The 144179-nt window shown below is 38.8% G+C and overlaps 1 protein-coding gene across 2 annotated transcripts; it reads right to left on the bottom strand.

Annotated features, from left to right (window-relative positions):
• Positions 1 to 31324: 31324 nt before the first annotated feature.
• PI15 (peptidase inhibitor 15) lies at positions 31325 to 136913 on the bottom strand. Of its 2 annotated transcripts, XM_081951731.1 has the most exons (15): positions 75278 to 75536; positions 73494 to 73802; positions 46021 to 46139; positions 45769 to 45901; positions 43323 to 43438; positions 41886 to 41986; positions 40674 to 40829; positions 40512 to 40572; positions 40340 to 40406; positions 39830 to 39960; positions 37882 to 37925; positions 37720 to 37792; positions 36981 to 37056; positions 35293 to 35423; positions 31325 to 33033 (listed from the first exon to the last, which is right to left on the bottom strand). In XM_081951731.1, the coding sequence occupies exons 2-15, from the start codon at positions 73743 to 73745 to the stop codon at positions 32982 to 32984; spliced, it is 1512 nt and encodes a 503-aa protein (XP_081807857.1). In that variant the 5' UTR covers positions 73746 to 73802; positions 75278 to 75536; the 3' UTR covers positions 31325 to 32981. The 2 variants fall into 2 exon arrangements, with proteins under 2 accessions (XP_081807857.1, XP_081807858.1); XM_081951732.1 differs by lacking the exons at positions 31325 to 33033; positions 35293 to 35423; positions 36981 to 37056; ... (10 more) ...; positions 73494 to 73802; positions 75278 to 75536 and adding exons at positions 117573 to 120822; positions 121425 to 121540; positions 121656 to 121788; ... (1 more) ...; positions 135915 to 136229; positions 136772 to 136913.
• Positions 136914 to 144179: the final 7266 nt, after the last annotated feature.

Below are 144179 nucleotides of genomic sequence, written 5' to 3'. Positions count from 1 at the left end.
GAAATGTACATAACTCTAGCTCAAAAGGTGTGCACCCTCCTAACCATACCAAAGGACTCCGAATCCAATGGCTTGGTCAATTTTGCAATACAAGGTCATGGAGAGCTAACCCTAACCCTAAGTGGAATTTTCGCGAATAGGATTTTCCCATGTTTCTTGCATGGAAATGTACATAAGTCCCGCGCAAAAGGATTGCACACTCCTACCATACCGACTGGCTCCGAATCCAGTGGCGATGTTTATTTTCCTCTCCGAGTTCAAGGAGAGCTAATCCAAACCCAAAATGGAATATTCGGGAATAGGATTTTCCCATGTATTTTGCCAGGAAATGTACATATGTACCGCTCAAAAGATGTGCACGCTTCTAACAATACCAAAGGGCTCCGAATCCAATGGCGATGCCCATTTTGTTCTAGGTGTTCATGGAGAGCGAACCCTAACCCTAAGTGAAAATTTCGCGAATGGGATTTTCCCATGTATTTTGCCAGGAAATGTACATAACTCTAGCTCAAAAGGTGTGCACCCTCCTAACCATACCAAAGGACTCCGAATCCAATGGCTTGGTCAATTTTGCAATACAAGGTCATGGAGAGCTAACCCTAACCCTAAGTGGAATTTTCGCGAATGGGATTTTCCCATGTTTCTTGCATGGAAATGTACATAAGTCAAGCGCAAAAGGATTGCACCCTCCTATCATACCGACCGGCTCCGAATCCAGTGGGGATGTTTCTTTTCCTCTCCGAGTCCATGGAGAGCTAATCCAAACCCAAAATGGAATATTCGGGAATAAGATTTTCCCATGTATTTTGCCAGGAAATGTACATATGTACCGCTCAAAAGATGTGCACGCTTCTAACAATACCAAAGGGCTCCGAATCCAATGGCGATGCCCATTTTGCTCTAGGTGTTCATGGAGAGCGAACCCTAACCCTAAGTGAAAATTTCGCGAATGGGATTTTCCCATGTATTTTGCCAGGAAATGTACATAACTCTAGCTCAAAAGGTGTGCACCCTCCTAACCATACCAAAGGACTCCGAATCCAATGGCTTGGTCAATTTTGCAATACAAGGTCATGGAGAGCTAACCCTAACCCTAAGTGGAATTTTCGCGAATAGAATTTTCCCATGTTTCTTGCATGGAAATGTACAAAGTCAAGCGCAAAAGGATTGCACCCTCCTATCATACCGACCGGCTCCGAATCCAGTGGCGATGTTTATTTTCCTCTCCGAGTCCATGGAGAGCTAATCCAAACCCAAAATGGAATATTCGGGAATAGGATTTTCCCATGTATTTTGCCAGGAAATGTACATATGTACCGCTCAAAAGATGTGCACGCTTCTAACAATACCAAAGGGCTCCGAATAAAATGGCGATGCCCATTTTGCTCTAGGTGTTCATGGAGAGCTAACCCTAACCCTAAGTGGAAATTTCGCGAATGGGATTTTCCCATGTATTTTGCCAGGAAATGTACATAACTCTAGCTCAAAAGGTGTGCACCCTCCTAACCATACCAAAGGACTTCGAATCCAATGGCTTTGTCAATTTTGCAATACAAGGTCATGGAGAGCTAACCCTAACCCTAAGTGGAATTTTCGCGAATGGGATTTTCCCATGTTTCTTGCATGGAAATGTACATAAGTCCAGCGCAAAAGGATTGCACCCTCCTACCATACCGACTGGCTCCGAATCCAGTGGCGATATTTATTTTCCTCTCCGAGTTCATGGAGAGCTAATCCAAACCCAAACCCAAAATGGAATATTCGGGAATAGGATTTTCACATGTATTTTGCCAGGAAATGTACATATGTACCGCTCAAAAGATGTGCACGCTTCTAACAATACCAAAGGGCTCCGAATCCAATGGCGATGCCCATTTTGCTCTAGGTGTTCATGGAGAGCGAACCCTAACCCTAAGTGAAAATTTCGCGAATGGGATTTTCCCATGTATTTTGCCAGGAAATGTACATAACTCTAGCTCAAAAGGTGTGCACCCTCCTAACCATACCAAAGGACTCCGAATCCAATGGCTTGGTCAATTTTGCAATACAAGGTCATGGAGAGCTAACCCTAACCCTAAGTGGAATTTTCGCGAATAGAATTTCCCCATGTTTCTTGCATGGAAATGTACAAAAGTCAAGCGCAAAAGGATTGCACCCTCCTATCATACCGACCGGCTCCGAATCCAGTGGCGATGTTTATTTTCCTCTCCGAGTCCATGGAGAGCTAATCCAAACCCAAAATGGAATATTCGGGAATAGGATTTTCCCATGTATTTTGCCAGGAAATGTACATATGTACCGCTCAAAAGATGTGCACGCTTCTAACAATACCAAAGGGCTCCGAATAAAATGGCGATGCCCATTTTGCTCTAGGTGTTCATGGAGAGCTAACCCTAACCCTAAGTGGAAATTTCGCGAATGGGATTTTCCCATGTATTTTGCCAGGAAATGTACATAACTCTAGCTCAAAAGGTGTGCACCCTCCTAACCATACCAAAGGACTTTGAATCCAATGGCTTTGTCAATTTTGCAATACAAGGTCATGGAGAGCTAACCCTAACCCTAAGTGGAATTTTCGCGAATGGGATTTTCCCATGTTTCTTGCATGGAAATGTACATAAGTCCAGCGCAAAAGGATTGCACCCTCCTACCATACCGACTGGCTCCGAATCCAGTGGCGATGTTTATTTTCTTCTCCGAGTTCATGGAGAGCTAATCCAAACCCAAACCCAAAATGGAATATTCGGGAATAGGATTTTCACATGTATTTTGCCAGGAAATGTACATATGTACCGCTCAAAAGATGTGCACGCTTCTAACAATACCAAATGGCTCTGAATCCAATGGCGATGCCCATTTTGCTCTAGGTGTTCATGGAGATCTAACCCTAACCCTAAGTGGAAATTTCGCGAATGGGATTTTCCCATGTATTTTGCCAGGAAATGTACATAACTCTAGCTCAAAATGTGTGCACCCTCCTAACCATACCAAAGGACTCCGAATCCAATGGCTTTGTCAATTTTGCAATACAAGGTCATGGAGAGCTAACCCTAACCCTAAGTGGAATTTTCGCGAATAGGATTTTCCAATGTTTCTTGCATGGAAATGTACATAAGTCCCGCGCAAAAGGATTGCACCCTCCTACCATACCGACCGGCTCCGAATCTAGTGGCGATGTTTATTTTCCTCTCCGAGTTCATGCAGAGCTAATCCAAACCCCAAATGGAATATTCGGGGATAGGATTTTCCCATGTATTTTGCCAGGAAATGTACATATGTACCGCTCAAAAGATGTGCACGCTTCTAACAATACCAAAGGGCTCCGAATCCAATGGTGATGCCCATTTTGCTCTAGGTGTTCATGGAGAGCTAACCCTAATCCTAAGTGGAAATTTGGCGAATGGGATTTTCCCATGTATTTTGCCATGAAATGTACATAACCCTAGCTCAAAAGGTGTGCACCCTCCTAACCATACCAAAGGACTCCGAATCCAATGGCTTTGTCAATTTTGCAATACAAGGTCATGGAGAGCTAACCCTAACCCTAAGTGGAATTTTCGCGAATAGGATTTTCCCATGTTTCTTGCATGGAAATGTACATAAGTCCCGCGCAAAAGGATTGCACACTCCTACCATACCGACTGGCTCCGAATCCAGTGGCGATGTTTATTTTCCTCTCCGAGTTCAAGGAGAGCTAATCCAAACCCAAAATGGAATATTCGGGAATAGGATTTTCCCATGTATTTTGCCAGGAAATGTACATATGTACCGCTCAAAAGATGTGCACGCTTCTAACAATACCAAAGGGCTCCGAATCCAATGGCGATGCCCATTTTGCTCTAGGTGTTCATGGAGAGCGAACCCTAACCCTAAGTGAAAATTTCTCGAATGGGATTTTCCCATGTATTTTGCCAGGAAATGTACATAACTCTAGCTCAAAAGGTGTGCACCCTCCTAACCATACCAAAGGACTCCTAATCCAATGGCTTGGTCAATTTTGCAATACAAGGTCATGGAGAGCTAACCCTAACCCTAAGTGGAATTTTCGCGAATAGGATTTTCCAATGTTTCTTGCATGGAAATGTACATAAGTCCCGCGCAAAAGGATTGCACCCTCCTACCATACCGACCGGCTCCGAATCTAGTGGCGATGTTTATTTTCCTCTCCGAGTTCATGCAGAGCTAATCCAAACCCCAAATGGAATATTCGGGGATAGGATTTTCCCATGTATTTTGCCAGGAAATGTACATATGTACCGCTCAAAAGATGTGCACGCTTCTAACAATACCAAAGGGCTCCGAATCCAATGGTGATGCCCATTTTGCTCTAGGTGTTCATGGAGAGCTAACCCTAATCCTAAGTGGAAATTTGGCGAATGGGATTTTCCCATGTATTTTGCCATGAAATGTACATAACCCTAGCTCAAAAGGTGTGCACCCTCCTAACCATACCAAAGGACTCCGAATCCAATGGCTTTGTCAATTTTGCAATACAAGGTCATGGAGAGCTAACCCTAACCCTAAGTGGAATTTTCGCGAATAGGATTTTCCCATGTTTCTTGCATGGAAATGTACATAAGTCCCGCGCAAAAGGATTGCACACTCCTACCATACCGACTGGCTCCGAATCCAGTGGCGATGTTTATTTTCCTCTCCGAGTTCAAGGAGAGCTAATCCAAACCCAAAATGGAATATTCGGGAATAGGATTTTCCCATGTATTTTGCCAGGAAATGTACATATGTACCGCTCAAAAGATGTGCACGCTTCTAACAATACCAAAGGGCTCCGAATCCAATGGCGATGCCCATTTTGCTCTAGGTGTTCATGGAGAGCGAACCCTAACCCTAAGTGAAAATTTCTCGAATGGGATTTTCCCATGTATTTTGCCAGGAAATGTACATAACTCTAGCTCAAAAGGTGTGCACCCTCCTAACCATACCAAAGGACTCCGAATCCAATGGCTTGGTCAATTTTGCAATACAAGGTCATGGAGAGCTAACCCTAACCCTAAGTGGAATTTTCGCGAATAGAATTTTCCCATGTTTCTTGCATGGAAATGTACATAAGTCAAGCGCAAAAGGATTGCACCCTCCTATCATACCGACCGGCTCCGAATCCAGTGGCGATGTTTCTTTTCCTCTCCGAGTCCATGGAGAGCTAATCCAAACCCAAAATGGAATATTCGGGAATAGGATTTTCCAATGTATTTTGCCAGGAAATGTACATATGTACCGCTCAAAAGATGTGCACGCTTCTAACAATACCAAAGGGCTCCGAATCCAATGGCGATGCCTATTTTGCTCTAGGTGTTCATGGAGAGCTAACCCTAACCCTAAGTGAAAATTTCGCGAATGGGATTTTCCCATGTATTTTGCCAGGAAATGTACATAACTCTAGCTCAAAAGGTGTGCACCCTCCTAACCATACCAAAGGACTCCGAATCCAATGGCTTGGTCAATTTTGCAATACAAGGTCATGGAGAGCTAACCCTAACCCTAAGTGGAATTTTCGCGAATAGGATTTTCCCATGTTTCTTGCATGGAAATGTACATAAGTCCAGCGCAAAAGGATTGCACCCTCCTAAGATACCGACTGGCTCCGAATCCAGTGGCGATGTTTATTTTCCTCTCCGAGTTCATGGAGAGCTAATCCAAACCCAAACACAAAATGGAATATTCGGGAATAGGATTTTCCCATGTATTTTGCCAGGCAATGTACATATGTACCGCTCAAAAGATGTGCACGCTTCTAACAATACCAAAGGGCTCCGAATCCAATGACGATGCCCATTTTGCTCTAGGTGTTCATGGAGAGCTAACCCTAACCCTAAGTGGAAATTTCGCGAATGGGATTTTCCCATGTATTTTGCCAGGAAATGTACATAACTCCAGCTCAAAAGGTGTGCACCCTCCTAACCATACCAAAGGACTCCGAATCCAATGGCTTTGTCAATTTTGCAATACAAGGTCATGGAGAGCTAACGCTAACCCTAAGTGGAATTTTCGCGAATAGGATTTTCCCATGTTTCTTGCATTGAAATGTACATAAGTCCCGCGCAAAAGGATTGCACCCTCCTACCATACCGACCGGCTCCGAATCCAGTGGCGATGTTTATTTTCCTCTCCGATTTCATGGAGAGCTATCCAAACCCAAAATGGAATATTCGGGAATAGGATTTTCCCATGTATTTTGCCAGGAAATGTACATATGTACCGCTCAAAAGATGTGCACGCTTCTAACAATACCAAAGGGCTCCGAATCCAATGGCGATGTCCATTTTCCTCTAGATGTTCATGGAGAGTTAACCCTAACCCTAAGTGGAAATTTCGCGAATGGGATTTTCCCATGTATTTTGCCAGGAAATGTACATCACTCTAGCTCAAAAGGTGTGCACCCTCCTAACAATACCAAAGGACTCCGAATCCAATGGCTTTGTCAATTTTGCAATACAAGGTCATGGAGAGCTAACCCTAACCCTAAGTGGAATTTTCGCGAATAGGATTTTCCCAAGTTTCTTGCATGGAAATGTACATAAGTCCCGCGCAAAAGGATTGCACATTCCTACCATACCGACTGGCTCCGAATCCAGTGGCGATGTTTATTTTCCTCTCCGAGTTCAAGGAGAGCTAATCCAAACCCAAAATGGAATATTCGGGAATAGGATTTTCCCATGTATTTTGCCAGGAAATGTACATATGTACCGCTCAAAAGATGTGCACGCTTCTAACAATACCAAAGGGCTCCGAATCCAATGGCGATGCCCATTTTGCTCTAGGTGTTCATGGAGAGCGAACCCTAACCCTAAGTGAAAATTTCTCGAATGGGATTTTCCCATGTATTTTGCCAGGAAATGTACATAACTCTAGCTCAAAAGGTGTGCACCCTCCTAACCATACCAAAGGACTCCGAATCCAATGGCTTCGTCAATTTTGCAATACAAGGTCATGGAGAGCTAACCCTAACCCTAAGTGGAATTTTCGCGAATAGAATTTTCCCATGTTTCTTGCATGGAAATGTACAAAAGTCCCGCGGAAAAGGATTGCACCCTCCTACCATACCGACCGGCTCCGAATCCAGTGGCGATGTTTATTTTCCTCTTCGAGTTCATGGAGAGCTAACCCAAACCCAAAATGGAATATTCGGGGATAGGATTTTCCCATGTATTTTGCCAGGAAATGTACATATGTACCGCTCAAAAGATGTGCACGCTTCTAACAATACCAAAGGGCTCCGAATCCAATGGTGATGCCCATTTTGCTCTAGGTGTTCATGGAGAGCTAACCCTAATCCTAAGTGGAAATTTGGCGAATGGGATTTTCCCATGTATTTTGCCAGGAAATGTACATAACCCTAGCTCAAAAGGTGTGCACCCTCCTAACCATACCAAAGGACTCCGAATCCAATGGCTTGGTCAATTTTGCAATACAAGGTCATGGAGAGCTAACCCTAACCCTATGTGGAATTTTCGCGAATAGGATTTTCCCATGTTTCTTACATGAAAATGTACATAAGTCCCGCGAAAAAGGATTGCACGCTCCTACCATTCCGACCGGCTCCGAATCCAGTGGCGATGTTTATTTTCCTCTCCGAGTTCATGCAGAGCTAATCCAAACCCAAAATGGAATATTCGGGAATAGGATTTTCCCATGTATTTTGCCAGGCAATGTACATATGTACCGCTCAAAAGATGTGCACGCTTCTAACAATACCAAAGGGCTCCGAATCCAATGACGATGCCCATTTTGCTCTAGGTGTTCATGGAGAGCTAACCCTAACCCTAAGTGGAAATTTCGCGAATGGGATTTTCCCATGTATTTTGCCAGGAAATGTACATAACTCCAGCTCAAAAGGTGTGCACCCTCCTAACCATACCAAAGGACTCCGAATCCAATGGCTTTGTCAATTTTGCAATACAAGGTCATGGAGAGCTAACGCTAACCCTAAGTGGAATTTTCGCGAATAGGATTTTCCCATGTTTCTTGCATTGAAATGTACATAAGTCCCGCGCAAAAGGATTGCACCCTCCTACCATACCGACCGGCTCCGAATCCAGTGGCGATGTTTATTTTCCTCTCCGATTTCATGGAGAGCTATCCAAACCCAAAATGGAATATTCGGGAATAGGATTTTCCCATGTATTTTGCCAGGAAATGTACATATGTACCGCTCAAAAGATGTGCACGCTTCTAACAATACCAAAGGGCTCCGAATCCAATGGCGATGTCCATTTTCCTCTAGATGTTCATGGAGAGTTAACCCTAACCCTAAGTGGAAATTTCGCGAATGGGATTTTCCCATGTATTTTGCCAGGAAATGTACATCACTCTAGCTCAAAAGGTGTGCACCCTCCTAACAATACCAAAGGACTCCGAATCCAATGGCTTTGTCAATTTTGCAATACAAGGTCATGGAGAGCTAACCCTAACCCTAAGTGGAATTTTCGCGAATAGGATTTTCCCATGTTTCTTGCATGGAGATGTACATAAGTCCCGCGGAAAAGGATTGCACCCTCCTACCATACCGACTGGCTCCAAATCCAGTGGCGATGTTTATTTTCCTCTCCGAGTTCATGGAGAGCTAACCCAAACCCAAAATGGAATATTCGGGGATAGGATTTTCCCATGTATTTTGCCAGGAAATGTACATATGTACCGCTCAAAAGATGTGCACGCTTCTAACAATACCAAAGGGCTCCGAATCCAATGGTGATGCCCATTTTGCTCTCGGTGTTCATGGAGAGCTAACCCTAATCCTAAGTGGAAATTTGGCGAATGGGATTTTCCCATGTATTTTGCCAGGAAATGTACATAACCCTAGCTCAAAAGGTGTGCACCCTCCTAACCATACCAAAGGACTCCGAATCCAATGGCTTTGTCAATTTTGCAATACAAGGTCATGGAGAGCTAACCCTAACCCTAAGTGGAATTTTCGCGAATAGGATTTTCCCAAGTTTCTTGCATGGAAATGTACATAAGTCCCGCGCAAAAGGATTGCACATTCCTACCATACCGACTGGCTCCGAATCCAGTGGCGATGTTTATTTTCCTCTCCGAGTTCAAGGAGAGCTAATCCAAACCCAAAATGGAATATTCGGGAATAGGATTTTCCCATGTATTTTGCCAGGCAATGTACATATGTACCGCTCAAAAGATGTGCACGCTTCTAACAATACCAAAGGGCTCCGAATCCAATGGCGATGCCCATTTTGCTCTAGGTGTTCATGGAGAGCGAACCCTAACCCTAAGTGAAAATTTCTCGAATGGGATTTTCCCATGTATTTTGCCAGGAAATGTACATAACTCCAGCTCAAAAGGTGTGCACCCTCCTAACCATACCAAAGGACTCCGAATCCAATGGCTTTGTCAATTTTGCAATACAAGGTCATGGAGAGCTAACGCTAACCCTAAGTGGAATTTTCGCGAATAGGATTTTCCCATGTTTCTTGCATTGAAATGTACATAAGTCCCGCGCAAAAGGATTGCACCCTCCTACCATACCGACCGGCTCCGAATCCAGTGGCGATGTTTATTTTCCTCTCCGATTTCATGGAGAGCTATCCAAACCCAAAATGGAATATTCGGGAATAGGATTTTCCCATGTATTTTGCCAGGAAATGTACATATGTACCGCTCAAAAGATGTGCACGCTTCTAACAATACCAAAGGGCTCCGAATCCAATGGCGATGTCCATTTTCCTCTAGATGTTCATGGAGAGTTAACCCTAACCCTAAGTGGAAATTTCGCGAATGGGATTTTCCCATGTATTTTGCCAGGAAATGTACATCACTCTAGCTCAAAAGGTGTGCACCCTCCTAACAATACCAAAGGACTCCGAATCCAATGGCTTTGTCAATTTTGCAATACAAGGTCATGGAGAGCTAACCCTAACCCTAAGTGGAATTTTCGCGAATAGGATTTTCCCATGTTTCTTGCATGGAGATGTACATAAGTCCCGCGGAAAAGGATTGCACCCTCCTACCATACCGACTGGCTCCAAATCCAGTGGCGATGTTTATTTTCCTCTCCGAGTTCATGGAGAGCTAACCCAAACCCAAAATGGAATATTCGGGGATAGGATTTTCCCATGTATTTTGCCAGGAAATGTACATATGTACCGCTCAAAAGATGTGCACGCTTCTAACAATACCAAAGGGCTCCGAATCCAATGGTGATGCCCATTTTGCTCTCGGTGTTCATGGAGAGCTAACCCTAATCCTAAGTGGAAATTTGGCGAATGGGATTTTCCCATGTATTTTGCCAGGAAATGTACATAACCCTAGCTCAAAAGGTGTGCACCCTCCTAACCATACCAAAGGACTCCGAATCCAATGGCTTTGTCAATTTTGCAATACAAGGTCATGGAGAGCTAACCCTAACCCTAAGTGGAATTTTCGCGAATAGGATTTTCCCAAGTTTCTTGCATGGAAATGTACATAAGTCCCGCGCAAAAGGATTGCACATTCCTACCATACCGACTGGCTCCGAATCCAGTGGCGATGTTTATTTTCCTCTCCGAGTTCAAGGAGAGCTAATCCAAACCCAAAATGGAATATTCGGGAATAGGATTTTCCCATGTATTTTGCCAGGCAATGTACATATGTACCGCTCAAAAGATGTGCACGCTTCTAACAATACCAAAGGGCTCCGAATCCAATGGCGATGCCCATTTTGCTCTAGGTGTTCATGGAGAGCGAACCCTAACCCTAAGTGAAAATTTCTCGAATGGGATTTTCCCATGTATTTTGCCAGGAAATGTACATAACTCTAGCTCAAAAGGTGTGCACCCTCCTAACCATACCAAAGGACTCCGAATCCAATGGCTTCGTCAATTTTGCAATACAAGGTCATGGAGAGCTAACCCTAACCCTAAGTGGAATTTTCGCGAATAGAATTTTCCCATGTTTCTTGCATGGAAATGTACAAAAGTCCCGCGGAAAAGGATTGCACCCTCCTACCATACCGACCGGCTCCGAATCCAGTGGCGATGTTTATTTTCCTCTTCGAGTTCATGGAGAGCTAACCCAAACCCAAAATGGAATATTCGGGGATAGGATTTTCCCATGTATTTTGCAGGAAATGTACATATGTACCGCTCAAAAGATGTGCACGCTTCTAACAATACCAAAGGGCTCCGAATCCAATGGTGATGCCCATTTTGCTCTAGGTGTTCATGGAGAGCTAACCCTAATCCTAAGTGGAAATTTGGCGAATGGGATTTTCCCATGTATTTTGCCAGGAAATGTACATAACCCTAGCTCAAAAGGTGTGCACCCTCCTAACCATACCAAAGGACTCCGAATCCAATGGCTTGGTCAATTTTGCAATACAAGGTCATGGAGAGCTAACCCTAACCCTAAGTGGAATTTTCGCGAATAGGATTTTCCCATGTTTCTTGCATGGAGATGTACATAAGTCCCGCGGAAAAGGATTGCACACTCCTACCATACCGACCGGCTCCGAATCCAGTGGCGATGTTTATTTTCCTCTCCGAGTTCATGGAGAGCTAACCCAAACCCAAAATGGAATATTCGGGAATAGGATTTTCCCATGTATTTTGCCAGGAAATGTACATATGTACCGCTCAAAAGATGTGCACGCTTCTAACAATACCAAAGGGCTCCGAATCCAATGGCGATGCCCATTTTGCTCTAGGTGTTCATGGAGAGCGAACCCTAACCCTAAGTGAAAATTTCGCGAATGGGATTTTCCCATGTATTTTGCCAGGAAATGTACATAACTCTAGCTCAAAAGGTGTGCACCCTCCTAACCATACCAAAGGACTCCGAATCCAATGGCTTGGTCAATTTTACAATACAAGGTCATGGAGAGCTAACCCTAACCCTAAGTGGAATTTTCGCGAATAGAATTTTCCCATGTTTCTTGCATGGAAATGTACAAAAGTCAAGCGCAAAAGGATTGCACCCTCCTATCATACCGACCGGCTCCGAATCCAGTGGCGATGTTTATTTTCCTCTCCGAGTCCATGGAGAGCTAATCCAAACCCAAAATGGAATATTCGGGAATAGGATTTTCCCATGTATTTTGCCAGGAAATGTACATATGTACCGCTCAAAAGATGTGCACGCTTCTAACAATACCAAAGGGCTCCGAATCCAATGGCGATGCCCATTTTGCTCTAGGTGTTCATGGAGAGCGAACCCTAACCCTAAGTGAAAATTTCGCGAATGGGATTTTCCCATGTATTTTGCCAGGAAATGTACATAACTCTAGCTCAAAAGGTGTGCACCCTCCTAACCATACCAAAGGACTCCGAATCCAATGGCTTGGTCAATTTTACAATACAAGGTCATGGAGAGCTAACCCTAACCCTAAGTGGAATTTTCGCGAATAGAATTTTCCCATGTTTCTTGCATGGAAATGTACAAAAGTCAAGCGCAAAAGGATTGCACCCTCCTATCATACCGACCGGCTCCGAATCCAGTGGCGATGTTTATTTTCCTCTCCGAGTCCATGGAGAGCTAATCCAAACCCAAAATGGAATATTCGGGAATAGGATTTTCCCATGTATTTTGCCAGGAAATGTACATATGTACCGCTCAAAAGATGTGCACGCTTCTAACAATACCAAAGGGCTCCGAATAAAATGGCGATGCCCATTTTGCTCTAGGTGTTCATGGAGAGCTAACCCTAACCCTAAGTGGAAATTTCGCGAATGGGATTTTCCCATGTATTTTGCCAGGAAATGTACATAACTCTAGCTCAAAAGGTGTGCATCCTCCTAATCATACCAAAGGACTTCGAATCCAATGGCTTTGTCAATTTTGCAATACAAGGTCATGGAGAGCTAACCCTAACCCTAAGTGGAATTTTCGCGAATGGGATTTTCCCATGTTTCTTGCATGGAAATGTACATAAGTCCAGCGCAAAAGGATTGCACCCTCCTACCATACCGACTGGCTCCGAATCCAGTGGCGATGTTTATTTTCCTCTCCGAGTTCATGGAGAGCTAATCCAAACCCAAACCCAAAATGGAATATTCGGGAATAGGATTTTCCCATGTATTTTGCCAGGAAATGTACATATGTACCGCTCAAAAGATGTGCACGCTTCTAACAAAACCAAAGGGCTCCGAATCCAATGGCGATGCCAATTTTGCTCTAGGTGTTCATGGAGAGCTAACACTAACCCTAAGTGGAAACTTCGCGAATCGGATTTTCCCTTGTATTTTGCCAGGAAATGTACATAACCCTAGCTCAAAAGGTGTGCACCCTCCTAACCATACCAAAGGACTCCTAATCCAATGGCTTTGTCAATTTTGCAATACAAGGTCATGGAGAGCTAACCCTAACCCTAAGTGGAAATTTCGCGAATGGGATTTTCCCATGTATTTTGCCAGGAAATGTACATAACTCTGGCTCAAAAGGTGTGACCCCACCTAAGCTTAGAGATTTTGCTCTAGGAGTTAAGAGAGCTAAGACTAACCCTAAGTGGAATTATTGGGAATAGGATTTTCCCATGTATTTTGCCAGGAAAGGTACATAACTCCAGCTCAAAAGGTGTGCACCCTCCTAACCATACCAAAGGACTCCGAATCCAATGGCTTTGTCAATTTTACAATACAAGGTCATGGAGAGCTAACCCTAACCCTATGTGGAATTTTCGCGAATAGGATTTTCCCATGTTTCTTGCATGAAAATGTACATAAGTCCCGCGAAAAAGGATTGCACCCTCCTACCATACCGACCGGCTCCTAATGCAGTGGTGATGTTTATTTTCCTCTCCGAATTCATGCAGAGCTAATCCAAACCCAAAATGGAATATTCGGGAATAGGATTTTCCCATGTATTTTGCCAGGAAATGTACATATGTACCGCTCAAAAGATGTGCACGCTTCTAACAATACCAAAGGGCTCCGAATCCAATGACGATGCCAATTTTGCTCTAGGTGTTCATGGAGAGCTAACCCTAACCCTAAGTGGAATTTTCGCAAAAGGGATTTTCCCATGTATTTTGCCTGGAAATGTACATAACTCTAGCTCAAAAGGTTTGCACCCTCCTAACCACAGAGATTGGCTCCTAATGCAATGGCAATGTTGATTTTGCTCTACGAGTTCATGGAGAGCTAATCCTAACCCTAAGTGGAAATTTCACGAATCGGATTTTCCCATATATTTTGCCAGGAAATGTACATAAGTCTGGCTCAAAAGGTGTGCACCCTCCAAACCACAGAGATATGGCTCCAAATCTAATGGTGATGTCCATTTTGCTCTAGGTGTTCATGGAGAGCTAACCCTAAGTGGAATTTTCGTGAATATCACTTTCCCATGTTTCTTGCCAGGAAATGTACATAAGTCTGGCTCAAAAGGTGTGCACCCTCCTAACCACAGAGATATGGCTCCAAATCTAATGGTGATGTCCATTTTGCTCTAAGTGTTCATGGAGAGCTTACCGTAACCATACCTTGAAATTTCACGAATGGAATTTTTTCATGTATTTTGCCAGGAAATGTACATAAGTCTAGCTGAAAAGGTGTGCACCCTCCTAACCATACCAAAGGACTCCGAATCCAATGGCTTTGTCAATTTTGCAATACAAGGTCATGTAGAGCTAACCCTAACCCTAAGTGGAATTTTCGCGAATAGGATTTTCCTATGTTTCTTGCATGGAAATGTACATAAGTCCCGCGCAAAAGGATTGCACCCTCCTACCATACCGACCGGCTCCGAATCCAGTGGCGATGTTTATTTTCCTCTCCGAGTTCATGCAGAGCTGATCCAAACCCCAAATGGAATATTCGGGAATAGGATTTTCCCATGTATTTTCCCAGGAAATGTACATATGTACCGCTCAAAAGATGTGCACGCTTCTAACAATACCAAAGGGCTCTAAATCCAATGGCGATGCCCATTTTGCTCTAGGTGTTCATGGAGAGCTAACCCTAACCCTAAGTGGAAATTTCGCGAATGGGATTTTCCCATGCATTTTGCCAGGAAATGTACATAACTCTAGCTCAAAAGATGTGCACCCTCCTAACCATACCAAAGAACTCCGAATCCAATGGCTTTGTCAATTTTGCAATACAAGGTCATGGAGAGCTAACCCTAACCCTAAGTGGAATTTTCGCAAATGGGATTTTCCCATGTTTCTTGCATGGAAATGTACATAAGTCCCGCGGAAAAGAATTGCACCCTCCTACCATTCCGACTGGCTCCGAATCCAGTGGCGATATTTATTTTCCTCTCCGAGTTCATGGAGAGCTAATGCAAACCCAAACCCAAAATGGAATATTCGGGAATAGGATTTTCCCGTGTATTTTGCCAGGAAATGTACATATGTACCGCTCAAAAGATGTGCACGCTTTGCTATTCAAAGGGCTCCGAATCCAATGGCGATGCCCATTTTGCTCTAGGTGTTCATGGAGAGCTAACCCTAAGTGGAAATTTCTTGAATGGGATTTTCCCACGTATTTTGCCAGGAAATGTACATAACTCTAGCTCAAAAGGTGTGCACCCTCCTAACCATACCAAAGGATCCATAATCCAATGGCTATGTCGATTTTGCAATGCAAGGTCAATGAGAGCTAACCGTAATCGTAAGTGGAATTTTCAGAAAAGGGATTTTCCCATCTATTTTGCCAGGCAATTTACATAAGTCCACCACAAAAAGTGTGCACCTTCTAACCATACCGTTGGGCTCCGAATTCAATGTCAATGTCGATTCGGCTCTACAAGTTCATAGAGAGCTAACCCTAACCCTAAGTGGAAATTTCGGGAATGGGATTTTCCTATGTATTTTGCCAGGAAATGTACATAACTCTGGCTCAAAAGGTGTGCCCCCACCTAAGCTTAGAGAATTTGCTCTAGGAGTTAAGAGAGCTAAGACTAACCCTAAGTGGAATTATCGGGAATAGGATTTTCCCATGTATTTTGCCAGGAAAGGTACATAACTTTTTGCTCAAAAGTTGTGTACCATCCTAAGCAAACAGTTGAGCTCCGAATCCAATGGCAATGTTGATTTTGCTCTACGAGTTCATGGAGAGCTAACCCTAACCCTAAGTGATAATATCGCGAATGGGATTTTCCCATGTATATTGCGCAAAAGTTGTGCAACCTTCTAACAATAGAGATGGGCTCCAAAAACAATGGCAATGATGATATTGCTCTACGAGTTCATGGAGAGCTAACCCTAACCCTAAGTGGAATTTTCGCAAAAGGGATTTTCCCATGTATTTTGCCTGGAAATGTACATAACTCTAGCTCAAAAGGTTTGCACCCTCCTAACCACAGAGATTGGCTCCTAATGCAATGGCAATGTTGATTTTGCTCTGGATGGATGACAACCGACTCAAGCTCAACCCCTCCAAGACGGAGTGGCTGTGGGTTCCGGCCCCCCGGTTCAACCAGTTAATTCCATCTCTGGCCATCGGGGACGTACAACTTGCCCCGGTGGAGCAGGCGCGCAATTTGGGCGTCCTCCTGGATGCTCGGCTGTCCATGGATGACCATGTGACGGCCGTGGCAAGGGGGGCGTTCCACCAGGTTCTCCTGGTGCGCCAATTGCGCCCCCTATTGGACCGGGATGCCTTTCGCACAGTCACTCATGCGCTGGTGATGTCTCGCCTGGACTACTGTAACGCTCTCTACATGGGGCTTCCCTTGAAATGCTCTCGGAGACTACAGTTGGTCCAGAACGCGGCCGCGCGGGTAATTATGGGGAGTACAAGGTACTCCCATGTGACACCTTTTCTGCGCGAGCTGCACTGGCTCCCTGTGGTCTACCGGGTGCATTTCAAGGTCTTGATAACAATCTTTAAAGCGCTCCATGGCTCAGGACCTAGCTACTTGCGGGAATGTATCATGCCCCATACATCCCTGCGACCAATTCGCTCGCACAGAGAGGGACTCCTCCAGGTGCCGTCCACCAGACAATGTCGGGAGGCGGCGTCTAGGAGCAGAGCCTTCTCTGTAGCGGGCTCAGCCCTGTGGAATGACCTTCCCCCGGATATTAGGACCACCTCTGACCTCCGCGCCTTCCGGATAAAGCTCAAGACCCACCTATTAGAAGTAGCTGGCCTGGCTCAACCATAGTTCGTTCACACTGCCAATTTTGTGGTTTTTGGAATTTTATTAGGGGATTTTAAATTGTGTTTTTAATTGTCTTTATTCATCTGCCTACCTCCTCCATGTACACGAATCCGTTTATTTTGTGTGTGTATTGTCCATATTGTATTTTATGTGCTTTTTATTGTACGCCGCCCCGAGTCCTTCGGGAGAGGGTGCGGCTAAGAAATAAATTTTATTATTTTATTATTTATTATTAAAATACATAGGAAAATCCTATTCGCGAAAATTCCACTTAGGGTTAGGGTTATCTCTCCATGTACTCCTAGCGCAAAATGGGCATCACCATTGGATTTGGATCCCATCTCTATGGTAAGGAGGGTGCACACCTTTTGAGCCAGAGTTATGCACATTTCCTGGCAAAATGCATGGGAAAATCCCATTCACAAAAATTCCACTTACGGTTAGAGTTAGCTCTCCATGAACTCCTAGAGCAAAATGGGCATCTCCATTGGATTTGGACCCCATCTCTATGGTTAAGAGGGTTCACATCTTTTGAGCCAGAGTTATATACATTTCCTGGCAATATGCATGGGAAAATCCCATTCGCAAAAATTCCACTTAGGGTTAGGGTTAGCTCTCCATGAACTCCTAGAGCAAAATGGGCATCGCCATTGGATTCGGAGCCAATCTCTATGTTTAAGAGGGTGCAATCCTTTTGAGCCGGACTTACGTACATTTCCTGACAAAATACATGAGAAAATCCCATTCACGAAAATTGCACTTAGGTTCAGAGTTAGCTCTCCATGAAGTCGTAGTGCAAAATAGACATCACCATTCAATTCAGAGCCCTTTTGTATGGTTAGAAGAGTGCACACCTTTTGAGCGGTACTTATTTACATTTCCTGGCAAAATATATGGGAAAATCCCTGTCATGAAAATTCCATTTAGAGTTAGGGTTAGCTCTCAATTAACTCCTAGAACAAAATGGGTATCGCCATTGGATTTGGAACCCATCCCTATGGTTAGGAGGGAGCAGTCCTTTTGAGGCGGACTTATGTACATTTCCTGGCAAAATACCTGGGAAAATCCCATTCACGAAAATTCCACTTAGGATTAGGGTTAGCTCTCCGTGAAGTCATAGAGCAAAATAGACATTACCATTCAATTCGAAGCCCTTTGGTATGGTTAGAAGAGTGCACACCTTTTGTGCCGGACTTATGTACATTTCCTGACAAAATACATGGCAAAATCCTATTCGGGAAAATTCCACTTAGGGTTAGGGTTTGCTCTCCATGAAGTCTTAGAGCAAAATAGACATTACCATTTAATTCGGAGCCCTTCTCTTTACTTAGGGGGGTGCACACCTTTTGAGCCGGATTTATGTACATTTCCTGGCAAAATACATGGAAAAATCCCATTCGCAAAAATTCCACTTAGGGATAGAGTAATGTCAGAGGTTGGTTGCTCTCGGTTCATCCCAGATAGGGCAACCGGTAGCTCTGCCTGCCCACCCACCCGGACACTTCTGCTCATGTGTCACACGTGCATGCGAGCGCACTCAAATCAGTAGTAAAAAAATTGGCAACCCACCACTGGAACATACATGCCAATTTTCAAGTTTGTAGGCTTTACGGTTCTGGATATTTCATGATGAATGAGTGGTACTTGTTTTTTTTATATTTATTGATGTATATGTGTAGGCATAGGTAATGGCATAGGTATAGGTATATGAAAATGTATCTGCATATGTATGTATGTTCAGCTTATAAATTCAACTGAGTTAAATCCATATAGTCAGGCCTAACTTTATATCAAAGTTATCAAATTTATATCTGGCTGTTCTACTATCTAACAGCTTCTCCACTGTGAGGATAGGTGCTTTTCAAAGTTTTACATAATGTGAATATTTGTGCATGACTATAGATATTTTGGCATGTTATGTGTCAGCAAAATAAGCCACAAATACAAAATTGCCTCTGTGCAACACTTCCACTGGTATTGCCAGAGATTTGGTGCCACCATATATGCACATATGTGTAAAACATCTGGAGATGCAGCTGCTGCATCAGAACTGCAATGCATGTAACTGTTCTGATACTTCAGAATGAGGTGGTTTCATTCATGCCATTACATTTTGTGAAAACACCTGCTTTGAATGCTTTACGCAGTCTATTTATTCTCTTGGAACAAATAAGTGTTTTATTGGAACAGCTGTAATGTTGCCTGGAACCACTAGACTTGGATGATTTTGGTTAAAAACAATCTCTATAACCTTTCTCTCATTTTTCCAGTTTCCAGTTTTCCATGTAACAGTATTTATTTTCCAAACATTTAAATAACATCTAAAATAGAAACTTGTAAGTCTGAATTGAGGAAAATAGAGAAAAAAAATATTTTCCATCCTTAACTATATAGATATATACTATGTTCAGAAAACTTTAAATCAAAATAGTCACTGAATGCTTGTAAGATTTGGCTTTCACCAAAAATTAAAGTTCAAATAATTGTTACTATTTTTTTTAACCAAATTAAGGCTTGGCCAAAAATGTGCTTCTTCACTTCATCTGCAAACCAGATGAATAAGCAGCATATTTAATACATTCTGAAACTATTGTATCAGTACTTTAAAGCATTCAGAAATATTAAAAAGAACAACTTGGAATAGAATACACTGCAGGATAATTACTTCATCTACATAACTACTTTAATGTATTAAAATTAAAGATTAACAGAACCTGAACACCCCACAAAAGTTATGCAAATTTTAAAAAACATACTTTGCTCCCAGACTTAAGGCTAATTTGTTGGTTTTCTTTTGTAATAAAATGTATAATTTTATCTGGGCATCCTGTATAAGTACTTTTTTTTTCTAATGACCTTTTTCTCAATTCAATTGTTAGCTGCTCAGAGTCATCTGGGAGAAGGTGTCCCTCCAAATAAAAAAAATTAATTAATTAAACATATCTAGAAGAAACATATTAAATACAAAATCTAAACTCTTCTTATTCTTAATGTAATTAACAGCCTCTTACTTCTACCTGGCACATCCTCCATACCTGGCACAGAAAAAGAAACTGCTTTTGAAATGCTGTTTTCCTTACTTTTGTATCTACACTTCTATAGAACTGTTGTAGCAATTACCTCTATTTGAACAGACACAGAAAAAAAAACCCAGAAAGTCTACTATGCGTCTTATTGTGAAAGTCTACATACTTCTAGACTTTACTTCTAGAATCACCTGATGGTGAGATAGGCAGCATATAAGTTTAATAAATAAATAAAATAACAACAACCCATGTCTCATTTGGTCATTGTTAGAAGGACATTCCTTTACCTAAACAGACAAAACAAAATCACCATGGGCGGCAAAAAAAGCAGTGGGAGTGGGAATGATTTCTAACTTCTTGCTGGCTTCCTCATTTACTTCTAGAAAGCTTGAAGGGAAAAAGTAGGTGGAGAAACCTGCCGGAAGTTGTAGTCCAAGGCCACCAAGCAGTTAAGTGGGGGAAGGAGCAAGAGTATGGGGTTGGGTGGAGGTCAGGATGATACATCGGAATGCATGAAAGGTGCTGGGTAGGTAGGTGGGCAAGAAGGATGCCTGGGGATGTGTAAGAGATGCAGAGCAAGTTGGGAGAGCACAGGGTGCATTGCATGTCAAGAAGTGTGTGAGAGCATCACAGTAAGGTTCAAAGATAGTGCATTAGCAATAGCAATAGCAGACTTATATACTGCTTCACAGTGCTTTACAGCCCCCTCTAAGTGGTTTACAGAGTAAGCATATTGCCCCCAACAATTTGGGTCCTCATTTTACTAACATCGGAAGGATGGAAGAATGAGTGAACCTTAAATTCCTGAGTCAACCTTGAACCTTGTATTCATGAATATGGTGAATGGAGGAGTGATGCAGATCGATAAGAATACATGGGATCACAGGGGTGTGTGAGAGGTGCCATGCTGGTCAGGAAGGACATGTAGGTCAGATAGTATGGATTAGGAAGTGTGCCTGAGTGTGCTTGGAAGTATGCAAGAGGTGCTGTGCAGGTGAGGGACAGCATAAGGGAGTAGATAAGAGGTGCTAAATGGTCAGGGAAGGCATGCAGGTTGATGATGGTGCATAGGGATCAAGAAAGGTACAGAAGGCCATGGGTCAGGAAGAGTGCGTTGGGATACACAACAGATGCTGCATGGGTCAGGGAAGGTATGCTGGAGATAACATGGTTGGCAAAGACACATGAGGGGGAGCAAAGTTTGGGGGAGTGCATGGGGATGAAGCATGTGCTGGGAAGTATGTGCAGTTATTCTTTTGTTCCTTCTCCTCCCTTTCTTCTTGCCTTTTTCCTTCTCCCTTTCCTTCTCTTTCTATCAGCCAGATAAGCAGCCAGGATTGGGAGGTAGCAAGAGATTGTGAGACTGGCTGGAAAACTGTCACAGAATGTTTAAAATGAAGATCGTGTAATCACAGCAGCAGCCAGTAGTACTGAAGCACCCACAATTTCCCCAAACTTTATTTCCTCGGGAGAAATCATTCCCAGATTTTGGACACATTCATGTTAGACCACTTGTGGTGCCTTGGCTCAAAAAATGATCATTTCACCAAGATAAAGGTATGACAATGAGAGTTTTAGTAGTGTATAGATAGATATCAATATGTCCATATGAATTTCCTGATCTTTAGCCACTTTGATGACTATCGTAACCATTTAAGGCTTTAACATCTGAAAGATGCCCTCCTCAAAATATTATATGAACTCTTCCAATAATTTCTATATGTGTCAAAAGAAAAATCACAATATAAAACATTGAATAGATTGAGAGTTTGTTTCTGAGAATATATGCCCAGTCAGATGAATTCCCCACTGCCAGGTATATTTGTTCTTCTTTCTTCCTGCAAGATGTTTGAACATCAGATTACTTATAATTCTCCATCACCAGTCTATCGAGTAAAATGTTTAACATATTTAGAGAGAGTTAGTGCTGTCTCAGTTTGGGTCTCTTTAGTTCACTGGAATGTAAACAACTCAGCATTCCTACACCTTGATCCCATTTCTGTACAGGTCAGAGACAAGGGACAATGTCACCAGTTGGAAAGTAAAGCTGGATCATCTCCAGAGTTCATGCATTCATTAAAAAAGAAAGACCTCTAATCTTGTTTAGCGCTATGTTCTCTCACAGTTGAAATCCTATTTATTATGCCTTCACCTTTGTATGAAAGGGCTAAAAGAGATTTTTCTTCAAGCTATAATATTAAATGCTAGAAGTAGTTAACTGTGGTGAAAGTTTAGAGTAGTGCTGTAAATGGCTCCTATTATGATGGAACTTCTTTTTACCCTTAACTAGGCTGGTGATTTAGAAATGTAACTTAATTTAGTTCTCCTATTCATTTATTTAGAAAGATCCCAAACCATGCCTTCTTGGAAAGGTTCATGGAACGAGAAGCAACATCAGAGTTATAAAACTGTTTGTGTCATGTTGCCTGTGCTTCAGTCTTTGGCCTCAGATTTACTGTAAGATATGGAGCTGACTTCAGTGTTGAAATAATATTTGGTAGCTCATTTTTTCTAATGTTCTTTCCTGATCTCTCCCATTTAAAAACAAGAGAGCATTTCTCCCGCTTCAAAAAAGCGAGTAGTAATATAGGTAAAGGTAAAGGTTCCCCTTGCACATATGTGCTAGTCCTTCCCAACTGTAGGGGGCAGCGCTCATTTCCATTTCAAAGTCAAAGAACCAGCGCTGTCCTAAGACGTCTCTGTGGCTGGCAAAAGTAAACACTGAAGGTGCACAAACACTGTTTCCTTCCCACCAAAGGTGGTCCCCATTTTTCTACTTGCATTTTAATGTGCTTTCACACTGCTAAGTTGGCAGAAACTGGGACAAGTGACAGGAGCTCACTCTGTTACCATAGGGATTTGAACTGCTGAGCCACTGCGCCCCTTCTCAGTATTAATATAGAAGACCTTTTTTTAAAACAAACTAGCTTTCTAAACAGGCAAGCAGGTCATTTCCTTTCTAGTGTTCAATTTGAGTCAAAATTCAGGAAAAAAAAGTATCGTGTTTATCTTAGTCTCTTATAACACTGGCAGGAATTATTGGTCAAAATCTTACTTAAGAATTGCAGCATTTCTTTTTATGTCCATGGAGCCTACAGTTTTAACATATGGATATAAACAGAAGTTCAACCTGGGATCATGGAGCCATGAGCTTCAGTCAAATATTTACATTAGTTAACGAAAATTAAATACCGGTAACTACTGAATTTTTCAGAGTATCAGATGCACCAGTGTATAAGACGCACCAAGGTTTTGAAAAGGCAAATAAAAAGAAGTTTTTGCACTCTGCAAACCTCCCCAAAACGGGCTGTTTTTCATGAAAACGGGCACTTTTTTCATGAATAGGAGGCTTGTAGAGTGCTCCTGGGGGGGTGGGGGGAAGATTGAGCAAAAAATAGCCCATTTTTCACTCATTTTTGCCCTCCTCGGCCCCCAGGAGCTCTCTGAAAGTTTCCTAGAGGCTATGCACGGTCATTTTGGTGAAGGGGGAGGGGCTTCGGGAGGCAAAAAATTCTGTATTCAGTGTATAAGACACATCCAGATTTTCAGTCTCTTTTTTGAGGGAAAAAGGTGCGTCTTATAGTCTGAAAAATACAGTACTTTAAAAACAACTGAAAAGTTAGATTAAAATTTATAGCAATTTAAATATAGCAAAAAATTATACCTTAACTTTTCTCAAAAGGCGAAGAAAGTAGATGATAATTAGCATTTCAAAAGAGTGTTCTCATAGGCTAGGAATAAGACAAAATTCATCAGCTTCTTAATGATAACTACGATGAGAATATGGCAGTTATTTTGGTTTCTCTGTGCTGCTGGAGAGGAGTAACCTCAGCTGACACACAAAACATTTTTGTAAAAAAATAGGAAGGGTCATTAATTTGGAAAAAGTTGCCTTTTATTTGTGGGGAGGGGAATACTTTAAAAATGCTGAGAAAATTCTGGTCAGTTCTGATTAAAATTTTCATTCCCACTCCATTGCTATTTATTAGAAAGAAAACTAACTAGAGCTTCTCCAGACTTGAAAGTGAAATGATAACTAATTTATATAAACTGTGGCTTTGTCAAGATTCCAACTAATGAACCCAAGCAAATCAGAACTCTGAGACTAGATTCCTCTCAAAGCTCTACTTTATTGAGTACATCATATTGGTACTGCTTCAAAGGAATACCAACTCTAAATCTTTCCTGCAGTTTCAGAATAATTAAAAAAGGAAATAACCCCATCCCCAAGTGTCACAGGTCATGTTGGCCAATTGGCTTAGTTGACGGGCTCTCCAGGCACTACTTCCCTGACATTATCCATTGCCAGTAGAGATGATCTTGGCTCTCATGAGAAAAATTTCTGTTGTGTCCAACCTCCTTCCTCCCTTCCCCCTCCATGTGGCAACGGAGGAACATAAAAATGGCTGCTGCCAGGTTCTGTTTGAAGTTGTCGTACTGCTTGGTATACTGTTGTTGATCAAAAAAGGCTATAAGAGATCCTGAAACAAGAACCCCTGTGAAACAATACAGATCATCAGGGTGTCAAAGGAATTTTTTTTCTGAGAGATTCAATTCATTGAATCTTTTCTACAACACTCAGAACAAATAGTCCTCGACGTATGACTGCAATTGGGATCAGAACTTCTATTGATAAGCAAGGCAGCTGTTAAGTAGTCCTGCCTGATTTTATTATCTTTTGGGCCATGTTTGTTAAGCAAATCATTGCAACTGTTAAATGAACGATGCAGTCATTATGCAGCAAACCCAGCTTCTCCCATTAACTTTGTTCGTCAGAAGCCATCTACAGTAGGAAGGTGAATGGTTGGAGTTAGAGGATTCAGGGGTAGGCTGCTGGGGTTCGCAGGGATTCAGGAGAACTTCTAACTAAGAGAGAACCCCCAAATCCCACTTTTTGTTGGTTTCGCCCACCCCACTCTGCCCCTCCCAGGAGTTCCCATGCAGCCCGTTTTAGATGAAGGTAAGTGCAGGGAGCGTGCAGAGGCTCAGGGAGGGCCTACCAGAAGTTTGGGAAGGCCAGAAATGGGCCCATTTCCAGCCTACAGAGGGCCTACAGAGCCTGGGGAGGGTGTTTTTGCCCTCCTTGGGCTTTGGAGGCTTTTATCGAGCCTTTGTGAGGGCGAAAGCGTTTTCACCCTCACAAAGGCTTGATAAAAGCCTCCAAAGCCCGGGGGGGGGGGGCAAAAACCTTCCACACTGTGGTGCAGGCCGAAATGGCCACACCCACCATGGCCACGTCCACCCAGCAACCAATCAGAGAACCCCTTGCTAAAATTTTTGAAGCCACCACTGCGAGGATTATCTGTAATGTATGATTGGATTTGTTTCTTTTTCTTTAAAACAGACTGAAAGGGATTGAAATCCATTAATTAGCCATGTGTTATGAAGGAATAATTTTGCTTGAACATAACCAGCTAGAACACACATCAATTCACTGGATAATTCCAATATGTAGAAATGAGAGAGAAAAGAAACAGCAATCTAAAGTAATGTTGCAAATTGGGACACTCATTTTCAAAAGTTATACATTTTTTAACCTTAAGGTTGAACATAGATTGTAAGAATATTAATGACCTAGGTCTTATGAAATCCTCCATGTTATTTCTAGGCCCCATTTTTACTTTCTAAGATCAGGAACAATATATTTTCGCAACAGACTCTTTGAGCAGTAGATTTATGACAATACAATGCAATATGGTTTTATGAAACTACTTCTCATGAATGTCCTAATGTTTTATTCTTTAATAAGAAGTAAAATCAGGACACTTATGGTAGAGAAGATGTTTTTTTTTTTTTTTTGCTTACATAAGACATTTTAATTCTAACAACAAACTGAACTGTTTTTACTGTAACATCAGATTTATTTTTAAAATCTGCAAAAGGATTCAGTTTTTATACCATTTATTATAAAGAAAATCTTTTTGCCTCCTTTTCCCTCAAGAAACCTTATTAGGAACTATCTGGCTGGCTGGCAAACTGCTTTGCTTATATTGGACGACTGTTATTTACTTTTGCTACACACATTAAGAAGGTTATTTTTGCTGTTTATATAAAGTGTGTAGTTAGACAATTTTTTTTCTTCAGATTGCCAGAGGACTAATATTGAGGATAAATGAAATTGCTTAAAACATCTTCACTGAATACTCCTCTCAAAAAGAAGGTAAAGCTTTCAGGGATTAATTTACTTTAAGAGAACCATTAGGCTTAAGGCCAGTGTTTCTGAACCTTGGAAACTTGAAGATGTGTGGACTTCAATTCCCAGAATTCACTAACCAGCATGCTCAAGGCATTTAAGATGTCAATGCTCAAAAATTAAGTAATTATTCCCAAGAATGAAATCTGTCTATCATCTGCCTGCCTGCCTGCGCCCATCCATCTGCCCGCCCATCCATCCGCCCATCCATCCATCCATCCATCCATCCATCCATCTATCATCTATCTATCTATCTATCTATCTATCTATCTATCTATCTATCTATCTATCTATCTATCAATCATCTATTGTTTTATTTATATCACACCTTCAAAGTGTCCATATGTAATGCTCTCTGCTCTTATTTTCCCCACAGCAATTCTGTGAGATGGATTGGGCAAGAAGTGTGGGTTCAAGAGCATAGCAAGTTCTTTCAATTTTAATGAATGCCATTTTAAAAATGCCTGAAAAAAATGTATTCTTTCTCTACTGCTCTTTTTTGCTTTTTCAAGAGAAAAATATTTGTGTTTTTATCTTTTTAAATATTTGTGCAAATATTCTTTGCATCCTGATGAATTTATTTATATGTACAATTTAGGCCTCTGATGCTTTTTCTAAGGACAGTTGAGCTTTGGCAGCCAACATTTAGGATACAGAAATTAAACTAATAAAAGCTGATAATAATTAGTGGAATGTTTTCTAGGAAAGGTGAAATATTCTACCTCTTGTTCCTTTGACATTGCTGCAATTGTTTCTCATTTGTTCATATATCATTTGTATTTGTATAGCTATATAATATCCATTGCTGGCTTGCTGGCCTGTTGCAACTTCATCAAAGTCCCTTTAGCCAGGCCTTTTCAGGATGACCCAGGCCTTATGGCTGCCATAGCAATCCTGTGGCACAAGGCCAGTTCATACTTCACCCAGTCCTAATGATCCCTTACCATCTCTCACAGCGTGGACATGCAGTTGGACTTTGAAAGGTTGAGAGCTGCTTCATGAAAGCTATTGGAATGACTAGAAGGAATAAAATCAGGAATGAGATTTACAAGGGAAAAGTTGGAATAGAACTAATATTAAACTACACATAAAGACAGCAAATAAACTGGTTTGCCCATCTGGAGAGAATGTCTGGGGATTCCATACCATATAAGACATACATTTAAAAACGAGAAGGTCAAAGAGAATGAGGAAGATCCAGAAGAAGATGGAAAGACAATCTCAAAAACACACTACTTCAGTGTGTCAAATAACAATGGTAGAGGCTGCAAGAAGTGCAAGAACCAAAACTTTGTATCTCCCTTAATATTTAAAGTAGATGAAGTAGATGAGGGGGAGGGGGAGGAGGGAGGAGAAGGAGGAGGAGAAATGTTCCTTTCATCTGTGAGGCCTATCCTCCCATTTCACTTTCACCTATTCATAAGAGATCCACATGCCAAAATTCACTTCTATAATAAATGTATGATTTCAGGAACATTCTTTTTCCTGTTTTTATCAATAATAAGTTAAAATCGGTTTAAAGAATCTTATTTTAAATCCAGAAAACATATCAGTTTTTAGACAGAAGCAAGGAGGAGTTTATGAATGAAAACTAAATAAATCTCAAAACTCTTTTAGAGGAAGCACAATGTTGTGTCTTTGGTCATTATATATCTAACAACTCTAAAAAGACACATACAAAAAGGTACAAAAAGCCATTGATAAGAGAGATGGATACAATACTGGGACTTAAAGTTGGTTATTGATTTGATAGCAGTTGTATGACAAAATATTTTTTATTAAAAATGATAGACTTGGTGACTAACCTGATATAAATTGTGCGACACTGCAAAAATGATTGTGAAATAGTATTTTTGAAAATGATCTACAAACTTCAAAGAAACAAAAAAACAGCATAGCAATGTTACTAACCAGGATGTATAGATATGAGTATGCTTATAATATTCCAGTGCTTCATTTAGTTGCATGATACCTGGACTAATTCTGTGGAAAATCATATTGCATTGGGTTTTTTAAATGGTAGGGCAAAACACATTAAAAAGTAGTTTTTTTGTGCTGGCAGATATAACCCAAATATCACCCACAAAGACCTGTCCCTAGGCATTGAAAAATGTAATAAATTAAATTACGTGGAGTGCTACAAAATTGGGGATCTTTTACTTATAGTACTCTATTTATTTAGCCTTTGGAGGCTTTATGCTTATATTTTCTCATGTTAATACTACTCAGAGCCTAGATTATTACAACTATTTTTATATATTTTCTGTTGTATGCTACTTATTGGCATTTTTATTTCACAATTATTATATACAGTGATTTACTTCCCTAGCTTTTTGAATCTACATAGGGGCACCTTGTTATTTATTTATAAGATGTATTATCTTTCCCAATCCCAAAGGACTTTAGCTTCTATATTTTTAATTCATTTGTAGAATACACACATAACTCTTCTTGAAGTATAATCATCTGTTGGCTGGCATATTTATTTGTGAATTGTCCAGTTGTCTCTCTCTCTTTTTTTTTCTTTTTTTTTTGAAGTTTAGAGTGATGTATGAAAAGCCTTGTAGTGATGTTGACTGAGTCTCAATAAAATCTAAAAAGCTATGGGTGATTTAATATTTTGACTGCTTGACAATTCTGAAAAAGTTATATTATCTAACAGGAATTGGCCCTCTGCTGTAATGCAAATTATAACTAAGCTCCAAAAATGTTTAAATACTATTCCAACAGCTTGGTGATGCAGATGTAGTTTATAAGATACAAATCAGTTATTAGTTATGTCCTATCATTAAGCCTAGCTTCCATAGCAAATATATAATCATTAGCTACCCTATTACTGTAGCTCAATGCATATTTTGCAAAATGTCCCACGCTTGGTCTTGGATGACATTATTTAAACAAATCATGACCAAGAAATAGAATACATGACCTTGTAGAAAGACACAGCCAAAGAATATAAAGAACAGGATTATCCAGTAGATATTAAAATGGCTTGGTTTATTCCTCACACTAAACTAAAACATTATTTTTCTTTCGATTTTCCATGTTCTGTGAACCCGGCCAATTACCTTTTATTCTATAAATTCTAATTAAGCTATCCATGATTTAGTGCAATGTGTAAATTAGGTCTGATTTCATATAAAACACTTTGTTATATTTCAAATTTGAAATACCATGGAATACAGTAGTCTTGAAGTCAAAGACTTGTGAGCACTCATTTACTTATTAAATCACATAAACATATGCACACAAAATACAGAGACACAAGCATTTAATTAAATCCACAATTCATTCTAGATGAGTGAGAGGGGAACAGAATATTTTCCTATGGTATTTCTTTAGCTCCTATATCAGATATAGCTGTGTCAAGGTAGGTTTATCATCTCCAATGCAAACATATTAAATCAATATTTACAAAAAAATAATTATTGTGTACTCAGATAGTTTTGGAATAGGAAACTAAGCCTTTTCTGTGAAAAAGGAAAGACAATGGTTTCTGTTTCTGTGTTTAATACTGTTTTCTGACCAAAAAGATTTGGACTTACTATAGAACAGTAATAGAGCTGCTTATTCAGAAGTCCAACACTTCCAAAATAAATGAAAATAAAACAAGAAACAGATGGCTTTTAACAAATAATGAACAAAGACTTTATAGTTTAAAATGCAGGTTTTATTTAGTGAAACTGACCGTTCTGTTTCTCAGGTTGCTTTATTTATTTGTTGCATTTGAAAAAAGGGGTGGTTCTTCTAAATGGTGTGTTGAAATAGAATGTGTGAGCTACACTTGAAAGCACTTCTCACCAACAGAACCTTGAATCACTTCAAGAAATTTACTCTTCATATTTTTATATTTAAAAGCCACTTCCCAACTTTTAAACAACATGAGGTCATGGTGATATACTCGCCAACTTTGGATTGAGATGTATAGAGGTCCTTGTTGATGTGTTTTGCCTATATTTTTGTATAGATCCATCGTGTTTTGTTTTTATGGTCAATTATATTGTAAGTCACACAGAGTTTAGAGTCAGATGGTAGTTACACTGAATTAATTTTGAAATTATTGAGCTGAGGCTAAATCCTAAGAACATAGAATCACTAAGCATAGGCAGCTCGTTATCTAGGAATTTGTAGACAGTGTCCTATAATTGGATGGGATTGTTCTGCTCTTGAAGAGACACATTGAATTCATGGTAGTTCCTTTGAAGGCAAAACTATTGTAGCACAAATGGTCTCCATCTCCAAAAGTGCCTCTGCCCAGTTCCAGCTGACTCAGCAGCTATAACTACACTTCCATTATGGGCATTTCTGGATAAGTATAACCAAATAATTTTGTACTGGCAAATCAAGATTGAGTTAATGTAACACACTATCTAGAGATCGCTTTGGAAATTGCAAATTCTGCAAAGAGGTGACAGAGGTATCAGAAATATTTCACTATTGTTCTGAAGGGACTGAAAAGTGTAGATGGATTTGTTCATCAGGTCTTTGGCTAAATAGTACTGTGACATGGTAATTGAGCCTTATATCTTTTTAGGGAGTGTATTGCTTTAAGTATAATATTGTATTGAATTATTCTTTTTCCTAGCCGTCTAGGAGGATGACCTGCCGTAAAGATGTAAAATTGCTCAGTTGTTCATATAATTTAGGATTTGAAACATTATTTCATTCAATAAGCAGTATCAAGATATCACATCACTCCCTTGCCAGAATAGAATTAAATCTCAAGTCTGGAGACCAAGATATGATCCTCGGATGACCCCTTCTTTGTAACTTGCATTGGGTATGGATAAGATGGCCGGCCTTCTTGGGAACTTTACAGAAATCTTTCCTGCACCAGAGGTATATTTTTTTCCAACTCTGGGATGTCTACAATTTTTTTTACAAATATTTGCCTAACTACAAGAGGTAGTGTATGTAGTGAAACAAATATTGCAATATCTATAGGAATAATTAGCCAAAAAAGGCTGTCTCAAGAAGCATGTATCAGAACATGTTTTCAGAACAGCAATTCTGAAAATATCTTGAAAAAAAAATAACAAATTATAAAGTTACAAAAACAAAATATATAAAGTTTTTTATTACTTTTACAGTGTTTTACAATACAATTTTCTTAGAAAATTTGATATTGTCACCAGCATTATTTATTTATAATTTAGATTTCTAAGACTGCTCAACTCCACAGCAATTCTGGGCAACCTTAGAATATATTCTGAATATACCACAATACAATTTAATTAATGCACAGTGCTTGTTGCTAGAAAGAAATTAAATTCATTGATAGAAAAATATAGTACTGGGATTATAATCATTGGCATTATGTCCTGCCCTGCGGGAATGTATGCCAGATGAAGAAATAATACTTATGCACAATATCATACATTCTTACAATTCATCAATACTCTATGATCTAATTAGTATCTACTCAATACTACTTGCAAGGTTATGCAAGACATTTTAAACCATGTCTTAGGGGACCTAAAAGGATCTCTAATCATCTTTAACTCCATTCTAAAGGTATACAGGTATTTCTTGACTTACGAGAGTTCACTTAGCAACCGTTCAAAATTACACCCCCCACCCCCCAAAAAAGTACTGATGACCCGAAGCTGAGTTATGAAGTTACATCTGACTGAAGAGACACTGCAACATGCCCCTTGACTGTTTCCCCCTCCTGCCCCTGTGGGGATCCCAAGGGAACATGAGATGTCCCAGTGGGTCAGGGAAGGCCTTGGTGTTCAGAAACAGGTGGCCTGCTCTAGCACTAGGCTCCCATTGTCTTCCCCAGCCTGAAATAGCTCTTGTGCACTTAATGACCTATGCATTTGATTAATGAATGCATTGGGAAAAGCAAGGAAGGATCACGTTCATTTAACATGATCCAATGAATCCTTGGGTTACAATTATAAATGGCAGGCTCTATTACATTCATAACTCAAGGATTACCTGTATTCAAATGTAATTCCTACTGATGTCTGTAAGGATAAAGTTAAAATCAATCATGAGTATGCTTCTACTTTATGATGCAATCACTTTTCAGAAAGACATTAGTGAGATCCAACCATATTTTCCTATTTTAAAAGTTTATCTACAAAAATGCAATTTTAAAATTTGCTATAATAATTAACCTGCTACTGTGAGTGTTTGTATATTGAAAGATAATAAAATTACTTTGTAAAAAGACTTATTTGTAAGGCAGGGAAAAATTATGTAAAACGGGCAACATTTCCTAATCTTTTTATAAGTTTTTATATCTTGCTTCAGAGACTCTGGTTTTTTTTTAAAACAATGGAACATTCTATATACAAGAGTTATAGGTTTTATTATACATATAGTTTTCCAGTTAATATTAGTGGCATATATAAAACCCAACCATACTAATAATGTAGTCTGTTGTTGTTTTTAAAAATGTGGAACGTTTATGAGTTTTGAATGCACCACATAGAAATAAATGCTAAGAAAATATAGCAATATTTAACACAGGATTAATATACTTTTCCATCATCATCATCACTTCTCAAATGCAATTTTCAATGGTTAACATTTTAAATTGTTCTTCATTAAAAGTCTCATGTAGTTTAACACTCTTCTAATCATCCAATAGTATATATCTTCTGTACAACCATATTACACTATTATACAAACTTGAGGCACATCAAAATCAATTTTGTTTCTTGTAAAAATTTGCATTTGATATTATAGAAACCATTTTCCTGTCTTCAAACCACTGCAAATACTCTGAATGCTTTGCTTCCTGGAGGATTCTGTAAACTGTAAAAGAAAAATAAAGAACAAATGGTTTCAAAGAACTTAATCTTATCATTTATCCTCATTTTACATATGAATCTCTATTACATTTACATATTTATTACTAATGTCATTACCAGAAGGATGACCTATAAATATTTGGACAGCATGTTCAGGTTACAAGTTAATTTACTGTATATCCAATGGCAAAGCAATAGTTATTTTTTTCACTAACTAGAAATGGCCTTTCTATAAATTTCATTGACTAAAAAGCCCATCTATAATTACTACTCTAAGAAGCAGTGAGCTCAAAATCTAGGTTTGATATGTCAGAAAATCAACTTCAGTTCTGAACAGACTCTGAGACAGTCTTACCAAGGAATATTACAGTACCTTCAAACCATTACCCTGAAGGCAAAGTATTCATTCCTATTTAAATGTGTTTTTTGCACATGAACAATACCATAAAAATATATAGGTGTGATGGAGGCACATTTACAAGAATTCCAGAATGGAAGTATAAAGTTTGGAATCTATCTTTTTGGATACCTAGATGTAGACTTTTCAATTTGAGCTTTGTTATAGTTTGCAGTGAGAATATATCTGAAGGAGACAGCCCACAATCTGAATGTAATTGTCAAAAAAGTGAATATCACCAAATATTTGCCATCAAATATTTGTTTCAGCTAGAATTTAAATCAGCAGGGTCTTAGCAGGAACAAAACCACACTCCACCCAGAGAACTACATTCATTGTCGATTGAAAGATACCAGATGGCTTTCAGAAATTTAGACTGAATGATTTCCAAGGCACATTGGCAGATTTGGGAGCTGCACTTTAGGAAATTCAAAATCTTAATTAAATAGTGTGACTGCTGCAGACATATATTAATTGCCTTTGTGTTTTACAAATATATACAGATTTTTTTTATGCTTGTATTGTGAGTTTGGTAATTGTTGAATCTAGAGGTAGTTGATGGGACATAAATAGCTTTTCTTGAAGTCCTTAACTAACTTGACTGGCTGTAATTAATGTTTCAGTTATGAGAATAGTCAAAAAACAGTTTTAAGTAAGTTAGCTAATTTTAAATGAGTAAACTAACTAATTAAAACTTTGTAGCTTTGTTTTATTGTAGTTGATTTCTAATGTTCTTTCTAAGGCAGAAACATGCTAGTGCCCATGCAGACTGACTTGGTAAAGGTTAGCTACATTATCTATGTATGAAGACAGGTGAAAACTAGATAATGAAATATGATTTTTTCAAGGGCTAATATTATGCCATTATTGCAAATACTGTATTAAACAATAACAGGAAAAAATGCAGCTGCTTCACTTCTTTTAGGATTCAGCATAAAAGTATTTTTGAGTAACATTATCAACTGAAAGAGGCACTGTTTAGTGAATGAAGCATGTGGCATCTCCAGCAATCTTTCTCAGGGGAAGAGTCAAAAAGCACCTCCAAATAAACAGAGGGTTCCTTAGGAAACTGAACAACTTCTGAACTGGGTAGTCTGGGATCACACACTGATAAACAATTGAATAGCCCGGAAGAAAGCATGTTCTTAGTTTAGCTATTCTTCTGGATCATCCCATTGGCAAATTTATGATAGAAAGGTTTCATGTAAAACTTGTTAATTTGGCACAATAGGCTGATGGGATGATAATTAACATTATTCTTAATTATAGATTGGTAGGATTGCCAACATGATCGCCAATGTCCGATGATGGATATGCCACAAGAAGAAAATTGGTAAGATAACGGAGTGAGAGCCAGTTTAATGTAGTGATTATGGCATCAAGCTAAAGCTAACTGGTGAATTTCATTCAGTCACTTAGAAAGAAGGCAATGGAAAGCACTTCGGAAAAACCTTGTCAAGAAAATTGCAGCATTGACCTAGGCAGTCTCTGAGAATCAGACACAACTGAATCAAATTTTAAAAAGGGATAATAAAGGAATATTATCTCCTTTATAGGCTTTATAGAGCCATGGCGGCGCAGTGGCTAGAGTGCAGTACTGCAGGCTACTTCTGCTGACTGCTGATTGCCAGCAGTTCAGCAGTTCAAGTCCCACAGGCTCAAGGTTGACTTATTCTTCCATCCTTCTGAGGTCAGTAAAATGAGGACCCAGATTGTTGGGGGCAATATGCTGACACTGTAAACTGCTTAGAGAGGGCTGTAAAAAGCACTGTGAAGCAGTATATAAGTCTAAGTGCTATTGCTGTTACTAATACCTTCTCCAGTAATTCAATAAAAAGTATCAGGTGTACTATAAAGGCTTTGTACCTTTCTGAAAAAATGCCATTTTGAAATGAAGCAGTGTACATTCTTCTCTTATCCACTGGCATGACATCAACGAAGCCACCTTCATTGCGAATTACTCCAGCATGTACTGCTGTTCGGCAGATACTAGACATCTGAGGGAAATAGAAAATAGAATAATTCCCATATTAGAAAGTAACATTGACTTACAAATTATTACCTGAATTTATACAGTATCCTGTTTTCCCTAATGTCCACTCCTACAGCAATAGGACAGGGGTGTCAAACTCAATTTGACTGAGGATCACATCAGGGTTGTGTTTGACCTTGGGTGGCCAGGGTAGACGTGGCAAATTCGAGATCACTGATGTTGGGGGTGTCTGTAGTGGCCTGAGTGCTCTGCCAGCAAAAATGAACTCCCAAGCTCTGTTTTCGGCTGCGACAGCTTCCTGTAACCCTCTACCAGTGAAAATGGAGCTCATGCAACGCTCTATCGGTGAAAACCGAGATTCTGCAACCCTCTGTCAGTAAAGATGAAGCTCAGGAAGATGGCCCTCCCAAGTTCATTTTACAGGTAGAGGCACCACGGCCCAGTCCTTTGCTGTGTCGACAGCTGCCCTGGGGGCCAGATCCAGTGATGGGTTGCAGGCAGTACGCCCTGGTACAGGCATACCAGAGCCTGCCCAGAGCACCGGGTACTGTTCCAGTATGGTGCTCTGGAGGGCCTACCCGCCCACGCTCCTTACCATTTTTTAAAGCTGTCGGTGCTTCCGCGCATGCGCATGGCATACACAGTGCCTGCGCGGCACTCCACTGAGCAGCTGGAGCATCGCGGAGGCTTGCGGAAGTGTCACTTGATGCTACAATGCATGCACGTGCACCATACATGTCCATGTGGGTGACGTACCGGTTGGAATGGAATCTGGAACCCACCACTGGCCAGATCTAAGCCCCCCACGGCCAGATTCAGCCCCCAAGCCTTGAATTTGACACCCCTGCAATAGGAGTGTTTGGCTGGGAAGGTCGTGAATGGCATTCATGTGATCCCAGAATGCTGCAACCATCACAAATATATGCCAACTGCCAAACACCTGGATTTTGATCATGTGACCATGAGGATGCTGTGATAGTTGTAAGTGGAACTACCAGTTATAAGTAACTTTTTTCAGTGCTGGTATAACTCTGAATAGTCACTAAATGAATGGTTGTAAGTTGAAGACTATCTGTATATGGATTCCATGAGTATACAATTATGCTTGGAAGGAAAAATAATCTTCCCCAAATTCTCCAATCTCAGCTAGCCAAAGATTTGAGAGCTATCAGCATTTTGAATACAAATGCTCTCATCAATGAGAAAATGGCTTATTCACTGTGACTGAAAGATTTTGAGGAAACTAAAAAATTATACAACATTTTAATATTTCGTGAAATATCCTCAGTATTCATACATCTCTCCCAAAATGTATAGATACCTATATGCCACTGGATATAAATATTGATGTTCAAAATGGTGTCTCTTTCTTAAATTAAATCCAAATTCAAATTACAATAAGATTTATATATGTGCCATACTGCTTCTCCACTTTAGTGTGGTTTCCGTTTTCTGGGAAGAGTGCAAATTGTTATTTTTTATATTATTTTATTTATTTGATGACCATATATTTTAAGTTTTTAAAATTGTATTCCAGAGGAAAACACGTTATCATACTTACATCAGAATAAATTATAGTTCCAATCACTCGGGCATAATGTGGATTTGCCTGCATACAATTGTGAGGACAGTGGACCCTTTAAAAATGAGAGGAACGATGAAAATTAAGGATTCTATATGTATACTATAATAACATAAAGACAAATTTTATTGTATTGAATGTAAACTATGAAATAGTATAGAAAAACAGAACTACAGAAACCAGTTCTAGAATCAAGTCAAATACTCTACTAAGAACAGGAATTCGTATTAAAATATCCCTGATAGAAACTGTCTAGTTTTTATGTGAACATATCCAATAAAAAGGATCCTACCATCTCAGTGGATAATCAATTATATTGACAAATGTATAAACATTTAAAACAGAATGCATTGTTTATTAAAGCGTTGCTCTGTCATATCAATTCAGTAGAGCATGCCATGGGATGCTTAAAAATTTTCCAATAAATCTTGCTTTGCTACCAGCTTTTAGTACTGTATATGCACTGATGCACATAAGTACAGTAGATCTTTGCAATTAATGGGAAAATCTTATTGTAAAATAGAGATTGAGCAGTTTAATGTCTTGTATTATACTCATAAAGTATAACAGTCTTTGCATCTTAGCAGTTTGACATTCAAAATATGACAAACGTTTAATGTTTCTGAAAAAAATCAATAATCACACTGAATGCTTAGCATTATTGTGTGATTAGTTACAAGCACTTTTCACAGGATGGGAACAATAAGAAAAGGTTTACCTTGGGCAATGTGTGGCTGGCCTATAAAATGGACATAACTGTTCTACCGAAGTTTCACAAGTGACAGCTTGTACTGAAATTAAAAAAGAAAAAATGCACACAGTTATTTGCTATAAAGAGATTCATCAATATTAATGTTATATCATAAAAATAAATCCACACCTGTTACTTTAGAGACAGTGAATGAATTAGCCGATTGATATTTCCTAGGGCAAAAACAGAATCTATTGTTATTAGCAGTAATATCATTATCTTGCAATCCTCTACAATATTTTTGACAAGGAAATAAGAGAAACAAAAAAATACAAAAATGAGAATAATTATTTAATAGGGCTATACAAATTCAATAAAACTTCATAACACAATTTGAACAGAAAACTGAGAGAACTGAATTATGATCTAAGGATTTGTGTGTACTGTATTTTTCGGATTATAAAACGCACTTTTTTGTCTACCAAAAGGGGGTGGAAATGTCTATGAGTCTTATAGACTGAAAATTGCTGAAGCCCCACCTACCCGCTGGCCATTTTTTGGCCTCGGCACAACACTTTTTCAGCCCATTTTGGAGGGGGGGGTTGGTCCAGTTTTGAAGCTTTTTTCAGTCCATTTTCGAGGCTTTTCTTGGCCCATTTTCGGGGCTTTTGTCAGCCCATTTCCGAAGCTTTTCTTGGCCCGTGTACGAGACTTTTTTGGGACCATTTTTGCAAAAAAAAAAAAATGGGCCGAAAAAATCTCAAACAGACTGAAAACCCTCAAAAACAGGCCAAGAAAAGCCTCAAAAAAGAGCCAAGAAAAGGCTAAAAAATAGGTTGAAAAAATCCTCAAAATTTGGCCAAAAAAAGCCATGAAAATGGATAGAAAAAGGGCTGGAAAAGGCTGGAAAAAAGGCCAAAAATGAGACGCAGTAGTCAAAAACTTTTTTAAAAATTTCCTCTTCTAAATTTAGGTGTGTCTTATAGTTGGGTGCATCTTATAATTTGAAAAATATGGTATGTAAATATTCACGTATGTATGTATTGCCCATCTTGTATAGTGTACATTTTTCAGCATAAAGCTTTGTATTTATACTATTACTATTGCAAAATAGCTATCATAAGAAACAATCTACAATCAACTTCATTTATATCATGGGTACACAGCCTAAAACATGAATGGGCAATGTTTTCAGCCCCAAGGTCTACACAGATTGCTGTATAGTGCAACAAACATGCATTTGTGCAATAAACATGCATTTTTTCCTATACACATAATTTTGAACACTCAAACTTCATAACTCGCCATCACTTTGGCCATCTGTAATCTACATCAGGAAAGTATAACTTCTGTTGGTCTAGGATAACAGAAATGTTTGCTTCTTTTGGGGGGGGGGTTGTAAATTCAGAAGAATGCATAAAGACTTAGCTCCCTTAATTTATAAAGATAGGGTCGCCAATTGTTCAATACTCAGAACATGTGTGGGTGTCTCAAACAGGCAGACAGTTATATTTGCAATATTCACAACTGCAACAATATAACTTACCTGGTGTCTTGACTCAACACTAACAGTAATAGTAACGGAATTAACTGTCTCCGTCTGACAGTTCCCTTTTATAGTCTGCTGTCAGACGGTCAGCCAATCAGGAGATGGCTCCTTTCTAATGGCAGGAATGGACCTGGCTGGCTTCATATGCAGCATATACTGCTGAGAGCATGATCTTAGTGCTGTCAGGGTTCAAAAGTGGATCTTGGGGAGCTGTATTTATTTAGTATGAATTAAGTTTGTCGTTCTTATATTACTAAATTGATTCAAAACAGTAACAATATATAACATAGTCAACTAGCTCAAATATATAATTAAAATACCTTAATCAAACAAGTCACAGAGATATTATGAAGACTAGTAGAACTAATACAGATAATAGAAAGACCGTAGACAACCAATGGAGATGACTTCAGACAAGCTTTCATAGTTCTTATATCATCATGCAACACAACATTCATTAATGACCACTTCTGAAGATATATACTATTAAATGTTTTGTAATTATTCATAAATAAGTCCCTAAATTTGTTTATATTATATTGAAAACTTGAGAACCAATTTGTGAGAGAACATTTCATGTTTATTTACCCAACTGACTGGACTCCATTTCTTTGGGACTTTATGAAGTAATTTCTTCTTCCTAGTCTAGTAACATCAACCCATCCACCGTCATTATCTAGGATACCATAATGTATTGCAGCTCTACAGATGCTTGATTGCTAGAAAGAAAAGAAAAAGAAAAACAGAAATTGTTCAACCAAACCATTATTTGTATACATACTTCTATTAGAAATAATATTTTGTGTTTTATTAAATTTGGAACTATGAAAGGTTCACCATTAATTCCATATTGAGAGCTAACAAATTATGTAAAAATTAGTATAACAGTATGATTCTACAGTATGCATGGGTCATTTTAGACATATGGTCCCCAGGTTTCCAATACACTGAGTAAAAACTAATAAAGATAAGAGAAACCTCAAATTCCTGCCAAAATTAACAACCTAATACCATTTTACTGAGCAAATACTTTGTCAAGCGTAACATGTTAGTTAAATTACCTAGTAAATTACAAAGCAAAAATTACAATATCTGTACCATGTCATAATAGACACTTCCCACAACTTTGGCGCTGTTGTCCAAACATCCAGAAGGACATTCATACCTAAAGAATTAAAAAAACAACTTGAGAACGATAGAAAATAAAAAAAAATTAGATGAAATACACACAATACCAGAATTGATAAATAACCACGAAGAGTTACCTTACCTATTACATGTTGTTCCTTTGCACTTGTCCCTTAACCGTAGTTCACAGGAAACAATTTGAGCTGAAGGAGGAAGCAGCTGATGTTACCGCAGTGTTTCAGGATAGTTTGGTGAATCAATTAATAACAACAAAAAAATCATGTCATGAATGAAATTTCCTTACACATCTGTTGTTTGCTTATGACTTCATTTCTTTCACTATCATCACGGGGAGATGCTTGTGGTTGCACTTGATTTTCTAATGTATTCTGAACATGTAACTGATGTCGTTCAACTTCATTGGTTTCTATCTCTGGAAAGTAATGCCTTTCTGAGCCTTCTGGTAAAGCAATTGAAAGGAATAAGTGCTATTTTTTTTACAATGGATTCATTCAATAGTTATAATTAAGAATGGCATAAATATGACATGTTTAATCTTTGCTAGACATGATAAGGCCAGGGAATAATCCTTTGCATATTTCCTTGGAAATAAACTCTACTGTATTCAGTGGAATTTACTCCTAGGAACTTACTTAAAGGATTACATGCTTAAGTGCTTCTTGATCCCACTGTGCCTAAATCCACTGAAATCAATGGGCTTTAATACTGGTTGGCTTGTGATTGTTTTACTACCAGCATTGTTAATGAGCTGAGATTATCTAGTCATGGCACTAAGTGAGTGATATACACAAAAAACAATATACAGAATTTGAAGTACAGTACTAGAAAAACAACCAAAATTATCAGTTCTTTTTTTAGTATTCCATATAAAAACACTATACAAGCTGCGTCATAATGACAAATATAGACATATGAGATCGTTTGAGTGGTTCAGAATCCCTATCAAAATTCTAATGAATATATATAGGTCAAATTTCATATACCAAATGTATTGTTCTTAATTTGTGAAATGGATTTTGGTTGCATTGAGGAAGAAAAACTAAGAGTTTTCTTAATGAATTTATATGAATCATGGAGGTTCTGACAAGATAGGAATATAGAGATATTTTGCAAAATTGTTTACAAAAGCATTTATGTTTAAATTACTAAATTCAAGCCACATTAACAAAACAGGAATCTGTTTAACTGGATGAAATATTTGTTGTTTGATTAACAAGTACTGTAACTTTACTGTTAGAAGAATTAGAAGAATTCAAATGATGATTACTTAACCCATCTGAGTTTGTGATTCAGGAGGTTATAAATGTTTACAAAAACAAAGTTAATTGCATTTTTATGCCCAAAGCTCTTTGTAAAAAAAAAAAAAAGAATAATTATAGAACCCTTGCATAACACATACTTTTCATTATGAAATCAGAAAACAACTGCTTGCCTCCTAAAGCATCAGCAAAACTACATACCTAGCAGTATACACATTATTTTTATGATTGCATACCTTTATAACAAAGATTTTCTCTGCAGCCTCCCCCAAAACTTGGGGGACATTCAGAACATGGACGACCATGTTTGTATGGAGCATGCCCCCACCAATTGCCCCTAAGAATAAAAAACAAAGTGATATAGTGAAATAAATGGAGTGCCTGATCCCCGTGAAAAACACTATTCCTGCTGATTTGTCACGCCTCTGCTTCTGAGGCATAGAAGGACAGCCTAAATGAATGATATAAACAATATCATCTCAGGCTGCATCCCATTTATCTTTTCGATATTCTTAAGGGTTGGAATTTCTTCCTGCGGCCTAGTATGAATTGGCATCAGTTGTTCTCAAAAGAGAGCCTTGAGGAAGGCAAGCTAGTGGTTCACTCATTCACTTATCCTTATTCTGGCTCGGCAGGAGAGTTCTGCCAGGGTATATTCAGCAATTGGTTTACAAGGGAAGAAAAAATGGGATGGTGAAAGATAAGAAAGTTTGCTGAGATGCAATTTGGAAAGACTTGTCCATCGAGCTAAAAGCAGCATGCAACAGGACACGGGGGAAACATACTGTATGACTTAAATATGGGTATAAACCGCTATCCATCGTTTTTAGTTTAGACTTTCATTCTGGCATGGCTTGAATGTGAAAGCGAGCTGTTTCTGCAACTAAGTGCTTCCTCTGCTTTTCCTGGAAACTGCAATAGCTGTAAGTTTGAGGATTGGTTGTAAATCTACTTGTTACCACCATTATCAGTCTGAATAGTCACGGAATGAGGCTGTCGTTAACTGAGCACAATGTATAATTCCATTGATACAATGCAGGCTAGGGGGCTCAGTGGCTAAGCTTGTTGATCAGAAAGGTTGGCAGTTCGGTGGTTCAAATCCCTAGTACAGGTTTCCTGCGTAAGCAGGGGTTTGGACTAGATGACCTTCCAACTCTGTTACTGTTACAGGCTTACACGTGCTCATTCTAGTATAAAAAGAATATTGGATTGTTTACACTGTACTATTTGAAGACCTGCAGCATGTCACTGAATGTAAGGACTGAATTTATATGAACAGCAGCCAGTCAATTCACTTCTGTTATTATCTGCTAGCTTTATAGATTACAATGAATACTCTGAATATTGTATTTTGATTTATACTGGTTTATATTGGCTAGCATTCTAAAAATTCAAAATATCTAGTATTACTCTGTGCTAAGAGTTCCTGCAGGCTTAAGGAAATACTGTGCAGAAAGCAGTTTTCTTTTCCCCACTAACAATATTATTTCATATTTTTTACAGTTTATATTCTATGGCCAATTCTGATGCAGTTCCAAGAAAACGGTTTAAACATTTACTTCCTATTGTGACTCCAATCTAAAGCAAAACACAATCCTGAATAATTTTATTGAATAGTGGCAGTAGGGAGTTAGATATGCCTTTTATGTTAACACTTGTACTGACATACTTACTTGGGTGAATAATTGCACACTAAGTAAATTGCTTTTGGCCATATCTGTCCCCATACATTCATATTATGACATAGGTTGACTGCACAGCCTACTCGGTTACTTGTTGCCCATACCACCTGGAGGAAAAAAGAAAATTTTAAAAAACTTTATCCCAATTTGATTTCTGATGAGCTGTCATAGTGAACTGACATTCCTTTGGAAAAAAAGGAACACATTGCACCTGAAAATTGTACCCAAAAATGGGCTACTGAAATCTGTCCAGAGTAACAGGATTACCTACATGAATTCCACACAACTATATTTTACCAACTAAGGGCAGAAACTGCATTTTTGTGGTAAGCTGATAATATGCTGGAGTTATAGATTTCATTGTGCTTATAGCCACTAATGTCACCTACATGAACCAAGGATCATCTCTTAATCCCTTTGAATTTATTTATTTTCCTTTTACTATTTAATTTTTAAAGATTGAGAACCTTATATTGACCTTCCTAAATAAACCAGACAGTAAACATAACTAGATGAGGTAAGGTTCATTATCAGAATCCTATAACTTTGAAAGTATAAATTTTCCACCCACTAATTTTAACTGTTAGATCTATCAGGGCATTTCCTTCTTAAGTTTCTTTCTTTGACTATTAAATGATTGCAGCCTCCTGCTTCTGTTATCTGATTATTTCCTGGACAGTATCTGCTCTTCCCTTTCCTTATGGTTATTCATGCATTCCCTTATATCTTCAGATTGGCTAGCATTATTGAAAACATTGGGTGAATTTCCTTAAATCCTTTAAAAATGTTTAACTACAAGTTTAAATATTTATAATAAAAGGTTTTGGAATTACAGCAAAAATATGATTATTGTTGGCTTTAGAAAGCCTTAAATGGATTAAAGGCTCAGATGCACTTGATTGAAAAGTTCAAAAATAATTGAAAGAATCCTTTCTCATGGGAAAATAATTTTGTTTATATTTTGAAACCAATAGGATGACTTTGAAGGTCAGACTTTAGGGGGTACCAGATGGCTACCTTACAAGAAATGTTTGATGTTTGGGTACAGGAAGTCTTTCAGCATTTAAATCTATAATACAATCAGGTATTATTGAACAGGAATAGGCATTATTGAATAAAATTGAAACTGATTTACAGGTGGATTTTAAAATTATAGATTGCAACAAATAAAATAAAATAATGGATTTACAATTAAATTAAATGAAGATTTAAAAAATTAAAAAATAAATACAAATAATAAATTAGAAAAGTGAAGTGAATAAATGTTTTGTTTTCAATTTATAAACAGAATTTGCTGGAGTTGCGAATTTCAAATGGGGCCTGATAAAGATAACAACAATTGTAAGACAATAGACAATGAGAGTATAAAACAAATATTAGGACTTCTGTTTTAGAAAATTGAAGATCATTGGAAGAAAGAAGAAAGAATACTAAATAAATGTATTTGTTCATGGTTAAAATAATGAGTTTCTATTTCTGGAGATGCTAAATTATTTTCTGGTTTAGACTGGGAATGATGTCTATTTCTGATAATGTTTAATTGCTTTTTAACAGGAACTGGACTTTTACTATTTGAAGAAACAAAAGAGGGGAATCTGTTTAAATATAAATGGAGAAATAAATATAAAAAAAAGGATTCAAATTGGATGTAATAGATAAAAGTGGTAATACTTATGTTGTAATTTCATAAAGAGAAAAAGTTTAATATAAAGATCTCCATTAATACCCTCTGATATACTTAAGCACCAAACATAAATGTGAAGATTGCTTGTATAGTTACTTCTTCACTTTTATAACTGTGAACAGTCTCTAAGTAAGGCAGTTACTAAATGAGAACAACTTTTATTATTACAATGGAAGGAATTATACATTCGAAAAATAAATAATTTTACTTAAAATACATGTTTTAATTATATTAATTCCAGTTTAAATTATTATTGCTTTTGGTAAACATGAATGTAAATTGTTTATCATATGTAGGTAAACATCTAACTTTAAAATCAAGTCAGTTTTCTTTAGCAAAATTGTTAAATTTGTATTTTGCTCCAAGCACACAAACGAACATGTAAGCTTTATCTAAGGGCTAATTGGTTCATTTCAGAAAATAACCCAATAAGTAAGTTAATCAGTTCATTCATCAACCAAGTTACTATGGTAGTATATAGACTGCTATAGATATCCTGATATATTCCAAGAAATTCATATCAAAATGTGTTCTTAGGAAAAAAATATTTGCAATGATGACCTATAGAAATCAAAAATAGATGATACATTGCTGCAAGCTATTTTTGAAAAAAATATATAAAAGATTTTTAAACACAGATACAACCTCCATGTGACTTACATATTTTTCTATCATTTATCTCTTGATTTCTACTATTCTAACACAAAGTGATGAATTCAACCCTATTATTCATTTTTAAAAAGGAACACTTACCTGAGTATAGTGAGTACATACAGGACCAGAACATCTATAGGGGCAATAAGGATTGCATTCTTGAGGATATGGATACGTAAAGTCTCTCACTTCATCATACCATGATTGGACATGAAATGTTAGAGGTCTATATCTATAAAAAATAAATGAAGAAATTGCCAAATCATTCAAGTATATATTACAAAAGAAATAATGGGGTTTTTTTATTTTTAAAGTAAGAGTAGCATAATGGTGGGTTGTTGTTTTTTTTACCTTCCCCAATGTGCTCCCAAATTCTGACCAATGGATGGAAGAAGACTTGCAGGTCCATGTTCCCAAAGACATGTCTCAGCCCAGGACTGAGCAGATCTTTCCAACTCTGGATCCCATGTCTACATTTTAAAGATTAAGAGAACAGATAAACATGATGTGGTCCTAATATGTTAAAATTATTAATACTTTATTCATCCATAAAATACTTTTTTAATTTAAGAAAAATCTCTATTAAAATATATTATGTTATAAGTATAATATTAGAGAAAAGCATCAATACAATAGCAGAGTTGGAAGAGAACTTGGAGGTCTTCTAGTCCAACCCCCTGCCTAGGCAGGAAACCCTATACCATTTCAGACAAATGGCTATCCAACATCTTCTTAAAGACTTCATAATGTTGAATTCCAATATTGCATGGTCACTTGTCCCCAGGGTTCCTGTGGCTTCAACGCCTTCTATCATTTTCCCTCTGTTAGTGAGAATTAAGTCCAATATGGCTGATCCCCTTGTTCTCTTCTCTACTTTTTGGGAAACAAAGTTGTTTGCTAGGCTTGTTAGGAACCTGTTGGATCTTCCACTTGGTGCAGAGTTTGTTTCCCAGTTGATGTCAGGGTAGTTAATATCCCCCACTACTGTTATGGTGTGCTTCCTACATACCTTAGTTAGCTGACTAGCAAAAAGTTCATCTACTTCCTCTGCTTGTTTGGGTGGCCTGTAGTATAGACCTATGGCAATGTCATTTCCCCCCCAACCTTTAATATTGACCCAAATGCATTTAATATAGTTCTCATCATTGTTGTGCTCTATTTCTGTAGAGAGGTAATTATTTCTTATATATAGTGCAACTCCACCTCCTCTTTTATTTGGTCTATTTCTTTTAAATAATTTAAATCCTTCTAGCTGTATGTTCCATTTGTCAGTTTCATTCCACCAAGTTTCTGTAATGGCAACAATATCCTATCTGCCCTTTTTTACTTGAATTTCTAATTCTCCCTGTTTATTCCTCATAGTCTGTGCATTGGTGTATAGACATTTGAGTCCATTTTGATTGACCCTGTGTTTACTGTCTACATAACCTATGTTATGCCTGACTGCCCCGATTTTCTTGTCACTTGTGTGATTCATGCACATGGTATGGCACTCACTATTAAATGCTTGGTTTTGCTTGACAGCGGGAGTGATAATCTTACCCGCACAAACATCTTTGTTACATGCACTGATAACCCTATGAATTTTAGATTGATGGGGACAGAAATGTTCTGTATCAATTAATTCTCTGTCCCCGCTGTTCAGTTTGAATGTTTATCCAGAAAATCTGTGAATTTAATGCACAGTAGCTCAGTCCCTTTCTTGGATGGATGCAAACCATCTCTTTTGTACAGTTTTTCATTGGACCAGCTGCAGACATCATGACTAATAAAATCAAAGCCTTCCCCTTTACACCACTCCTTTAGCCACACATTAAACTCTGCTACACACTGGCCCTTCCTTTTAGTTCCTTATATACTGGTAAAACCTCTGAAAAGATAAGCCTATACTACTAAGTTCATACCCCAAGCTCTGGAAATCATTCTTCACAGAAAGTACATCTTTTGGGACAGATCATTTGTGCCAAGATGTATAATAGTATTAACATCACATTCTTGTGATTCTTACTTGCATTCTTGACTATCTTAAGAATACGCCTCTTGTCTCTGCTGGCAGTAGCACCTGGCAGACACACCTGACCTCTTTAAAAATCTCCATATCCTTTCCTAAATTTACATCCCTTATGATTGAATCACCAACCAGAAGGTGACTTCTCTTTTTGCATATCTTGCTCTTTTTGTGCGACTGATGTGTGATACCTGGTTTCCCATTTTGCCTTTCCGAAGTAAGTTCTTCATTTTGGACCACGATCTCCTGCTTATTTGAGTCATCATTATCACAACTACCTTGACCTGTCTCTTCCATTCATCAAGTCCAACTTGTTGCTTCCAATAAAGCTTTCTACCAATGTATCTATGCAATCCACATTATATACTATATAACCCAAATGCTGCATGATGGTGATCCTAGACAATTTTTAAATATAAATTAAGAAAATATTTACAGCATTAATATTTAACCTCATGATCAGGTATAATTAATATTGCTGGGTTTGTATTATTTGCCTAGAAATGGATACTGGTCTGAAGAAATTCCATGTTCCTTGCAATATCTTTCTGTCTCTAGATGTGGCAATCCTCAATTAAACTTTTATTTATGATGAAGAAAGAAACAATGAAAAACAGGAAGCCCCTACTCATAAACAAGAACATAAGTCTGGTAGCAGAAGAAAAAAATGTAACTTTTTTCATAAATGTGTCCCTATAATTTAGATAATTTAGAACAGTGGTTCTCAACCTGGGGGTCAGGACCCTTTTGGGGGTCAAATGACCCTTTCACAGGGGTCGCCTAAGACCATTGGAAAACACATATTTTCGATGGTCTTAGGAACCGATACACCAATTTTATGGTTGGAGGTCACCACAACATGAGGAACTGTATTAAAGGGTCGCGGTATTGGGAAGGTTGAGAACCACTGATTTAGAAGGTTGTTCCTGCAACTATATATCACAAAATATTAAATATTTAATTTGTTAATTAAAAAAAAACACCCGTAGAGTAAGTTTCTACTATGATTGTTTTATAGTTTAACTAGAGAACAGCTTGAGTTGGAATTTCTTAACTGCTTGGCAAATGCAACAGGAATGTATCTGGCACAAATATACACAAACTTAAAAAGATTTCTGAATACTGATCCATGACCAATGCTAATTGATATATATATGTGTGTGTGTATGTGTGTGTGTGTGTGTATGAATGTATATATATATATATATATATATATATATATATATATATATATATATATATATATATATATATATATATATATATATATATATATATATATATATATATATATATATATAATTTGTAGATTTTCACGGGTGTAGGTATGCTGGTCTTGTTGTATTCAGGTCTTTTCTCGTGTAAGATTGAAATTGTCTTGGCAACGTTTCGGCGAGGTCCCATTTGCCATCTTCAGGCTGGTGTTTTCAGCTGCGAGTAAAGCATGGTCTATGAAATACCATGCAAAATCTGCCCTGCCACATACATTGTACAAACTAATAGGAGAATAAATGCATGCATCGCCAACCACAAGAACAGTCAGAAAAAAAGAAAAAAACTTCCTCCCTTTTCCAGCACCTAAAAGCAACAGGACATGAAATTGATTTTGAAGGAACCAAATTAATCTCCAAAACTGAACACTTCAACAAGAGAATAATTATGGAAGCCATCGAATAGAAAAACACCCCCACAACATGAATAAGTGTGACAAAACCTCCAGCCTACCAGACATCTGGAAACCAGCCCTAGTCAATAAACGAGCCCCACCCACCACCAAGGTCGTTACAACACAAAAGAACAACGGACACACAGCCAGCACCTCAGCCACACAGGATGATACGAAACATCCGACCAATCTACAAGCATCAACTCCATCTACCAATAGGATGCATTGGGAATAGAAGAGCAACAAAGAAGAATAGAGGAATAAAGGCTAAAACATATTGAAGAACAGTTGCAGGAACTGGGCATGTCTAGTTTAGTGAAAAGAAGGACTAGGGATGACATGATAGCAGTGTTCCAATGCCTAAGGAGTTCCCATGAAGAAGACAGGGTCAACCTATTCTCCAAAGCTCCTAAAGATAGGACAAGAGTCAATGGATGGAAAGTAATCAAGGAGAGAACTAACCTAGTACTAAGGAGAAATTTCCTGACAGTTAGAACAACTAATCAGTGGAACTACTTGCCTCCAAGAGTTGTAGGTGCTCCGACATTAGATGTTTTTGAGAAGATATTGGACAACCATTTGTCTGAAATGGTATAGGGTTCCTGTCTGAGCAGGGGTTGGACTAGAAGACCTCTAAGGTCTCTTCCAACTCTGTTATTCTGTAAATGTGTGTGTTTTCTAGAGAAAACACATTATTTAAATATAGTTATATACTTAATAACATACACGTTTTTACGTGTAAATTCATAATTCTCCAGATATTTTTTTAAAAAGATAAAACAATAGGAAGAAAGTCCTATAAAATACTTAAATCAAAATCCTGCAATTCTCAGCATTTGGGAAGAACAGAGGAGAAAAAAAGAAAGTAACTGAAGATGCTGGCTGAAAGAAGAGCCTACGCATTTTACAAATAGTAAAAGCAGAGCAAAAACACATAGAGAAAAAGCTACATTTTATTTGTATTATCTATTTATAAACTTTGATTGTTTTATTTCCAACAATGTGTTAGAGTAAAAGTCTCAGGATAGCCATACTAGCTGAGATTTGTGGCTGCCTTGTAAACACCTTCAAATATAGCTATGACCTAGTTCAGTGGTGTCAAACTCGCGGCCCATGGGCCAGATGTGTCATGTGCTGGTCACATCCACACCTAGTTTAGCAAAGGGGAAAAACTCCCGTGATGACGCCGTGACGATGTGAGTTTGACACCCCTAGTAAATGGATAAAATGCATATCAAAACTCAATAGCCATCTTACTCAATCTGATGTAAAGAGAGCAACCCCTATTCATAAAGATTCTCTAGTACCTACAGTAAGTAGAAAAGCCTTTAAAATGCTTACCATTCTAATTACTAACGTAACTCCAAGATCCTAAAATATCAAGTTATGTTCAGTTTATCGCAAGTCACAATTTTCACTCTGAAGTGGGACATACTTAAGTAATCTTTTTAAGCACTTTTACATAGAGAAGAAGGGCATCTATGGAGAGGTCAAGAAAAGGAAAATGACACAAATGTGTTATAATATGATACAAATTTCATCCCTTTCATGCTTGCCTCGCATAAAGATGTAGGGGGTAAAGCTTACAGTAAGGTATCATAGCCAATGTTCCCTCTAATTTTTTTTCATTGTGAGCGGAAAAGTATAGTGTTTGAGCAGCACATTTTCATGCTTGAGCACCTGAATTTTTTTCATAGATGTCACCCAAGACAACAACAAAATCAGTGTTATTTGAAACTCAATTCAATGTAAATTTGGAGAGGGAGCGGCTAACAAATTAAATTTATTCTATTCTATTCTATTCTATTCTATTCTAAATATCCATTAAGTAAAGAAATCTCCCTATACAGGTAGTCCTCAATCTACATCCATAATTGAGCCCAAAGTTTCTATTGCTAAGTGAGACATTTGTTAAGTGAGTTTTGCCCCATTTTACAACCTTACTTGCTACATACAGTTAAGTGAATCACTGCGGTTAAATCAGTAACCTGGTAGGTAAGTCAATCTGACTTTCCTACTGACTTTGCTTGGCAGAAGGTTGCAAAAGGTGACCTCAGGACACTGCAACCATCAAAATATGAGGCAGTTGTCAAAGATCCAAATTTTGATCATGTGGCCATGCGGATGCTGCAATGATCATAAGTGTGAAGAACATAGCCTTAAGTCACTTTTTTCAGTGCTGATGTAACTTTAGTCATTAAGTGAACTGTTGTAAGTTGAGGACTACTTGTATTCAATGGATGACTCTCTATGGTGAAGAGATGTCTCTCTTCAATGGATGACTCTCTATGGGAAAAGGATCAAAATTTCCTTCTATCCACATTTTCCATACTATGAATTACTTTATATGCTTTATACTTTCCCCCTTACTATCCAATAGTCTGCAGTGATATTAGCAAGTTATGAACAAATTACCAATTGATGTAGATTAGCAATTGGGGCACATAAAGAAACAAACAAAGAGGGGAGAGGAGGGAGGGGGAGGAAGGAAGGGAGAGAGAGAGACACAGAGAGAGAGAGAGAGACAAAAAAGGAAAGAGGAGAAAGAGAAAAAGGGGAGAGGAGGCAGAGGGAGGATAAGAAAAAGAGGCAGAAAAAAGAAAGAGAGAGAAAGAGAAAGAGGAAAGGAATAAAGAAGGAAGGAAGGAAAAAAGAAAGAAAAAGGAAGAAAGAAAAGAGGAGAGAAGAGAAGGAATAGAGGCCAAAAAGCAAACAAGGAAAAGTAGGAAGAACTTTCACTGGAAAACACTATTTTTTTTTATTTTTTTTTTGACAAAATTTTTTTATTGGTTTTTCAACATTTATAGGGAAAAGGGTAAATGGACAGGTATACAAATTATGGAAGTTGCAAAGTGTGACAGGCGCCCCTCTCTCCATACTCATAGTATACATTTATATATAATGCATTGGTATATAATTGATTATAATCAGCATATTAGTTCTGTTACTAAATTCAATCAGATTAGACATTACAATATAAAATCCAGATATAATTCCATTATCACTTTCGGTCAGTTTATAATAATATGATTTTCTTGTTTATTTTTGTGATCTGAGTCTTCTTGCTATTGCCCCATCTCCCTCCACTGGCAGAGCTCTGGCCCCTCCCGTGTCCTGCGTGTCCGCTGTAGTGTCTCGTGTTTTTTCTAGGAGTGTTCTGTTTTTTTCCATAAAGGCCTGCGCCTCTATGGGTGAATTGATTCTAATTCTTGTCTCCTCCCAGAATATCAGCATACCTTCAGGCATCAACCATCTAAACCACACCCCTTTCTGGTATAATTTATTCGCTAATTGCGAATAATTCTTCCTTTTTTCTCTAATCTTCTTAGGGATCTGCTTCAGAATGGTTATCTCCATATCATGGTATGTCAATGCTTGCCCCCTTTGTACACCCAGAATTTCATCTCTTGTGCTTTTTCTAAGAAATTTAATGTGAACCTCCCTGGGTACATTGTGAGTTCTAGCATAAGCTGAGTTCACTCTATAAACCAGGTCTATATCCCACCCCATCTGTTGTTTTTCTTTATGTGTGTAGTCAGCCAGGATGTTTATCATGATGTCCCTTATGTTTTCCCCATCTTCTTCTATAACATTTTGAAATCTAAGGTAATAGGACATTCTCTCAAATTCTATTTTCATCTGTTGGATGTCAAGATCTTTGTTCCCTTTCTGCACAGCTTCTACCCCACCCCCTCACCTCCTCCACCCCCCCTTCCACAAGATTCAGTCTTTGTGAGTTCTTATATATTTGGGCTTGATTTTCTTTAATTTCATCTTTCATTTCCCTTAGCTGTTTCTTGATTTCCTCCTGGCCCTGTAAAATTTGTTGAAGCATTTGTTGAAAGTCCATCTCTGTAGTCTTATGTTGCATCAGTTCTGTTATCTTTGACTGTGTGGCTGGACTGGATGTTGCGGATGTTGGAGCAGAAGTGGCAAAGCCAGGTTTTCCAGGAGGGGGTCTTTTGGATGCCATCCTTTATAACGTTAGAAGTTCAGTCCAAATATGAAGTAAACAGTTAGAAAAGAAGGGTAGCCAGGTGAATCCGGGAGCAGAAGAACCAGGCAGAAGAGAGTCTCTCCAATAAGTCTGGCAATAGATAGAAAATTTCCCCTAGAAGGTTTAAAAAATACCAATCCACAAGAGATTCCTCTGGGAGACATGGAGACAAAGACCGGAAGCCTGAATTTTAAAGGTGGAGTCAGGTTTCAGAGTTCATAAAGACAACGGAAGTGTGCCATCTTGCCCTGCCAGTTTTGGGCACAGAGGCATAACAAAGTTTTAAAAAGTTCCAAAAGTCCTCAAATCATTGTAATATGTAGGATTAAATTGAAAAAAAAATCATCTCAGCCTAAGTGAGGCTTCATTCGTTGGCTCTCCCCCCTCCTCCTTCCCCGGGGGCTGAGAGCAAAATTGTTCCTCGCCGCTTGTCCAAGGGGGGGGGAAACCCCCTCCCTCCAGCCGCACCTCCAAAATGCTCCGAAAGTTATTTTAAAGTTTTAAAAGGCTGAGTAAATCTTCATGCAGAATAAGGGATGAAGAGAGAAGCAACCTCACCGCACTGCAGCTGCTTCCTTCAATTGTTGCATTCTCCAGTCGGCTTATAGCGAGGCGCGAGGCGTAGGAACGCGAAGCGCCCTCTGAGCTTGCTCCCCAGTGCCTTGGGCGCGCAAGAGACCTCCCGCCGGCCGCCGCCGCTGCAGGAGTCCTCCGCGATGCCTCCCCTCCGGCAGGACCCCTCTGCGGGGTGTCCTGTGCCCCCCAAGGAGTGGGGAAGCCCACCGGGGAGCCGGAGCGGGCAAAGAGCTGCCCATCGCCGCCACCGCCGGAACCGGAACTCCGAAAACACTATTTTTCCATCAGCGCAAAACTTTCCTAAACAAGGTTAATTTTCCGGATTTTGAGTTTCGGGTCTATGTGGACCAAGAAGCCTCTGTTTTCTTTTTGAGCAATAAAATCAAATAAAATCCGCGGAGCACCAGCTCGAGTCCCCCTTCCTGTGAAAAAAACCTCGAGCCCCCAATGCTCCGAACACAGAGGCTGGATTCAGATATGTGCACACTCGGCGTGGGTTTCCACTTGCTTGCGTGGCGAGCGCCTCCCACACATCCGCACCTCGGAAGTGGAGCCAACAGCGGGGAGCCCAGCCATGGGGGCTTAGCCGACAAACCGCGATGGAAGTATGCTCCGCACGTCATACGGAGAGTTTGATGTGGCCACTGCTTCCCCCCTCAGTAACTTTGATCCAGGAGGGAACAGCCTCCCTGTCAATCAGCCACGCGCCGGCGGAGGGAGCCCAATCATAACCCTAGGCGGCCACATTTCTGTTGGCCAAAGGCCCGCCCTCCTCTGGGTGTGTCCAGGCACTATTATATCCCAGCCCAGCTGACAGAAGCCTCCTAGCCGCCTGCAGCTTAAAGTCCATCATGCTAAAGATCACTGCACGGCAGTTGGAAACTGCTGCGCTGTGTTTTGTTGCCACTTGCGCGGCTGCGCAGCTGCGCAGCTTAGAGGGAACGTTGATCATAGCACACATTTTGTCATTTTGATGAATTCTCAGTCAGTAATGAGTGTTCCTGTGAATAAAATACACATGATATTGCATATGTCATATTTGCACAGTTATTTATATAGCAGTAATAAGATGATGTCCATACAGAGTAGTTTTGTAAAATGTGAGTGCAGCAACTTTTAATCTATATGTAAGGTATTTCTGACAAAGAAGTCTTTGGAATATAGAACAGAAAAAGAACACTTTCAGAGGTAGATGTAAAATGTGCAAACTATAATAAAAAGGTAAGATTCATACCTAGTATAGTAAGGCACACAGTTGGCACCAACAGAAGTAAACATTTACTGTGGCATGTTATAAGGCCTCAATGTTGTATTTATTCTATATATAAGAAATAGAGTGGTAAAGTAAATATCAGAGTACAGTACAGTACAGTATGGCTGGTATTTACTTTTGGAAAACATACTATATTTATTGTTTGTTAAAATATAGAGAAGGCTAAAATACAACATTATTAATTTTAATTATAGAGTTATCTGAAGTACAGAAACAGGCTTGAGGAACAGAATTTCCTATACTTGAAACATAGGGTTAGATTGGATGCATACCAGCTAAGATGAAAAAACCTACTAATGGATTTATACTAATATGGGGATTTATAATTGATACAGTATTACATTCACTATATTAAAATGTTTACCATAAAAAAAAAGAAATTATGTTTCTATTATGCATGTTGAGGGCCAATAAACTTTTTAAAAGTTTAGAAAAATATTAATCTGTTTTATCAATCATTAAATATACTAGGACCTAAGCTATTTGGAAAACAGTTTTAAGAAAAGATTGTTTTTTCTTAGAAAGTACAAATGTGTATACATTTTTTAAATTTTTATAAATTAAACACAATCTGAAAAAAATCTATGCTGCACTTCATAATATACTCAAATCTGTATGAAAAAAATGGATTAAGGCACTTATAGATAGTTGTCATCTAATGATGATAATTGAGACAGGAATTACAATTGCAAGTCATTGCAGTCGTAAGCCGTGGCAGCACCTGACCAGACTTGATGTTTTGACATTTTTTTATGTCTGTTAAGTGAATGCCGTTGTCATTAAGTGAATAGTCATTACGTGAATCAATTTTGCCAATGGGTATTCTTTGTTGGAAACCAGATGTAAGTGCTGTAAACTTGCAAAAAGTCCAGTTGTAACTTTAAAAAAATGGTTTATAAGTGACTTTTAGGGTTTGTTGTGACTTTAAACTTAAGTTGTAAGTTCAGGACTGCCTGTACATCAGTGGTGGGTTTCAAATTTTTTTAGAACCTCTTCTGTAGGTGGGGCCTGCTTTGTGGGAGTGGCTTGCTGGCCACGTGACTGGGTGGGAGTGGCTTGCCAGCCATGTGACTGGGTGGGCATGGCCAACTTGTAAAATGTGGTGAAACTCACTTAACAATGCTCTTGCTTAGCAACCAAATTGTTGGCTCAGAAACTCTGGCATTTGAAACACGCAAGTCTTATAGCTGTCAATTTACAAGACCCTTGCACCCCTAACCCTTTAGGAAAAAAAACCCAGGGGTGTTCAAACTTGGCAGCTTTAAGACTTGTGGACTTCAACTCCCAGAATTCTGCCTCTTGCTCTTCATCTTGATGATGTGAGGAGCGGGCGGGGGAGCTGGAACCGGTTCTAAACGGCACTGTAGATTTGTGGAACTTCTTCTATAGAAGAGGTTAGAACTGGCAGGAACCCACCCCTGCTGTACATGATTTATACATATCACAGAATAATGAATATATTTGTGAATGAGAATTTAATAGGTTTGTAATAGGAGATAAGAGGCCTCATTTGATCCAATGGTTAAGCCATCAGGCTAGAAACTGTCCTGCCTTAGACTCAGTGGTGGCTGGGTAAGTTCTCTCTTTCAGCACTAAGGAGTCAACGGCAAACCATTTTTGGAACCCTTGCCAATAAACACAACACAGGCAATAAAGCTGCTGGGAATAATCCATGCTGCCACCAGGAGTCAAAACTGCTCGAAGGCACTAGGTAAATAAAAAAGAAGCACTATAAAAGGCATTAGCTCCAATGACTGAAAGCAGAACAGTACAGCATAACAGAGTTGGAAGGGACTGTGGAGGTCTTTTAGTCCAATCCGCTATTCAAGCAGGAGATCCTATACCATTCCAGACAAGTGATTGTCTAGTCTCTTCTTAAAACCACCAGTGACGAAGCACCCAAAACCTCTGAAGAGACTAGACAATCAAGTCTAGTGCACTTGTTAATTGTTCTCAGACTTTTCTCCTTGCTTAATTTCCATCCATTATTTCTTGTCTTGCCTTCTGCTGCTTTGGAAACTAGATTGACCCCCTTCTTCTTTATGGCAACCCCTGAGATATTGGAATACTGCTATCATGTTATTCCTAGTCCTTCTTTTCACCAGACTAGAGATACCCAATTCCTGCTACCATTCTTCATGTTTTAGATTCTAACCTACTAATCTTTTCTGTAGTCTTCCAGACCTTTTACATTTTTTTTTAATAATATGGTGACCAAAACTGGATGCAATATTCTAAGTGTGATCCTACTAAAGTTTTATAAAGCAGTATTAATACTTCACATAATCTTGATTCTATTCCTCTGTTAATGCTACCTAGGATTGTGTTGGGTTTTTTTGGCTGCTACCGCACACTCTTGGCTAGGACTCCAAGTTCCCTTTCACAGTTACTGCTATTGAGCCAGGTTTCACATAAACTGTAACTGTACATTCGATTTTTCTTGCCTAAGTGTAAAACCTTACTTTTCCCTACACTGAATTTCATTTTGTTAGAAAGGGCCCAGTGCTCAATTCCCCTCATGATCCATCTGGATCTTGACTCTATCTTCTGGCTATTCCTGCCAGTTTAGTGTTGTCTGCAAATTTGATCAGTTCCCCTTCTATTCCCTCATCTAGTGTGGTAATATCATAGATTAAGAGGAGAAAAATCTTCTAAATATTTCCAATAAATCTTTGTCAAAGTAATTAATCTCAACTAAAGAAGTTCCTGCATAGATTAAAGTTCACAGTTGTCCTTTGTGTTATCTTAATTAATTTAAGCAACTGCAAAAATAAAATATGATGAAGTTATCTCTATCTTGTGGAACTATTGCGACAATGTTTGTGAATTTCTTGTGTCCACAATCCCATTTTTGCTTTGACATTTTTCTCAGTTGTATTTATATTCTGTAAACCATTCCTCCCTCTGTATCCTTAGATATCACAACAAAGACTAAGTATCTATTTGCTTTTTTGGTCACCCATCTAATATAGACTGTACTGATGAACAGTTCAAGGTAAGAATAAAAACAGAAGTTGACACTGTTCAGCCCTTTGATACTAGGTCAATAGCCTCTAGACTCAAGCATGGAATCTCATTCACTTCCACTAAGCTTTGAAGTTGAGCAGGAAACAAGAAAGCCAAGGAGGAAGATAATTTTCACTTTGAAATAGTTTCTGGTTAAATGTGCCACATATGAAAATCAGTCACTGTACAGGCCAGGAATATCTTGTAGTTAAAAACTGTATTCGCAGCAAGGAAGAGATGGTGCAAAGAAAAAAAAATATTGATTTTGATACAGCAAAATTCCATACATATACATAAAACTGTTTTATTGTACTTATATCAATCACTACCCAACGCTGAATTCCTCTCAGCTGTAATTTTCTTCTTCTAATAATATAAATATCAATAGAAACATATTATGCTCCCAGTTCCCTTTCTTAAGTCATGTTCTTTCTGCTCTACTGTTATTTATGTCCTCTGCATTCCGGAATTTCCCTATCTAATATTTCTTATCTTCCCTATTTCTTATATCATCTTAAAATTTTATTTTAACATGTATTAAAATAAAATACAAAAATACAAAGCAAATAGTAGGACACATAGGGGAGGAGAAGAGGAGAAGAGAAATGAGGAAGAGGGGGAAAGAGGAAAAAAAAGGTGTTGACTTCGGACTCTCTCTGTTGCAGTAAAATAAAGCATTAACATTGAACCTCAACTTTTTACTTTTCCATAATAGTATAAACTAGTCATTTCTATAACGACAAATCAATCTAATCAGTAAAACCCAAAATCAAAGTTTCTTTTTTTTTTCCATCTCAAGCACAAAGTCCAGAAGCGGTCTCCAAGCAGAAATTTCTTATCTCATTTTTATTGGATTCCAAATTTCTCTTCCCCCACCCCACTTTTACTTATATTCCAGTAGTCTATAAAGTATAATTTTCTTTGTAAAAAGTTGCTTTGCATTCCAGCTACAGTCCACAGTGTGTGATTTCCTGGTATTCTCATATTTACAGTGAATACTACAATCTTTTCTATGCTTTCCTCGGACTTATGAAGATTCGACAAATGATTCTAAGCAATTATGGTTGATTTTTTTTTCTCAGTTGCCCAACACTTTCTTTTTTGGGTTTCTTTTGCCTCTTCTCAGCTGTCTCTTATAATGTTATATTTATTTATTTTAAAAAACTCCCTTACCTATGATGTTTCCCTCATCCTCTTTTCTTTTTTCAATTCTTCTGAGGCACAAATGTCATCAGGTTTTCCAAAAAGTAAAAATATGTCCAGCAAAATGCTACTGAGCACAGATTAAAATCTATGTGGGCAAAAGTTTTGATTTACAATTACTCTTTCACAAGTTGATTTCACTATTCTTCCTTGGCTAGTTCTTTCTCTCACCTTTTACCTTTATCCTTTGTTGTGCATAAATAACTAGAATGAATTTCCTATTAAGAAATTAAAAAGTCATGGATAGGGAATATTATAACTTGCTGCTCTTATCATTTAGGTGGGGAGCAGGGGTAAATGAATTCACTGCTGATAAGTGACCCCTACTTACCTTTCTAGATTATCATTTCACTTTGAAGAACAAATGCTCCCACTACTCACTACCATTAACAGAATAACAGAATTGGAAGAGACATTGGAGATCTTCCAGTTCAGCCCTCTGCTCAGGCAGAAAAACCCTATATCATTTCAGAAAAATGATTGTCCAAATTTCTTCTTAAAAATTTCCATATTATATTAATTCCTATTAATATAATCTCTTAAAGTGAATTATCCACAACTTCTGGAGGCAAGTCATTCCACTGATCTATTATTTTGTGGAAACTATATGTTTCCTTAAATTGAGCACTTAAGACATTATTTGGCTTACTGACCCCCAAAAGATAGCTGTCAGCACTTATTTCTTTTTCTTCTTTTTGAAGTTTTCATTAATTTTATAAGGGCTTTTTTTTAATATAAAAAAGAAACAATAAAGATAGTGATGTTAATGCCTGCGTGATCATTTATGACTAGCAATTTCATGACAACTAAAATAGGATCCTGGTTCAAGAATTCAAAAACTGTCATCTTACTTCGTATAATAGGAGTTGTGCACTGGGTTTTGCTTTTGTCAAAGGTTTGACTACATAACTTTTTGAAGAAAAAATGTGAAGTAATAGATTGCCTGCTTCTAAAAATAAAGCAGCTACACTGGTGAACAGAAGTGCCTACAGTATTCATTTGTAAGGCATGTGCCTAATCCTAACACTTGGGAAGCTACCAAAATGCTACAGTTAATACTCATACTGATTGTAGTAAATTCCTTCCCAAAGTGGATTAAAATAATCTTAGCGAACTAAAAAAATATCCAGTTAGAAATCATGGTATTCTAGTACTACTTGGCTATTGACTACTCTGGATTTCCCAGTACTATTGTTTCTGATAAAAGGTTTTCATTTACTTTAATTGTATTTAAGGACTTCCTGAACGAAAACCTTAGCCTGGCTATTATTACAGGAATCTTCAATTTAAAATTGCAATTGAGCCCAGACAGTTAAGAGAATTTTGTCCCATTTATGACCTTTCTTACCAAAGTTTAAGTGAATCACTGCAGTTGTCAAGTTAGTAACATGGTTATTAAATAAATATGGCTTCTCTATTGACTTTGCTTGACAGGTGATCATATCACCCCGGGACACTGCATCTAACATAAATATAAAGCAGTTGCCAAGCATCTGCATTTTGATCACGTGACCATGGGAATTCTGCAACAGTCATAAATGTGAAATACAGTTGTAAGTCACCTAACACAATAGAATAACAGAATAACAGAGTTGGAAGAGAGCTTAGATGTCAGGGTTCCAAGTAACACCCCTAACAAAAGAAGACTCCGAGGCTTGAGTTTCCTCAAAGTTCCATTTTATTAGAGATGTCATATTGGCACATCTGGGATAACCCGAATCTGAAAGTTTCCAGGTTTTCCCCACCCAAAAGAAAGTGCACGTCCCGCCCAGCACCCACATGTCTATCACATGATCCAATCAGGTACCATCCAAAACAGGAGATCCTCCCAGTCACCTCATCGCAGCTGCAGGACAAGATGACCTTGACTTTCTGAGAAAGAATGTTATGGTTACATATCACCCACACTTTGTATAATCCCCCCTCCCATTTTCTCACAGTAGAAAATGTGGCAGGCCTGAAGTCCAAAAGGTAAAAGATGGCTTGAAAGTCTGACATTAGAGGTCTTCTAGTCCAACCCCCACTCAAGCAGGAGACTCTATGCCATTCCAGAGAAGTGGCTGTACAGTCTCTTATTAAAAGCCTCCAGTGATGGAACACTTTTTTCAGTGCTGTTGAAAGTTCAAATGGCCACTAAACAAATGATTGGAAGTCAGGTCTCCAACTGCCAAGCTTCTGGTCCACAAGCCCAGCATCTTAACTGCTAGGCCACCACACCCTCTTAAACCAATGTAGGGTGAAAGTCATTGCTGCTTTTTTCAGTTTAGATCGCTTCTTCCTGTTCATTAATTTAGGTAAATAAACTTACATTCTGATGTTTTAATATATGTGTGTATAAGTATGTAGATGTGTGTGTATGTGTTTGTGTCTGTGTGTATCTTCAGTTCATGATAATTAAACATGGTTGACATATATATCTCTTAATAGCTGTGTCAAAGTAGCTAGTATCCAATTATGAAATGAAGCAAAAGTTTCAAATTCATTCTAAGAAGGAAACAAGGCCAGTCCAACACATTTTGTCTAAGTGAAGGATATGCCACCTCTGCTTCTGAACAGAAATCACCTGGACTGAAATCTATAGCTTATTTCCAACTCTATTGATAAACAATATTTCTATCTTATCTGAGTTATGATACTATAAATAAAACTCTTGTTTCAATAATTGTGTCAACTGCAGTCATTCCTCCTCAATTCTAATTTCATTTTCTCTATGTGGATATTCTTTTCCATTTGGAGAAGAAACCAACATTGTGTAAGGTAGAAAAGGAATATGTGAGATAGGAGTCTGTTCAGCTGTATATGTAATAAGGGGTCATGTGCAACTTATAGTTACTGTGTTCCTGACAGGTGCAAATCCTGAAGGCAAATGACATAAGAAAAGAAAATGTATCTCTAGTTTACTGATGTGCCATTTACTGTAACTGTTTTCTATTCTTGCAAAAATGTCTATTTCTGTCAAGATTACACTCTTTAGAGAGAGTTCTTTAAATTCTTTAAATTTCTCATATATATTTTTTGAGGATCTCATCAATTCCAAACATGAATTTTTATCAGCAACTTCTTCTCAACCCATTTATTGTTCCTGCATATATTATGATCCATTCTGCTTTCTTTCAAAATATCCACTCATAATCCTATATTTACTTTGTGTACTATGCTACTTCATTCATATTCTCTTCATTTTTGAACTTCTGCCTTTTTATTTAGATACTTTTCAAGTACACAATCCCACTACATTCAACCTACTTTTATTTTTCTCCTCACATGCTCAATATTCACTTTCCTTTTGATCAAGTGAGCAGAATAAGACTTATACACAATCATTTTTGTTTATTCTAATGCACTTTTGTTCCTCACAATAGTTCACATAAGACCCAGTTCTTTTCTACTAACATTTGCTTGTACATTTTCCATCTAATTCTATATCTTTAGTAAACATCACACTAAAGAGCACAAATTCATTTGCTTACTCTGATTTTTAAATGTACAACATGCAAGCATTCGGTCTGTTTTTTTTCTTCCAAACACAACTACTTTGGTTGCTAATACATTTCATTTTTATTCATTTTGCTTGAATGAAACAGTCTATCTAAAATTCTCTGCAAACAATTTTGTGTTTTCAGTCAACATCACAACTATTCTGCATACAAAAGATACATCATCAGCCAACATATTCTAAACCAGGGTGTCAAACTCGATTTCATTGAGGGCCACATCAGGGTTGTGTTTGACCTTGGAGAACCATATGGCCATGGCTGGGGTGAGTGTGGCAAGGGTGGGCATAGCCATCTCGATATCCTGCAGCCTCTGTCAGTAAAAATGGTGCTTGGGAAGGCCACATGCAAGCTTCATTTTCACTGGCAGAGGCACCACAGGCCGGTCCTTCACTGTTTCCAGAGTCAGATTCCACGGGCCAGTTCTAAGCACCCCGTGGGCGAGATCCAGCCCTCGGGCCTTGAGTTTCCCTAATCAATGTTGAACCAGGATTAAGCATATAATTAATTCTTCTACCTGGTTTATTTCTATTGTATATCATCTTATTACATTCCTCAACCAACCTTCAATTTTATATGGCACAAAATATTCCATCATTAAAGCCTATTCACTTTATCATACTTTTTAAAAAATCAGCATATATACAATAAACTCTCCTACATTCATTAATTTTAAAGTAAGCTGTTAAAGAAAAAAAATCTATGGATTGCACTTACCTACTGACTAGGTAACTGCCGTTTACTTTTCAAATATTGCTTACTATCATAATAATATTTCATTTTAATTAGACTTTTTCCAAACTCCTTCCACAATACATTTCCTAAAAATAACTCTGTAGTTTTTATTTTATTGCTTGCTACTTTATCATTGGTATAAAGAATATCTTACATTTTATTCAATTATAGACTAACTAAACATACATAAAATTGAGAGACTATCTCCCAAAATATTTCTCCTTTTTTATCTTTAAAGCAGGCAAGTTCATATTTGGGGTGAAGACAAGCAATATTATTACATTGGCCTTCCAATTTTTGCCATTTTAAGTGCTTTTATAAAATTAAATTTTGTCCTAAAACTTTAAACCAAAATTAAGTATCTATTTATCACTTAACTTATAATACCATGTCATTACAATAATTCTGATTACAAACTTCCTGTTCCAGAATATAATTATTTAGCTATCAAGGATGAATGATCTTCAGTTCAATGACCCCTATTTTTAGATACTCTTTTGCTCTTGATCTGATTGTGTCTTTCACAGTTATTGTTCTTTCTATTGTACTTGTTATTGACCAATCCTCTCTTGTATGATTTCTGAATGTACTCACATAGCTATCTGTATTGTAACTTTAGTGTATCAATGACTGTTTTCAGTCACAAATTAATTCTAAATTTGGCATTCTATGGAGGCAGAAAGCAGTGCAGCAATGAACAGCCACCAGATGAGTCAGCGACTGGCTTTGACCCAAAAATGTGAGGAGAGTGGATGTCTTGTAGGCATCTGCAGACTACTAATGATCTTTGAATCACACTTTCAGTGTCACCACTATTTTCTGATCATCAGAACCAACACAATCTTCAAACATATATTAACTAAGTCTCAAATGCATCTAGATTTCAACATTTCTCACTTATACCATCAACATATGCAGCCTTTCCATTTCTCAGTATTCTCACAGCATTTATGACTTCTTTTTATCTTTTTATCAATTGCACTTTTCAACATATCATTAACTTTCCCATACATAACTATGAAATAATCCTTTTCTTACTTATATATCACATTTATTTTACCACATTTATTTTAACTCTATTGACTCTGCTGGAGGTTCCTTGTTTAGCCCTCTTCACTAATTTCCAAAGCGGTTGTTTAAGCCCTTGAACATCACACTATCCTTTATTTAGAATCTCTCATTTTCTTTGAATTTTGTTCTCTTGGTGTTTCATTGCAAGCTGGCAAATTAATCACACTTTTATATTTATATTAAATTATTTACAGTATATAGAGCAGCGATGGCAAACCTTTTTTGGCTTGCGTGCCACAAGTGGGGGTAGCGCAGGGGGGTCGTGTGTGGGTGTACCACACCCATAATGCAACACGCGACCCCCCAGTGCGCATGCGTGCACAACGTGTGACCCCCCCCCCCATTTTTACATGCTTTTTTTGCCCTCCCCAGGCTCCAGAGGCTTTATAGGAGCCTGGGGAGGGAAAAAAGAGCCTCCCCCGCCTCCCGGAGGCCCTCCGGAGGCTTCAGGGACTGTCAGGAGGCTTCCCTGAAGCCTTCGGAGTGCTCAAAAGGATCCTGCGAGCAAACCGGAAATAACCTCCGGGTTGCTCGGAGGGTGGTTTTAAGCGCTCCGAAGGCATCAGGGAAGCCTCCGGACGGTCCCTGAAGCCTCCGGAGGCCCTCTGGAAGGGCGGGGGAGGCTTTTTTCACCCTCCCCAGGCACCTATAAAGCCTCTGGAGCCTGGCGAGGGCAAACAATGGCTTTTAAAAAGGTGAACTCAGCTGGCCAGCGTGTGCATGCACGCTGGCCAGCTGACAGGGCAGCGCCTCGCGTGCCCTCACAAATGGCTCTGCGTGCCACCTGTGGCACGCGTACCATAGGTTCGCCATCACTGATATAGAGTTAAATTTTGTATTAAACTCAAATAGTATTTTTAATAAATACCCACTGTCACCATTCTTATTCATTCTAGAATTTCTGGCCCAATCATTTTTTATGTACTCTCTCATTTCAGTCTAACCTATCTGATTGTCACGATGTTAAAAGGTTTGCTAGGCCTGAACTGCCTAAACTGACACTCAAGAGTTAAACTAAGAAAGCTTTATTGCGCAGGTCATAAAACAAAAAAGGGTTCTTATCTGAAAGTGATTTATTGCGCACGCGTTACACATTCCAAAATTCCTTTCTTCTTTGTTCGGCAGCCAACTTTGGCTAACGTAGCTTTCATTATCAAAATGTAACCAATTAGTTATTTTCTGTTTTCATCTACTTTTATTATTTTATTATTAAAGTTGTTTATTAATTAGAATATTTTCTTAAAGAGTATTTCTTTTCTAAATATCTCAAAAGATATGCAGAAGGGAATCAGCCACGGTCCATCGGTCTCTAACAGGGTGTTTTTTCCCCTGACAACTTGGTAGCAGAGGTTTGGTTGACACCTTGGTAGCAGAGTTTTGGCTTTTGATGATACAAGCTGAGATGACTACAATTTATGGCTGTATTTTCCCTTCATGCTATCTAAAGATAACCGACTAAGCCTAATTAGCAATGTCGAAGAAGAGAAAGAAAAAGAAAGATGGGGCGAACACAGATGAATCAGCTTCCTCTGACAAAGAGGCTCCCTCGGACACAGAGAAGCAAGATCAAAACGTGCTTCAGGAACAACAAATTCCTTCAGGTGCCGAGCCAAATATGGGAGAAGGAGCTACAGGACGCGACATCCACGAAACGAGGTCAGTGGTTCCTCCTTCTAAAATATCTCCAGGAGATTATGAATTTTTGGGGGCCAAGCCAAAACTTCCCACTCTGCCAGAGCCACTCCATTCCCAGACCCTCGCAGATTATCAAACGATTGATGAATGGCAACTGCCGGCAGAGTTAAAATCCTCCCACGCAGAAAGCAGATTTTATAACATCTCCCCAGATGGTGAGCAAGAAATGCAAAGCTATCTATATCAAATAGAACGTTTAGAAAAATATGTTAGGGAGGCGAGAGTGTGTTTTGAAGAGATAAGGCGAAGTAGAAGAAGCTCCCCCACTCCCAAAAAGTCTGAGGACGCCATCTTGTCTTCTTCAAAACAACAGCCTAAGACACACCTCACAGAGTTCATTGGTCAATTAGAACAAAGAGACATGTACACGTCACCGAGGTCACGTGGTCCCTTTGAGTCAACTGAACTCCCGCATACGTATACAAAGGAGAGGCAGCCAAGAAGTGAAGCTGCACTGCCATCTGCTGGCGGAGAAAAATCATTACAGCAAAAGATTATGAGGTTTAAAGAATTAGCTATGAGTCCTTTAGAAGCCAAAACTTTGTCTCCAAAGGTTAAGTCTTCAACACCTCCTGGCGGTGTGGAATTCTCCCTAGATGGAATAAGGCAAAGCCAAAGGCGAATTCGAGGAAGCCAATTTGATGTTGCCACGCAAAGGCCAATGATGCAACCCCAGCATCCCCTGGTTCAACAACCAGCTTTGCAACCAGAGCAACAAATTATTCCTCAGCAGGTATTCACAGTCACCCCCTTGACTGGTGAGTCCAAATTAAAGGAGTCAGGAGAGAATTATAAAGCCTGGGTCAGTGAAATTGCGCTCTTGCTTCGAAGAGAAGGCACATATTCCATGGTTTTTGATCCTCCCCGTCAACCCTGGACACCTGCAATAAGAAACCTTGAAAACAGAGCTATCACGACTTTACTCATGTCAATGGAAATTGAGATCCAAGGTATCTTTCCACCTGATGCAACTGCCCAAGAAATATGGGCTATTTTGGAAGATTGCTACAGGCCCGTTTCAATTGAATCCTCATGTTTGCTCATGTCTGAGTTCCATGGTTCGAAGTTGAAACCCGGTGAACGAATTGGTGGACATTTGACCAAACTGAAAAGAATGAGAAGTGAATTGAGACAAAATGGCCATGTAATCGATGATATCCAAATGATTAGCATCATCATTAACTCATTGAATTATGAATGGAAAGATGCTGTTGCAAAGATTAACTACGTGCCTATTGCTCAACGCACAGTTAACCACGTTTGCAGACTTTTAGTGGAAGACGAAGCTATCAGGTTAGCTACCCCACATCTGCAACGACCTCCAGCACCAAAGGCTCCAGCCAGACGTCCCTTCCGAGGAAGAGGCTACGCTCCAAGGATGCCAAAATGCTACACCTGCAACCGTGTGGGACATGACACCCGGGATTGTCCCCAACGAGTTCCAGCTCCCGCCACGTACCAGCCCAGAGGAACAGATTCCAGAGGCAGAGGTAGAGGCAGAAGACAAGGTCGTCGTGGTCCAAGGCGTGATCCACAAGCTCCGCTTGCAACACTGGCCATAACCAACGTTCCACAACCTGATCCAAAGTTCGACAGACGTCTTTTGTGGACTTTAGATAGTGGAGCAGCTGTGCACGTTACCCACAGAAGGGAACTTTTCACAGAGATGGGCGAACCAGAGCCCGAGTATCGAGAACTGTATTCCTTCACCAACCACACTTGCAAGGTTATGGGAAAAGGAACTGTTTACATTGAAGAGCTCGATACACACATCCCTGATGTTTATTACATACCCTCAGCAACCAGTAATTTGCTTAGTCAAAGTCACTTGTCTAGAGAGTTAAAGTTCCAGGTTCACCACCTCGAAAAAGCAAGTTACTTAGTTAAAGATGGTGATATTGTTGCTGAAACCATGCTGATTGGTGGTGTTTATTACTTAAAGCCAAAGCCTAAAGGGCAAGCACAGGCAAGTATGCAAACTCCAAAAAGGCACAACGCAAACCCAGAGAGAGTTGTCCCAGAGAGAGAAAGCGTTACTGTGCCAAAGGCTCCTAAAGCCAACAAACAAAGAAAACAGAAACAGATTGCTCAAAGCAAGCCTGAGGGTCCTCATGAAACTGTTAATGTTGAGAATTCACTAACTGGTAAACCTTTGCATTCCAGGTGTATTCACAAGTGGCACAGAAGATTGGGGCATGCCAGTTTCCGTGTTCTTAGAAAGATGCCGGAGTTCGCAAAAGGTTTGGATCTAAAGGGGTGTAAGGTGTTTTTGGATTGTGCGGTTTGCAAAAAGGCTAAATCCAAGGCGGCTGCAATTCCCAAACACGCTACACGCCGGTCAACACGCATTTTTGATTTGGTACACACTGACATAGTGGGTCCTTTCCCACCAACACTTGGTGGCAGAAAGTATTTTTTAACAATTGTAGATAATCATTCTAGATATGGATTTGTATATCCTATGAGAGAGAAATCTGAGACCTTTCAGATCTTTAAAGACTTTGCAGCGTTTGTTTCTACACAATACCAAGTTCGCATCGCCAGAATCCAGAGTGACCGTGGTGCAGAATTCATGTCTCAGCGTTTCCAGGACTGGATGCGTAAGAATGGAATTCTTCATCAGACATCTGCTCCATATACACCGGCTCATAACGGAGTCGTAGAAAGAAGACAAGGGGTTCTACAAACCATGATGCGTTGTCTTCTAGAAGATGCCAATCTCAGTAACGCATACTGGGGTGAAGCAATCAAATATGCAAATTACATTGTCAACCGTACTTGGAGCAGTGTAATCAATCAAACTCCTTTCTACATGCTGTATGGCTACAAGCCTGATCTCAAGAACCTCCACATTTTTGGTTCATATGCTATGGTGAACACTCCCTTAAGTCAAAGAAGAAAGGGAGGTGCAGTAGCAAAGAGACTGAGATTTATGGGTATTGATGATAATTCAAAATGGTACAAATTCATTGATACTAAACATGTGATTGTCATTTCACAATCTGCTAATTTTGAGGAAGACATTGACTGGTCCAGGATTCATTCCAATGATCCTGAAGTTTATTTTCCTAGAGATGGTGTTCCAGATGCCACGCAGCCTGATGACAATTCGCAGGCAGATGTTCCTTCTACCAGTTCTTCACAACCTGATGTTCCGTCTTCTCAAGCCGCGGATGCTGATGCTAGCGACGAACGTGAGGACGAGGATGATGATGAAGAAGAAGAAGAAGACTGGTCTGTTGTTCCTAGACGCTCCAAGAGGGCCACAAAAGGAATCCCTCCACAACGTTATTCATGGCAACTGACAAAATCACCAGTACCTTTGATTTGCAACGTTACTCTTCCTCCAGAGACATTCACACAAATCAAACAGCTTCCTGATTCAGAACAAGACAAGTGGTATGATGCAATGCAGGATGAAATGGACAGTTTAAAGAAACTTAATGTATTCACACCTGCAAAACCTCCAGCAAACAAGAAAGTCATTGGCACCCGATGGGTCTACAGAATCAAGAAGAAACCAAATGGTGAGTCTTTATACAAAGCCAGACTTGTAGCTCAGGGTTTCGCTCAACGTTATCCTGAGGACTACACAAACACTTACTCACCAACAGTCAGAACTGAAAGTGTAAAAATTGCTTTAACCACTGCAACTATTCTTGGTTTAGAAGTTTTTCAATTTGATGTGGACACAGCTTATCTACATGCAGACCTAGATGAAGAGATCTACGTGAGAAGCCCTCCAGGATTCCGAAAGCAAGAAGGGGATACCTGGTTCCTGAACAAAAGTCTTTATGGTCTGAAACAGTCAGGTTTAATGTGGTATTTATGTCTTACTGACAAATTAAATTCAATGGGCTTTATTAAGTCCGAAACTGATGAATGCGTGTTCAAAAAAAGATCTAACAATGCATATGAGATAATTCTTGTTTATGTTGATGATATTGTTTATATTGGTCCAAATAAGAAAATGAGTGAGATTTTTGCTAAAAGTTTGCAGAGATACTTCACACTAAAATCTTTAGGACACATTAGCACTTATTTAGGTGTTCAAATTGAAAAGACACAGAAGGGGTTTAGTCTTTCACAAGAAGAGAAAATTGACCACATTCTACATCATTGCAACATGAAAGATGCTAGCACAACAAAGACACCCATGCAAACAGATTTTCACAACTTAACACATGAACCAAGTCCTGAGTTCGAGGATCAAACACTTTATCGTTCAGTCATTGGTTCACTATTATACATTAGTAGTTGGACCAGACCTGACATCGCACTTAGTGTTAATCTTTTATCACGACACGTAGGTAAGGCAACACAATTTCATTGGTCATGCATTAAGAAGTTGTTGAAATACCTAAAACACACTAAGCACATGAAGTTATTGCTAGAACCAACACACACTGATCAACCAAAGCTGATTTGTTTTGCCGATTCCGACTGGGCGAGCGACAAGAAGTCACGCAAAAGCACTTCTGGTTACATGATGTTCCTAAATGGTTGTCCTGTTTACTGGCAAGTGAGAAAACAGAGTTTTGTTTCATGTTCATCTACTGAAGCTGAATATGCTTGTGTTTCAGATGCTTGTAATTCTCTAACGTGGTTTGATGCTTTGATCACAGATATCTGGACACGTCCGATTCGACCAATCACCGTGATGGAAGATAATGTATCTGTTGTTTATATTTCTGAGTCACATTTTACAGGTTCTAGGTCCAGACACATTGACATTCGTTATCAAAACACAAAGCAATTAGTTAAGCAAGGTTTTGTTAAATTGCAATATGTTTCTACACATGATCAGATCGCAGACATGCTTAACAAACCACTTGCCGCAAATCAACACGAGTATCTGCGAAAGAAGATGTGCCTTAATTGATGATTTGATGACGTCAGCCCAGACTAGCAAAAGAAGGGGTGTCACGATGTTAAAAGGTTTGCTAGGCCTGAACTGCCTAAACTGACACTCAAGAGTTAAACTAAGAAAGCTTTATTGCGCAGGTCATAAAACAAAAAAGGGTTCTTATCTGAAAGTGATTTATTGCGCACGCGTTACACATTCCAAAATTCCTTTCTTCTTTGTTCGGCAGCCAACTTTGGCTAACGTAGCTTTCATTATCAAAATGTAACCAATTAGTTATTTTCTGTTTTCATCTACTTTTATTATTTTATTATTAAAGTTGTTTATTAATTAGAATATTTTCTTAAAGAGTATTTCTTTTCTAAATATCTCAAAAGATATGCAGAAGGGAATCAGCCACGGTCCATCGGTCTCTAACAGGGTGTTTTTTCCCCTGACACTGATGATGTCATCTAACAGAACTATTTTTCCTTCAGAATATTTTCCTTAAACCATTTTTTCCAAAATCTGTGATTCACCCATTTGTTATCACTAATCAGACTCAATTTCATTGAGGGCTGCATCAGAGTTGTGTATGACCTCGGGGACTAGGGTGGGCATGGCCAGCTCAACATCACTTATGTCAGAGGCACCAGTGGTGGCCAAAGCACTCCGCCACCGAAAATGGGGTTCCCAAGCACCATTTTCAGCTGCAATTGCCTCCTGCAACGTTCTGTCAGCAAAAACAGAGATAGGAAGGGCTGCGGGTGGCCCTCCTAATCTCCATTTTCGCTGGCAGAGGCATCGTGGGCCGTTCCTTCATTGTTTCCAGGTTGGGCCGGTGGGCCGGATCCAGCCCATGGGCCTTGAGTTTGACACCCCTGCACTAGAGTGTAAAATGCAATTTTATAACCAACTTATAGGTATACACAGTAAATACATTTTGTTTCATATATTGAATAGCAATATCAATAATAGATTTATGTACCGATTCATAGTGGTTTATAGCCATCTCTAAGTGGTTTACAGAGTAAGCACATTGCCCTCAACAATCTGGGTCCTCATTTTACTGACTTCAGAAGGATGGCAGGTTGAGTCAACCTTGATCAGGTCAGAATCGAACTCCTTGCAGTGAGCTGAATACTGCATTCTAACCACTGAGTCACCATGACTCTTAAAGAAATTATGGCTCAAAAATTAAAGTTGGTGTTCCTCTTTCTATTTTGCTCCTTCCTACCAGCTCAGCCACTAATCTTCCCAAACCAAGCATAATTTTGAGTCAATACAGGAACATAACAATGTTTGGACCTGGGAAATGTTTTGTGCATAGAGTAATGCATGAATGAATAAATGTATACAACCTTATCACCAACATGCACATTCCTACTGCTTCCTACACTACCATCTAAATAACAACCTTTTTTCTGGGATATAGTTTAACTTCCATGCATATTTCACTCTCATTTCCATGAATATATTCATCAATTTCACTCTGTAAGATCAAACCTATTCAATATCCTACATCCGTTCCCCTTTCTTTTAGAAACACACTTTCATTTATTCTTTTCATTCAATATTTCTTCCTTTTTATCCTTTACTCAAAGTTTTTATTACGTCACAAATGCTAACAGTCTCTCTTTCCCACTCATTTCTTTCATTCCTTTTCACCCTTTTTCTCCCCCCTCTCCTTCCTTGTTGTCCACATATACTAGTTGTCTCCTTTGCTTGGTCAGTCTACTTATCAACTGTCTTTTTCCTCACCACTAAGTTCTCTTAGTTGCACAAATATTTAGCCATTGCAGCGCACCACAGTAAGCCATAGTCATGTGATCATAATTTCCCACCCTCCCTGCCAGCTTCCCAAAATTAAAATGAATGGGGAAGCCAACAGGAAGATAGAAATCACTCCTAGTCCCACTGCTTTTTTTGCCCACCCATAGCCATTCTGCCTATTCATTTAAATAAGTAAATATCTCTGAAAGGATGAGCCTATTGTCTAGTATAACTTTAAAAATGTGAATTTGAGAAAACCTTTTAACAGTTCTGGAAGAAACCATCAAATGGATAAGAAAAGCAACTTCTATTTTGTTATTATAACTTCATGAAAGTTAAATAGAAAATGCTGTAAAGCATCTACAATGTCAAGTAGGTAACATTTCTATGTTGTTCAAAGGTAGGAACCATTCTGTCATTTTGTTCTTCTCCATGCCCATTCCCTTCACACAATTTCTGAAGATGAAGAACAAAAGACCCTTACCATGTATTCCATATTGGAAGCTTGCGGATAAACTTGACCCCGTAATTTATTATGAATCTCCAAGATACTTTGCATATCATTGTCAGTGATAGCTCTTTTTCCTCTTTGCTTTGCAATCCACCATTCACCATCTTTATCCATGTATTTTTCCAGCATGTCCTCAAATACTGTTGCATTGGGAAGCACCATAGTAGAAACTGCTTGAGCTATGACTAGCAAAGCAGTTACTCTAAACCATTCTTCATTTTTCATGATGAATGATGTCAAAACTCTTCTGGGTTAATTCCAAACCAAAAGCTTCTTTCAGGTCTGTTGGTTGAAATGGCAAAAGAGAGTCAAGCTATTTTACAGCACTGAAAGCGGAGCTGTTTCAGTGTCATAGCTAAAGAGGAAAGAGACCATATTTGCATTGATTCTGAATGGCAACTTATCTTCATTTCCATTCACAAGCATTATGTTGGACTATTTAAACGCATAACTGTGGCTCTATTTGAAAGCTAGTATTTCCTATGAAACTACTTAAAAAGAAAAAAACAGCATATAATTAACTTACAATTCTACTGACTTTCAAAATCTCTTCTGAAAAAGTTTTTGTAACTTAAAAAGAACTATGAATTTAAAACATAGAAAAAGAAAATAGCTCATCTAAGGAGATCTGCAGAAAAATATTTTTGTAAAAATAATCATTTTATATTGCAAGCGAAACACATTTATTTACAAAACATTACAGGTTATATTTCTACCTTTCAGTCATTCAGTAGACATTTAAACTTGCAATGAACTCTCTAATTCAATGGTTTCCAAATCTGGGTTAATTATCCCAAATTTGGGGGAAAGTGGTTTTTCTTTGATTAATGATACATGAACCCATTTCTCAGGGACATTTAAATTGGTTTAAAATTTTTATCTACTTTGGATAAAGAGGATGTTTTGATAAGAGGCTTTGGGTAATAAGGAAAAAAGTTTGGGAAGCACTGCTCTTAATGCTAGTTTCAGTTAAGGCATCAAAGTATTTAACACTGATCTGAACTTTATGTAAGTTTGAACAAAGGCATTCTATTTTTAGAACTAATCTTTTTTTGTATAACAACATTCATGAGCATTTCCAAACCTTTAGTCACAATTCATATTCAAGGTATTTGACAAAGCAAGTAAGCAACCCCTCCCACCAACCCACCCAAAAAATGATCAGTTAGAGTTCCTTCTAATAACTGTAGTAGAAAAATAATCTGAATTGTTCCGCATACCTGCAATAAGGAAGGTACAATTCTCTCAGAAATCAATGGAACTTACAAGCATTTCATTAATAAATGGAAAGTGGGCACAATGATACAAACCAATGAAAAATAAAAGGTCTTCTGTACCTTTGAATGATATATTTTCCCCTGCCTTGCATAATCACATCGCTATTACAAGAAACTGCAAAATACTTTTAAAAATCCGTAGGTTTCAACAACTTTGATAGAAGGATCAAAGTTCTTCAATACCCCCAATTCTCTTTTATTCTCTTGTTCGCTCTTGCCAACGAGCCCCCAAGGCAGTGGGACAATGACTCTTCTTTCCTGTTTCTGGGAACGACGCCGAACTTCAGGGAGGCCACCGGGTGGGAGAGAAAGCTTTAAAAATGCACAGGGCAGAGTTTCGCCCCCTCGGTTCAAAGGACTGCTTTCTTTCACAGGGATGCAAAGAGCCGGCAGAAAAGGAACCGCGCTGGCAATTGGGACCCTGGCCAGTGTGCGCACGCGCACGTTTTGCAGCAAAGAGCCAAGAAGGAAGGTTCTTACCTCGGGCCTCTTTCTGAGAGCGGGTCGCGGTGGATCTATGCAGCTTTGAAAGTCGCGCGGGGCGTCGTTGAAAGTTTGCAGCAAAGTGGCAGAAAACGATGGGCTACCTCAGGCTCTACTAGGAGCGCATAGGCGCCTGTTGCCAACTTGTGCGCTCCCAAGTTGGTGCCCAAGTTGGTGCCAAGGGACAGTTCACAGCGATGTCTCTTAGTCTTCCTTCTCCCTCGACAGCACGGGCGAGCTTCGCGCCTCTAAGGGGGTAGCCGGCTGTCAGGGAGTGGAGCGCTTCTCGCTGCCAGCCCTTTATCCCAAGCTCCAAGGCGCGCACACCCACCGTGACGCGCCCGGGCTCTTCACTCCTCCCCAGTATCCCAGGCGGGGAAAGGTTTGTGGGCAACAGGATTCCCTAGCCACCCACCAACATCATCCGCCGCTCCCCCTGCCTCCCTCACGGCAGGGTCTTCGGTGAGAGGCTGGTCCGGTGTCACTCGGGCTCTTCTCAGGAACAGGTCAATGTGAAATTATTCAGGCTGGAAGGAAGGAGGAGAGTCTGAGGAGGTTTCAAGCGAAATGTTATTGCGAAGAAATGGAGTCAGGGCCACGTTGCACTTGGTGGATTGTGTTGCTTGCTGGTGTGTTGATTATGTATTAATTATGTATTCATCTCGCCCATCTTATACTCAAAATAATCCATTCCGGTTGGGTTAGACTGAGAATACAGTAAGACATCTAATTATCTTCAAGATAAGACAGGATTCCGTTACATTATTTATCTTTACCGTAAAATATTCAAGATAAAAATGTAATTAATTCTCCCTGTCTCATTTAAATACTATGACATAGTAACAGAATTTGTTAAAGTCTACTTTAATGTATAACATATAATTTATTAAAATGACAGTGTTATATTTTCCTGGGTACAATGTTCCTGTAGCAAATACAATATCGTTTGGTTGGATGGTGAAAAATAATGATTAATAAGTCTGACTCACATCACTGAATCATTTATTAAATTTTTATACATTGCCCTTTGCGTAACAGAATGCAACAGAATCCCATGAAAAACAGAACACACAAACAACAATACTGCCAGTATTATTACACAAATTAACAAGTTGAAATTGCAAACCCAATCATTTACATCTTTACTAAAAATTCAACAACTTAAATGTATAATTTTAAGTGCCTTGTGGAAGCGCTATGGTGAAGGGCCAGGTTAATCTCTGAAGGCAAAATATTTCCAAAATGTTGGGACCGCCATGGAGAAGATGTGCCATCAGGTCCAGGTTTCCTCAACTCTCTGAAGGTGGCATCCTTAAGTGTCTCTTCTCTTGATGAGTTCATAAGATGAGAAGAGTGGGATGAGATGGTCCCAAATTTAACTCATATTTTGAGGTTCTTTATAGACTTAAATCAGCACTTTGAATTGGGATAGGAAAACTAATACTGGTAGCAACCAGTACAATAACTAAAGTATGGATGTAATGCTGCAATAGCTTCTGTTCCCAACAAGGTTCATGTATTTTGATGAAAAAATGGGCATATTAATAAAGTTTTAAGGGGTTATAACTTAAAAATCTTATGTACCAAATTGTATTGATACTATACTATTCTGTTATAATGATGTAACTGCTGTAACTTGTATCCAATTCAAATTTTTAAAAGCTACACTTAATCTGTAATGTTGCTTTAGTTTCTCCATGTTGTTCAGTTTGAGTTCCTTACTAAATGTTATACACATAAAAAACCTACCATATTATCTATGAAAAGAAGCTATATACTATAACATTAGAGAAATATTATTTTTTCTACAGATGCTGAAGAGACCACTCACCTAATCACAGAGGCAATAATATTTTTTAATGGCCTGCTAGCAATTTGGATAGAAGATCTAAGTTTTTGTGTTCACAAATATGTTAAAGGGTTCTTTTAAAATGTCACTCAAAGCATTACTTCCAAAGGTTTAATAATGTTATCTTTTTTAATTTAGAAAAGCAATTTCTTTTAATGAATACTTGACAAGAACATGACAAAAGTGCAGGGAATAAACTATGTGAAGTAAAGAACAGGTAGTTTAGGGAAAGGAAACATGGGGACTAAATGAAATGAACTATCTTATCAGAATGTATTCTAGTTTACTAATTTCTTGGAATGTAGCTAATGCAGACTTGGTTGTAGATACTTTTTTATCAGCTTTTCTGGACTTTGATGAAGCTTGGAAAATATGACCACTTTATACTTTCACAAAAGAAAAAGACTAAAACAAGATTAGTGAGAATTCAAGAGGAATAAACAGAATGCAGACAAAAAGGGAATCTAATAGATAAACTGGTAAAGATCAGAAAGTGAGCGCAGACGAGGAATAGAAAGGTGAGTACTAGCAAATCCTGTTATTGTATTCAACATAGAGGTATTCTGCTAGAAACTTAGCTTGGAACTGGATTCAGTGCTGGTAGAAGCCATGGCAAAATAAACACTTTTCTTTCCTGTGTAAAATGACCTCCACATTCTCAGTTGCATAGCAGCTTTTCCTGTTTCAGTGATGCCTTGGATATCAATATGGTTACTAAGTTTACATGGATATAAATTCATTATGGAATAAGTAAATTCCATGTAAATAGCTGAACATTACTATGGACATGGAGGACATTTTAAAGGTTTAGAATACTGAAAGTTCACCAATCATAGTTAAGAAATCAACAATCCTTTGGAAATCTATAGATTGAGAAATAATAAAGGTATAGCATATTATTTAGAATAATTGGGAATAAGCTGTTTTGTAGTCTGATTAATTCAATAAAACATCACGACAATGTGTCTGTTGTTTTTAGTTTTTACATATTTCATTAAACCTGTTTTATTTAAATTATCCAACTCTCTAGCTATAATTTATTTCTTACCTTCCAAAATTCCCACTTTATCATTTTTTTATAGCTTCAAACGTCTATTTTACTTAGTTTTTCATCTTTTTAAGTTCTTTTATCTCCTCTTTTAAATCTATATACCTTTCACCTATTTTTTTTTCAAAAACTGTAAATTTAATCTCGAGTGACTTAGCCAATTTGCTGTCAAGTTAATTAACATTTTCTGAAGTAAATCAAATCTGGAGTAGCCTTCTCCACAGGCTACTCTAACAATACTTTTCTCCCCTTCTGTGCTGCCTTTTGAGTCACCATTATATTCAGAGGCACAGTGGCTCAGTGGGTTAAAAATAATGGAAATGGTCTTTACTCCAGTGGTTCAAGACCTAACACTACCTGGTGGGGTGAACTCCTTCCATTTACCTCAGCTTCTGCCCACCTAGCAGTTTGAAAGCATGTTGTATGGGAGTAGATAAATAGGTACCACTTCAGTGGGAGATGAACCATCACTTCCTGGGGACAGTTAGAATCCTGCTGGCACTGGAGCCTCTTGATTGCAATGTCTTGTTTGCAAGGTGGCTTCAGAAGAGGGAGAGGGCCCTGGATGAGGTTGCAGGAGAGCCACCCATCTTTCTTTCTGGCTAGGTCACCCTTGTGGCGTACCTTGGGAAACACATGTGAACCAAACAAGATTAGCAGTCTTAAAAAGCCATTATGTTACAGTCCAAAAGTGAAAATCACAAAGAGAAAGGGGAAGCCGCTTCTTCTTTTATCTTCCTTCACTTTTAATGCTGTAATCACATCCACATTACTATGGTTTCAATCAGAAGCACAGTCTGCTCATGTTACCTGTTTCTTTTGTTTTGTAAAACCAAATTGTCTGCGTTGTTTAGTAATAAGTAAAAATATTTTCCATGAAATGTGTAAGTCAACTGCCTAAGTCAGTTACAGGTATTCCAATGTAATTTTGTAGAAAAAAATATAATATTTTAAAAATACCTGTCCAGTTCAGGCTTTCTCAAATCGTATCTTGTTAAAGTTTTTGCCAAATATTCTTAAATCTTTAAATTCTCTTTTAACTTTGCATTCTAGGAGAAAAAAAATTAAACTTACTAAGAGAATCCTACCTGCAACAAAGGAGACTCTGTCTCAACCTGTAAAATAATCCCAAGTATGCCTAAGAAATTAGGTTTGGTTGGGGCTATTGTCCATAAAGCCTTCATCATGGCTAAGAACATCAATGGAATTTCACATCTCCCAGCCACAGAACTTGCAAGTGAACCACAAAATTTTCATTTCTTGCAATTTACTTACAGGTAGTGCTCTCTGTTATTGTTATGTTATATTGAGTATGTTATTACACAATATTTCCTTTATGTGGAGATCTAACATTGACCCAATGGGCACTGATCTCCACCATGGTGCCATCTCCATTTCTCTCGTGATGATTAGATCGCAATTAAGCCCCACTGGAAGCTCAGTGCTTCAGTGTTACTATTCATGACTTTTAAAAGGAAGTATTTAATCAAGAAAATTTAAAAAGTAACAAAAATATTTGATTTTGCGCTACAAAAAAATATTGTGCTAAAAATAAAAAAGGTTCATTATTATAGTACAGTAACAGAAGTTATAGGGTTAGGCAAAATCATCAAATCTGATTTTAAGTTTTTCATTTTCTAAATTTTACATTCATTCCATTCCATATTTTCACCTAACGTTTTAATTACAAATTTTCATAATATGACACTTTGTGGCCACTTTTTTCAAGTATGTATATTTTGTGCATATTCTTTCCAACTTGCTTTTGCAAAGCAATTTTCTATGTAGTATATTTTTTGTATTTAATTGTCTAATATATGGTTGTAAGCATCCTTTTCTATCTTAAAGGCTATTAAGATTATTTTATTTCTGATATATTTTAATAGTTTTAAGAATACATTAGGTAAATTAACTTACAAAATAAGAACAAAAATGTTCTTTATCATTAAGAATTTATTGCTGCTTAGCAAGATTATTTCTTTTCATATTCTTTTCCACTAGAATCATAAGCCTGGACAAAGTATCCTTTCTCCAAAGTATTAACTAATTATAGCTTGATATGGTAAGAAAAAATATATACAGAATTGCTTTCTGTATATTGATATGACTTGACTCGTTATCCTTTGGCTGCTGGCCTCACCACAACATCAGCTTGCTTGTTTAAGTGGTAAAAGAGGCATGTTAGGCAATGAAGAGAACTAGTAATCACCACCAAAACCACAGTCCCACAGTGGCACAACCACAAAACTTGCATACATAAAACATTCACTTTCCTCATGAGAACTCCCACACTGAAAAACATGCTACTTCAAAATACTAAATGCATTATATTTAAGCAAAACGTAGACTACTTTCCTGATCAGATTCATAAATAAACTTGCAAGAATATTACTGAAACAACTTTAAACATTGGAAAAATGTGTAAAGAACCAAGAAGTTCTTAACACTTTTCAATTAACTCCTACTTGTTGTGAGTATTTCTCACGTACAACTATTTAAATGTTTTCCATTAATATTTTGAAAGTTTTTCATGCTTTGTTGCATGTTCAACAAAGACAGAGAGAAAGATTTATAAAAGTGAAATCAGCAATGCCTGTTGCTGTTGCATAAATTTGACCTACCTGGTCATTCTCAATAAAATGTTTTTAATCACATGGCATATCAAACAGATTTGGGATCTGGGAGATACTGACAACACCAGTATTTTCAAAGATGTAATATCTCAAAGAGAGATCTGAATTAACATGTTATGATTGATTGGTCTGCATGTAAATTATAAGGGAGCACTTAAACATCAGTGATATGTAGAGTTAAGATAAACTTCCAGTTTGCTCTGAGGGTCGTTTTGAGCGCTCCGAAGGTGTCAGGGAAGCTCATGAAGCCTCGGGGGGGGGGGCAGAGGAGGCTCTTTGCACCCTCCCCAGGCTCCTATAAAGCCTCTGGAGCCAGGGAAGGGCGAAAAATGGCTTTTAAAAATGGTGAACTCAGCTGACCAGCGCACACATGCAATCTGGCCAGCTGCCAGGGCAGCGCCTCGCATGCCCTGACAAACGGCTCTGCGTGCCACCTGTGGCATGCATGCCATAGGTTCGCCATCACTGACTTATACTCTAGGTCAGTGATGGTGAACCTATGGCACGCGTGCCACAGGCGGCACGTGGAGCGATTTGTCAGGGCATGCGAGGCGCTGCCCTGGCAGCTGGCCAGCGTGCATGTGTGCGCTGGTCAGCTGAGTTCACCATTTTTAAAAGCCATTTTTCGCCCTTCCCAGGCTCCAGAGGCTTTATAGGAGCCTGGGGAGGGCGAAAAGAGTCTCCCCCCCCCCCCAGAGGCCCTCTGGAGGCTTCAGGGACCGTCCGGAGGCTTCCCTGAAGCCTTCGGAGCGCTTAAAACGACCCTTCCAGCAAACCGGAAATGACTTCCAGTTTGTTCGGAGGCTCATTTTAAGCGTTCTGAAGGCTTCAGAGACCGTCCAGAGGCTTCCCTGATGCCTTCGGAGCGCTCAAAATGACCCTCCGAGCAAACCGGAAGTCACTTCGGGTTTGCACAGAGGGTCATTTTAAGCGTTCTGAAGGCTTCAGGGAAGCCTCCGGACGATCCCTGAAGCCTCCGGAGGGCCTCTGGGGGGGCGGGAGAGGCTCTTTTCGCCCTCCCCAGGCTCCTATAAAGCCTCTGGAGCCTGGGGAGGGCGAAAAAAGCATGTAAAATGGGGGAGCGCCTTTTGTGCGCGCATGCACACTGTGGGGGGGTCACACATTGCATTATGGGTACGGCACGCCCGCACAAAACCCCCCTGCATCCCCCCCCCCCGTTGTGGCAGGTGAGCCAAAAAAGGTTCGCCATCTCTGCTCTAGGTAAAGGTAAAGGTTCCCCTCGCACATATGTGCCAGTTGTTCCCGATTCTAAGGGGCACTGCTCATCTCTGTTTTAAAGCCAAAGAGCCAGGGCTGTCTGAAGACATCTCCGTGGCCATGTGGAAGGCATGACTACATGCCGAAGGCAAACAGAACACTATTACATTCCCACCAAATGCGTTTTCTATTTTTTTCTACTTGTATTTTTACATGCTTTCGAACTGCTGGGTTAGCAGAAGCTGGGACAAGTAACTCACTCTGTTATCCTAGGAATTCAAACCACCGAACTGCCGATCTTTCTGATCAACAAGCTCAGCATCCTAGCCACTGAGCCACTGCATCCGTTATACTCTAGATTAACTCTAAACCTAGAGTCCCTCTTGTGGTGTATGGATTACAGGATGAGAAATGCTAATCTATACATTGTAGGCTAGGCAGAGCTAGCTAGCGGTCTCCACCATGATTGGATGAAGATCATACTATGTAAGTCACCTTCGTGACCTTCTATTGATTGCATAAACAGTGGGGGAAGGAAATTGGAAGACATGTTATATACAGGCCATTTGTATATAATTAGTAGTATGCATAAAAACTTTCTTATGAACAGCCCTGCACTGCATTCCTGAACCACACAGGAAGCCCAAATGTACAAAGAAATGTCATAATAGCAGGGCAAGAGGTGCGGTTATTTACACTGGCTGGATATTGAAATCTGGGTTAAGTTAATAATATAGTCTCTTTGTACTGGTGAAAGGTTAAAAAAACCTTTAAAACTGGGTGGAAATCAGATCCATTAAACATATTAACAGTTCTGTTAAACACATTAGCACTTGGTTTGAATTAGGGAGAGCTGGAGAGAAAGAAAAGTTTGCTTTAAAAAACCATGGGGAAATCTGCATTGTAGTGTAAGCATGAGCCCCATGCCTTTTGGGAGGAGAGAAATTAATATCATCCTAAACCCAGCTCATCCTGCAATAAATGCCACCTGCTGCCTTGACATATTTCATTGTTTTCAAACTAGCATTTTTCACTTGCTAATAGAAGAATAACTAAAAAGATTTATGCTGTACTTCACATATTTTTAGGGAAATGCTTCCAGTGATTGAATAAACTGTTACGTCCAGAAATAACCGTATCTATTCCCTGGTCAGTGATCTCTGTTGGAAGAAATGCCCATCTGGGTTCAGTTCCAAGCGGGAAGAAAGACACTGGAAATGTGGAGACTGCTTGGAAACATGGTTTAATGGTAGACAGGATCACATGGTTTGAGATCCTGGGCAAAAAAAGCACATGGAGTGGAGAGAGGGATATATTTATACACTCTCTTGGGCCCTGTCTTAGAGTTTCCTGTTCCTGTACAAAAAATGTATCCCATTGGCTGTTAGACTCCCAGGGGGCGGGGCTCTTAGCTAACTTTGGAGCCTGTCTGGGTCCCAGGCTTGGTTGAGCCTTGCTGGGCAATGTAATCTTCCCAGGTGCCATGTGATGATATGAGTAGAGGGCTAATCCTATCATGCCCTGAGGGCCATGTCTTAATCACTCTGGAGCTGAAGGGGGTGGTGGCAGGGAGCAATACACTGCTGGATTGTATCCCTGTCCATCTAGTCCAGCAATCTGTTCTCATAGTAGCCAACCAAATGTACAAGGAAACCATTAGTCTCCTAGTAGCTGGCCTTCAGTGCAGAGGTGGGTTACTCCCGGTTCGGTCGAACCAGTAGTGGCGGCAACAGGAGGCTCCGCCCACCCACCTGGACACTTCTGCACATGCGCAGAAGTGTTGCACGCATGCATGAGCATGAGTGAACCAGTAGGAAACCGGTTAGCAACCTACCACTGTCTTTTTTAAAGTCATCCAAGCTGGTTGTCAGCACCATATTTCATGGTAGTGAATGCCAAAGAATTACATGTTGCATAAAAAATATTTTCTTTATATCCCTGATCCTTCCAGAATTCCTCTTCATTGGTTGATCTATGATTCTAGCATTTTGGGAAAGGAAAATAGCTTCTTATTGTCCATTTTTTCCATGCAGAATTCTGTACATCTCAGTCACCTTTTTTCTCAGTTTCTTTCTTTCTAGATTTTTTTTAAAAAACCTTAAATGTCACAGCTTTTCTTAAAAGGGAAGTTTATCCACCCCTTCATCATCTTAGCTGCCCTCCACTATAAACCTTTTCTATCTCTACCACATCTTTTTTCATGTTAGGCCACTGAGCTAAATGTTCTGCTGAGAATGGACCTTCCTTTGGGGGCTTCACTGAACAATAGAACCGCTAACTTCCCCAAAGAAGGCAAATGTATATAAACTGCTAGAGAAACCAGTAACCTGGTTACTTGTGGGCATTAATACAGCCTGTTATTCATGATGGTGGGTTACTCATTGTCAAAATAGTGATTTGCTTTGGTTTATTAAATACACATATATGCGCGCACACATACGCACACAAAAGAGCTTCAAAATAAAACTTTTTTTGTCTTTCACAACCAGGAAGACACTACAAATAATATTTTCCCCAGCTATTCACATTTCCACTGGGCTTTTTTTTAAAAAAATAGTCTTCAGGGAGACCGTTGAAATATTGCAGCTTGTTTTCTTTAATTTTTATCTGGCCTCAGGTAGATATTGTGATAAGTCCTTGGAAGCAGTTATCTATTTGGCTGCTTGGCAGCTGGAACCAAACCCTATCTCAAATGACAGCAAGAGTGATGAAATGGTCCACTGGTGAACAGTCAAAACAACACCAAAGAAAGAAAGTTGGTAGCTCAAGGGGAAAAATAGCAATTAAAAAAGGTGCATTTTTTAAACTGGGAACCTTTCACACATGAGGCAAACTTAATAACCAATATATTATTGGAACAGGTCTGTAGCTGTATATCTGCAACAGGAAGGCATATTTTGAGCAATGCAAAACAGTATTTTCCCCTAAAACTTCGAGCATGGGAAAGAAAAACTAGACAACTTCCTCACACATCTCAACAGCCTACACCCCAAAATACAATTCACCATGGAAATAGAAGCAAACAACCAACTTCCCTTTCTGGATGTCCTAATCTACAAAAAACCCAATGACTCCCTAGGACACACCATCTACCAGAAAAAAACACACACCAACCGCTACTTAAATGCACAATACCATCACCACCCTGCACAGATCAACTCTGTAGCCAAGACCCTCATCTCCAGAACCAAACGCCTAGCCGACAAAGACCACCTGAAAACTGAATTACACAAACTCACAAATGTATTAATCTCCAACGGATTCCAAAGAAAAACAATCACCAACCTAATCCAAAAAACCAAGACACAGAACAGGACAATGGCATCGCCCTCCTCCCTTACATCAAAGGCACCACAGATAAAATCAGCAAAATTCTCCATAAGCACAATATCAAGACAGCCTTCACCACTGACCAAAAAATAGGCAACATCTTAAGAAACCCCAAAGACAAAATCCAGCTAAAAAACCAAGGAGTCTACGAAATACCATGCAAAGTCTGCCCGGCAACATATATAGGACAAACAAACAGGAGAATAAATGCATGCATCACAGAACACAAGAACACAGTAAGAAAAAAAGAAAACACGTCCTCCTTTTCCAGCACCTTAAAGATACAGGACATGAAATCAATTTTGAAGGAGCCAGGTTAATCTCCAAAACAGAACAGCTCAATAAGAGAATAATTATGGAAGCCATCGAAATAGAGAAATACCCCCACAATATGAATAAACATGATGATACCTCCTGCCTACCAAACATCTGGAAACCAACCCTAGTCAACAAACGAACACCACCCACCACCCAGGTCGTTACAACACAAAACAACAATGCACACACAGCCAGCACCAATCAGCACCAATCTACCAATCATGATACAACCACACAACCAATCATTCCACTTACTGAAACAAAGCCAGCCCCATCCCTTCCCACCAAGATTTACAGAAAGATGGCAGCTCCGTTCGCATTTTAAGCCTAAAACAACAGCCTGAAGATGGCAAGTGAGATCTTGCTGAAATGTTGCCAAGATAATCTCAATCTTACACAGGAAAAGACCCGAATACAACAAAACCAGCGATAAATAAATAAAGGGAGGCTAGTATAGATCTATTTCAAGTGATTTAGCTCTCATCAGCTAGCCATACTGGGATTCGAACCTGGGCTGTTTTTGCAAAAAATAAAAAAGGAAACCAATATGCTCCCCCGCATATTTGGGCATACCAGGTGCTTTGACATAACACTTAATCATTTCCTTAGTTCAGCTGATAAGGGAGGAGACCTGGTGGGTTAGAGGCTAATACAACTGCCTAACATGTAAAAACAGACCAGGTTCGAATCCCAGTAAGGGTATGGCTAGCTGATGAGCGCTAAATACCTTGAAATAGATCTATACTAGTCTCCCTTTATTTATTTATCAGCACAAATGCAACACAAAAATGGTTTTCTGCCTGGAAGGTTCTTAGGATGGAGCTGAAAGGCAAAAGGGAAGCAGTATGCTCCCTCCCATATTTGGGCATACCAGGTGCTTTGACATATGTATGAATGTATGTATGTATGTATGCGTGTGTGTGTGTGTATATATATATATATATATACACATATGCACACACTCACACACAAAAGCAGCAATTGCTTTGACTGGCAAGTACAAGCCAGTCAGAAAAATGCAGGCAAACTCACTATTTGGGAAATATATAAGGTGCTCTAGATACAATCTTGGGCCATTACTATAGCCATTACTATTACTACATTTTTACTATAGTCAAAATAAAGGAGAGGATTGAAATCTAGAAAGTGATTTTTTTAAGCCAGCTTCAGTTCCAGTTTCACTTGAGAGATTAGCATCTGAAGAGCCTTCATATATATGAATTGTGACTTCATACAATGCATACACTATATATGAATCATGACTTGGGAGTCACCAATTCTCTTAAAGATAATTTCATTAATGTCCCTAGGCAAAACATTCATCCTTAGCCCCAATTCTTTGGCTGTGATACAAGGATAACAATCATATAAATATATTTTTAAATGAAAATAAAAGAGTTGCCAAGAATGTTATTATAGCTATATTTCAGTCTATACAAAAGTACACAATTTTATGCTTTCATTGGTTGATAAAGTCCAGTTAAGTTGCAAAAAAAAGTTTTAAGGACCTTAGTTGGCAGACCTAATATCAGTCCAATTTTAAATATGAAGTCTACCAACTAGGATTCTTAAAACATGTAGCTATAATGGCCATCAAGTGGGGATAACAATTGTAGAGGAAAAGTTGTCAATACTTGTTAAGGTGGCTGTCATTATAGTCTGTTAAAGAACAATAACTTTTTAAGGAGTATTTTAGTCATGAAAATTTGGCCTACTGAGGTACATAAAACAATATGAAGAAATGATGAGACCCACCAATTCCATAGAAGTTTGTATTTCAACTCTTTCTCTCATCAGATCCAATATTCTCTTTCAATCTGTTATGGGACAAGCTATTAAATTACGAATATATGTATCCAACAGAATTCAAATGTTTATTGTTGGAATAATTGATCAAAACTGGCGCCTTCTTGAATACGTGCAGGCTCACAAGTCAGCTGGGCATAACTGCTGTATATGTAATCCGATTGCTTGCCTTTTGTACCACCGCCCCGAGTCCCTACGGGGAGAGGGGACGGTCTATAAATTGAATAAACCTTAACCTTAACATACAAGGAAGTAGGAAGAGAGTCAGCTGAGTGTTTCATAGGAATGACTGCTGTATTAGTTATAATCATATAAGGGCATAACTGCTGTATATGTAATCCGATTGCTTGCCTTTTGTACCACCGCCCCGAGTCCCTACGGGGAGAGGGGGCGGTCTATAAATTGAATAAACCTTAACCTTAACGTACAAGGAAGTAGGAAGAGAGTCAGCTGAGTGTTTCATAGGAATGACTGCTGTATTAGTTATAATCATATAAGGGCATAACTGCTGTATATGTAATCCGATTGCTTGCCTTTTGTACTACCCCAATTTCTTGCCCAATAAAAGGGATGTTCAGAGTCAGATCTGGGCGCTCCCATCCCGAGAAAACTCCTGTGTGTGTCTTCTCTGATTCGGCCAGTCTCATGGGAGGCCCGCCAGATGCATCCTGCAGCTTATATAACATTTAAGTCAAAAGTGCAAAAGATGCTGCCTGGAATGAACATGCCATTCACAAACATCTCCCTTGCTACCTTCAAGAATCCACTGGAGTTGGGTAGTCAATAAAGTAAATGCTCTTTGCCATATCTTTATCTATCTATCCCACAAAAAGATATACCATAAGGAATGCAATCTGTAAGAAATACCATTGCTCACATCATTTATGATTTACTGATATAAGTTTCCAACTGCTGAAGAGTCTACACTTCATATTCATATAAACATGTGAGATAACTTAGGTCAATCTTCGTGAATTCATGTGTTCCCCAGATGTGTGAACTTCCAAATACCCAATGGCTTTCCATGACTGAGTTGACATCCAAAAATCTACAAGCAGGCATATATCAAATTTTATCGTTGACTAACATATTGAGATAATGTATAGTTTTATGAGTAAATCACAGCTAAATTCTATTAGCAAAAATGTAGGATAGATGATAGATAAATAAATAGATAGATAGATAGATAGATAGATAGATAGATAGATAGATAGATAGATAGATAGATGATAGATAGATAGATAGATAGATAGATAGATGATAGATAGATAGATAGATAGATAGATGATAGATAGATAGATGATAGATAGATAGATAGATAGATAGATAGATAGATAGATAGATAGATAGATAGATGATAGATAGATAGATAGATAGATAGATGATAGATAGATAGATAGATAGATGATAGATAGATAGATAGATAGATGATAGATAGATAGATAGATAGATAGATAGATAGATAGATAGATAGATGATAGATAGATAGATAGATAAATGATAGCAAGTATGCACATTAATAAACTTTATGATATATGCAAGGACAATTTTACACAAGAACTACTACAGGTCAAATATTGATGCTTATTGCCACCCAAATAAATATAGGATTGCACAATAGACTGATTTACTGGGAATTATTATGCAATCTCAGATATAATATAATACATTGTCAGATAAAACTGAACTTTAATACTTTTAAAACATGTTAACTTTTTCATATATGTAATTTTAAAAGACTATAAGAATTTTGCAAAATGTTTTCTGTACAAAATATTAACACTTTTTTTTAAAGCAGAATTTTTCCTGCTTTGGGTCTGAGTAGCCAAAATTCAAAATTAAGTAAGTATCTAGCTTACTTATGGTGTTCACTTAAATTAAGAAAGGTCTCTATAGATGCCTTACTCCCTCTCCTGGAAATGCAGTGTATAGCAATACCTTTATAAATTACCAAACTTCTGTTTATAAATACACATTTTGGAATAGTCAACTTGCTATATTATGAAATAATCACCTATAAGAATCATATAATATACATTATATTGCAGTTTTCGGGTAAGTGTGCTTTTAGGTTGAATTTATTTTATCTGTATATGTTTTTAATAAACCCTTTCTAAGAAACTGGTAGGTTTATTGGGTACATTATTAAAATACAGGGACAATGAAAAATTAATGTAAGCACTGGATGTCCTCAGAGAATATCAACTAGTGATACAGTCTATGTACCACTATGCCAATTCAAGAGAGTAACAGATCATACACATAAGCCAGGAATCCTCATTGAACCAATAAGAGCAAAGACTGTCAAAATATTTAGTCTTGATCCTACATTTAGATATAGTTCCAGGGGTGGGTTCCTGCCAGTTCTAACCTCTTTTATAGAAGAGGTTCTACAAATGTACCATGCCGTTTAGAACCGGTTCCAGCTCCCTCTCCCGCCCGTCCGCACCATGCTTGCCCTGCCCACCGCTCACTGATTGGCTGGTTCACAAATCACCCCACCCGCCTCTAAGAGTCCTATCTAAACCTTAAAGTCTTAAAGCTGTCAAGTTTGAACACCCCTGGTTTTTTTTTAAAGGGTTAGGGGTGCAAGGGTCTTGTAACTTGACAGCTTTAAGACTTGCGTGCTTCAAATGCCAGAGTTTCTGAGCCAACATTTTGGTTGCTAAGCAAGAGCGTTGTTAAGTGAGTTTCACCACATTTTACAAGTTGGCCATCCCCACCCAGTCACATGGCCAGCAAGCCACTCCCACAAAGCAGGCCACACCTACAGAAGAGGTTCTAAAAAAATTCTAAACCCACCACTGTAAAGTTCAAATGTATGTTTAACAAATACTGTAGCACACTGTGACCATTTCTTTTCCAGTAAAAACAAAACATTTGTCCAATAAAAAGATACAAAATTTCCCTCCTGTTATCTTGATTCAGGCTTGATTTTTTTTTTCAGCTCTACTAGAAAATAGATCTTTAGCTTTTTTTTTTTTTCACCATCTACTAAAACATTTCCATGGTTAAAAGTCTAGATATCTAGAATCATGTACCGTATTAAATTACTGAATTTCACTTACAAGCCTATAAAAGTTCATTTGGAAATAACATTCTGTAACATATTCATTTTTAATTGTAATATTTTTGGAAGTTCATAGAGTCCTTGTCTCTGTGCTAAAAAGGCAGCAAATGAAAAATCAGTTTGTAAGTTTAACAATACTCAAAAGTTCAAACTCAGCTATCATGCCTGAGGCATTTTTTTAAAAGTTGAACATATAAATACTTTTTTTCACAAACCTTGTGTAACAATCCCTGGACTAGAGAAATAGGTTGATATTTAACAGAGGCGAGTACAATGTTCTTCGCTGAGAATCAAACATCAAATTGGAAAGTGGACTAACTAGCTTGACAACAGTAATTATGGGAAAAAATAATCCTGGAATAGCGAAACTGAGTATGATGAAGCTACAAAAAAAAAGGCAAATGCACTTTCAATAGAAATACAGATTTCAAAATCAGAGGAACTTATTGTTCCATTGTATTCTACATTGGCCAGAATCCACCCCAAGTGTTGAGTCAGTTCTGGATGCCACACTTCAAGAAGGAAATTGGAACTGCTATATTGGTCATAATAAACATGATCAGTTGACTAGAAACTACATACATCCCATAAATAAGGAGCTGGGTATGTTTGTTCTGCAAAAGCCAAAGGAACATGCTATTATTCTACAAATATCTTAAAGAATGTAGAATAAAAAGGTTAGTCTTGTTCTCTGTTATTCCTCAGTACAGATGATATGGAATAATAGATTTAAGCTGCAGGAAGGTAGCTTCCAGTTGAACACTGAAAACAACAAGAGCATTTTGACAAAACAAAAATCAATTCCTAGAAAGATGGTGACCTTCCTTTCACTGGATGTGTTCAGGCAAAGGATAGGCAGCCATCTAACTAGAATATTTTAAATTGGATTCTTATATGAGCAGACGGTTGAACACGTTGGCTTAAAATGACCCTTCCAACTCAGCAATTCCATTGCTCACAAAATGGTTCCATAGTGATTTGCTCCATCAGAGCGATATTATATAACAATTGTGACAAACCCTTTGCACTGCTTAGTCACTTCCCCTTTTAGAATTGAACCCACAATGGACCACACAGTTTAGGGATTGCAATTTCCTACAGTCAGACTGTTAGATACTTGCTCTAACTACAGTGGTTTCCACCAAGGTCCTCTCTTCTGGCAGGAACAGAGGTTTAATCCTATTGGTCGAAGGGCCTGACAGCTCCCTATAAAAGGGCTGCTGTCAGACTCAACCTTTGCTGGATTGTTCTCACTTGTTGTACTTAATAAAGAGCTGTTGTTATCATTAAACCTGTGTGTGCCTATCCATTACCCAATCTAACACTGGCAACGAGGATGGGATTGGAAGGCAACTAGATGAACCGAAAGAGTGTAGCAATCCAGCAAGTACATCCAGCCCAGAGGTCAACGTGGCTTTGAGAAGCCATTTTTGAGCAGCAAACTCAAAACGCCCTCTGAACACAAAATGGCCATGCACGCCCCACCGACTTTGTATGACCCAGTCACCGAGCACTGGGACTCATACATGCTATGGTTTGACTGCTTCCTAGAGGCAAACGACCTCATGAGCCTTTCTGAAGGGTGCAAGAAGAACATGTTCCTTGGATACTGTGGGCGGGAAGTGTTCGAGATGGAGAAAGAGTTCTCTGAGCCGACACCGCTACAATCAGTCACCTGGTCCGTGCTTCAGCAGACGCTTAGGACCCACTATGCACCCAAGCCGTCCAAGCACGTTCGCCAGCATGAATTTAACATCAGAAACCAGAAGGAGGGCGAGTCAATTAATGAGTATGTTGCAGCACTCCACAAGGCCATAGCATACTGTGAATTCTGAGACCTAGACGAACTGATTCTGGACTGCATAATTTGTGGCATACAGGACATTAACCTGCAGAGGAGGTTACTCGCTAAAGCTAACCTCACTCTGCAGATCGCACTGGACGAGGCCAGGTCATCCGAATCAGCCGTCAAATCTACTGAGACTCTGCAGCGCCAAAGTGCTCCACAAGATGCGCTAAAGTGTACATGCGTACATCGCGAGGCTGCTGAGCCCGAGAGCTCAGAAGGCGAGGAAGAAGACAGCTGCCGCATGCTCAGTAGCTGCACCCAGGCAGTGCACAAGTTCAAACTGTGTCTCCCGCCTTGCGCTAGCTGCGAAGGAGACGATGCCAGATCAGTTTGCCGTTTCCGCAATGCAATCTGCCAGCGCTGCAAGTGAAAGGGGCACATCTCCAAGGTGTACTGGAAAGAATTCCCTGCTACTGCTTGGCAGCCTAGAAGTGCACCAAATCGCCAACAGAGGCCCAGCCAAGGGGCCTGGCAGAAGCCATCACGGCACTCAATACCACACGTCAATCAGCCAAGTCCGCACCAGGCAGCCAAAAAACCTGAAGGGCACAGTCCTCACCGAGGACTCTCCATGTGAGATGGAGACCCCTATAGTGACACCTGTCAAATGTGACAGGTCTGTCCACATCCGCGCAGACTACAAGTGCACAATAAATAAACCGCTACAACAAAGCACCTACCCTGTACCTATTGTACAGCACCTTCATTCATTAGGCTTCGGAAAAATTTCGCTAAATTGGATATGGTGCAGACATACCAACAAATGCCTGTAGATGGTGCTACGGCCGAGGCCCAAACTATTGTGATGCACAGGGGTGCATTCAAATGTCACCGCCTGCAATTCAGCATTATTATCACCCCTGGACTGTTCCAAAGTATCATGGAACAGCTTTTGCAGGGGATTCCAGGAGTTGTCCCCTATTTTGACGATATCTTAGTATCGGCTGCAAATGAGGCGCAACTTTTAAAACGTGTACGAACAGTTTTGGCTCGAATTAGAGACAAAGGCCTCCGTCTCAAAAAAGAGAAATGCCAAATTAATGTGCCAAGGGTTGAATTCTTAGGGTACCTAATCGACGGCTCTAAGATTCACCTGACCACACAAAAAATCAAAGTAATTCAGGACGTCCCCATACCTTGCAATCAAACTGAGCTGCAGGTGTCCCTCGGGCTCCTTAATTTCTACAGCATCTTTCTTAAACAGAAAGCCACCGTTGCTGAGCTCTTACAACGTCTCCTGGCTAAGAATGCGAAGCGGTCCTGGGGCAAAGCCGAGGCAGCCGCATTTGCTGCGGTAAAACGACTCCTGTCGGAGGATTCCTTCCTCGTACAGTACAGCCAGACCCTGCCATTGGTGCTGACCTGCAATGCTTTCCTGTTTGGCATCGGCGCCATCCTCAGCCACCGCATGCCCAACAGAACTGAAGCCCCTATTGCATTTTACTCCAGGATGTTGTCTGCCGCAGAGCGGAACTACAGCCAGCTGGACCATGAGGCTTTGGCTGCAGTGGCCGGAGTAAAAATGTATATATAGCCGGGACTTCGAACTGGTTACAGACCACAAGCTGTTGTTGGGCTTACTGGCTGGGGACTGACCTACCCCGGTGTCATTATCATCCCACATGACCAGGTGAACCATCTTCCTAGCTGCCTACTCCTACCTCATCCACCGACCAGGCTCCACTTTCTCCCCTTTTTGCATTTGGAATGCAATTCCCTCTGCCTCCATCTAAAATCTTAAGTATGCCAATAGAAATACAAGTGCACCATGTATATAGATACATTTACAAAAGTTTAAGAAAAAATGTTGATTTTGGATGAGCTATGTTCAAAATATTCAAGAAAATTTTACAAATTTATTGCTCACAAAGCATTTGTGGCTTGGGAGGAAAAAAAGTATTTAAAACTATTTACATTTTAGATCCCAAACATAAGCAAGCCGTCTATAATAAAACAGATCTTAAATCCACCCACATTCTTAATATAAAACTACCACTTTTGCTATCCTACAAGCAAAATTTTTAAAAACACTGCTACCTATACACTGGCTCACGTTAAATGGGTTATTCAAAAGAGATTAAATATCACAATATATGTTCCTCCATTCTCTCTACTGACAAAGTTTTGCCTATTTACCTGTTCAGGACCTTGGAATATAGTCATCACAGTTTGATCAATGTTCCCATTCTTCTAAATTTATCATCTTTTTTTTCATTTCCAGTATGTTGTGTCATCACATCAAACTTTCAGTCTGTAATAATATGGGATTCTCCCCAAGCCCGATGACTTTAATAGTACAAAGTATGCATAGCTCTTTAAAGGTATTATCAAGAAATTCATCTCATTCTGTTTTCCATGAATGCTTCTAGTCTCAGCCAGAGGTGGTATTCAGCCAGTTTTGACCAGTTCTGGAAAACCGGTAGTGGAGATTTTGAGTAGTTCGGAGAACCGGCAAATACCACCTGAGTGGCCCTGCCCCATCTATTCTTTGCCTCCCAAGTCCCAGCTGATCAGGAGGAAATGGGGACTTTGCAGTAACCTTCCCCTGGAGTAGGGTGGAATGGGGATTTTAGAGTATCCTTCCCCTGGAGTGGGGTGGGAATTGAGATTTTACAGCATCCTTCCGCTGCCACATCCACCAAGCCATGCCATGCCCACCAAGCCTCGCCCTCAGAACTGGTAGTAAAAATGTTTGAATCCCACCATTGGTTTCAGGCATTTTGCAACAGAAGCATGGAACATTTAACAGTCTGTTAAAATGTTATGCAAGGGAAAGAGAAGATAAGTTATTGCTCATAATTTATGATGTCACTAGTTTTGTCTGCTAGATGCCTATATAACATGTCTGCAACCATTGTTTTTTATATTAATTAACATTTACAACTGACACTGTAACTGGGGAAAGTATTATGCTTTCAATTTTCATAGTCATTCAGTCTGCTGGCATGGATGTTGGGAAAATGCAATAAGCCTGTAGCAGAGCCATTACCTTGAAGAAGACTGTCTGGTTCTCTTCAAGAAATAAAGAACAGCTACATATTCAGCTCCATAACAGTGTAAGTATATAACAGATGGTCTGGAAAATCTCTTAGTTAAGGACACAAAGGACATTATTAATTTCCTGCTGCCTAAAGGCAAATAATGAGACATGGTGGGTAGTGTATGTGTTCCAGATGTTAATTACTTACTATCCTTCTGGGCAGAACAATTGCTAAATAATAATAGGTACACTATAAGATTCTAAAGTGACACTGTGGTTTAGTGGCTAAGACACTGAGTTTGTCGATCAGAAAGTTTAGCAGTTCAAATCCCTAGCGCCACGTAATGGGGTGAACTCCCGTTACTTTTCCCAGCTTCTGCCAACCTAGCAGTTTGAAAGCATGTAAAAATGCAAGAAGAAAAATAGAAACCACCTTTGGTGGGAAGATAACAGCGTTCCGTGCATCCCCGATAGTTAGTCATGCCGGCCACATGAACACGGAGACATCTTCAGACAGTGCTGGCTCTTTGGCTTTGAAACGGAAATGAGCATTGCCCCCAGAGAGAGGAATGACTAACACATATGTGCAAGGGGAATGTTTACCTTTACCTTTATAAGATTCTAGCTATCTAAATTGGTGCCAATCAGTTGGCAATTGGTGCTAAAAAGAGTATTGTCTTTCATTATAAGATAATTCTTCTGGTTATCTGCAGCCTCATGTTTCTGCTAGAAAAAAAAAGTCAAAATATCATTCCTTTCATTTGGCCTTTACATATTGAAAAATGTGAGCAGCCTGAAAGCAGTAGAAAGATGTCTAGGAGAAAGTTGAACAGCACATTTCACCTTCTCAGCATGATCAGATAAGGTCCCCTTTATCTCCATACCACCTCCACCAGACCTTTAAACCCATTTTCAAGTAGCCTAAAATAAAGACTCTTCCCAAATGGGAGTTTCATTTATGCATATCAACTCTTAAGAAGCCTTAAAGTGATAAATAAAGTCTTCATGTGCTTTAAAATCTTTGCTTTATGACTGATTCCTGTTCGACAATATTTTTTGAAATTTGGGTCACAACTTCACAGTACAAACAGTGCCATTATGAATCTTATTCTATATTGCCAGCTTAAACATGTTTAACACAATAATCAAAAAAGGAACCAACAAATTCTCAGGGCAACTTACTCAGTCCAGCTTTTACTCTGTTTTCTTACAACTTTCCAGTCTCTTGGTGGCTGCAGTATCTCAGAGAGAAAGTCCATTCAGAGAGTGGTAAGGACAGCTGAGAAGATTATTGGAAGCTCACTTCCTGTCATTCAGGATACTGCTTATAAGCACTATGCACTTAGAGCTCAAAGCATTGTTAAAGACCCCACACACACACTTCATGTTCTGTATCTGTTGGTCCACTCTGGGAGGAGGTCTCAAAGTATTTCTAGCAGGCTACCGGATTCTGTAACAGCTTTATTCCCTATGCCATCTGTCTGGTAAACTCTCAAAATTTGTTTTTCTTGCCATGTACATGTATATATCCAAACTAGACTGTGTTGTTTCTTTGCGCCATATAATATATATGGGTATATGCCAGGGGTGAAATTCAGTAGGTTCTGATAGATTCTGGAGAACTGGTAGTGGAAATTTTGAATAATTTGGAAAACCAGCAAATACCACCTTTGGCTGGCCCCAGAGTGGGGAGGGAATGGGGATTTTGCAGTATTCTTCCCTTGCCACGCCCACCAAGCTACGCCCACAAAACCGGTAGTAAAAAAAATGAGAATTTCACTCCTGGTATATGTATAATTTTGTATTTATTTATCATGCCATGTTTATGTAGTGGACATTGGAAGTGATAACCCTTTGAGAGCTGTATGCAATGAAATTTCATTTCATTTGTATGCCGATTAGTGTACATTCTAATCTTCTAGCAACTTCTCTCCTGCTGCCAACTCTAACCCTATTATTTTTTCCAAGAGCAATGTTGCCAATATGACAATACATGCATTGTAACCTCGTAATACTACCTCTGCCCTGAATCATTTGTGTCACAATGTCATGTACAAATATATGGAGTTTGAATTGGGTCACACTAGCATATTTGATCACTTCCTGTCTTAGTTCCCCCTACCTCAGTGGTTGATGACTCAAATGTAACCATACTTTATGGACTATTAAAGCTCTGCTTGATCTCATACAATAAATTCCTAATACAGTCCTCCCATATTTTTAATATGTGTTGTGTCCGCAGTTGCTGTTGCTATTTAAGAGAACTGTCTTTCTGTCTGTTTGTCTGTCTGTCTGTCTGTCTGTCTACCTATCATCTATCTATCTATCTATCTATCTATCTATCTATCTATCTATCTATCTATCTATCTATCTAATCATTTATCTACCTACTTACCTATCTAGCTATCAGCTTGGGACCAATTTATAGATAGGTAAGAAGAGGTTTTATAAAGGCCAGAATTAGTGAACACTAGACAACTAAGCAAAAGACCAAATGACTACAAGTTTAACTGCCTTCTTTTCTTTTAACATATATTTTTTTCATTCATACAACACATACCTGAAAGGTTGCCATTGATAATAATAATAATAATAATAATAATAATAATAATAATAATAATAATAATAATAATAATAATAATAATAATAATAATTACAGTTTACATCCACGTGGTGACACTGATAGACTATACCTGCCCCGAAAATCAGGTGGCAGAGGATTATTACAAGTGAAGCAAATAGTTGAAGAAGAAAAACATGCACTAGCTGATTATTTAAAAGAAAGTCAAGAACATCTATTAATCGAAGTAAAGAACAAAAATCTACTGAAGGCCCAACAGACGAAACAAGAATACAGAAAAGATGTGATAAAATCAAGAATGGAGAGTTGGCAGAACAAAGCCTTACATGGTCAATTTCTGGAAAAAATAAAAGATAAAGTGGACAGTGAAAAAACTTGGTTATGGTTAACAACAGGTACATCAAAGAAAGAAACAGAGTCACTAATCCTGGCTGCGCAAGAACAAGCTATCCGAACAAATGCCATTAAGGCCAAAATCGAAAAATCCTCTGATGATGCCAAATGCAGACTTTGCAAAGAAGTTGATGAAACTGTTGACCACATACTCAGCTGCTGTAAAAAAATCACGCAGACTGATTATAAATTGCGGCACAATTCAGTAGCACAAATGATCCACTGGAATTTGTGCAAAAATTATAATATTAAAACAACAACAAACTGGTGGGAACATAAGCCTGAAAATGTCACCGAAAATCAGATGGTCAAGATCCTGTGGGATTTTCGTATACAAACAGACAAAGTACTAGCGCATAACACACCAGACATCACACTGGTTGAGAAAAAGAAGGTTACAATCATAGACATCGCAATACCAGGTGATAGCAGAGTTGAGGAGAAGGAACATGAAAAAGTCGCGAAATACCAGGACTTAAAAATTGAAATCCAACGATTATGGCACAAACCAGCAGTGGTAATTCCAGTGGTAATCGGCACACTGGGTGCTATTCCAAAAGCACTGGAATTACATTTAAAACAGTTAAAACTTGACAAAATCACCATCAGTCAAATGCAAAAAGCTGCACTGCTTGGATCTGCACGTATATTAAGAAAATACGTTACGACGTCCTAGGCCCCTGGGTGGGGCCCAACTAGTAATCAATGCCAAATCCGGTGAATCAACTGGCCGCTGTGATACAATCGTATAATTATTATTATTATTATTATTATTATTATTATTATTATTATTATTTTATTTTATTTGATTAGCCGCAACCCTCTCCCGAAGGACTCGGGGCAGCGTACAATCAAAAGAGATAAAATACAGATGAAGACAAACATACATACATAAAGAACAAAGACATATACATGTGCATGGAGGAGGTAGACTCATAAGTGAAAGACAGTTAAAAAACACAATTTAAAATCCCATTAAATAAAATTACTGAATTAAAAAACCCATCAGGAGCGTTATGAAGTTATGATTGAGCCAGGCCGGCTATTTGGAATAGGTGGGTCTTGAGCTTTACACGGAAGGAGCGGAGGTCAGTAGTGGTCCTAATATCCGGGGGGAGGTCATTCCACAGGGCTGGGCCCGCCACAGAGAAGGCTCTGCTCCTAGGCACCGCCCCATGGCACTGTCTGGTGGACGGCACCTGGAGAAGTTCCTCTCTGTGCGAGCGGATGGGTCGTAGGGATGTATGGGGCAGAATACGATCCCGCAGGTAACTAGGTCCTGAGCCATGGAGCGCTTTAAAGATCGTAATCAAGACCTTGAAACGCACCCGATAGACCACAGGAAGCCAGTGCAGCTCGCGCAGGAGAGGTGTCACATGGGAGTACTTAGTACTCCCCATAATCACCCGCGCGGCTGCATTCTGGACCAACTGCAGTCTCCGAGTGCATTTCAAGGGAAGCCCCATGTAGAGAGCATTACAGTAGTCCAGGCGAGACGTCACCAGCGCATGGGTGACTGTGCGTAGGGCGTCCCGGTCCAATAGGGGGGCGCAATTGGCGCACCAGGCGAACCTGGTGGAACGCCCCCCTGGCCACGGCTGTCACATGGTCATCCATGGACAGCCTGGCATCCAGGAGGATGCCCAAATTGCACGCCCGCTCCATGGGGGCGAGTTGAATGCCCCCAATGGCCAGAGATGGGATTAACTGGTTGAACCGGGGGGCCGGAACCCACAGCTACTCCGTCTTGGAAGGGTTGAGCTTGAGTCGGTTGTCATCCATCCAGACCCGTACGGCTTCCACACACCGGGACATCACTTCGACGGCCTCGTTGGGGTGGTTCGGGGTGGAAATGTACAGCTGAGTATCATCAGCGTACAGATGATATCCCACCCCGAAACCACGGATGATCTCACCCAGCGGCTTCATGTATGTGTTGAACAGGAGTGGCGAGAGGACCGATCCCTGTGGCACCCCACAAGTAAGGGGGCTTAGGGTCGACCTCTGTTCCCCTGCCAACACACGTTGCGTCCGGCCAGAGAGGTAGGAGCCAAACCACCGCAAAACGGTGCCCCGGACCCCCAACCCCTCCAGTCGGTGCAACAGGATACCATGGTCAATGGTATCAAAAGCCGCCGAGAGGTCTAATAGGACCAGGATAGAGGAACAACCCCTATCTCTGGCCCTCCAGAGATCATCCATAATATATTGTTAACAATATATTATAAAGTCCAGCAGCTGTGAAGAGCATGGTTTTTATATAGTTAAATCAAGTTCTTTTTAATGTTATTTCTTTCTCTCTTTTTTACATAAAAATGAAAACAAATGTATTTTCTCCGTGTAATTTCAAAGACAATTGAGCAGTAATATTGAGGTTGACTGATTCAGTCAATTGAACTTTGAGCTACAGCAAATGCTTCAAAGCTGAACTGGCACTCTGCACTAAAATAATAAATTGAATTCGTCTGAAAGCCTTTAGAATTAGATTGACAGAGAGATGATTTGGATAATTGAATCTGATAATGTATCGAGTACAGCACAGGCTTTTTTAAAAGGCTTGTTTGTATCATGCTAATATTGTACATTAATAAACAGATTATTAGAAAATCCATTAGGAGGTTCAGTCCTATCTTCTGCAAAAGAAAGATTATATTAATTGGGCTGTCCTTATTTGTTGCTTTGCCGTTCTACAGGAATAATAGTTACTTGCAGAGTGAGATGGGTGCATATAAATGCAATAATAAATAAACTAATAAATAAATACGTTTTAAGGCCTCTATGATACATATCAATGCATAAAAACAATATTGTGCTGAAGTAACACAGGCTCTGCTCTTTTGTGCATGCATCATGAAGTTGCATGCACATATGGAACATCATGAGTTGTAAAATGCTACTTTCATCAGGGGGGAGGGATAACACTGCTTTCATCAGAGGAAATTACATTTTAATATATATAAATGAAACAGCAAAAGAAAAATGCACAGATACAACATACGCACATACAACGTGAGCATGAAGATGCTCATGAGTATATTAAGAAACACAAAAACTAAACAGCCAAGTAAAGCTATAACGATGAAAATCCCTAAAGTAAAAATGCCATTGGAAATATGAAATTCTTATTGTTGTGCAGGAGACTGGAATCATCGTGGGAAACATTCCTCCACACCGTTGACACAAGGGTCCTAAGCTTGATTGGTTTTCTTATATCTCTCTCCAGGTTTCAGAAGACTGATGTATAGAAACCCCATTTTACCTTAATTGAGCAATGGATAAATTTCAGGTCTGTAAGCAAATAAATTAGTTCAATGAGGTTTTAATGGCTACATTCCAACTAACTTTCATATAGCTGATTTTATGGAATTGATTGCTAATTTGTCAAGATTGGAATAGATCAGCGATGGCGAACCTTTTTTGGCTCGCGTGCCACAAGTGGGGGGAGCGCAGGGGGTTGTGTGCAGGCGTGCCACACCCATAGTGCAATGTGCGACCCCCCCAGTGCGCATGCACGCACAATGGGCACAACCCCCTCATTTTTACATGCTTTTTCCACCTTCCCCAGGCTCTAGAGGCGGAGGGCAAAAAAAGCCTCCCCCACCCCTCTAGAGGCTCTCCAGAGGCTTCAGGGACCGTCCGGAGGCTTCCCTGAAGCCTTCGGAACGCTTAAAACGACCCTCCGAGCAAACCGGAAGTCACTTCTGGTTTGCTCGGAGGGTCGTTTTAAGCATTCCGAAGGCTTCAGGGACAATCCGGAAGCTTCCCTGACGCCTTCGGAGTGCTCAAAACGACCCTCCGAGCAAACCGGAAGTGACTTCCACTTTGCTCAGAGGGTCATTTTGAGCACTCCGAAGGCTTCAGGGACCGTCCGGAGGCTTCCCTGAAGCCTTCGGAATGCTTAAAACAACCCTCTGAGCAAACCGGAAGTGACTTCTGGTTTCCTTATTTTAAACGTTCCAAATGCGTCAGGGAAGCCTCCGGACGGTCACTGAAGCCTTTTGAACACTTAAAACGACCCTCCGAGCAATCCGGAAGTCATTTCCGGTTTGCTCGGAGGGTTGTTATAAGCATTCCGAAGGCTTCATGGAAGCCTCTGGACGGTCCCTGAAGCCTCTGGGGGGGGAAAGGGGGCTCTTTTCGCCCTCCCCACACTCCTATAAAGCCTCTGGAGCCTGGGGAGGGCAAAAAATGGTTTTTAAAAACGGTGAACTCAGCTGGCCAGCTGACAAATGGCTCCGTGTGCCACCTGTGGCATGCATGCCATAGGTTCGCCATCACTGGGATAGATGATTCAGATATATGAATTTATATCTCACATTATTTTTAATGCATTTAGTTAGTTACGTACAGTCGTAAGACTTATTTCGCTACCAATTTGTAAAAAACCATCTGGGCAGCTAACAATGGCAATAAAAACAAACAACAAAAATACCTCAATAAAAGTAAAAAGCAAAAATTGGTGCCCAAGTCATTCTTCTCCAATGCCATGATCTTCAAACTCTCCGTCACCTTCAGGCCCTAACTTCCTCTTTTTCCAAAGTTTGGGCCAGCTCCTTATGGCCTTCTGGAAGCTATAGTGGATAGAGGCATGCTATGGAAAAGTCAAACTTCCTAGATTCCACTAGAGGGCAACAATTAAGGAAAAGGACCTGGACTTCATCTGATCTGATAGAGCAGAAAAATAACTGTGCCATGATCTATTCTTCCTTTTTATTATCACAGATGTGCTACCGAGAAAGTGTGTGGGGGGGAATAACTAAAGAAATGTTAGTTGAGAAGGATAAGAGACTTGAAGAATGGCTACTGAATGTAACCCTCAGAAAAGCAAAATGTAACATTTGGACATAGGGTGATGATATGTTGTGCCATACAGAGGACAGTTCTATATGTTTGCTCTTTTTAAAGCACCCTGTTTGAAAGGCTAGCCAGACAAACTACAGGGCAGAATTTAATTATAGATTTCCATCACGGAATGTGGTTTCCATTTATGGAATATAGACTATTTCTTCTTGCCTGATGCTCTCCTTCTTTCCAGACTATGAAAATATGCTCTATTGATCTAGCATTCCACAAATACTCTCTCCAGAATGCAGGTGGCAAAAAATGAAGAATTCCCATCAATCAAATAAATTTACACTCTTTAGAATTTGAATTCCCTTGAAGTACCACAAACAACGACAAAGAAATGCTGAAATATTTCTCGACATTTAGCCCCTAGACAGCAGATTTAGGAAACATACAAAATATCATCTTTTTTAAAAAACCATGATGAAGTTTATTGAACATTTTATATGTTTCCGTTGTTTTGTTTCCATGTTTCTGATGTGTAAGTAATACTCATGCTAGTCACTGAATTATTCCAGAATAGGACTTTTTTCTCCTTTTATTCATTTCAGTCTCAGAACTTGGTTTTGTGTACATCTGGTTTCCTTTTAAATCCAACAGAGGGCAGTGAAACACTGTCAGTCTTCTTGCTGCTGTTATTATTTGCTTATTCTATTTAGCAACAGAAAAGCTACTATATTTTAGGGCAAAATAACTTCAAAAGTAACATAGAACCTTATCTATGTTTTATCACCATTTGTGTTATTTAAATATTATAAAGTTCATTCCAGAACTGGTTCATTTGGCCACGAAAATACATTGACCAACATAGATCTAAACCAGTGTTTCTCAAACTTGGCGACTTGAAGTCCTGTGGACTTCAACTCCCAGAATTCCCCAGCCAGCTATGCTGGCTGGGGGATTCTGGGAGTTGAAGTCCACAGGACTTAAAGTCGCCAAGTTTGAGAAACACTGATCTAAACAATAGAATCATAGTCACATAGACAGCATACTATGCAAGAAATATTTCTAAAATTTCCTTGTAATTTGTTTCCTAAAAGTCAAAGCCTGAAGCTGCTCAAGCTTATTAAAGCTCTGTTTCTCGACACTTGTTTAAGATATTGTTAGAGTCATAGAATCATAGGGCAGGGAGGGACATTGGAGATCTTCTAGTCCAGGGATGGTGAATCTTTTTTGGCTTGTGTGCCACAAGTGGGGAGGAGAGCAGGGGGGTCGTATGCAGGCATGCCACACCCATAGTGCAATGCGCGACCCCCCCCAGTGCGCATGCATGCACAACAGGCACGACCCCCCCCATTTTTACATGCTTTTTTAACCCTCCCCAGGCTCCAGAGGCTTTATAGGAGCCTGGGGAAGGCAAAAAGAGCCTCCCCCCCCCCGAGGCCCTCCGGAGGCTTTAGGGACCATCCGGAGCCTTCCCTGAAGCCTTTGGAACGCTTAAAATGACCTGATAAATGGCTCCGCGTGCCACCTGCCATAGGTTCGCCATCACTGTTCTAGTCCAACCCCCTGCCTATGGAAGGACACTTTATACTTTCCAGGACAAATGTATGCCCATTCTCTTCTGAAAAACCTTGAGTGATGGAGCACCCACAACTCCATGAGGCAAGCTGTTCCATTGGTTAATTGTTCTCACTGTCCGAAAGTTTCCCCTTAGGTCCAGATTGGATATTTCTCTTTAAAGAGCTTCCACCAATTGCTTCTTGTTCTCTGGAGCTTTTGAAAATAAGTCAAACCCACCAACCTGACTCTGTAACAGCCCTTCATGTACCGGAAGACCGCTATCATGTCACCCTAATTGTTCTCTTCATTAGGCCAGATGCACCTACAGTAGTTCTCTTAATTATTCATTGTACAATTTATCCTATAGACCTTTTTGTTAGATATTTGCTCTAACTACAGTGGTTTCCACCAAGGTCCTCTGTTCCGGCGGGAATAGAGGTTTAATCCTATTGGTCAAAGGGTCTGACAGCTCCCTATAAAAGGGCTGCTGTCAGACTCAACCTTCGCTGGATTGTTCTCACTTGTTGTACTTAATAAAGAGCTGTTAAGCCTGTGTGTGCCTATCCATTACCCAATCTAACACCTTTATCATCTTAATTGCTTTTCTTTATATTCTTTCTGGGCCTCAGCATCTTTTCCATATTGTGGTGACCGAAACTGGATGCAGTATTCCAAGTGTAGCCTCACTAGTTCAATTTATAGTAAAACTATCACTTCTCATGATCTTGATGCTATCTAGGACTGTATTAGCTTTTTTTGGCAGCTGCAGCACACTGCTGGTTCATACTTATGTGGTGGTTCACTAGGACACTTAGAACCTTCTCACAATTCCTACTGTTGAGCTAGCTACTGCCTACTGTGATTTTTTATGCCTTGGTGCAGGATCTTACTTTTCTCACTACTGAACTACATCTTGTAAGCAAGGGCTCAATACTCAACTCTGTCAAGAACCTTCTGAAACTTGAATCTACCCTCCAAAATGTTAACAATTCTCCCCCCATTTGGTGTTGCTTTCAAATGTGATGAGTTCCTGTTCTATCTCCTCATCTAGATCATTTGTGAAGATGTTGAAGACTGGCCAAAACAGAACCTTGGGCTGCCCCATCGTATGCTTCCCTCCATGTAAATGTATTCTGAAATGGATGTGTATGTGGATCTGTCTGTCTCTTTCTCTGTGTCTGTGTCTCTGTATCTCTCTGTCTCTCTGTCTCTCTCTCTCGCTCTCAGTGATGTGCGGTGAGGTTTATGGCTGGTGAGGCACTGACACAGTGGTGGGTTTCAAATATTTTAAGACTCGTGGACTTCAACTCCCAGAATTCCACAGCCAGGCATGCTCAGTTCCGATTTAAAACTGCAGGATTGTTTTTCTCCTTTGTGAAATAAATTTCCTTTTTTCATTTTCTTTTTCTTCTCCTTTCCCCTCCTTCCTCCCTCTCTCCCTTCCTCCCCCTCTCTCAAATACACACACACAGAGACAGAAGTTGGATTGGACTATCTCTCCTACCCCCTTTCCTCTCTCATTCACTCTCAAACAAACACACATACACACACAAGTTGGATTAGATATCTTTTCCAGTGGCTTGAAAGCAGCTCCTCTGCCACCCCCCCCCCCCCACCAATTCTCCTGCTGCCTTCCCCAAACACCTCCATCATTGCAAATGCAGCCTGCTGTCTGGGTGGGAAATGCCTAGAACACAGTAAAGCCCACCCACTCACCTCCTACTGGCAGGCTGGGGTGAGAGGAGAGGCAGAGAAGCCGGACGGGAGCCGATCCGAGCCTTCCAAAAGAAAGAGGCTGGGGGAAAGTGTGTGTGCTACAGCATGGTTCTTTGCCTGGCTTCCGTGGATGACTATGCTTAACTGTTTAAAAAAAGCCTCTCAAAAAGTGCCCTCTACTATGAGGCAGGAGAACTGCGTGCCTCAACTACGTCAGGAATTTTTAGGCTTTTAACTCTTGCTCGAGTGATGATAAAACGCCTAAAGTCAGACTAGAGGACTCATGCAGTTCTCCTGCCTCATAATAAAGGGCACTTTTTTAGAGGCTTTTTTAAACAGTTAAGCAGAGTCATCCACGGTGAGGCAGCAACTAGCTCCGCTTTTTCCTTTTACATTTTTTTTCTTTTCATGATGAGAGCGGTGAGGTTGTGCCTCACTTGCCTCACCTGATTGCACGTCACTGCTCTCTCTATCTCTCTGTTTCTCTCTCTGCCTCTCTCTCTCTCTCTCTCTCTCTCTCTCTCTCTCTCTCTCTCTCTCTCTCTCTCTTTCTCTCTGTATCTATCTATCTATCTATCTCACTGCATGAGTGTATACACACAAACACACACACATGCATAATGTGATACTGGTCAATCATTTCAGTTCTTGCATTTGAAACATTACTTCTGTTTTCAATAATAGAATTATAAAAAACACAATTCAATAAGCTGAAATGTAAACGCCTGCACTTTTCACTAACCCACAGAAAAACTTTACTTGCCTGGTATAATAATCTTATTTGTAACCACAAATGCCAGTGGCATTTAGCATTAAGGCTAAAAATACATCTCCAATTCATTCTCTTGTGTTTAGGTATTCAACAGATGAGTGTACCTAGGCAGAACGGGGTTAGTTAAGGACCTACTATGCAATTTGAATATGCCCACAGACACAGCATTATATGTCGCCAGGCCCATTTGTGGATAGTGCTATATTAATGACACAATATTTGCTTTAGTGGCCAGTACATATCCCTGCCAGATTAAACATTTGTAATCTGGATCAGCCTTAATATATCCTTTCAAATGGGCAAGCCACAAAGAGCCATACAGCAACATCAACAGAACGTCCCTCGATCTGTCAGCCTGTCAAAATTGCAGTTACGTCAGAACCAGTAATAGCAAGCACCTCCATGAAGGTATTAATTAAGCTGAAAAAATTAAAGGATTCCTGACTGTACAAATCTTCATCTAATACTTTATAAAGTTTGAGGTTTTATTTTTGTGTGTGTATTTTGCTTGATCAAAATTATTCATTTCAAAGCTGCCTGCAACGGAGGATCAGAAAATGAATCAGAGCATGTTTCTTCTCCCCCCCCCAAAAAAAAACCCGATTCACTAAAAGGTTGGTCCTTTGCCCCATCTCTTCATACAGATGTAGGTAAATGAAATGCTTTCTGTTTAAAGAGATGTTTCCACACTGTAGAGTTATATCAAAGTCATATCAGCGATGCAGTTCTAGGTCTTTCATCATATTTGGACAGGGTTTCTGTAGCTAGCCTTATTGCCTGATACTCCAGAGTAAATTTTTATGAAGATAGCATATTTTTCACCTTTTTCTGCTAGAACTGCAGGGCTGTTTGCTGTTGGGTGAGAGAGGCTTTGCCTTCTCCCTCTGCCAGTCTCTTTGGATTTTCCCTCTCTTTCTGCAGGAATGAAGGCAAACCTGGTCTTTGCAGTCATTTGTGGTAGAATATTGTACCAAGCCTAAAGTCATCTCCTGCCCTCCTTCCCGCTGTTCCCTCCATCCCCACTTCATTTTTTTTTGCCAGAAAATAAAGGCAGGGACATAAAGCTGTCCAGCTGGAAGATGTTCTGATTATCTTATAAGCAGATTTGTGCATTGCAACAATGGTAATAGGATATTTCAGGGGTGGAGTTCAAAAATTTTAGTAAGGGGTTCTCTGCCTGGTTGCTGGATGGGCATGGCCATGGTGGGTGTTGCCTAGTTGGCCTCCTGCACCACCGCAGGCGGGGAATTTTTGCCTTCCTGGGGCTCCAGAGGCTTTCCTCGAGCCTCCAGGAGGGTGAAAATGGCCTCCCCAGGCTCTAGAGGATCTCTAGAGGCCAGAAACAGGTGCATTTCTGGCCTTCCCAAACTTCCAGTAGAGCCATTTTTCACCCTCCTTGAGCCTCCATGTGCGCCCTGCACTTACATGCATCAAAAGCAGGCCATTAGAGACTCCTGGGAGGGACGGAGGCAGGCTGAGCAGTGTCAGGGTGTGAATTCCGCCCTGTAAATTAATGAGGTATGAGATCGTGGCATTTCCTTGAAGTATACTTTTTAAATAAGCAAAATAAACCGAGGTGTATTCTAAGAAAGACATTTTATTGTAAAGAAAGTAAAAATACAAACTTACTAAGTTAATGATTACATCTCGGCAGAGTTCCTGTCTGCCTTGGCAGATGGACAAAAGAAAAAAGAGGTAAAGTGAAGGTATGGAATGTGTGACATGCGCAGTAAAGCTTAGATAAGAAACAATTCATTCTACCGTATAACTCAGAATGTGGCCACAGCTGGCAAACCAAATAAACGCAGTGACAAGCGGGGCCATCCAGGAGTCAGATTTTGGGGTTCTCCAAACTGCACAGATCTTAGCTAGAGGTTACCCCAACCCCTGTAAACCCCCAGTAGCCCATCCCTGGTTCCATGGAGCACAGGACTGGCATGGAAGGTTTAAAGGGGAAGTGGAGTCAATCCAGTTTCTATATGAAAGTGCCATGAGTGTATCAAATAGGATTGACAACACATGGAAAAAATACTATTAAAAGACAACTATTTGACTTTCTTACTTGCGTCCTGGTGATATACACAACTTTCCATTTCAGGCATTATAATAACATGGACTGTTTTGGATACAGTTATATAATGCTTGTACTTACCAAGTTGTATTTCATAATTATGACGGGATTAATATTTCTGAGGTGTAAAACTCTAGATGATTTCCAGATGGCAGCAAAGACTATGCCCCCACCTTGTGGTGACCTGTATATTTACAACTAAAGTATGGAGTCTTGGATCGTGCAGAGTCCATAATACTGAATCTCTGCTTGTGAGATCCCAGTTGACATGGATGGGACAGAATGGATGACTGCTGTGTGCCAAGCCAGCTGGTCTATAGTGTACTGGAGTCTGGAAAGAGACCTCAAGGTCAACCACGAAGCACCTCAAAGACGCCGTGAAAGAAACTTTATGCCACTGTGACATCAAGCCAAGGGAATGAGAAGCTGCAGCTGCTGAAAATCTCCTCTGGCAAGCCCTGTGCTATGAAGGCTCCACTGGCTTTGAAGACAAGCGCTGTCAAAAATTGGTAGAAAACCATGAGTGGCGTCAGAGAATAGTAACACACAGTTACTACATCAATGGACTTCCAATGCTCCCATTGTGCTAGACTTTGTGCTTCCAGACCGCATAACACTGTGTCTTTTCGAACCCAAAGGACTACCATATCTATGGTAGCCAAAGTTTATAGCAATCTGATGCTATTTATTTAAATCATTGCAAACAAAAGTATGTTGATTTGGTTTGGCTTTAACCCTAAGTTCCTGTTCTCAAATTGGAAACACAGCTTCAGCGTTTTATAGTCTATCATGACTGGCATAATAATTAACTCATCCTGTCATAAATTGATAATTATTAATAGAAATATACTTAATTAATAATAAAGCTGAGAAGTTCCCTGTGGTGGAAATAACTTCTTATGTGTAGTCAAAGTTAATTACCCTTTCTTGGAGTAGAAAAATATTTCCCATATTGTATGTGTGCTGGCTTGTAACCAAATATGTATGTGTAGACATCCAGCCGTCCAGTAGTGCTTTCCCATCTGTTTCCCTTCAGAGCAGTCTTCTGCATCTTCCAAGAAAATTTCTCTAGAGGAATGAGAATCCTTGGAGAAAGTCTAGTAAAATGTACTATCCTACAGTTGCTGTGATGGTAGGAAAGTTTAAGATATTGGATGTTTGAGAATTCAGATGCAAATTGATTTGGTCAGAATGGATTCAAATCTATTGGATTTACTGTGAATCAATCCAATTTCAGTTCAAACTGATATCATATGTATGATGGTATATAATTTGAAATAAAACACATTCACAAATATTTTAGTTCTGATAGTAGAGTGTTCAGCACAGTTCTCACCTCTGGTATTAGAGTGTTACACAGGGTTTGCTACAGGGTTTGGCACAAGTAGGGGCAGGCTAGTCCCATCTGAGTGAGACAGTTTCTCAGATACATGGACACATTCCATATTGGGTTTAAAGATAGTAACCAATACCTTGAACTGTACCCAGAAGCAAACTGGTAACCAATGCAGCTCATGCAACAATGGTGTTTTATGTATCACCCTAGGGAACCCCAGAACTGTGTTTGCTGCTACATTCTGCACCAATTGTAGCTTCCAAATAATCTTCAAGAGTAACCCTATGTAAACCGTCTTGCAGTAATCCAAACAAGATATGACTAGGACATGAATGACTATACTCAGGGTCTCATGAGCCAGGTAAGGGCACAACTGGTACAAACATGTCGTTGCACAAAGGGGTAGTGCAACCTCATCCATACCTAATGATGATAAACAATCAGATCCTGAAGTCCCTTGCACCCAAATCCACTCTGCCAGGGTTCAACTGAGGCCCGTTGTCCCAATTCAGACCCCTACATCCTCCTGGCATTGAGAAAAGGCAGCCAGATCATTACTTGGATCGTGGGGGATGGAGATATAATTTAGTACACAGTAAAAATTTAATTTTAATTCATATGAAGACTATTCAAGCACATGGAGTCCTTTCCTAATAGCAACTGTTTCCATTTAGCCAATGCATAGAAGCAACCATTTGTTGCTGAATGGTGAAATGGGAACTGGTTTGTATAATCAGAAAGCATTCTCCCTCACCAGTTAGTTATTCTTCGCAATGGGAGCATTATCATTAGTGATGAATATTTGATCATTCTGTTGGCTTCTTTCAGAATTATGTCATCTATATGAAAACAAGTAATGTACTAGAGTTGTCCAGTATGATTGTATGCAATCAGGCAATGATAACAATTCTAAAACAAACAGATTTTTTTTTCAAGCTAGATTTATTACTTTGGGGGGAAAGGTCAAATTCCCAGCAAGTCTGTGCTATGCTGGCTTTCGTCAGTGGATCCTTATACATAAGTAGTGTTTTTGGCTGAGAAGTACCAAGGAAAAAGTGACAAAACTACTAAGGATTATTCAGTTTCTTGTTAGTATTAATATTGCTAGAACTTGCCAGTACTTCTTACTTACGAAGCAAAGTATATATTTATTTCTAGGATCAGGTTTTCCTCTTACCAAATACTTTTAATGGTGTTAAGAACTGGTACTAAGAAAATGGTACTAAGAAAATCAATAAAAATCAAATAGCAAGCAAAATAGTCAATTAAAATAATTTAAAATAGCATTGAAATAATATCAAAAACTTAAAGAGAAAATCTAAAAATGTCACATCCATAAAGTTACTTTGAATGATAACATAGGAACCATAATGATCAAAGGACTAAGAAAAATAAAAAGTCTTTGCCAGGTTCCAAAAAGGTACCGAATGGTTTTTTCTTGGGAATGTGTAATGGGAAATGCTAAAAAAAAAAAGTTCTTTTTTTTAAAGAACTCAGGATCATGCACACATACCAGTGACGTGCAGTCAGGTGAGGCAAGTGAGGCACAGCCTCACCACTCTCATCATGAAAAAAAAAGTAAAAGGAAAAAGCTGAGCTAGTTGCTGCCTCACTGTGGATGACTCTGCTTAACCTCACTGGTGCTCTCCCTCCCCAAGTGTAGTGACTTCCTCCCCAGGCCCCCATTCATTTCTCTCTCACACACACACAGCTGGATAAAACTATATAAAAATCTAGCCCAGCTTCACTGATTACAAGTTTGAAAAGGCAACGTGGCTCCACCTGCAATCAAACTACACTTGGGGAGGGAGAGCACAAGTGAGCACTGAGGAGACCACAGGAGGAGGCAGGAAGCCAGGCAAAGAGCCATGCTGTAGTACACACACTTCCCCCCAGCCTCTTTCTTTTGGAAGGCTCGGCTTGGCTCCCCTCCGGCTTCTCTGCCTCTCCTCTCACCCCAGCCTGCCAGCAGGAGGTGGTGGGTGGGCTTTATTGTGTTCCAGGCATTTCCCACCCAGACAGCAGGCTGCATTTGCAATGGTGGAGGTGTTTGGGAAAGGCAGCAGGGGAATGGGGTGGTAGTGGCAGAGGAGCTGCTTTCAAGCCACTGGAAAAGATATCCAATCCAACTTTTGTGTGTGTTGGGGGGTTTGTTTGAGAGTGAGTCCAATCCAACGTGTGTGTGTGTGTGTGTGTGTGTGTGTGTGTGTGTGTGTGTGTGTGTTTGAGAGAGGGGGAGGAAGGGAGAGAGGGAGGAAGGAGGGGAAGGAGAAGAAAAAGAAAAAGAAAGAAGGAGCAAAGGAGAAAAACAAATGCTGTCACTTTAAATTGGAACTGAGCATGCCTGGCTGTGGAATTCTGGGAGTTGAAGTCCACAAGTCTAAAAATATTTGAAACCCAGCACTGTGTCAGTGCCTCACCAGTCATAAACCTCACCGCACGTCACTGACACATACCAATTTCTGTATTTAGAATTATATAATATTGGCCCACTGGGAATCAATTCCAAGTTTTGATAAAGAGAGAGGGAAAAAAGAATGTTTACTTTGGTGTTTTTTTTTTCATTTAAACGTATATTCTCACACAAAATTATGTTTGTGTTACCACAGGAATAGTGTAAAACTTATCACAATCTGTAATACAGCTATAATGATATGAAAAAGTAAATTTACCATGTCAGACAACGAACTATAATTTCAGGGAAACAAACCACAAAAACAAGCCAAATATAGAAGAAAAATTGGTTGTTTTATTTTATAAATACATTAGTTGCTGATTCCAGATAATAACAAGATTATGTTACAAGTTGGAACGTTGATTTCACAATCTTTTAGATATTAGCTATTTTCAGATATAACTATGATTTAACAATGGGCAAATGAGCCTACGTCTTGTGCATTCTTCAAATTATCTATCTCATTGTTGTGCGTAATATGACTTTTCATTCCTCTCGTGTAAATGTACAATAATAAGAGGAATAGACTCATTTACTCCATTTTAATTAAACATAATGCATAAATATTAGTTTAACTAGGATTTGTGAAAGAAAGGCAATTTCGGGTTGTTCAGATAAATTAGACTAATTTTAGTTTTCCTTTCAAAGGGATAAACTGTATCCAGCTGAAAATGAAAGAAAATGCATCTTCTCTCCTTTGTACCTATTCTAGATCTGGGTAGTACAGAGAGAAGCAAGACTAGGTATGGAATTAAAAAGAATAATTTATAGTTACTTTTCTAACAATATAAAGAGTGGTTTATAATATATCACTAGTAAATTTCCACTAGCTTGGCAGGATTTTTTTTTACTCTCTTTTCCTTACTGCACTAGGTGGCTTGCTCTCTAAATCTTCTTCAATAGGATAAAAGAACACAGAGGGACAGTTTAGACAACCTTGGCAACTTTAAGATAACTGAATTTCAATTTCCAGAATTCCCTAGCCAGCCATACTGGTTGGGGAATTCTGAAAGTTGAAATCCAGAGATCTTAAACCTGCAAGATTGAGAAACATTGGTTTAGAGGAAGGATTAGCCCACCTCTTCTTCAACTGAATACTCATTCTATTAAGGGAAGCATAGCACTATGTTCCAACCAGAAAGGAAAAAAAGTGACACTAATCCAGGGGTGGACTCCTGTATCGGTGAGTATTGGTTAGTGTTAGTTTGGATAATGGATAGGCACACACAGGCTTAACGGTTATAACAGCTCTTTATTAAATACAACAAGTGACAACAATCCAGCGAAGGTTGAGTCTGACAGCAGCCCTTTTATAGGGAGCTGTCAGACCCTTCAACCAATAGGATTAAACCTCTGTTCCTACCGGAACAGAGGACCTTGGTGGAAACCAGTGCAGTTAGAACAAGTATCTAACAGTTAGCTTCGTTTGGGCTGCATGCGCACCCACCACACGTTCCTCACGCATGCACAGTTGACTGCAATTTGTTCTGTGCATGCACAGAAGCATGCTGGAAATGGCAGAAGAGACCAGGGAACCAGTTCGGGGGCCTTGGAAGCCTGGGTTGCTGCCGGTTCCGTGACCCAATCTGAATCACCACTACCGGTTCGATTGGTTCGGCTGAAAATGGAGCATTTAGAAGCTCAGCTACTTATCCAAGTCAGCAATGGTAAGTAAAATGAGGGGATTAAAATGTCCTTCACGATTGAGATGACCTAGAAAGCAGGAAATAAAAGTATAGGATAGAGCAGGGGCAGGTGGGTGGGCCCAGCTGATCATCGGAGCGAACCAGTTCGCTCCCAGCTGATTGTCAGAGCTACCGGGTCACCCGAATCGTTTCAAACTGGTAGAATCCCACCCCTGCGCTAATGTGTTGTCACTTAAGTTGCATTAATGTGCTAATCAAGCTTGCTTTTACAGCAGCAAACTATTGTTTTTCTATAATGTACATATATGCAAGCAAAGTCATTCAGACCTTTCTGATGGCTGGACTTTTGTGATATACATATTTACAAATTAGATTCACAAGTTACTTTTAAAACTTAAATTTCATACATTTTGATATATTACTTCATGAGTTCAGACTTCATGAGTGAAATATCTTAGATTGCCGCATGCCAAGGAATATATTGAAAAGTTATTTGCATAGATTCCTTGGTGCAGTATTGTGGCATTTTCTATCTGTGGTGAGATATATAGAGGTTTGATTTTTTGTCACCTTGTTTAATGAAGTTTTTTTTCTATTTTTGACTTTTGATTATGCTTTGAATTCAGTGCACATCCATTCTTTTTACATTATTATGCTAAATTCTCACTGTACATGTGTATTGAAGCTCATTGCAACCAAGACTCTTATAGTTTTATATAGACATGTTGAAATGATACTCTGTAATGTACACTATCTTTAAATAATTGATTTATAACTATATCAAATAGTGTATTGGTAAAAAGATTAATGTCATAATCTTATATCACTATTGTAAGTCAGTTCTGCTGTTGTTCTTAAACCACTTAAATTTCATTAAAGCCAGTTTTCCTTATTTTTGAGTAACTGAAATGCACAAGATAATTGATAAAGTAATGTAGCACCTTAGTTGTATAATATAGCACCAGCTTGAGAGTTAAATTGGTATGACAATATATCAACCCATTTTGGTCTAGTGGTTAAGGCACCAAGCTATAAAGTAGAAGATGTGAGTTCTGCCTTAGGGACAACATCCAACTGGCTGATTTTGGCCCAGCACTCTATTTCAGCCTGGCACATCAGGCTCAGGTGGAAGCCATTCTGTCAATTCCTGTCACAGATCAATGTTTGGTTGATCTGAAAAAGTTGACTGTGCACTTGCAGGAAAATTCTAGGAAGAAAAAAATACTGACGGACTGGCAGTTTTGTTGGAATCAGAAAATGGGCCATGGGACCAGTCACAAATGTCTTGTCTTTCTTGAGAGAATTTTAATTTTCCTTTAAAAATGTCTGCACATATTGGCCAAATTTACACTTTCCAAATTGGAACTTTGCTGAAAATAAAATAGTGGATGGGTGATTGGTGTTTCAGATATCTGCTATAGGATTATCCAAGGCCACAGTAATTTAATTAATTAATTAATGTTAGCACAGATACATACTGTAGCTTCGGGTTGAGCTACTTGATCAAGCACCCATTGATATTACTGGCTATTTAAGAAAAGGAGCATTTTTCAGCCTTCCTTTTATGTAAACCTGCAGTTTTGAAACTTTGTAAACTCAAAGAATATTTCCCACATCAATTTGTTTACCAAGCAACCCAGATGTGTCTGCCAGGTAACATGTACATCTGCCAAAAGGTGATAAGGTAACAAAATTAGTGGACCAGAGGAATGCCGTCAATATAGTTTACTTGGACTTCAGTAAGTCATTTGATAAGGTAGACCATAACCTACTACTAGATAAAGTAGAAGAATGTGGGTTAGACAGCATCAACACCAGATGGATTCATAACTGGCTGACCAACCACACTCAACGTGTAGTCCTCAATGGAACTGCATCTACATGGAGGGAAGCATGCAGTGGAGTACCCCAAGGCTCTGTTTTAGGCCCAGTACTCTTCAACATCTTCATCAATGATTTGGATGAGGGAATAAATGGGGAACTCATCAAATTTGCAGATGACACCAAGCTGGCAGGAATAGCCAACAGCCAGAAGACAGGCTTAAGATACAGAAGGATCTTGACAAACTTGAACATTGGGCACTATCCAGTGGTGGGCTTCAAAACTTTTTAGAACCTGTTCTGTAGGTGTGGCCTGCTTTGTGGGAGTGGCTTGCCGGCCATATGACTGGGTGGGAGTGGCTTTGCAGTCATGTGACTGGGTGGGCATGGCCAACTTGTAAAATGTGGTGAAACTCACTTAACAACGCTTTTGCTGAGCCAACCAAAATGTTGGCTCAGAAATGCTGGCATTTGAAGCACGCAAGTCTTAAAGATGTCAAGTTACAAGACCTTTGCATCTCTAACCCTTTAGAAAAAAAGAGCCCAGGAGTGTTCAAACTTGACAGCTTTAAGACTTGTGAACTTGAACTCCCAGAATTCCTTCTCTCGCTCTTCATCTTGATGATGTGCGGACGGGTGGGGGAAGGGAACTGGAACCGGTTCTAAACGGCATTGTAGATTTGTGGAACCTCTTCTATAGAAGATGTTAGAACTGGCAGGAATCCATCCCTGCACTATCTAATAAAATGAAATTCAATGGTGAAAAGAGTAAGGTTCTACATTTAGGCAAGAAAAACGAAATGCACAGGTACAGTATAGCTGGTACCTTCCTCAACAGTAGTAACTGTGAGAGGAGTCTTGGAGTCCTAGTGGGCAACCATTTAAATATGAGCCAGAAGTGTGCAGCAGCTGCTAAAAAAGCCAACACAGTTCTAGGCTACATAAACAGAGGGATAGAATCAAGATCACGTGAAGTGTTAATACCACTTTATAATGCCTTGGTAAGGCCACACTTGGAATACTGCATTCAGTTTTGGTTGCCATGATGTAGAAAAGATGTTGAGATTCTAGAAAGAGTGCAGAGAAGAGCAACAAAGATGATTAGGGGACTGGAGGCTAAAACATATGAATATTGGTTTCAGGAACTGGGTATTTCTAGTTTAATAAAAAGAAGGACTAGGGGAGACATGATGGCAGTGTTCCAGTGTCTCAGGGGTTGCCACAAAAAAGAGGCAGTTAAACTATTCTCCAAGGCACCTAAGGGTAGAACAAGAAGCAATGGGTGGAAACTAATCAAGGAGAGAAGCAACTTAGAACTGAGAGAAATTTCCTGACAGTTAGAACAATTAATCAGTGGAACAGCTTGCCTCCAGAAGTTGTGAATGCCCCAACACTGGAAGTCTTTAAGAAGATGTTGGATAGCCATTTGCCTGAAATGGTATAGGGTTTCCTGCCTAGGCAGGGTGTTGGACTAGAAGACCTCCAAGATCCCTTCCAACTCTGCTATTGTATTGTATTGTATGGCTCATCATCCAGACATGCTAGGCTTTGCCACCTCTACAAAGTAGATATGTACACCTTAGAATATAACCAAGATATATTTTACAACTCAGATGAAGACCAGTAATAGTTGACAGTAATCAAATTCCTTCCTGAAATGCTTCTCTGTCATCACTAATTATTTTCACTGAGAAATCCTAAATTTCCAGGAAATACAGTTTAACCATCTTTGGCAGAAACCAATATAGCTGATAAATATTATGTGATTTTGTGCTATTGGTACAGGTAATTTAATAACATCATTATATAATTAAGTCAACCAATGTACTGAAAGTCCTTTAGGTCTATGAAGAAAGTTCCTGCTGCCTGTTTTAAGAAGCTGCTCGTATGAAATAGCTTATGTTGTATTTGTTTCAATTAACAGTGTGTTTATAATGGATAGGTAGAGGAACCATAGTTTCTCTGAAAACAATGAACCAAATGTGCATTGCTTTTCAACATAGCCAGGATTTTGCCCTAGATTAGCACCATTTTGCATATTATAAAAAGTCATATGCACCAGTTTGGTAGTAAAGTTTTGTGGTCTGAGTTATTAAAAGATAATATTCCATATAATCAGGTTATTTATATCAATGTAGAAGAATAATGATCACTAAAATATAAATGCATGTATATTCTTTCTAATAGTTTGAGCTGCAATACAGAATCAGGTATGTACAATGCTGTTCAGAAAGCTTACTATACTACTACTGGAAGTGATTACATTTTAAATGTTACTCCTTTTTAAAAAAAAATTAAATATATAGCAATTTCTTTGCTCTCCACTCCTTCTAGTACTTAGAAAGGATTATAATCTATTCCACAAACTAAAATCGTATTGGAACGAAGAGTTTTGTCCCTATGGCAGGACGTGTCCCTCACTACATTGACAGTGATGAGAGGTCAACAGGTTATAAGGTTTACTTGTAATATTACAAAACTATTTCTTGACTATCTTTTTGCCAATGAGTTATGGAATATAGTTAGTGGAACAGTATGTACCAGAGGTGGTTGCTGAGGGTACGGCCCTGTACGGTTGTACTGGTAGTGGCGGGAGCAGCTAAGAGCGTACAGTAGCTCGTTTGGCCCTCCCACCCACCTGCGCTCTATAGCTGTTTTTATGGGAAATGGCAAAGTGTGCAAGCACGCACAGCGTGTAGCACCTGCAAGACCCCCAACAAGCAGCTGGTTGTCGCAGGGCCCGTTGATTCCGCATGCATGCGCAGCGCAGGTCAGGCGCGTGCACCGCACATGTTCAGCTCGTGCACGAACAGACCATGAGCAGTGTACCGGTAGCAATGGTAAGAGCAACTCATCACTGGTATGTACCCCACAGAAGCTCAGTTCTACAGTATAATTGCTATCCAGTCACTATTTTAGTGCTGGTTAAGTTTTTGGTTACTATAAAGCAAACCAATATTCTTTTCCCATTAAGAAGCAAGATCTCCGACTCTAAATTAATGTTAGCTTATATATGAATAGAAGAGTGCATTATTATTACAGTCCGGCCTGTGTTGAACATCCAGGTAATAATAAACCTGATGCTGTTTAAAATATATCTAACTTTATCAAAACTAAACAATTCACTGTCTGATATTATTGCACATCCTCTAATGAACCTGGGATCCACATTAGCATGGCAGCATCCATCTGTTCCACTCTACCTACAAAGAATATCATTGATAAGAGTCAAGTAGTTCACAATGCAAAACCCAGAAACAACAGTGGCCTCAAGTATCACAAACAGGAAGAAGAGTGTTTGGGACCCTGTGATGATAACCACATTGCTTTGATTTAGGACTTTGTTCAACTATAGCAACATAATTAAGTATATTTCTAAGCACTAAATTGTTAGTCTGTTAGTCCACAGAACTGTTAGTCCACAGAATTTTGCCACAATTGCACATATATTTTTAAGTAAAGGAAAATGTTTGGACTTTTTTTTTTGCTCAGTAGATACTACTACTACTACTAGAGAGTAAAGCTGTACAAATATACACCGTTATAATTTCAGTAATTTTTTTTCTTTTGTTAAATTTTCTAGAGAACTTCGTGCTTTTTTAAAAAAATATAAAATTACAGTTGGTTGGACATATTTTTCAAAAATATCATAACTTTGCTCATTCTAAATAGTGATACAAATAAATATCCCATATTTATATTATTCTACCAATTTGAGTTAAACTTTTCAATTTGTAACCAGGATATATTTTGTTTCCCATTTTTGTAAAACACATACATATGCACAGAAGTAAAACTCAAAGGATTAGATATAGTAATCTAGAGTTCATCTTGTGCCCAGGCCTATAAATATAAAATATTTAAAGATACATTCCCTTAATGCCTTTAAGAGTCTAAACCTAATCACTTTAATTACTATTCAAATTTTTCTTATCTTTGTTGTTTAAGGCACACTATTAATCTGTAGCTATTAGTGGTCCAAAAGAGTAACTTTGTCACTTAAAGCAAAATATTTAAATATACATTATATCCTTAAAAACTAATCTTCATATTATTACATAAAGTCCATAATAATATTAATGAATCAATGCATTATATACAATATATGCAAATTTAAATATACAAGATTTTGTTACACATGCATTTCATTAGAACAATTGTACCATTTATTTAAACCAATATAAGTAGTTTGATGTCACTCCGGGAAAGCAAAGATTGTTAGTGCATGATCCTCCATAACTGGGGGGGCAAGCAGAACATGGCACCCCAACTTTATACGGTGCTTCTCCTATCCAATTTCCCCTAAGAAGGAAAAAAAAACCAGTAATGTACTTAGTATGCTGAATATTTCATAACACTCTTTATTGAATAACATAAAATATACTTTTTCCATATGTTATCTGCACAGCAGAAACTATTATACAAATGCTCTTAGATGCAGAATCTACCTTTATCCAAGATGTTTAATTCACTTACATTTTTAGCCCCAATTCCTATGGACATAGCACTAGATAGTTATCACTAGAACCAGAAAAATCTCATGAGAAGACAAGTTACAATATGAATAGACTGAGGTACATCCCTCCCATGTTGAGCTGATTTAAGAAATAAAATTCAGGGGTTGTAGATTGTTTATAACCAAATCACATGTTCTTAAAATGCAATGCTTTTTGCTACCAATTTTCAAAAAATGCTACGTATTTGCGGCTGACAATTATTTGCCCCTTTTGCTACTGTCATTTAAAAACATCATATGAGGTTTAACAACAGGGAATTCTTATATTTCTTTGATAGATGCAATTATAGCTGACCTGATTTACTTATATGGAATGCCAACATACAATGATGGCCTGTGTGCTGAGACAATATGCAACAATAGATTAAATAAAAACAGAGGAACTTACTTTGGGGCATAGTTGCATACCAAATAAATAGCTCGGCTCCAAACTGCTCCCCAGACATTCATATTAGGGCATGTGTGGATTGCACAGCCTATTCTGTTGGAAGTGGCCCAAACCATCTAAAGAAATAGTAAATTTTGTTTGTTAAAAGTCCAGCCTGAAAAGCAACATACTTATCACACTGACATAAGCTTTGAACTGAAGAATGGTACAGGAAAACTGAACCGATATCACCTGAGTATAATGTGTACACATGGGCCCGTAACATCTCATTGGACACCTTGGATTGCAATCCTGAGGATATGGAAAAGCATAATCTTTCACTTCATCATACCAGGGCTGCACCAGCTGGAGAATGGATCGATATCTGAGCAAAATTAAAATAAGACAAATTGGTATTTTTGAATGTTCAGTATTACTTATGTGCCTAAGTCATATATTATATGTAGACATATATGTATTATTTATTTATTTTTGTAAATTACTTCATTCTCATACACTTGCAGGATAAAAAATACTTGAAAATTAGTGGCTTGAAACAAATATATATGAAATTTAATTACCTTCCAGTCCGTACAGACAAATTTTGTCCCAGAAATCTCATCAAGTAAGAAGGGCCATGGTCCCAAATACAGGTGGCTGCCCAAGCTTCTGCAGATTTAGCTAGATTATCATCCCACACCTGGCAAAATATAATATTTTTTTATTTATCCTAAATACTGAAAAGGAGTTCAGAAATATGAAGTGGATTGAATAATATAACAATCAAATTATGCTAGTGAAGACTTGTTGACAGACTGCCCAAAAACCTAATTAGTCGGTTCTTCCATGTTTCTTTGTCCAGTGTGATGAACTGATCAAACATTATGAAGATGAATTTGCTGAGCTTCAATTCTAAGCAATTTATTAGAAAGTTACACTTTTGAAGACTGTTTATTCAATTTTATTCCATCCATCTTTCAAACTGCACACAAGCTGCATATCCTCTGTGTGAAAGCAACTGACTAGTCCAATTCATACAAGAAACATGGATATTGAGTGTTTTGCACCATCCAATTTCTCCACATCAGCAACATTAACTTCAAATAAACCTAAATGAAGGACTCTTTACATTGAGCACAAACTCACAACTTCTGTACAATTAACAAGTAGTCTTTCTTCCAAGCAATGGCATAGTATCCTAACAATCCTTGACTGACGTAAGAAATTTCTAATCAAACATGGATTTTGAAGATTATGTATTTCTATCAACCTTGTAGTAATGATGAAAAAGAATTGGATACTTGAAGCATACAACACTTGGAGAAAGACCTATGATCTTATGGAAGTATTAAACAGGACAACAATGTACAATATCTGCCCTTACTGTTCATCCTGAAGAATTCTCATAGGAAGCATTAAGACATCTGGTGTAGTTCTTGAAATGAATGTTGTTATTCTTTACGCTTCACTGTAAAAATTCCACTGTTAGGTAACAGCAGTCAGCTGCTCCAGAAAATGGGTCACTGGACTAGGATCATTTTTTCTATATGGACCATCATTCTTACTGATTCACAGTTCCATTTATGGCAAATATGTTACAAAAAAGAATTTGTGGGCTTAAATTGGTTTGGAAATACTACCCCTTCTAGTATGAAATTTTCATATTAAAAAGCTTGCAATAATTATCCTTGATTCTTTTACCACTGTTCCTATTTTACATAGAGAAAAACAAAAGTCAGAAATAGATGTTTACAGCCACCCAATGAGTGTTTGCTCATGATGCTAATATAAGTGGATCTTCATCTCCTTTGTTCTATATGCCAATTTTTAATGGGTCTTGTCTGTTCTACTCAGTTTATTGTTTTCTTCATACAGATAATTGCATTTAATGAACTAAACCCAACAACATATAAATTATTTCCCCAATAATGTTTTTGTAAAATAAAGTTTAATTTGATTTTGGAGAAAAAAGCTATTTTTGGAAATGATTACTTTAAAAAAAACCTTCAGACAAAGCAACACTTTAAATAAAATTTAATCTGGGAACAATATCTTGAATTTAAATTGCACTGAAATCTATTAATTTTATGTTTAAGTGCATTTAGACTTAATTTAAATGGGCTCAAAATGTTTCCTAAATGAATCAATAATAAATAATTATAAAGAAACAAAGTTTGCCAACTGATTATTTATGTATCATATCCCTGGCTTTATTAGTTGCAATTTCACATTAATCAAATTAAGAAATGCAGAGATTATCATCCAAATGAAGGGATCTCTTTAAGTCATAGAGTTCAATACATGGCCAGAACAAGTTAAATCATCGCAGAGAGACAGAGTCTGTGTCAACCCATCCAGGGAATGGGACCAATCTCTTCTCTGGATAATTGTTTCTATTGCCAATTTTTTTTCTAATTTGTAAATAGAATGTACCTTTGTGCAATAGGAATTCATGTGTCTGTATTAATCACTGTTAAAAAGACAAAACTAGTTGTTCGGTGTGATATCCCTTTAAGTATTTGAAACATGCTGTTATATCCTCTTTTCCTTTATTTGTTTATTTGTTTCCTGTCTTTATTATTTTTTATAGATAACTCAAGAAAGCGAACATACTCAAATACCTTCCTTCTCCTATTTTCTTTACAACAACAATTCCATGGGATGAGTTGGGATGACAGAGAATGACTGGCCCAAAATCACCCAAATGGCTTTCATGCCTAAAACAGGACTAGAACCCATCACTCCCTGGTTTTTAGTCTTTTGCTTTAAGGATTAGATCAAACTGGCTTCCTTAATCTCTGTCATGGTGAAACCTCTTTGATCTACCCCTCTGATCTCCCTTGATAGAAACTGAGTTTCTAATTCTCTGAACATCCATGTTTTCCAACACTCAATCTATTCTAATTTCTCAGAGTCCTTCAATTGTGATACCTACAAATCAGCATAGTACTTTATACAGGTTTTCACCAATGCATAATAAAAGGGAAACATTTCTTGTGATAGAAGCACTGTTTTTTCATATAATCCTTGTATTACATGTTGATTTCTGCATGAGACTATAAAAAACATAGGCACAAATTAAATGAACATCTAATTTGCTAACATTGGCACTCTTTCTCCTGCTGTGCCTGATGGTCCTTGGGTTTTATATCTAATTTTCACAGTTAGTTTCCCTGTTCTTTATTGCTAAAGAGGTATCTACCCCATGAACCTTTTTTTTTTTTTTGCACTTAGTCTTGTCAATATATACTATGGTTGTAGGAAAAATAAAATAGATTCCAGAGGCCTGGAGTTTCTTGTTATGATAAAGACTTCCTAGCTAATTCAGAACAAAGACAAAGAACATTTGAGGGCACTTTCTGCTTGATTGTCTTCTTAATTGTTTGTCTCCTTGATAGTTCCTTGATTACAGTATTATTTGTCTCCTTCATTGTTTGTCTAGTGTTAATTTCTACTTATCTGGGTGTTGGCTACTGGAGAGGAGATGTTCTGATCTTTTTGTTTTCTTCTCAGTTTTTATGTTGTCTCTTTTGCATGGTATATAAATGTACTTTATCTTTACATCTCTATTGATGTTTTGAGAGTCAGGCTTTCAGGAATTCCTTGGTGTTTAGATTTAGTTTGGTCTAGGATACTCACAGTCTCCCAGTTGAAACTATAGTTGAGTCTGTCCATGTGTTGTGAAATTAAGGTGTTTTCATGGGGTCTTCTAATTACTAGTAGGTATCCATGGAAGCACTCTGCTAGTCCTCTGTATGGTCTACATTGTGGATGTTGCAATTCTTGTACTGAATATTGTAGATGATTCTTGTTGTTTTTTCTGTTACTGGGTCTTTTGAATTACATAAGATGTTTTGTTGAGTTTTAATTAGCTGGCATGCTATGGCGAAGCCATCTGGTCTTAAGAGTCTGTTGGATGTTTCTAAGATAATTATAATGTATGGTGGAATTGCATGGCTTGTGTTGGTTGTTCTATAGTTGGTTGAGTGGGTTGAGTTGAGTGGTCAGGCATTTTTTGATAAAGTTGTAGGGATAGCTATTTTGTTAGAAGATATTGTATAAGTGGTCAGTTTTCTTTTTCTGATTTTTCAGGGTTGCTGCACTATTCATCTGAAATAATGTTTCCACAACTCCTCTTATGGAATGTTAGTTATTAATTTAGTAGTGAAGCACTTGGATAATGTGGATTTTTAAAATACATTTCTAACTTGCCACCATTTCCTTTGCTGATGAGGATATCTAGGATGGATAGGATGTATGATATCCCAGAAGGGTAGTAAATTAGCAGTGGTAGCAGAAATACTGATTATTTTACACACTTTTATATAAAGTTTTAATTCCTTACTTTAATAAACATATCTTCTCATAAAGTGGAGCTTTTCTCTATTTAATATTGGAAAACTTTAAAACAGTGGAAAACTGACTGAATTAAAGTAATAACATGTGCCTAATTTTGATGCTTGCATTTCACAAGAGACCTTACAGAATTTATTTTGGGATTACCATTTTTTAAAAACAATTTCCACTAACAAATGTGCATGTGGTATATATTCAACAAATCAAACCATTTTTAGAAGAATTGGTGGGGGGGGGGGGTTAGCAATGACTACAAGGCTATTCAAAAATAGGCCATTTCTTTTTAAAATTTACTGAAAGCGCTTTGTTCTAAAAAGATCATTTCAAGTGCCTATTTCTCAAACTGGTGTGTGATCTTTCATTGTTAACACATTTCTTGGCTTGAGTAACTTTAATATTTTCAATAAAATTTTAGCTCTGCCTTGGATCTATTCTTGCATAGAAAGTCACTGTGTGGACTGTATTATTTGGTTTATGTATGTCAAGGGAGTGGGTGAATTTTTAAATGGAATTGTCTATACATATACAGATGTTGATAAATTATTAAAGCTTCACAGGGACAAGTCTGATTTTTAGAAATATGAACATTTACATAGATTCTAATCCTGTATATTGAAGAAATTACTAGTTCTTGATGCATATGTATACCATACATGCCCATGCTTACTTTGGAAACCGTTTTTCTAAAGATCTGGCTCAAAATAAATATTCTCACAGTGATCTTCTTTTGTTTCTTGGCTGTGATTGTTAATTGAGATCCTATTTTCCTTAAGAAAAGACCAGCTGAGCAAATCAAAATCTATGTAATCTAGCAATCTGTTTCCTCTTTTTTCCCCACTATGCAGTATTTATGCATTTTTATCACTGTGTTTTACTTTCTCCTGGAATATTTTGATTTTTTCTTTTAATAGTACTACGTTTATGTATCATTTACCTGTTATCAAGTGGGATATGAGAAATATAAGAACTCAAATAGAGTGGGTGAAACATGTCTGGGAAATCAGTGTGAACCTTTCAAAGGTAAATTCCTTTTTTAAAAAAAATACTTGAAAACAAGTAGGTTTGACCAATTTTTATTTATAAGAAATAATGGCGCTTTTTTCTGAATGCAGTGAAGCTGATTGTTAGAGGCTTGGCTAAAGAATAAGCAATTAACTTACTAATCTGTTCCATTTACTCTTATTGAATGTGGTGCTATAAAAATGATGGATGAAGTACTCAATGTTTTGAATTACACTAGGACTCAGGGAATGGAGCATGCTAGATGTGTGAATAAATCATATTCATCAACAACAGCTGCAGGAAACATTTAGCACTATAGGAACCAAATGGTAAAACTAAGGATCTTTTCACCCGCATCATCCATCTACTGTCCAAAATGGTGTAATTGGACTGATCAGCAGTGGCCTAATTTGATATGAAGGCAGCGATTTAGGTCACTGAAATTCAAGGCTTCTTCTTGTCTCAATTCCCTTCCCCATCATACAGTTGTATATAAAAGAAAGACTTGTGTTTAAAAACCCCAGTGTTTGTCTTTTTGGCACTTTGATACTAACTTTGTACCATTCAAAGCTAATTTAGACTGAAAATTAGAACCTAAAGTAGCTCTGTTCCTTATCCAGCAAATGCAAACAAATTAATCTCTTCTGGTTCAACTTGTAATAGATATCTAAAACACAGAGCCATCATAACTAAAAGCTCTAACAGCTTTATACACCATTATTTTGAAACAGACTGAAGCTGATGACCAACCTTATCTAAATTAATAATTTAAATATGCACAGAAATGCTTCCCTTTAGCTAACTTCAGCTTTCAAACATGTGCAATACTATACATATATTATGTCCTTTATGCTTGCCTTTTTGAAAACTAAAAGTATACATGGCGGTGTTTCAATGAGAACTGTCCAACAGGAATATCCTAGAGAAAGTAACAAAAAATCAAGATGGGGATCATGGCCACATAATTAAAACACATTTAAAAGGAGAAGGGCTTATATTGTGTAGCCATGGTTGCCATCTCAAGTTTTCCAGAGGATGTTGGTACTATCCATGTAAACATTATATCTGATTTCCTGCAGATGAATTGCTACAATGTGCTTGAGATGTGGCTGAAAACCATTGGGAAACTATGTCAAGATTAGAGCAGTGCAAGCAATGATGGGAAATCACACAATTCTCATGGAACACCCATGCTTGAAGTGCTACACTGATTAACAAATGACTTCCAGGTGCAGTTCAAGGTACTGGTTGTCACCTTTAAAAGCCCTCGTGAAATGAGGCCTAGTTATCTGAGGGACTGTCTACTCCTGTGGTTTTTGTTCATCCTGTAAGATTTGACAGGGATACTCCCATCTTACCAGCCTTTAAAAGAGTAGAAAGAATATGGTTCTTCCCTAGACCTTGGTTTAGAGAGGTTAGATTGGACTTTTTGGGCTCTCCTCATAGGGGAGAGAGTTTGGTTATTGTAACCTCCAGATGACATTCCACATCGAATTTTGTTGATTTTATTGTTTTTTATATGTCAAATGTCCCAGAGACATTTAGAGTCAGGCAGCCTAGAAATATGAGAAATAAATAATTTATTTCTCATTTACATTTATTTATTTATTTTGGAAGGTTCATTCTGGTTTTGACTTTTTTCTTGCATGTATTTTCAAAACAGAGGTAGATATTGAATTAATGAACTGTCTTGATTTCATTTCCTACATTTAGATACAAAAATAGAAAGTAATTATAGTAAAATTATGCTGTGTCTGCCACTGCGTCCTCTACTGAGGAGTAAACAAAAGGTACATGGTGTTTGTAAGGCTAATCTCTAATGAGATATCATGACTCCACTAATGCACAGCTATACAATAACTCCTTTGAGTCAAATTTACTGGACGGCTATATTTTTTTCTTTGCAAAAAGAGGCAGATACCATTTACCACTAATACCTTCTGGGGTCTTTTATCACCTTCCTAACCTAATCCATAATTGTTTCCTGGGTGATCTCTCATCCAAGTACTAATAAAATTTATCTTCAAAGCTTGAAGTGCTATCTGCTGAGACAATGTATGTTCTTAATTAACAGGTTCAAGAAAGGCAGAATGCATAATCCAAACAAATTGTACAGACTCCAACTAGGATATTATCCCTACAAATGCTGTTATTGAGGGATAGCATTCTGATAGTTGTTAGGCTTAGTTGAAAATAGTTTTGGACTGTTAGTAGATTAATAGCTGCCTTCAACGAACATCCACCAGATTTTTCCCAATTCCAGCAAAGCATAAGAGTATTGAATGTAATTGTAGTTAAATGTGCACTGATATTTCTTTAGGTTCCTGATGCACTACCTGCTATAGATCTGATATTTCTGTGCAATTATCACAATATTCAGTCATCTCTTTAGTTCCAAAGAGAAACCTGCACAAGATAGTTGAATGTGCTTGAACATTTGAAAATCCGGAATAAGAAAATTGGGGCATTATTCCTACATCTATGTTCAGGTGGAAAATCTAAAGTAGAAACTTAATCTGCTGGATAACCATATGTCTCAAGTGGTGTAGGGTTTCCTGACTAAGCAGGGGATTGGACTAAAAGACCTCCAAGGGCCCTTCCAACTCTGTTATTCTATTCTAATTTGGATTCCCTTGAATGAGAGTAGAGCTACCAATATAACTCAGACTCCTGCTTTATCAAGGGCCCATTTCAGCAGTACTCAAGTGTGTATGAATATAACAGGCCTCCTTCCAGATTGAGTTCATATTCTACTTGGTGCTTTGGAGAATTGCTTGACTAAACTCAGGCCCTAGAAGACTGCCAGCTTTAACCCTGATCTGACTCAGAAATAAGACTGGGAAATGAAGCTTCCTGTCTTTCAGTAATTGTCATGAGAAAACCACAAATGGCTTTTAACTTTTTTTCTTATTATTATTTTTCACAGAATAGGGTGAAATCCACAGACACAATAATTCTTCAGAGAAAATGAAGTCAGTTCTGTTTCAGAAATAGAGTACAGAAGGTTTGGAGATAGACTCCATTACAAACATTTTTAAGACTATATGCTTATGCATTTTCAATTTTGGAGAAAATTAGACATTTTGTGGAATCAATTGTTGACATATCAATCTTGCCCAGTTTCAAACTGATCAGTGCCTATCACAAAAACTGTATCTTAAAATATTTTTAAAGATAATTAATATTTTTAAATAGTTTAAAATTATTTTCCTGTAGTTTGTAATTCCTCTGGAAATTGTAGTCATTTATCTGTGTTCCTTTATTTAAAATATGGCCATTCTAAAAGAGGTGAAAGGATTCATAGTTGGGCTGTAAAGTCTGATTTGGGAAAAATGGTGAATATTTTATTTCAGATAGAATTAACTGACATGTTTAGCAAGGGCATTATATTCTTCTCTAAAGCATTCTGTCTAGCAGGTGTAATGACCCATTTCTTATAACTGTGATGTCAATAGGAAGCTGGGAGATCAAACACACAATATGGTGGATATGATGCTCTGATACAAACGGGGTTGACTTGATATGACTTTTCCAGTCAAAGTAAAAATACACAATGCAAAGCTAGATAGTAAACAATCCATTCTGATGTATGGTAACTTCCTACCAACTCTAAGTTCCTAAATCTAAGTTGATTTCAAGTGTAGTTACGTTGCACTGAAGTTTTTCTTTTCAAAAGTTTTTTTGAATACCATTTATGCCCTTTCCAGATTTCATAACTATAAGCAAGGCAATTCCTAGCAACTACACCTAACGTTTGGTATTAATGAAAAAAGTAGGCAATACTCTAATACAGTGGTGTAATTCAAAAAATTTTACTACTGGTTCTGTGGGCATGGCTTGTTGGGCGCGGCAGGTGAAGGATACTGCAAAATCTCCATTCCGTCCCCACTCCTGGGGGAAGGATATTGCAAAATCTCCATTCCAACCCCACTCCTGGGGCCACCCAGAGGTGGTATTTGCAGGTTCTTTGAACTACTCAAAATTTCTACTACCAGTTCTTCAGAACCTGTTGAATTTCACCCCTGTTCTAATGTCATTTGCAAGAATAGTTTAAAGTGAATCAAAGAACTGTAAGGAGGCTTATTTCCTACTAAAGTCTGCTGGGTTTGGCTTCTTTTGTTAATAAAACTTCTTAAAACATTTTCATTCTTCCAAAAAACTTGGACTGATCACTTTGGCTGCTTATCTTCTCATTTACATAAAGTTATATTGTTATTTGATTGATAAAAGATTATTATCAATCCATTGTAGGACAAAGAACTATTTTGAAAGTATGGACTGCAGTCTACCCACTAGTCCACCCTAGGTTAGTAGATTGATGTTTCTCAACTCCTTAGTCCAGTGCTGAAAGAGAGCAGCTAATGAACCAGTTCGCTTCCATGACCCTGAGGCTTCCATGCCTAGTCTATCACCTTAACCACCGAACTACACTGGCTAGCTATTTGATTAATTGATCAATTGCAATTTTAAAATAAATAATTAAAATATTTAGTTTGATTGTTTTACCTTTTCAAAGCTGAGAACTAACATATAGTAAATAGTCCAGAAGAGCAAAGAACATTTTTTAAAAAACTAAAAAGATCTGTCAATACTTCAGAAAAGATATAACTTGTAATCTTGCTTATATATAAAATAAAAACAGACTTAAGCTTTTGAGAAATTCATCCTCAGTTCCAGACAGCATCTTGGTTTTTATCCAGGCAATTAAATTACAAACGTCAGTGCTAGATTATGTAGCTTTAAAATAATTGGCATTATTTTAAAACTTATGCTTCTGATGTCAGTATTAGTCACTTGACTGACTAAGTGCCCTATTTTTATCAATTTAAGTCTTAAAAGTAGACAGTTGATTCAGCTGCGATCTCAAGGAGTAAGACGTTCAAGGTTGAATGTCATCTCTTAGAGTGACAGTGGATACAGGCAAATTGCATATTGTGCTATTCACCAGATTGATATAACCATATCCGAAGTCATTTTCTTAACTTCTTTGCAAAAATGTACACATGTACACATTTGCAGAACTACCTTATTTCCTTCATTTTGGGGTTAAATTGGAATATAAGTGTCTCAAGAAGTATTATCATATTCATATTGGATTTTAATATACTGGGTCATAATAAACTTTCCCAAATGCACTTTTCCAGATATTTTTTTTCCCATTTCTATGCTAATGCTTTCACTTCCTTTTAAGAACTTGAAAGTAAATAGTTTCACTGACTGTGCAATCCTTTTATATGGCCTAATACAAAAGTGTGCAGTATGTGGTTCAAGGCATGTATACAGCCCTCTGTTTAATTTCCTGCATCTATTGGTCCAATTTCAAAAGGCTGTGCAATCTCTGGACAGAAGCCATATGCCTGTTTTCTGGCAGCTTTCTGGGGTAGCCATAGATGAAGAAGAAAAGAAAGAATAATCCAGTGAAGCTGATCCTTCCTTCCCATATTTATTTTTGGCACTCACTACGCAGGGTTTGGCCCTATCAATTGCCTCATGTTCCTGTTGATTTTATTTTATTTTTTGCAATGCAATGCAGCCTTGCTTGCCAATAAAGGAAAATAAAATTAAAAGCTAATTCATTGAACATGATCTTTTATCCTTGAACTGCCACTGAACACGGCATCGATGACAAGCAATAGTCAATTTGTGGGCATTTTTACTGTACTGAGCTTCTTTCTCTCCTCCTAAGATCCAGAAGGCCCCAAAGCTTTTCCAGAAAGCTGTGAAGATGATTCTTTGCCCAGGTGCTGAGCTGCAATGATAATTGAGCCCAAAACAGGTGCAGCTGTGTTGTGGGTTTATTATTGTGATTGGCTATTGTGCTTTGGTTACTTTTAACTTACTTTGTATTTGTATCTTGAGGTTTTATTGTGTGTGCGTGTGCATGTGTAGTTGTTTTTGTTATTTTAGGATTATGCATTTAAGGTGGCTGACCATATAAATAAAAAAATCACAGTTGCGTGACATCTCCATATGGAGCTAAGAAACAACTCCTGAATAGTTGCAAAATATTGACTTGTTTTACCTCAGTTTCTCTGAAGGATTGTTATAGGAGGAGCCTTGCCCCTTTTCATCACATTCACTCTATTTCTCCCCATTCTAGAGTTCATGAGCATGTAGTGGGGAAGGTAAGGAAACTGAGCAAGCAGATGGGATGGAATAGTAGATGGGAAATGCAATAGTAGAATTTCTGCTATTTCATAATAGTAATTGAATTCCTTTATTGATGTATTCTTTCATCACAGAAAACCAAAATATTAATCATTGAAGTGAACTCACCAAAAGTGTGAAATATAATTCTTATTGTAGAGCTGTGCTTCTCAACCTCTCCAGGCAGAATTCTTTGAGTTGAAGTTCAGACATGAAGTTATAGAGGTTGAGAGACACAGCTGTGGAGAAAGCGCTATCATTCTTATTACTTTGTATATGGATTAATTGAGAATAAACTACCATTTTATAGCTTGTAAGGATACTATCAGTTCAAAATGTGCATGCAAATCCACAGTGAGTATTGCATTGTACACTGTATTTTTCTAGAATTGTATTCAAATGTTTTTAAGGAAAATCCATTTGTATTTTTATGTTGTCAATTCCCATGTGGTCTACTATTTCCTCAAAGTTTTCATGTGTTTACTCCATATGAAAGGACCAAGTTCCACCATTGGTTCTTTACTTAGAGATTTTGCTTGTGGAATGTTATTGTTGACAGAAAAGATTTAGTATGAAAGAATTAACATGACTTAAAAATTAGTGTGCAGAATCACCTGGTCCAATTTAGGGAGCCAATCTGGAACACAATATGGCTCATTCTGGTCTAGGCCATTCCAAAAGTAGGCCCATCTGATGCACATACTGTATCCAAAGCAAGATTTAAACAAACCACACTTTTTTGTTGGAGGAGAATGTGATGGAATTTGCAGGAAAAATAGCCCTTCAAATTGACAACAAACATTGTACATTTCAGACACACTAAAGATTTACAGCAAAGATTGATACAACTAAGTATTCCCTTGCATATAATTTGGCTCTGGGTCAGGTAGAACTCTCTACTAGTTCCAAATGTGTAATCGCTGATAAAAGAGGATGTTTTCTCACATATTTTTTATAGTCCTGTAAGGTCCTACAAATTAGTTTGAAGTGGTCAAACAGCTTCATATTTATACATTCATTGCATTTGTATATCATTGTGATCAAGGTTGATTCTCACAGTTTACAAGATAAATAAAACACAAACATGCAATAAAACCCCAAGGACAAAAAAACGATTTAACCATATGCAATCATGGCACCAAGTCCAACTTAATAATAGCAATTCAGCCTTGAATGCCAATGAAAAGTTATGTTTTTACAGAATACCCAAAGAGTGCCAAGTAGATGCCACTCATCCCTTGGGAAGAGGGGTATAAGTAGTGATTATTGTTTTTTTTTAAAGTTTACTTAGGAGCCCTCACTTTTTTACCTCACATATGGCACAACCCTAAGCAGCCCAACCTGAAAAAACATAGGGTGGACTGTTTCCACAAGGAGGAAGTGAGGTGCTCCCATATATACCAAGAAGTGAAGTCATGTAAGTATGAATGGCTGAAACCAGCAACTTACTTGGAAACCTAATGGAAGGTAACGTAGTGCCTTTTTATCTAGTTGTGGGAACTCTCATCCACTGCAATTTTTACCAGTTTAAATGTAATGTAAATGTAATTTCAAATAATGTAAAGCACATTACTACTAGAAGTGCTTCTACTGTCAGGAGCTATTATTCCAAGTAGGAGCATAATTGGCACATTATCTGAGGCAGGCAAAGTTTTCCCTGGCTATGGAATCCCCTTCTGAATCCAGCAGTAGCTGTGAATCTAGAACTTCCAAGTCATAGATCTGCTCTTTCAGGAGAAGTGACATCCCATCAGAATTAAAAGCACACAGAACAACAGATGTTTTCTGGACCAGCAACAATGTGCTGAGGTTTAGCCTGATTCATTCATCCAGGCCTCTTTAGCAACCAATAAAAACCTCCATGGCATCTCAAGCCCAGCTCAATATGCACTCATGTATCATCAGTGTATGGATGTTTTATTTCATCCAAAACCATAGATAAACTCTCTTGCAAGTTTCATGTAGATATTGAAAAAGTAGTGGTAAAAGGACCAAACCCTGTGGTACCCCACAGAAAGGGGTCTACAGTTCAGAATAATTTTTTATATTTCAATAAAAAGGGAATTTACTGATAGGTTTCACTTATTATCAAACATTAGAAAACATCATCCAAAACTGGGTAGTATATATGATAAGTAGTATATAAGATTGTTATACTGAACATTTAGGTGAGCAGGTCATTTTAATGCTTATGTTGTCAAATTTGATAATGACACCATTATGGTTCAATAATTCCATCTTTTGATATTATTGAAGATTTCATTGTTTTAATTACATATCAACATTTGATATATTTGCTAATTGCCCAAAATAAACTTCAATGTTTATGATATATTAAGTGACATTAAAAATATCACAGATTTACTGTTCCAAGAAAGCTAACAACAGAATTATAGACCAACAGAAACAAAAACTGGCAATAGGAAAAGGGAAAAACATGCATATTTGATTAGACTTACCAAGAACAGATTTTAGGCAGAGTGGAGTTCCTCAGAACTCTAAGTGATAAAAATATTTGATGCCTACTTTCACATTTTAAAATTTATGGTTCACTCCTGTGCATGTTGATTCAGAAATGCCATTATATGCAATGGGGTCATCTGATAACTGTGTGCAGGACTGTAACCTTAAAGAACTTAGTTACATTTTTCTATATAAGCAGAATAATTACCACAGTCAACTTTTGCTTTCATGTAATACATTAATCAAACACAGAATTAATTATGCACTTTAGCTACATTCAGATTATATAATCCAAAGAGGCCTGTTAGAGTGATCTATTAGTTTATGTCATGTCTGCACCATAGGCAGAGGAAGGAAAAAATGGCCTGAATTACTCAGCACATGCAAACTATTAGTTCTTTCAAAAGCTTTTGGCTTGGATTTTTTATGGGAAAAAAACCAACCTTTGGCAATGTGAAACTTAAATAGATTATACTTTTTTTTTATTTGCAAGATCCTTCCAAGTTCAGACATGAGGAAATGAATAAAGACATGGCTGCTTACCATGTATTCCATGTTGGATGCAGGTGGGAATACTTTGCCCCTGACCTGATTGTGAAAATCCAAAATGGCAATCATATCATTCTGTGAGATATATCGCTTTTTCCTGACTTTGGGTAGACTTGCAGAATCCAGATGAGTTTTCAAAGCTGCTTCAACATCAGTGTAATTTTCAGTTGACAGGAATAGGTCAGTGGAATTGGGCAACACTAGTGCACTTGCTTCATAGAGAATGGTAATTAAGAGAGCCCCACTAATGGCAGAAAGGACTGTCATTTTAGGGTCTGTATACTTTAAAGCAGGAGACAAAGAGAGGATCTGTGGAAGAGAAAGGGTTAAAAATATTATTGGGATCAGACTAAATCTTTCCTTCCAGCTGAGTTTCCCAGCTGATCTCCCAAACCGATTCATGTGTGCAGCAAAGCACAAATATATGATGGTTGCAAGTAGTCAATTGAAATGCTGTGATGTCTCATGTTGCCTAGCAACCATACACACAAATTGTCCTGTAACATAGGTGACCATCTTAGTACAGCTCAAAGAACTACAAAAAGGATCCAGCGCACTATTTTCAAGCTGAAAAAAGTTTGTGAGCACTGTGCAGAATAAGTTCTGCACTCATACTAAAGAGACATAATCAAAGAAAAAAAATCAGGAGAGAGAGAGAGAGAGAGAGAGAGAGAGAGAGAGAGAGAGAGAGAGAGAGAGAGAGAGAGAGAGAGAGAGAGAGAGAGAGAGAGAGAGAGAGAGCACATAAAACCCACTATCTTCCTCCTGACATTCAACTGATTCAAGGAGCATCAAATGTGTAATAATAATAGTAAAAAGACATGCAACAGAAACTGAGCTCAGTGGCTTACCTCTTTGCAGAACCAAAAAGCCTAGTGTTATTATTCTTCCAAGTTAAACAGTTCTCTTCTGTGCTCTAATGTGAACCTTAGAGGGGAAAAAGAGTGTATCTTATTACCAACTTACAAGGAGAAAGAAAGAGGGTGGGGAAAACTGAAAGCTTTCTAGCTGCTGGCTACGCGAACTGCTAACAGCTTTTATATGTTATAGTAAACTACAAAGGGCAAATCTTTTTCCAAGACTTATGCACCCAAGGGGTGGAGTTTTGTACAGAAAACACAGTGATTGGGCTTTGACTGTAGGATATTAGGATATTGTTTCAAACACCCCTTTCACCCTGACTACAAAAAGGCAAGATTCAACTTTTTTTTCCCTCCTCCCCTTTGGTTTTATTTCATTTGGCTTTCTTTTTTCATAGTTTAATTTCCTGATATTAATACTTCTATACATGTGATAAATAATGCACATATTTTATTTTTCAGCAATCCGGTTGGAAAAATACAGGAAGCTTAAAGAAACAGAAAAGCAATTTGTTTCATGTTGACACTTGGAACACTGCTGTCAATCGTTTGCTTTTATTCAGGCAGCTCTGAAGCAAGAATGGAGAAAGTGAGACTCTGGAAAAAAAGACGTTTGTCACCTGAATTCATTCCTCTGAATAGCAACAGAAGCCTATACTCCTGAAAGCAAAAAATAAAAAGGGTCAAGGAAACATCTGGTCTGCATTTGCTGGAAGGGGGGAGGGTGGAATTCTTTAAGCAGTTCAGCCACTAACACAAAATGCAAATAGCTGAGGGGATAACTAAACAGCACCATGAGAAATGGGTCATCAGCTATAAGGGGTACCAGTGACTCAGAGCCAGCAATCCCATATCATGGATTTATAGCTTGGAGTTCCTTCAGTATTACAGGAGACAGAAGCAATGCCAGGTCTGGAAGCCTGAGGAAATCTTTACAATCAGCCCCATCAAACATTCCAAAGAGGAATATTTTGTGAAGTCAATGGAATGAGACTTCTCCCGGGAGAACTGAAGCAACGATTGGAGGGAGGCATGGATGAAAGGGCACTGGTGATTTCACAGAGAAATGCTTACCCACTTAGCTTGGTCATCAGCCCAACCATGCTTTGAACTAGAGAGTATTTTCAAAATGCTTGCTGTGTGTAAGAGTGGTAGCACAGACAGTTTACAGAGTGAAAATATTGGCACTTCATCTTTGAGACATATAAGCAGCCAACAGCAGGTCATGTATCTCACTCTTTGCTCCATAACACTGAATTGCTAGTTAAAAGTAGGAAATTCTTGTGGTATGTAGTGGGAGGGGGGAGGGAAAATGAAAGGAATACCGGTATTTATCTAGTTTAATTTCGTGAATCAGCCCTGTCATTAAACAAGTGGGACTGAAAGTTTAATTATTGCTTATGGCAGAAATCCACTGCCCATTTCATCAATATTACCTTCAAAATTGCTTCCCACTTTCTAGACCAGCATTGCAGAATAAGAGTTGGAAGGGACCTTGGAGGTTCTCTAGTCCAACTCCCTGCCTGGCAGGAAACCCTATACTGTTTCAGACAGATGGCTATCCAACATCTTAAAGACTTCCGGTGTTGGGGCATTCACAACTTCTGGAGGCAAGCTGTTCCACTGATTAATTGTTCTAACTGTCAGGAAATTTCTCCTCAGTTCTAAGTTGCTTCTCTCCTTGATTAGTTTCCACCCATTGCTTCTTGTTCTACCCTCAGGTGCCTTGGAGAATAGTTTGACTCCCTCTTCTTTGTGGCAACCCCTGAGATATTGGAACACTGCTATCATGTCTCCCCTAGTCCTTCTTTCTCTTAAGCCAAACATACCCAGTTCCTGCAACTGTTCTTCATACATTTTAGTCTCCAGTCCCCTAGTCATCTTTGTTGCTCTTCTCTGCACTCTTTCTAGAGTCTCCACATCTTTTCTACATCGTGGTGACCAAAATTGAATGCAGTATTCCAAGTGTGGCCTTACCAAGGCATTATAAAGTGGTATTAACACTTCACGTGATCTTGATTCTATCCCTCTATTTATGCAGCCTAGAACTTTGTTGGCTTTTTTGGCAGCTGCTGCACACTTCTGGCTCATATTTAAATGGTTGTCCACTAGGACTCCAATATCCCTTTCACAGTTACTACTACTGAGCAAGGTATCATCTATACTGTACCTGTGCATTCCATTTTTGTTGCCTAAATGTAGAACCTTACTCTTTTCACCATTGAATTTCATTTTATTAGATAGTGCCCAATGTTCAAGTTTGTCAAGATCCTTCTGTATCTTAAGCCTATCTTCTGGAGTGTTGGCTATTCCTGCCAGCTTGGTGTCATCTGCAAATTTGATGAGTTCCCCATTTATTGCCTCATCCAAATCATTGATGAAGATGTTGAAGAGTACTGGACCTAAAACAGAGCCTTGGGGTACTCCACTGCATACTTCCCTCCATGTAGATGCAGTTCCATTGAGGACTACATGTTGAGTGTGGTTGGTCAGCCAGTTATGAATCCATCTGGTGGTGATGTTGTCTAACCCACATTCTTCTACTTTATCTAGTAGTAGGTTATGGTCTACCTTATCAAAAGCCCTACTGAAGTCCAAGTAAACTATAGCGACGGCATTCCTCTGGTCCACTAATTTTGTCACATTATCAAAGAATGCAATATGATTAGTCTGGCATGATCTGTTTTTGACAAATCCATGTTGGCTTTTGGCTTTGTTTGCTTCTAGGTGTTCGCAAATTCGTTGCTTGATTATTTTTTCCAGAATCTTTCCTGGTATTGAGGTCAGGCTAATAGGTCTGTAGTTTCCTGGATCTATTTTTTCCCTTTTTTGAAGATGGGAACCACATCAGCTCTTTTCCAGTCCTCTGGTAGTTCCCCGGTGTTCCAGGATCTCTGAACAATATAATTCTCGTCTGCTAGTTCCTTCAGAACCCTGGGATGTAATCCATCCAGTCCTGGTGATTTGAACTCGTCTAGGGTAGACAGGTGCTCACTTACCATTTTCTTCCCTATTTCAATTTGTGTTCCTAATCTGATTTTTGTGGTGCTGCTTTTGATAGGTTGGACTGTTTTATCCCTTTCTGTAAAGACAGATGCAAAACATGAGTTAAATAGTTCTGCTTTCCCCCTGTTGCTTGTCACCTTCTTGCCACATTCTCCTAGCAATGGACCAATTGTTTCCTTAACTTTTTTTCTTGTTTTTAACATTATTATTATTATTATTATTATTATTATTATTATTATTATTATTATTATTATTATTATTATTTATTAGCGTTTATATACCGCCCCCTCTCCCGAAAGGGACTCGGGGCGGTGTACAGTCCGTATCAAAGTACAACAAATTAAAACATAGTAATAACTACATAAATACATGTATGAGAGGAGGATAAAATATGCCAAACTGTACAGCTAAATAAATAAATCGATACAAAAGTTTAAAATCCCTATGCCATATCAGGTTAAGTTTAAAAAACTATCCCTCTAAAAACCAGTAAGAATGTATATGCCAGGAGGTAGACGTTACAAATTATGCCAGACCAGCCAGTCGGAACAGGTGTGTCTTCAGTTTCTGTCGGAAGGAGCGGAGGTCAGTAGTGGTTCTAATGTCAGGGGGGAGGTCATTCTAGAGGGTTGGGCCCATCACAGAGAAGGCCCTACTCCTCGGTGTCGCCCGTTGGCATTGCCTCGTGGATGGCACCAGGAGAAGGCCCTCCCTGTGAGAGCGAATTGGCCGCAGGGATGTATGTGGGAGGATGCGATCCCGCAGGTAAACATGTTGGAAGAAGCTTTTTTTGTTAATTTTTACTTTTGTGGCAAGCCTTTCTTCATTGTGAGCCTTAGCTTTCCTTATTTCATCTTTACAGGCTTGGGCTATTTGCTGATATTCTGCCTTAGTTATGTCTTCCTCCTTCCACTTTTTATACTTACCTTTTTTGTCTTTCAGTTTGTCAGATAGTTCTTTATGCAGCCATGCTGGTTTCTTTTGAGAGCTGTTATTTTTCTTCTTCATTTGGTATTGTGCTAGACTGGGCTTTTGTAATCTCATTTTTCAAAATTTCCCAAGCTTCTTGAGTTGTTTTCCCCTTGAGGATTCTCATCCATGGAATTTTTCCCAAGCTCTCTCTAAGTTTATTGAAATTAGCTTTCTTAAAGTCCAAGACTCTAGTTTGACTTTGTTCTACTACTTGTGTTTGCATAATGTTGAATTCCAATATTGCATGGTCACTTGCCCCCAGGGTTCCTATGGCTTCAACTCCTTCTATCATTTCCTCTCTGTTAGTGAGAATTAAGTCTAATATGGCTGATCCCCTTGTTCCCTTCTCTACTTTTTGGAAAACAAAGTTGTCTGCTAGGTTTGTTAGGAACCTGTTGGATCTTCCACTTGGTGCAGAGTTTGTTTCCCAGTTGATGTCAGGGTAGTTAAAATCTCCCATTACTATTGTGGTGTGCTTCCTACATACCTTAGTCAGCTGACTAGCAAAAAGTTCATCTACTTCCTCTGCTTGGTTGGGTGGCCTGTAGTATAGACCTATGGCAATGTCATTTCCCCCACAACCTTTAATATTGACCTAAATGCATTCAAGATAGTTCTCATCATTGTTGTGTTCTATTTCTGTAGAGATGTAGTTATTTCTTATATATAGTGCAACTCCACCTCCTCTTTTATTTGGTCTATTTCTTTTAAATAATTTTGTGGCAAACAAAATGGATCCAATATTCCAATGTGGTCTTATCAAGGCATTATAAAATAGTACCAACACTTCACATGTTAATGCAGCCTAGGGCTGTATGGGCTTTTTTGGCAGCTGCAGCACACGGTTGGCTCATATTTAAGTGTCTACTAGGATTCCAAGATCCCTCTCACAGTTACTACTTTTGAGCCAAGTACCACCTATATAAGGACTAAGACTTAGCCTTGGGGTACCCCATTACTTACTTCCCTCTGTGTCAGTGGTGGGTTCTGGATCCCATTGCAAATGGTACAGTGCAATGGGGCCCAGCGTCCTCCACACAAATACGCACTGTATGCACCATGCGCGTGCGGGGAAGCACCGAAGGCTTTAAAGACAGGTAAGGAGCATGGGCAAGCGGATGGGCCCTCCGGAGCACCGTACCGGAAATGTACCCAGTGCTCTGGGCAGGCTCCGGTACGCCTGTACTGAGGCATACCGCCTGCAACCCACCACTGCTCTGTGTACATTCAGTTCCATTAAGGACTACACATTAAGTGTGATTGGTCAGCTAGTTAGGAAACCATATGGTATTGACTAGTAGCAAGCTGAGTGATATGTTCTTTCAGATAATAATGGGAGACAACATAAGTGAGATAAGATTAAACAATGGCCTCCCACAGTGCTCCATAATGGTACCTACAGTATTCAGCTTATACCTATTAGATACGGCAGTGACAAAGGGATGCAAATTTGGATACACTGATAATTTGGCTAAAGCAGTACAAGAAAAACACATGGAGATGTCAGACAGCGTCCTGTCCAAAGTTCTTAAAATCTTGGGAAAGTTCACTGACTGAAGGGTTATTCCTAGTATCAGCAAAACATGCTTCCACCTTAACAACAAACTAGCATATGAAACTCCAAAGGTCTACTTAAACAACTTCCCTATAATCCCCATCCAAAATACTTTAGAGTAACATTGGACCAGACTCTCTCCTATAAGAGTGGCATCTACTTGACACTCTACCTACTGTAGAGAATATGGCAGCAAAAATCAATACTAGGAACCACATACTCCAGAAATTATGTGGAACTAAATGGGAATCTTTAGCTGCTACCCTCATTCATCAGCCCTAGGGTTGGTCTACTCCACAGCACAATATTGTGCCATACTTACTAGCAAGGCTTAACAGCTGCCATAATAATAAGTTATACAACAGAATCGTGAGAATTATAAGTGGATGTATTAAAACCACTCCAACTTGCTGGCTTCCTGTTCTGAGCCATATAGCACCACCAGTTTTATCAAGGCAAGGTGTCCTAATGAGAGAATACAGAAAAAATATGAACAACTCAGTTCTACTGGTACATACTGACCATTTATTAGCTGGAACCTTCAAATCCAGGAAACCCCTTCTGGCACTGGCCCAACACCTGCCCAACAACTTTAACATCCATTCCCAATGGAAAGTAAATGGGTTATTGAACTCCTAGACATAGAAAGACACAGAAAAAGAAAGACACCACAAAAAAGATGTCAGGCTTTGAACTACCATGTCAGCAATGGACAATCCTGAACAGGATTTGCACCTCACAAAGTGACTGCTGGGACTCTGGATAAATGGGTCATAGTACCTTCTCCTCAGTGTGTCTGTGGGATCCCAAGTCAAACTGTAGATCACATCAAGAGGCCAGCTACATATAAGCAAAGAGCATATACTGGTCCAGTATCTAGGGTTTTTTTTTTTAAGCATAAATGATCACTTCAATGGTTAGATGGCCCAGACATTGGTATTCGAACACAGATCTTTGAAACATTTATATTTTATTTTGTTTTACTAATCTAGGTGAAATGTTAGTATATATTGCTAGTCCATGTATGATATGCCATATGCTAAATATTAATAAATATCATATGCTCAAATCTTAGTCCAAGTTATTTTTACCTCTTATCTATACACATACAGCCTCCAATCCAAAAGAAAAACCTGCAGATGTTAATTTGTAAAGATAAATATATGTCAGGAGCATACATGAAGTTCAAATTTATTATTTTATTATTTATAATTGTGATTTAATACTACTCATGCCTATGCACAGGTTTTTTTTTGCCAACTAATGGTTAGCACTAGTTTAGTGCTAGATAAGGGTTAACAGAAGTTAAGAGGAATTGGACTTAGGCTGTTTGTGGCAGAAGTGCGCAGAAGTGTCTGGGTGGGTGGGCGGAGCCTCCCGCTGCCTCCTGCTGCAGCAACTACCAGTTCACCCGATCCAGGCCGAACCAGGAGCAACCCACCTCTGACCCTAGGCTGATTCCTCTTTTGACTCCGCCCCAGGTTCTGCTACTCCTTCTCCTACAATGCAGTCTCATACTCCAGTTTAGATTGTGACTATAGTACTTAGACTCAGTACTAGGCTATATTCATATACCTGTTTTCAATATGAACAGGAGACAATGTTTACGATTGACTAAAATATAACAAATATTATTATATTATATAAAATGGGAATTATGAGGATTGAGCTCCATACTCAGAAATGTATTTGTTTTATGAGTATCATAAGAAGTTTTCACAAACTATTAAAGGAAATAATGGAGCTTCTTGTGTTTTGTAGCCTGAAACCTTCAAATTATGTAGCCCTGCAGCTACTACAGTCTGACATATCTGAAGATACTTGCGAAACAACAATACAGTATTCACAGTATATTGGACAAATGTA

This window comes from Natrix helvetica (assembly GCF_964273705.1).
Source record: "Natrix helvetica genome assembly, chromosome: 4".
Classification (NCBI taxonomy): Eukaryota; Metazoa; Chordata; class Lepidosauria; order Squamata; family Natricidae; genus Natrix; species Natrix helvetica.
Note: the sequence above shows the minus strand (reverse complement) of the source record. Positions and strands in the feature narration are given on the sequence as shown.

Coding starts and splice junctions, on each gene's coding strand:
- PI15 (XM_081951731.1), bottom strand. CDS start 73,745: ATGAAAAATGAAGAATGGTTTAGAGTAACTGCTTTGCTAGTCATAGCT. Junction 40,407..40,511: donor AAAGGAACAACATGTAATAG/GTAAGGTAACTC, acceptor TTAATTCTTTAG/GTATGAATGTCCTTCTGGAT. Junction 37,926..39,829: donor AATGGAGTCCAGTCAGTTGG/GTAAATAAACAT, acceptor TTTTTGCCCTAG/GAAATATCAATCGGCTAATT.